The sequence below is a fragment of the Glycine max genome, chromosome 10 (genome assembly GCF_000004515.6).
Source record: "Glycine max cultivar Williams 82 chromosome 10, Glycine_max_v4.0, whole genome shotgun sequence".
Taxonomy (NCBI): domain Eukaryota; kingdom Viridiplantae; phylum Streptophyta; class Magnoliopsida; order Fabales; family Fabaceae; genus Glycine; species Glycine max.
Genome location: NC_038246.2, coordinates 50132150 through 50274099, shown reverse-complemented (window position 1 = coordinate 50274099; position 141950 = coordinate 50132150). Strand labels below are relative to the sequence as shown.

At 33.3% G+C, this 141950-nt stretch overlaps 13 protein-coding genes and 5 pseudogenes across 18 annotated transcripts in view; 9 read left to right on the top strand and 9 right to left on the bottom strand.

The window, feature by feature from the left end:
- The window catches only part of LOC100500468 (uncharacterized), a 2793-nt gene extending 2163 nt beyond the window's left edge, over positions 1 to 630 (bottom strand). The window contains exon 1 of the mRNA NM_001251638.2: positions 485 to 630. The gene's annotated coding sequence lies outside the window, so the exon portion shown is untranslated. The remainder of the gene's footprint in view (positions 1 to 484) is intronic.
- A 2128-nt stretch (positions 631 to 2758) lies between these two features.
- On the bottom strand, positions 2759 to 20499 carry LOC100797752 (protein transport protein Sec24-like At4g32640). Its single transcript, XM_003535703.5, has 25 exons — positions 20341 to 20499; positions 19254 to 20174; positions 18007 to 18240; positions 17661 to 17735; positions 17009 to 17107; positions 16367 to 16478; positions 13185 to 13312; positions 12245 to 12370; positions 11197 to 11277; positions 10632 to 10709; positions 10406 to 10498; positions 9896 to 9950; positions 9143 to 9219; positions 8721 to 8792; positions 8495 to 8578; positions 7856 to 7975; positions 7703 to 7771; positions 6491 to 6568; positions 6205 to 6343; positions 5818 to 5982; positions 5141 to 5286; positions 4623 to 4802; positions 4277 to 4365; positions 4130 to 4161; positions 2759 to 3148 (listed from the first exon to the last, which is right to left on the bottom strand). The coding sequence occupies exons 2-25, from the start codon at positions 20067 to 20069 to the stop codon at positions 3039 to 3041; spliced, it is 3258 nt and encodes a 1085-aa protein (XP_003535751.1). The 5' UTR covers positions 20070 to 20174; positions 20341 to 20499; the 3' UTR covers positions 2759 to 3038.
- Positions 20500 to 23388: 2889 nt separating this feature from the next.
- On the top strand, positions 23389 to 27569 carry LOC100797202 (uncharacterized protein At4g15970). Of its 3 annotated transcripts, none has more exons than XM_003535702.5 (4): positions 23389 to 23997; positions 25245 to 25610; positions 26635 to 27116; positions 27239 to 27569. In XM_003535702.5, the coding sequence occupies exons 1-4, from the start codon at positions 23803 to 23805 to the stop codon at positions 27288 to 27290; spliced, it is 1095 nt and encodes a 364-aa protein (XP_003535750.1). In that variant the 5' UTR covers positions 23389 to 23802; the 3' UTR covers positions 27291 to 27569. The 3 variants fall into 3 exon arrangements, with proteins under 3 accessions (XP_003535750.1, XP_014618915.1, XP_006589719.1); XM_014763429.3 differs by having other exon boundaries at positions 23393 to 23997; positions 27221 to 27569; XM_006589656.4 differs by lacking the exon at positions 27239 to 27569 and having other exon boundaries at positions 23394 to 23997; positions 26635 to 26868; positions 26952 to 27094.
- Positions 27570 to 29244: 1675 nt separating this feature from the next.
- LOC100306163 (uncharacterized) lies at positions 29245 to 39273 on the bottom strand. Of its 2 annotated transcripts, none has more exons than NR_174673.1 (16): positions 38838 to 39273; positions 37967 to 38025; positions 37347 to 37415; positions 36822 to 36956; positions 36511 to 36559; positions 36045 to 36157; positions 35893 to 35964; positions 35587 to 35697; positions 35147 to 35328; positions 33415 to 33687; positions 33229 to 33308; positions 32733 to 33127; positions 31547 to 31651; positions 31290 to 31427; positions 30631 to 30797; positions 29245 to 29580 (listed from the first exon to the last, which is right to left on the bottom strand). NR_174673.1 is itself a non-coding variant. In NM_001251625.3 (16 exons), the coding sequence occupies exons 1-16, from the start codon at positions 39158 to 39160 to the stop codon at positions 29523 to 29525; spliced, it is 2325 nt and encodes a 774-aa protein (NP_001238554.2). In that variant the 5' UTR covers positions 39161 to 39273; the 3' UTR covers positions 29245 to 29522. The 2 variants fall into 2 exon arrangements, 1 of the variants encoding a protein (NP_001238554.2); NM_001251625.3 differs by having other exon boundaries at positions 37351 to 37415.
- Positions 39274 to 43283: 4010 nt separating this feature from the next.
- On the top strand, positions 43284 to 45085 carry LOC100786635 (soyasapogenol B glucuronide galactosyltransferase-like). Its single transcript, XM_003536666.5, has one exon. It carries the CDS (start codon positions 43353 to 43355, stop codon positions 44868 to 44870), a length of 1518 nt encoding a protein of 505 aa, XP_003536714.1. The 5' UTR covers positions 43284 to 43352; the 3' UTR covers positions 44871 to 45085.
- A 2503-nt stretch (positions 45086 to 47588) lies between these two features.
- LOC100796674 (soyasapogenol B glucuronide galactosyltransferase-like) lies at positions 47589 to 49047 on the top strand (annotated as a pseudogene).
- Positions 49048 to 56116: 7069 nt separating this feature from the next.
- LOC100786121 (protein indeterminate-domain 5, chloroplastic) lies at positions 56117 to 62529 on the top strand. The gene is made up of 4 exons (XM_003536665.5): positions 56117 to 56845; positions 57183 to 57579; positions 59486 to 60688; positions 62212 to 62529. Exons 1-3 carry the CDS (start codon positions 56689 to 56691, stop codon positions 60645 to 60647), a joined length of 1716 nt encoding a protein of 571 aa, XP_003536713.1. The 5' UTR covers positions 56117 to 56688; the 3' UTR covers positions 60648 to 60688; positions 62212 to 62529.
- Positions 62530 to 66314: 3785 nt separating this feature from the next.
- Positions 66315 to 71664, bottom strand: LOC100796147 (proteasome subunit alpha type-5). The gene is made up of 10 exons (XM_006589655.4): positions 71523 to 71664; positions 70535 to 70572; positions 70312 to 70393; positions 70076 to 70156; positions 69761 to 69874; positions 69584 to 69685; positions 68810 to 68868; positions 67454 to 67556; positions 66729 to 66794; positions 66315 to 66626 (listed from the first exon to the last, which is right to left on the bottom strand). Exons 2-10 carry the CDS (start codon positions 70546 to 70548, stop codon positions 66534 to 66536), a joined length of 714 nt encoding a protein of 237 aa, XP_006589718.1. The 5' UTR covers positions 70549 to 70572; positions 71523 to 71664; the 3' UTR covers positions 66315 to 66533.
- Positions 71665 to 72514: 850 nt separating this feature from the next.
- LOC106794870 (pentatricopeptide repeat-containing protein At2g35130-like) lies at positions 72515 to 74830 on the top strand (annotated as a pseudogene).
- Positions 74831 to 76832: 2002 nt separating this feature from the next.
- Positions 76833 to 80914, top strand: LOC100785593 (diphosphomevalonate decarboxylase MVD2, peroxisomal). The gene is made up of 10 exons (XM_003536664.5): positions 76833 to 77182; positions 77264 to 77462; positions 77867 to 77930; positions 78042 to 78105; positions 78177 to 78257; positions 78626 to 78712; positions 79305 to 79462; positions 79574 to 79622; positions 80144 to 80265; positions 80355 to 80914. The coding sequence occupies exons 1-10, from the start codon at positions 76967 to 76969 to the stop codon at positions 80575 to 80577; spliced, it is 1263 nt and encodes a 420-aa protein (XP_003536712.1). The 5' UTR covers positions 76833 to 76966; the 3' UTR covers positions 80578 to 80914.
- Positions 80915 to 81783: 869 nt separating this feature from the next.
- On the top strand, positions 81784 to 83092 carry LOC121172914 (protein trichome birefringence-like 36). Its single transcript, XM_041006002.1, has 3 exons — positions 81784 to 82228; positions 82315 to 82496; positions 82698 to 83092. The coding sequence occupies exons 1-3, from the start codon at positions 82148 to 82150 to the stop codon at positions 82882 to 82884; spliced, it is 450 nt and encodes a 149-aa protein (XP_040861936.1). The 5' UTR covers positions 81784 to 82147; the 3' UTR covers positions 82885 to 83092.
- A 189-nt stretch (positions 83093 to 83281) lies between these two features.
- LOC100785060 (germin-like protein subfamily 3 member 2) lies at positions 83282 to 86175 on the bottom strand (annotated as a pseudogene).
- An 882-nt stretch (positions 86176 to 87057) lies between these two features.
- LOC100794035 (lipoyl synthase, chloroplastic-like) lies at positions 87058 to 90487 on the bottom strand (annotated as a pseudogene).
- A 1177-nt stretch (positions 90488 to 91664) lies between these two features.
- Positions 91665 to 103487, bottom strand: LOC100793513 (uncharacterized). 3 transcript variants are annotated; one of them, XM_006589651.4, is made up of 16 exons: positions 103238 to 103487; positions 101926 to 102482; positions 101400 to 101643; positions 100211 to 100488; positions 98151 to 98303; positions 97245 to 98027; positions 97038 to 97132; positions 96505 to 96564; positions 96251 to 96339; positions 96091 to 96156; positions 94670 to 95296; positions 94088 to 94162; positions 93628 to 93698; positions 93393 to 93450; positions 92832 to 93075; positions 91665 to 92595 (listed from the first exon to the last, which is right to left on the bottom strand). In XM_006589651.4, the coding sequence occupies exons 2-16, from the start codon at positions 102345 to 102347 to the stop codon at positions 91937 to 91939; spliced, it is 3924 nt and encodes a 1307-aa protein (XP_006589714.1). In that variant the 5' UTR covers positions 102348 to 102482; positions 103238 to 103487; the 3' UTR covers positions 91665 to 91936. The 3 variants fall into 3 exon arrangements, with proteins under 3 accessions (XP_006589714.1, XP_006589715.1, XP_006589716.1); XM_006589652.4 differs by having other exon boundaries at positions 101926 to 102428; positions 103238 to 103458; XM_006589653.4 differs by lacking the exon at positions 101926 to 102482 and having other exon boundaries at positions 103238 to 103456.
- A 7272-nt stretch (positions 103488 to 110759) lies between these two features.
- On the top strand, positions 110760 to 117175 carry LOC100782932 (ACT domain-containing protein ACR12). The gene is made up of 10 exons (XM_003536659.5): positions 110760 to 111126; positions 112568 to 112622; positions 113036 to 113158; positions 113794 to 113888; positions 115422 to 115506; positions 115694 to 115753; positions 116183 to 116238; positions 116385 to 116490; positions 116576 to 116644; positions 116834 to 117175. The coding sequence occupies exons 1-10, from the start codon at positions 110987 to 110989 to the stop codon at positions 116894 to 116896; spliced, it is 852 nt and encodes a 283-aa protein (XP_003536707.1). The 5' UTR covers positions 110760 to 110986; the 3' UTR covers positions 116897 to 117175.
- Positions 117176 to 118486: 1311 nt separating this feature from the next.
- LOC100784536 (uncharacterized) lies at positions 118487 to 120081 on the bottom strand. Its single transcript, XM_003536662.5, has one exon. The coding sequence runs from the start codon at positions 119566 to 119568 to the stop codon at positions 118654 to 118656; it is 915 nt and encodes a 304-aa protein (XP_003536710.1). The 5' UTR covers positions 119569 to 120081; the 3' UTR covers positions 118487 to 118653.
- Positions 120082 to 121843: 1762 nt separating this feature from the next.
- On the bottom strand, positions 121844 to 133782 carry LOC100792992 (tubulin-folding cofactor D). Its single transcript, XM_003535695.5, has 17 exons — positions 133438 to 133782; positions 132809 to 133356; positions 132346 to 132448; positions 131910 to 132086; positions 131020 to 131205; positions 130185 to 130301; positions 129908 to 130012; positions 129308 to 129478; positions 128998 to 129213; positions 128191 to 128389; positions 127692 to 127897; positions 127349 to 127573; positions 126686 to 127261; positions 126335 to 126604; positions 125513 to 125557; positions 124092 to 124277; positions 121844 to 123576 (listed from the first exon to the last, which is right to left on the bottom strand). Exons 1-17 carry the CDS (start codon positions 133615 to 133617, stop codon positions 123286 to 123288), a joined length of 3801 nt encoding a protein of 1266 aa, XP_003535743.1. The 5' UTR covers positions 133618 to 133782; the 3' UTR covers positions 121844 to 123285.
- LOC100782570 (uncharacterized protein YnbD-like) lies at positions 133659 to 136983 on the top strand (annotated as a pseudogene).
- Positions 136984 to 141950: the final 4967 nt, after the last annotated feature.

Below are 141950 nucleotides of genomic sequence, written 5' to 3'. Positions count from 1 at the left end.
GATGACCACTGAGAGGACAGGCAAAAAATCCATCTAAATGATTATTCTCTTTAAAGGGTAAAGCACGCATATGACTATGAAGTATGAAGGAAGATCTCATCAAACATGCATCCACCATCCCTGATCAGACAATTTCTTCGCTTCTCCTTTCATTTATTTAATTTTCATGAATGAAAGGAAAAAAAATAATGATTTTTACTGTGCAATGCCCATTTCCTAAACATTCCCGAAACACAGCATCACAACACTGTCGCAATCCTCCCTTCCATTAAAAAAAAAAAAAAAAAAAAAAAAATAGCAGTAGTAATCGGTGGCTAGATTCCAGCAATTACCGGTCAAGAAAATTGATGCAAACAGACAATGATTTAATATAATTAAAAAGGGATTTAATTAGGTCAAATGATTACAAGTAGTTTGCAGATTACGGGTGAGAAATCATGCGAAAGAATTAACGAGTAAAGAGATTTGGGAAGCGCAAAGATACCTCGAAATTGAAGATAGAGAGAGAGAGAAAGAGAAACACTGCCGTGGAAGAGAATGGCAGCGCCGGAGAGGAAGTCAAATCTGAAAGGTGGCAGTGTGACCTTTAATGCTTTTGTCGTCTTCAAACGGCATCGCCTTTTGCGTTTCATCTCTTCCACACGTAAGTAAACTAGTAGAGTAAGCACGCGTCTACTTCAACAATAGTACACGTTAAATTACTGTTCATCTTATTTTTAACCGTATAAATCCAAGAGAGATATTATAGATTTATAATAATTCTAAGTGCCGCTCAACTAATTGACTTAGATAATTATTACTAGTATTTGCGTTTTAGAAATAAATTCATGGTGAAAAAATCAATTGTTTTTATGATAAAGGTCTTGTAACAAATAATTATTTACATTAAGGTTATGTTTGTAAGTCATTTCACATGGTTTAATTTTTTTATTAATTAAAAAATTCGTTAAATAAGTTTTTTTAAGTGATTTTTGTGTTTTTTTAGTAATTTCTAATGTATTTTGAAAATTTATTTAAAGTAGGGTTTTTTAAAATATTAATTTTTAGCTTCTAACATTTTATATTTTATTTTTTTATTCTTAAAATATTTATTTAATTTCTTTATTATATTTTTAAATATGTTATTTATGTCATTTATATTTTTTAATTATTTTAATAATTAATTTTATTATGTAATAAATTAATTTAAAAACTTTCAACTATCAACTAATTTTTTAACTTCTAACTAGTTTTTTAAATAAGTTTATCAAGCATAACCTTAATCAAATGTTGTAAGATAAAATTAATTTTGTATGTTAACCAAACACATTATATTTAGGGTTATGGGTTTTTTTTTAAGGATTGTATTCATTAGTTTTACTTATTAATATTTATTGAAAAATTTAGCTGAAAAATCTTTAGTAAGATTTGGTCCAAAATCTTGCTTAAAAAGAAAGATTAAGTTGGGTAGCATTCGAATGAATACTGGTTGGTTTTTAAAGATTATAATTAAAGTAAGAGAAACTATTATTTTACTTCTAGACAGTATGATTCAATATTAACACAACTATAGACAACACCAAATAGAAAGATGTTGTGTAGTGTTTTGTTGTTGGTTTGATTATCTATCCAGATCTGAGAAGGAGAATTGTTGTTGTCGTCCTACTTGGCTTCCTTCGCGACATCATCTGAATACAATACACATGAGCCTGAGCCTGAGCCAGCAAGTGTTACACCCACTCCCCTGTCGGAGACCAAGAGCCGCAACCAAGTGAAAAAAAAATATAAGATTAAAGCTAACATTTAAAAAAATATTATTTTAAGTATTGTTTCAGAAAATATTATAAACTATTAGAAAAAAACTTATTTATCAAACAATCAAATAAATTTTTCAATTAGTAAAAAAAAATTAAAAATTAACTAAAATATCTTTTCGAATATACCATAATGTTTTATAATTTTTCATACAAAATGCTAGTTGATTTGGTGGCAGCCCAAAATAATTATTTGAATAAAACACGATCATAATATTTTTAATGTCATTTAAGTTTTATAATGAATCTATGATGTTTGATTAGAATTTAATGATTTTTTCTTTTAGAATCATATTGAAATACAGGAAAAAACGATTCCTCGAATTACCTAATGGCAAATTTTAAATGCGCAAGTTCGTCTTTATACAATTTTGTTCATTTTTATTCTTTTTATCTTCCGTTACTTCTTATGAAGCCTGTTGTGAGATCCTCTGCTTGAACTTCAAATAAAAAACGTTGTTCCTATCACTGCACATGGAGTGCTAACATTTTATTCAGTCTAATATTATATTTCGATACAATATTAAACACCCAACTAATTCAAACCGAATTAGATAAAACATTATACTTAACAAAATTCTCCATCCAAATATTCAATACAAATACACTTTTCAAGAATTTAAACAATGTCTCCAATAAAACTTTAATATTCCCTTTCTCCTACCAACGAATCTATGCAACCCATGATCTGTCAAACTTAATCCTGCCCGTTTCAATTTCGATAGAATTAAATTTTTATTCTTCCTCTCATTTGTTCAATTTTGAATTCGAACTCTAGGAAATTTTTTACTGTCTAGCACTGCTGGACTAAATCTGCAATGCATGTCTAACAATATTTTCGTACAAACTAAAAAGTAAAAACGAATTCTTTTAATTAACCTATCTTTTTTTTGTAAGATTTTACTTAACTTACCTTTGTCCTCTATATATTTATTAAAATATAAATGAGACACATTGTTAATATCTCGCATGAAAACACAATTGCTTATAAAATTTGATTTGTCAGGTAACTAGAGAACCCAAAAAAGTAAAAAACTTCCTCAGAAGAATCCAACTATCACCAACATTAATTAACTTATACATGTACATCAACAAAACTTGTCAAAAACTTGTGTCGTCTGGTATTCCTTTGACAAACTCAAGGCATTTGAATGCACATAATTATGCAGAATCTCACCTATACTTTGGGGCTTGCTCTATCATTTAGGTCTAAAAGCTTGCAAAAATGAAGCTGCCATATACTCGTTATGATGACATTTTATTTTGAATTTGCCTATGAACATGGATAAGAAATTCTACATAGGAGAAGCCACCTGCGCTCTTGTCTTCTATCATATATGAGAAGAATAACATTCCTGATGGATGGTAAATAAGATAGTTTAAGTAGAAAAATCAAGAACAATGTACACCAGCATAACAATTGTCTACAGATTTCTTTCTTCTATTTTAATACTTCCCAGTCTAAACTAGTCTAGCATACCAACTACTAATCTTAGTAAACAATGCAGACAAGTTGAGACTTTAGTAAACAAGTTGTACATTAAGTCAAAGCATGATTGACTCACTGACCATATTGCTTTTGAACTTGAAGCTAATATTTAAATTGTTAAAAACAATGTTTAATTCTAAAAAATGTGTTTTGGTCATGTGAGGCAAGTAACAGCTACAATATAGCATAAGTAACTCTGCAAAGAAACTAGAATCCTAGCAAAGGGAGAGCCTAAATCCAATCAACAGATTCTACTGGCGTCAAGTGACAGTATATGTACTGCTTACATTACAAGTACTACATGATATAACAACCCAAAAAAGTTTCACACATACCAAAGCATCCTCGGAATTTGCCACAATAAATCATGAAATGGAAAAATAGAGCCATTGAGCATGCATAAAAATCAGGAAGAATGCTTGGGGTCAAAGATTATGAAAGATGGTTAATTAAAATGTTCGGTTGAAATTAACAAAAAAGAAAAAACAAAAACAAAACTAGTGTTTGGTATTTTTAAATAAAAAAGGTTGCTCGTTTGGTGTGAATAATGATGTGAACATCCTCAAGTTTTGGACGCTACCAGGAAGCAATTTTTTCCAAGAAAACAGAACAATGGCTCAAGAAGCAAATATTATCAAAGAGAGTAAGCAACATGTTTGAAGACTAAAGCAATCGGAGCAGTGAACTTTCTCAAAAGACGGGAAAAAATGAAACATTGCAAATAGGATTGGGGAATGAAGCCATGTGATTTCATGTTCTAAATTAACTTTCATCTGTTTATGCTAGTACTTAAAAATCCAGCCTGCATTAAGCAACCAGGTTTACACAATCATTCTAAAGCACTGACCTGATGGATCTCCTTTCCTGCAGAGCTTGAACCTGCCAGAGTTAAAAAGATTACTTAAAATTTGCCTTTTATTTAGTCATCAAATCACATGAAAGATTATTTTACAAGGTCTCAAACATGCGTTAACTGTCAAAACAATTAAATTACCGGAGGTAGCAACATCTTTGCCGCCGTATCTCATTTATCACTTCATTTAACTTCTTTGATAGTGGATTGTCATACTGCTGCAATACAAACTGATAAAACATGATTGTTAACTTTGGATTGCCGGTTCTAAACCATAAAGCACTAAAAAAGCATTAAAGCAACATGATTAAAATAACTGTTTCTTTCATCACCCTAAAGAGTCCTGTCACTAAAATACACCAGGCTACTATTTAAGGATGATAGAAAATTTCCTTGAAAACAACCACAGTTAGGGGTAGAATTTGACAGAAAATGTGCTGTTAGATAGACAATGGCAACAGAAGAGACAGGACAGGATGGAAATTACCAGGGTAGGAACTTTGTCAACTGTAGCAACACCAAACAGTTTCTGCACAATGTCTGGATTCACAGAGTCTCCAACATATATCAAACAATCATGACCGTTCTCAAGAAGATATATTCCATCATCACTGACGTGTTCACTAGAAAGAGGAAGAAAGGGAGGAATAACAGAGTCTTCATCTTCCTGCAATTTATAAAAATCTATTAGTGTCTCAAGAAGTAATATAAACATGAGATAAAGTTTAATAGGCACCAGTATAAAACATATAATAGTAAAAAAACATCAATCATGTAACCAAAATCACCTAGCTTACTATGCTCACAAAATTTCATATTAATCAAATAGCATGTACCACATGCCTATTTTTAAAAAACAAGCATTCATTATCATTTTCAAAATTCGATACATTATCAAGTTCTTATTAAGTACTTGATAATATGTCATTCAATCAAATGTGTTTTGTACAGAACATCGTGATTTTTCATAATCATATATTCTTTTGGCATGATCAATCAATATACCTTTGAGTCAAGATCATGGATAGCCATCATCCTAGGATACACAAGTGGTATTGCTAATGGAGCAGAGATAGAGGATACATAGTTTATCCAAAATGACCGCTCATCTATCTTTCCCTCAGTTCGCAACCCTGTACTCTTAGTTAATGCTGAAAAATAAATGAATAATGAATTAGCACCCACTTGTACATGCCTCCTTAAGGAGACCATATCATCAAAGTTTTGAATTTCATTAATCAAGATTGGCCATTGACAAATCAAGCAAAAGTAAATCAGCATAGACATCCTCTATTCACAAAAACAAGACCCTACTTCGAAACAGAAGGACCACATAATAAAAATAAAACAAAGTCAATGACCATTTTAAGGGGAAACACATGAAAGCATATCCACAGTATTATCCAATAAAATGCAGGAAAATTTCTTCTAATGATATCTTCTAAAATTCAGTATTATCCAATTTTGATCACACTAGTTAGTGCCTTAGTGGCATATCAATGTAGGAGTGAAAAAAATAAAAAAAACATAAAAAGAAAAAGAAAAAGAAAATTGGTTAAAGATGATCTGGTTGATATGCAAGGTAGAATGCAACAGATGAAGAAACCGTGATAAATAATATCTTTAGCATCACAGCATTGTTCATCAGAAAATTTCTAAAATGCATGAAAATTCATACATACCAAGTGTGTACAAGGGCAAAAGCTTTAGTGCCTCCGGAAGAATAAGTTGTCCAGATGAGGACACTGTAGCACAAAATTTACGGTATGAAAACAGTGCATTAATGCAAAGGTTTGTCACTTGTTCCCGAACAAGTGGGAGTGGCTTTGAAGGAATCTCACTAGCAGCTACAGGGAAAAAAAAGTGTTAAAATTCCTCCACCCAAAAATTATACCTGTAAACACCATCTAAAATATGAACAGAATGACACAACCATGGAAACATTTACAATATATAAAGCCAACAAAATTCAATATAGAGCTGTTAAAAGTCAATATCTGGCAATCACAATTGTCTAAAACAGAATAATTGTGATGGCAATGCATATTGAGGATAAATGATATATATACCTTGCTTCAAGAAACAGCAAAATTGAGTATCCAAATCAGCTGCACGGAACAGATTACTGAGCATACTAGTGACAGGCAGAGACAAAGTTATGACACGTATTCTTCTTTGGCCATACACAGTTGTGTAAAGAAGGGCACACTGAGTAATGAAAATAATACATAATCAAAACAAAATGAGTAGAATATTTTCATCCACAGTGACTAACAAGTTTCCAAGAGTGATATAAGGTGAACTGACGATCATAAACCCCTTGGAATATACTAGAGCAGTAAACCTCCCAAATACCTGAATAGCACATTCTGATCCATCCTGTAATTTATCATCGTGTTTCAAAGTTACCATGAAAGTTTTGTCACAGTCAATCTGCACAAAAGAATAATTAGGCCATGTTGAGCATGCCAAAGTATTTTTAAGGAATTCTAGTTTTGGTCAACATAAGAAGAAATGAAACGGTACCACTTGTAACTTTGTAAGTATATAAACACAACAGACAGCACATCAAATGTAGTTTCTATCTATTTCTAGGAAAACTATTCTAGCAATACCACCCTCCCCACCTCTTTTCTCTTTTAATTGTTTCCTAGCAAGCTGATTGATGGCATCCACTCAAATAAGCCAAAATAGTAAAATACTAAAATGTAGTATGCAAATAAAAAACAAATTTCACCTGCAATTTACCCACAAGTTGAAAAAAAAAAGTAAAGAAAATTCAAGCCTCCGGCACTTCAGTTCTTAAGTATGTAATAGCTATGGATTAAACCAGTTCCATCAGTGATGAAAACTTTCCAAATCCTAAGAAAAACCAACTTCATTAAACAGAGATCTTCAAGCCAGCTCCTTTAGCTCTCAATTTTGTACAACCTTGTTTGTAACAGGAAAAATATGTGGTAGGTAGAATTTTCAGGGATTGGTATCTGATAGGGGAATAGAAATGGAAGAAGCTAACTCCAGTGATAAATGACAGCAGGCAAGTTTCAGGCAGAGATTTGAGAGAAAAATTAACAGAACATTTTTTTTATTGATGATACAATGATCTCAGTAGAAGTTAGTATTATTTTCCCAACAACAAACCTGTGTAAAATTTTCATTAGAATTGGAGGTCACTATATTGAATCCAAAATGGATCCCCCCCCCCCCCCCCCCCTCCTTTCAATTATATCTCTCTGCATAATTCACACATAATCCAAAAATATTAACTAAATCTGAACAACAAAACAAAGTCTAGTATACAGCTAGCTTAAAGGATTATGGAACACTTGTACACAACCCAAATTCTAATAGTCTTATTCCAAAGAGGATTAGACATTTTTAATTATATTTGAATTATGATTTGGAATATATCAACACGTCAATTACATTATACGATCTAAAATGCCAACAGATCTCAATATCATTTAATCATCAATGTGTTCATGCACGCACACAAATATAAATATGCTCAAGGTTGCCTATACACATGCATATAGTTACATCCAGAATCTAGAAAAATATACATACCCCAGGTAGGTCAACATCAGTTGGGATGCGTTTACAGAAGTTGCCATAGTATTCCTGCACTTGAATACCCTGACAAAAGAACAAAAACGAAAATTACAGAGCCTATATGTTGTGTGACAGGGGGTAGCAAAGAAAGTGAAACAAACACACTACCTGACTGCACCTCACACGCATTACAGCCTCAAAACCTTGTGGCCTAGTGATGTTCCATCTAAGATCATTGTAAAGTTTTGCAGTATCAGAAAGAGCTGAGAAAGGGTAATAGTAATAGACCTGGAAAAAAGTGGGAAGTTACTTTAATATGTAAAACACATAATTGAAAAAAAAGAAGGTATGAATGTATCAAGTGTTGTAGATTAAAACGCGCAATATTAATTATTACATAATATTATCACTTTTAAATATTTTCTTCTGATATGAACTTTTGACTTGTGAAAAATCATAGAAGCCTCAACAAAGATGGTACCATTGCAAAACCCTATATGATTATAGTTAATGCTTCCTCTTTCTTCAGAAACAACTGCTACTCATTTATATACACACACACACATAAAAATTTCAATTACTTCCCCCTTTAACTCCATTTCCTTCATTAAAATTTTCCAGCAAGTGATTAACAGCATCTCCGGCATTTTCAAACAGATAATTTATACAAGTAGAGCAGATTAAAAATAAAATTTATTTATTCATCCTTACAGCAAATATCTGATCAATTCATTTTAAATAAAAACCAACGAGGCTAATACTTCAATCATTTACTTCAACGACAGAGCCATAATAATTCACGTTTACCTGTCCACCAGTAGTCCGTGGGATAACAGATATCGAAGCGATGTCTACATAAGTCTGAGTAGTCACAAACACATCAACACAAACCTGCAGCATGACAAAATAATTATACTTAACTGATCCCATATCAAGCTGACCATCAAACAAGCTCACAAGAAAAATCAACCAGTAACTTCAACCAGACATAAAAGTAATGCGTGAATCACAACCAAAAGTACTCAATATCAACCTGATACTCAGCAAATTCAACAGCCAGTTCCTTGAATGCTTTGTCTGCTGGTTGAAGTAACTTATGGGCTTCCTGAAATTCGACAAGAATGGGATTTCGTTGAAGAATATACAAAAACTATCAGCACCAAGTAGAAAAAATAAAACAATTTCAAATGAATCATCAATCACATATTATGATTTATGCAGACGAATAGTTTATATATTTGCTAATATAAATCAAATGTCAAATATTAAATCTATATAAGTTGGTATCCTTTCCATTTTCATCACTAGATACAATGGGACTTGCAAATATTTGGAATTAATCTCATCCCATGTCACCATCTATCAAGGATTCAAGGTTGAGACAAATAACAATTGATATATTTTCTATTAAAAAGAAAAGAATCGACAATTCAACAACCAAATTGAGACAAATACCTTTTCACCTGCAGAGATATTTGTTCTACCTTCAGCCTCCCGTGCAGAAAGTGCACCAATGCCTATAGATGGCAAGACTGGAGACAACAAGCCAAAGTCATGAAAAACACCAAACAAACTCAATGATTAACCAGACATCAAAACACAGATATGGTCTTGCAGAAAAGAAGGGGAAAAAGAAATGAACAAAATAAAAATATAATGACAAGAAACTGACCAAAAGATTGAAGGGAAGATCCAAAATGCATACAAATGAACCACTAGGGCCAAACAAAAATAATTCCAACAAGAGATGTTAAAATATTTAATGGCAGGGCCTACTGTTTATTTACTTTTAACAGAGGCACAGGTTTTAATGAAAAGAAAAGCTTTTAGATAATGTCAATGATGTTGTTTACTCTGGACTTCTTTCATGCTGCATCAACAAACTTACATACCATATTAATTTTTTATTTATTAAAATTTTGTCAATAAACTGTGTTTTTAAAACAGATTTTTTTAAGATATTTTTTCAGAATATTTGTAACTTTCTAATTTAGATGCTGACTTTTACCAAAGTCATATCCCAATTCCCAAAAAGAGAAAAAGAATTGATCACATAACAAATGGCAGATGCATACTTTCAAGCAAGAAAATTAACATAACATGAATTTATATATCCCATCCAATCATGACCCACTTAGGATGTTGATAGCAAAAATTATGTAATATAAAGATCAATTATTTAACAAATATATAAGCTGAGAAACTCACCTGACTGGAAAACCAACAGCTTTCCTCCAGTGTCCTTCATTGCAAGGAAAGCCGCCTAAAAGAAAAAGAAAAAAAATAACGGTATAAGCATTAACATATTTTCATATAACAATTTGATTTGTCTGGGATAGAGGAGTGTGTCAATTTGTCAAACTTAGTGAGAGGACAGTAAAAATAATGGCAAATGCCAATAGCCTGTTAGGAATCCTTTGGTTGCTAATGCATATGACAAGAGAATTAGAAAAGTAATAGGTAAATGGAGAACCTAAGTAATGAATAGAATGTAAGGGGCAGAAAAGGTATGTGGAATTTGGGGTGTAACAACCTTGCCTACATTACCAAGGTGAGTGGGAAATGCAAAGCAAGGAATAAGTTATGAGGGACAAGGTTAAAAGGGAGAAGCAAGAAATTATATTAACATTAAAAAAAATGTTGATCCCAACTCTACAACCATCTCAGCAAACAACAAATAAAGATAAGTACAACTTTAAAGAAAAATAGAATGAATACCTTGATAGCTGCACCAAAAGCTGATTCAGAGGTTCTATTATTTTGGAACATGGTAGGAATGCTTTCCAGAAGTAATTCTAAGTGTTGACGGCACTAAATACGAAAGAAGAAAACCAATTAAGCGAAGAACAATACTAAACAAAGGAAAATAAAATAAAGTAAATACATTCTCTAATGATCATTTATCTACCAAAATTCTGCAAGCATGAAAATATTTGTAACTAACCTCAGATAGTGGAACAATTACATCAGTTTGCAAGGGAGTATAAACATCTTGGACATCAGGAACAATGAGCATCAGTGGCTACAAATTTTAAATTTCAAAATCAGCCTGAGAATAAATTACTCAAAACTGTAAAATGCAAAGAGCTAGTTATCTAAACTAATTACTCAATTACTTAGAACTGTAAATAGAAATTTCTCTAACAAGTTTCAAAGGAATATTCAATCACAAATAAAAAACATCAATATAAACAAATTAATAATAGATAACCAATGCTTCCACTATGCAGAAACACAAAAAAAAAAAAGATGCAAAAATAAAGCAAAAATGATTGCTCAGTTTCCTAGACAGCAATTAACTTGGAGTCTGTGGTATCATTCAGCCTCTAAAAGCAGAATATTCGAATTAAAGCAACATACTGGCATTTTTAAAAATAAAAAAAAATCCATCTTCAATTTCCCATAAAATGATAAAATAATATATATTTTTCTAAAAAATGAAAACATGAACTTACAACTAAATTTTCCAAATAAAAAAATCAGACTGTTAATTTCTGTTTTTGTGCTACCTGCTGCAATGCACGTTTCAAGTTGTAGAAATGAATCGTTGAGTCAAAAGTTGCAACTCCCACCAATGTGCGAGGACCCTCCTATAGCAATAAGACCAAAAAATTTAGTCACAAAGTGTAGGTCACACAAAATGAGATATTTGTAAGAATCTCTGGTCACAACACAAAAGGGAAAAAACCAAAGCTTCCTAATAGAAAAAAATTCAATATTCTTTATCTCCCAAGTCTCTTATTGTTGGTGAAAAAAGGTTGAATTCATTAATGTGTATATCAGCTAAGTAATTGTGAGAGATTAATACAATCACAGTGTGCTATCTCTTAAAGCCACTAGTATAGTATGGCTCATTAAAAGGGAGAAGTTTGTGTGATAAGCACACAAACTTCTCCCTTTTAAGCCCCCCACTCTCTCATTCAGTTAGGACATAAAAAGAATTTGATATAAGCTCTATAATATATATACTATTGCAGAGCATGTGTGGTGCATGGAAAGAAATCACAAGTATAATTACAAATGATGAAGAGAAATAAGGGGAAAAGATTAAGTTAACTCATTCCTGGTTGCTAGGAATAACATCATTCTCACTTCCAAGTTCCAACAAAACATAGCCTTAGAATTTGCACTTATGGCCTAACTCAACCCCACAAAAAACCAGCTTGTAAAGAGACTAGGTGAGGACTGCCCAAGCCATAAAACTTATAAGCATTACTTAGGTCATATCTCTAGTCGACGTGAAAACTCAACCACCTAGCCAACATCACGGTGGCTACACACTACAATGCTCCACTCAACCTTTCTAGTCAACCACTCCATAAGTAGCCCTTTCCAAGACATTGGCAACTAACTAGGCTGCAATTAAGGCAGGCTAGGAGTGAAGAATCTTAAAGTTCTTATCTTTAGATATTTAAGTATCAATCTAAACAGAGTATAATGAAGCAATGAGTTTCAGTCCAATGAAACAAATGAAAATTTGGAAAATGTTAAGCATCAATGCATCATACAAACTGCCATATATAAATGATTGATAAATTGTTTACAGTTAGAACTCACAGGAAGGTCTTTGTCTTTAATAACTCGACTTATGGCACTGCAAGCTGCAGCTGTTGCACCAGTTTGAACAGCATTCATGGATACATCAATGAGAAAGAAGTACACAGCAGGCATGGGCTCACGGACCTACAGAAAATAGTGAATCACACGCCAGTCATCATCACAGACATTAATTGAAGAAACAAGAATAACAGAAAAGTAAAAATGAGTAAGGATAAAGAATTATTAAGTTTAGACATTTAGTAAGCTGCTATTTGTTAATAATTTTAGGCTAGGAACATTTTTTATAAATTGAAATACTAGATTAATCTCACCTAGTGAGATAAGTCTGTTGTTAAAATAATGGTTAATTCTAAATTTTTAATGTTTCCATTTGGGCTTTAGGCTATTTAGATGTTACTGGCGTACTGGGCCTAATTTTCATATTTAGGTCTCACTTATTGGTTATTATAAATGGGGAGCTTAAATACCATAAAACCACCAATTTGTTCTCAAAGGCCATGGGAAAGAAGTTCAGGAACTTTTATTATTTATGAAAAATGACTCGCCTGATTACCTCTGGAATAATTAATCCTGTTATGAAGTAGTGCAGCAATACTTTTTCATGAAATGAGATCATCCTATGGTCCTAATAAGTAATATCAACTTTCAGGCAGTCATAATTGCTACCTTATTAAATTTCACTTATACATCCAAGCAGTGACAATTTTATTGAAGTTTAGTTCCTTTCCTACACTTTAATTTTTTGGTAAAGTGTATTTCAACAACCACCAACCATGTTTTAAGAAGGACCAGGTATTAACCATGAAGGACTAGATATCATCTCAATTACAACAAATATTGCACATTCAACATTTTTCTAATGATAAACAATCAATAAAAGAAATACACACTCAAAAATCCATATTCATATAGCCTTAAATATTTTACAAATACTAACCATGAATTCTTTTGTAGCAACAAACTCAACTGTTCCTCTACACAGCTCAGGCCTTTCATCAGCATCTCTACGCCGACCATCTGGACCTAAATTGCAGTGGTAGTCCCGTGGAGTTTCATCACTAAATCCTGTAACAGACATATCAACAACAAAAATTTTATGTCACAAAAAGACAAGAAGCAAAATATTGAACAGTCCTCTCATAAAGAAGCTAGAACAATGAGAAAATTAGTGAGGCCATATAAGTGGTCCAGCGAATTTTTAAAAAAAAACCTAAAAGCTTGATCAGAGCTACTTTCCATCTTATAATCACACATTGTAGGATCACAAGCAACATAAGGCTTTTTACCCTGCTATGTGTGTCATGACTCATGCATACTTGACCAGAATCTGTTCTTACATGTTTTTCTGCGTTTATGAAATTGTTCAGCCTTTTTGATGAATGAGGGTCTAAGATAAGTTGAGAGAGAGATTTTGTGTAACCGAAAGAGTGAATCTCATATTATTGAATATCACAAAAGTTAGTTACAGAGTAGATATTTATAGAACTCTGAACTAAGAGAGTGCAGCTGTTAATAGCTAAGAGGGAAGTGCTATTAGCAAAAGCTAACAGCTCTAACTAAATTGTTTTAACAGTTATACATATATATACTCTAATAGAGGGATCTTAAGTCCTTTGAATAAAACTTGGTGACTTGTTTTAGTGGTTTTGCTAGATGGTAGATTTGAAGAGGCTAAATTTTTATTGTAACGAACAATATATGCTATTGGGCCAGTTTGCTTAAACTTATTTGTTGAAATAAGCAGCTTTCTGTTTTTTTAGTGTGTTTGTCTAAACTGCTTCTGCTTAAAAAAAAACAGTTTTCTGCTTATTTTAATTTTCTTCTTAAACAAGCGCTTATATAAAAAGCACTTATTTTAAAGTTGCCTTTTTTAAGTTTAAACAAAATCACCCATTATTTGATGACATTTCATTGACACATCAGCTGATTTGGAATAAGATTAGGCAATTGGCTTCTATGTGAAGTAAGGCACAAGATTTTTTAAAGGGTTTTCCTTAACAGATATGAAGAGGAACTAGGCAGCTTCACTCCATTGGTGTCTTCTCTTTCTCTTTTGTTACATTATATTTCTTTATTTTTTTTCCTAAGGAGGACCCCTCATCATCCCCTAATCACATTTAAAGTGTGTTTGGGTAAGGAAAGTAATTAAGGGATTATTAAATAAGTGTTTATCATGTAACCAATTCTATTTAAGTTGTTTCTATTACTAAAGAGGAAATAGGGTTAAACATTTTTCATATAAATTGTAAGCTGTTTTATAAGTTATCCTATAAAGCTTATTCAAATAAGCTAAAAACAACATTGATAAATCATAAGCTATTTTCACAAGTTTTTGAAAACATTTATACAAGTGCTTATGTCATAAGATAAGCCTAAATAAGTTGTAAATAAGTTCTTCCAAATGCATCCTTAAAAGTAAGCATTAAATAACTAGTACCTCGAAACCATAAACTTGTGATACAAGTAACAATTATCAACCAACCACTATTAACTTTACCCACCAATGACAAAATAAAGCTTCCCATTTCTCCTCTCTTCATTCCAAGGGAAAGCAATATAAAAAAAGGAGTAAATTACACTCACCTCCCCTATGCTATAGGCTTATTACACTTGCCTCCCCTTCGTTAAAATTCATTACTTTGACACCCCCTGAGCCAACACTGTTAACTAACGGTGTTAATATTAGTGAAAGGTCAAAAATATCCTTAAAAACCCCAAAATTTTAATTTTCAAATAATTAAAAATTTACAGAACACCTCTCTCCTACACACACACCCCCACCGACTCCACCTTCAATGGCAAACAAATCTTTCCCCGTTTCCCATTTACTCCACCTTCAATGGCAGAAATTCATAGCTATTAATCTTGCTTCTACAGTTTGAGATCTTGAGCAACTTGCAGAAGAATCAAGGATTTATGCAAATAGAAAACTTGATGTAAGAAACCCAAATATCTAATTCTTAATCTACTTGTCACAAAAGCATTATTTTTATCAAGAAACCATATTCATTATAATTATAACTTGACAAAAACTACATGTTGATAAAAAGGGCCAAGACAATGAACCAAGGTAGAGAGAAGAGACAATAGTGATTAAGCATAAAGCAATATAAAGAAAAACAGAATCAGCAACCATTGACAAAGACCCTGAAAGAAACTAAAAAAAAACAGCACAAAAATTCCTGATCGAAAATGAAAGAACATTTTCACAAGCCTGTAATATCAAGAAACACAAGATTTCCTAGGATAGAGGGAATCACAAGATTTCAAAGGATAGAGGAAAACACATGAAAGTAAAAATCTGGGAAGACACATATGGATTAAAGGGTTTCTCGCAATCCTAAACATTCCTCACATGATAAACCCTCAGCAATAGCATCACAACGCGGTCCCAAAAGTTCCTTGCATGGTTTATGAACTTGTTCTTAGTCTCCACCTCCACCTCCACATACTTCAGCCATAAGGTGTGGTTTTTATTTATAATCCACCTCCAACACTTTCTCCCAAAATGGAATGCACACGTTTGAAGTGTGATTTCTTCCACAAGCCCACACACCGATGTTCCATCAAACATGCTAAATATGTCCTTAAACTCTTTGTGCTTCTGGAGACGGTACTTGCCGAGCTCAGTGGAGTTGACAATTTTCTGCTAGGGAGAGCAGATCTCAGTCTCTTTATCTTTACGCTCACAAACCTCATGGAGAATTTGCTCAATGGTGATTTGAATTGGCGCAAGGGTTTTGTTCTTGGCCCTGTTTGTAAACCCTAACGAGATTGGGAAGAAGAGTCTTTTCCAGATCTAAAGTCGTGAGGAAGATGAGGACAATTTTGTCCAAGTTCTTCTTTAAACAGACATGTGCACATCACATGACGATTTTCGCTTAACGGAAACAGCACACGGTGTAAGGGGTGTTTGTGTAATGGATTGTAAAAGTAAGGGGGTTTGTGTACGGATCCAACAAAGAGAGGGGGTGAGTGTAATAAATCTAAAACACAGGGAAGACTACTGTAATTTACTCTATAAAAAATTATATCCGCATGTCATCGGCAACTTCCATAGTATATGACAACAAACAACAGTAGGATGAGCAATTGTATAGCAGATATAATAGTACTAACCACACAAGTTGCAGATGAAACGCCTTCCTTGATCAATGAATTTCATGAAGGGATTTATGTAAGCCTTGCAACGTGAGCAACGGACAGGACCACTCTCCCCAAAATCAACAACCTATAATAGTATGTATTCAGCCAAAAGATTTATTTAAAAAATCTACACCAATTCTTGATTGAAGTAAATATGTCAGAAATAGCAGAGAGTGAACTTAATGATAGTTTACATTCACCACTACAGCAATACAAAAAAAGATTTGAAGACAGTATTTATCCGCTTAAAAACAGTCACTGACCTAATTAGTAGAAAGTTTAAAAGTTTAAAAACCTATAGAAAATAAGAGAAATATTTTTCAACATTCCTGAAGGAGATACTAGCAAATATGAGAAGGAAACAGAAAGTTACAATATGAACAAAGCAACCCAAAGGCTGTTAGTTCATGAATCCTTAAAATAGATGCAACTTTTCCCCAAACAGATGTGTCACAGGTAGCTAGCTGGCCATCAAACATTTGAGCAAGATAAAGTAAAGTCCTAACTTATTCAGAAAAGAAAAATCACAAATACAGAAAACATCTATGACTAACACTTAAACAAAAAATAATGCCAGATGCGGAAACTTTAAAGAAAGAAAGAAATCATCAGTACTTGAATGGGCTCCTCAGATGGGTGTGGAAGGGCCAAAGGTTGGACTAACATAGCCAACTGCATTCCTGATGTTGTCAAAAGATCAGCAGTGAAAGGAATCTGTTTCATTCAACAAAAGAACAAAGCAAATGAAAGAAAATCAATACAAAATGACAGAAATCTCTACATTTTCAAATTTAAGTAACCAACCTCAGGAAATTATTGCATGACTAAAGTTCACTTCAAATAAAAGAGATGTTTTTAGAAAGAGAAGAACAGAGCAATAGAATGAGGCATCTTCTTAAGAAGAAAAAAACTATTCAAAAGCCAAATCATAAAAAATACATCAGAAAAACAAATCCTTTTAAGCAACCACAATATAGAAGCCACAAATACAGCTCTAGAAAATCAAGTGATAAAAAGGAGGGTTCTCGGTGCATGAGGCTCCCATCTAATGTGGTCTATGGAAATAGATGTATAAATCCTAATCCCCATAAGTGGAGAGGCTACTTCCAAGACTTGAACCTGTGACATCCAGGTCACGAGGCAGCAACCTTACCACTGCACCAAAACTCATCCTCTATACAAACAATACAGGTAAGAAGCCGTGAAATCCTGGCATCTCTCATGACCTTTTTTAAAGCTAAAAAACATTGCAGATGTTATATATGACCTGATTGATTGTGCACTTCATGTAACGTGGACTGCAATTCCCTGTATCTCTTGCAATGTATTCACTTGTAGCAGGCTGGACAAAATTAAAAAAAATATATATATATTAATGCAATGTAAATAACTTTCCAGAAAGCATCAGCTAAGAAACTATAACTTTTTGTCTTTAGAAAAAGGAGTAATATAAAACTAAAATGATAATAATGGAGAAAAGGAAACTCATAATAACAACAACATGCAAGCACATTTAGCAAAGCCTCAATGTCAACATAAAGCCACTTCTCTCTTTCTCTAGTTTATTTTTTTTAAAAGAAAGAAAAAAACATCTATAATTTTCAGATGACTACCGGAGGAATAGTTGCCTGGTTGCCTTGACGAGTTTCATGCAAGATCACTGAGGAACCTGGAGTAGGTCTTGGAATTTGATTGGGATCAATTTTGGAAGGCCCTGCCATAGGGGCTCCAGTTTGACCAACAGCAGGTGATATAGTAGTAGTCATAGATTGATTTGGCAGTGGTGGTGGCATGCCAAACATCCGAGGAGCCTGTGAAGGACCAGGAACTGGAGGAGGTGGTGCTACCTGCATAATTCCCAATAATCAGAATCCAGACCACTTATCAAAAGATGGATAAATGCATATGGGGCATATTAAACCAATGTTTGGGTACTAGATATGGTAAGGTATTAAAGAACACTTAAATAGTACACACTGACAATAATACGTATGAAATGTTTTACCATTGTCAAATGCCTATTCATTGTCTATATATTCACAATAACAAAACACTAATTCTAAAACACCATATGATAGTTAGTTAAAGGTATATATTTTCAGACAACAGTAATATTGTGTCTCTGCTTTAAACCAAGACCTGATGCAACAGCAGATAAGTCATATAATAATAAGTGCTTACTTTAACCATTCACAAGCCCTGAACTTGCTGGAAATTGAAAATAGGTATTTAAAGAAATAAGAGGCAAATATTATGTGCAAGACACATTAATAGTTTGCTCTAACTTATTAAGGGCAAATACAGCAGCTTCATAGCAGAACTTGTGCCATTGCATTTGATTGGAGAGGTGTATTTTTTTTCCCTTCTGCATCCTTAGGGTGACTGTTTAATAAACAAGACTTGTATGGGGATTAATCATCAATAGCTGTAATAAGAGAATATCCTGTCCTGTGTTTTTTTACTCTCTGCTTTAACTTCTTTTAAAAAAGATAAAATCACGTAGATGCAATTTTACAGGGTACTGAAGACCGAATTTAATACCCCAAAACTAAAATGGTCTTTTGTTTAAATTAGGAGCAGAATCTATAAATATAAACTGATCCTACAATGTGATCAATATGCTCGGGATAGAATCAATGATTTAAAAATATGTATACTTAAGTTTTATAACTTTCTGGGTATATTAAATATTCCATGCCTGTTCTTAAGCTATTCCAAGACTCTTTGTGCAACACTAAGATTCTGATAGAAATTCTACTTGTAAAACTTTTCTGCTTTTGAAACCAACTAATATATTGTAGCTAAAATTTGGATTAAAAACATTCAAATACAATAAAGTTCAGATGTAGAGAAGTTCTACCTGCTGGGATTGCATCTGCCAAGAAGGTGCTCCAAAAGGCGAACCTGGAGGCTGCATTGTTCCTTGAGATGCCATGGGATATGGGGGCTGGGGCTGAACAGCAGGGCCTGGAGGAGCTCTCATTGTTGGTGGAGGTCCAACTGGAGGTTGTGGCAGACTGCTAACCGGGAAGCGTTGGGGACCTGGCATGGCCCCAGCAGAAAATACAGGTGGCCCATTACTCATCAAATTACCGGATGCACTTGTAGGGGGTACAACGACTGGGGGAGTAGTCAATGGTGGCGAAGTAAAAGGACTTGGACTAGGACCTGGACGACCACCAAGAGTTGGTGGAGGTGGCCCAAGTGAACGGACTGGTGGAGAACCGCCAGGAGGAGGAGCCCCAGACACTGGTGAGGCACCAAAAGACGGAGAACTGGGAGGGGCTCTTGATACAAAAGACGGAGGTTGACCAGGAGGTGGCCCAGTAGGCCTTCCAGGGGCAACATTTGGCGGTACTGTCGAAAATGGCGGTCCAGTAGGAGGCCCTACAGGCCTCACCATTGCTCCGGGAGGTGGACCGGGCCGTGAAAATGGAGGTGAGGAACCAGGGATCCCCGTCGACGGGCCCGAGGAAGAAAAAGGTGGTGGTTGACCAAAGGGTGGAGGTCTAGAAACAGGATTTGAGGTCATAGGAGGCCGATTAAGATTCAAATTGTGCATATTATTAGCTAGTGCATCAGGAGCGCCCCTGATGTTAGGGATGTAATTAGGGGGAGGTGGCTGTGCAGTGTTACTGCCGGGTCTAGGTGCCCCTGGAGGCACAGGAGCAGCCATTGCTGAATCGAATCAAATCAAATCAAATCCGAGGTCAATTTCTAACAATCCTCCTTCTGCTTCACCAGATTATCTAACTAGTACCGTGAAAATAAAGATCCAAATCTACAGGAAACACAGATTCATAAATCATCACAATATTCCAGAAATTTGAGAGGAAAAAAACGCAGTAGAATAACAAATGAGCGCGCAATCGAGGAAGCAATCCGGTAAATGAAAATGATCGAAACGGAAAGCAAACCGCGGTCGAGTAAGGGAATGCAGGGAAAACCTGGTGCGAGATCGGTCGAATCTGCAAAAATGGGACCGGGAAGAGCTTAGATCGGAAAGGGGGGTTTTAGAGAGTGGTTAAAGGTGCGTGAAAAAAAGCCTATTATATTATATCACAGCCTATTTGTTTCTTCGATCATGTGTAACCGTTTGGTTCGGGTTATTTCCAATTGCCAAACCTGCGCAATGTTTTTATCAACTAGTGGTCCAAATAGGTTTTTTTTTTGGGGGGGGGGGGGGGGGGTCCTAAATATTCAGTGTATTATTGAATTATATTTAGATTATAAAAAAAATGCTCAGAATATTTTTGAATTAGATTTAGTAGGTTTAATTTAATTGAAGAAATGATTTATTAATTTAGGAGAAGAAAATCACACTCTAATTCAAATTAGAGAAAGTCTTTACACATTCCTTTAAAAAAAAGATATTTATATTACTTTACCTTAAAAATAAACATGGCAACTAGGTGGGGGTGAGTATGGGTATTGTCTCCTAGTTCCCGTACCCATCTCATCCCAAGTTCATATTTAAAAAAAAATTATATGAAAATATGATTTTTAAAAAATGATTATTACACATTTATTTTTAATTATTTGTATTTGCAGTGCATTTATTTATAAAAATCATCAAGCAAAAAATCTTAAATTATGTAATAATTCTTAAAAAAAAACAAGTATTTAATAAAATTTTAATAATTTCATCATCGGGGGTGCGAGTATGAAAATGGGTATGGGACGGGTAATGACATCCCTATCCCCGACCTTGATTAAAAAAGTCAGATAATCCTCAAACTCGAACCCGTATCCAATCAATGGGATATTTCTCATCAAAATCAGGATAGATTTAGTCGGATATCCACGCATAAGAGTTCCACTGTCATGCTTACTTAAAGAGGCACTTAACAATTTTTTAAAATTGTTAAAAGTCTTTATTTGAATATTTAACCTAATTGTATGTCTAAAACTCAGACATATGAAATAATTAACGTCAATTTATCAAGCATCTAAACATGTTAGTTCCTTCATCCTTTTTACATGATCTTTTTTCAAAGAATGTTATTGTTTTCTAATTGTCTATTTGTATTAATTATTTTTTCTAAGTATCCTTATTTAACTAAGATTTTTTAACCAAAAATAATAAAAATTTAAATATATTTTTCATACTTCTAATATATTTTTTTAGTTTATTATCTAAAAATATTTTTATTTTATTTTATTATCTATCATTTTCATTTTATTTGCTTTGATAAAGTAATGATGTGATAAATTTACAGAGTATCACATCATTACTTAACAGACTTAGACTAATGATAAATATCAAAAATTTAAAATTTAAAAATGTCATATAGTAAAATAAAAAAATTATCTTTTAAGTAATAAACTAAAAAAATATATTACAAGTATGAAAAAGTCAATAATGAATATTGAAAGTTAATGAGATAAACTAATTCTTTTTTCTTATAAAAATTGAGGAAGATAGATAACTATTAAATAGAAAAAGAGATATGATTAAATTAATAAAAAAAAGATAATTTCGATGTTATAAATTATTAACTAAATTATTGTGTCATACTATGTAAGATTTTTTTTTTTTACAAAAACTACATCACATCAATTCATTGATAAAAGTATGGACAATATAAGTAGAAATAGGGTCATAAATTTTGAGTTTAGTATGAGATGTTGCTTGGTAAACAACATTATTTGTTTGTCTCTTAACAAAGTATATTCTAAGATTTGAAAAAAAAAATCTATTTATTTATATATTTGTGACCGTATTGCATTAATAAACATTAAATACTTCCCGTAAAAAAAACATTAAATACTATAAGTATTAAAAGAAAAGGTAAGCACGTTTAGGATTTGGTTGAATAATATATTTGCAAGCACTTAGGAAAGAATATAAGAATGTAAATTGAATTATTTTTTTCATAAGCTAAAATCAACATTTTTTATGGAAAGCTAAAATTAACCTATGCTTCAATTTTTGGAGAACTAAAATGAGAGTATTTTAAAAAGTTGATTGCATAAATTGATTTTTTAAAAAATAAAAATTTAACTCAATTTACTTTCTTATTTCCTTCTTCTATAAATAAATTTTTTTTATCCAAATATAGCCTTAATATTTTAAAAACCTACAAATATCAAATATTTTCTTTATATAATAAATAAGAAGACTAGTAGGAAAATTTTAGAAATATTCTTAGAAAAAATAATTTATGCACTCATAATGGAAAAAAAATTACACCATCATTTAATTATAAACCGCCATACAAAATATTTATTATTTTTTATAATAATTATCTAAAAAATCATATTCATAATTTATTATTATTTAATAATTTTGTTATGTATAAAACACAATAATGTACCAAAAATATATTCTTAATAAATAAGTAAAATTTATTATGCTTAATTACACATTTGATTATCTAAATATCATAATTGTGGAATTTTGATTTCTTAAATTATAATTTTCATTAAAGAATTTTAAAAAGTTGACATAACACTGAATGATAATGTGACAACAATATTTTTTTCTTGTTTGAATTATTTTTCAGTGTAGCTTAATTATATTTTTTATTCTCATAATTTTTGAGTCCTAAGGAACCAAAAATCATAATTAAATTGGATCATCATATATGTCAAATAACATATTAGCATTCATGTTATGGATGGAAATATCAACATTTTTAATATTTATTGAAATGAAATATTTATCAACTTTATTAATAATCAATCTTTAATCTCTCTGTTAAAAAATTTAATTAATCTTTTTTAATGAAATCACCTTTTTTAGTCACGTTTTCATTTTTAGTAAAAAAATTTATCTTAACCATATTTTTTTTCATATAGAAGATTCAAACTTTAATTAAAAGTCTAGGTCAAGAAGTAAAGTACCACTCCCTTGTTATCAAAATTACACAATTACTTAGGATCTTAGAAAATCCAATTTAGAACCTACAAATCAAAACCACATAATTACAGAATTTAAACGATAAAAATGTATTTAAAGCAACTTTAACTAGAGTTTCTCTTCCCATTAATTAACACAGGAGACAACAAGTTGGGATTGAAAGTTTTTGTTTCCATTAAAACAATGGTTGTAGATGGGAATTGCAGAAAGACGGTGGCTGGAGTGTTGAGTCGTTTTCGTTGGAAAGTTACAAAAAAAGGTGCACAAAGTTTTGTGTGTTGAAGGTGAAATTCCACGTGGGCAGACACAGTCGGTGGAGGCGAGAATGCGTTCCGCGTTCGTAACGGATTTTACCTCGAATCTCGAGCTTTTTCAACTCACTCTCACACTCGCACACTTCCCCACTTCACTTCCATTTCCATTCCCGTTCATTCAATCTCGTGCACGCATGCCTCAAATTTTAATTTCTCTCTCCCCACCATGACCTCTCACGCGCCGCCAGAGGACGACGACGCACCTCCTCGCCGCCGGTGATTCCTCCGCCGACATGCTTCGGGAGTCCAAAACCATCCACCTCCGGCGCGCCGTCGCCGCCTCGTTCTTCTTCGCCACTGTTTCTCTCTCTTGCTTGGTCCTCCTCGGAGACGTTGATTCGCACCGGTTCCTATCCAGCTTCCATTCCTCTTATTCTCTGTCTGGCTTTACTCGCATTTTTCCGTCCGTGTATAACGATCCCGTCGCGGTCAGTTTCCTAGCTCCTCTTCTCTCTCGCGTTACGCAACATTTTCCTGCTACCGTTACAGCGCAATTGAGTTAGTTCACCGTTTTCGTATGTTTAATTACTGCATTGTCTTATTATCTGTTGAGCACATATTAATTTGCTATACATAATTAGTGCGCTGTCTTATCTATTTGCATTGTCTTATGTATAGTGTGTTTTGCACGTTTCGGATGTAATTTTCCACATCTTAGATGAGACTTTAAGAAGTTAGCAGTTATAGAAGGTGATTTCCTTCTTTTCAACGAGTTTCTAAAGACGCTTGTAGTTGCTCTAGCTTTATCGTGTTTGTTTGCTTTTGCTGTGTTATTTTACTGATTGAAATGCAATGGAAGCTCTAATTTCTTTTGAGAATTTGAATACTCTGGACATTTTTTTGAGACTGTGTTTTATGCATAAAATCGAGAGACGCCAGAAACCTGAGGAATTAATAATGTTGTACCAATTACAATAATTGCCGACCGAAATTATGTGTTATAAGTTTCTTTAATCGATATCTTTGCAAGTTTAATTGGATCTTTTTGAAACCATTACTCGGGAAAGATCCAGGATAAATAATTACTGTATTATTTTGCTTTTTATTTGTTTTTGGAATTTCTGCATGTTGAATAGTCTATAGAGGAAGACGAGCTACTTAATTATGGGCAAAATTTGGACTATCACCTGATATGCATGATTAGCTAAATGGATAATCTGATTTGTTCAAGTTTACTAAGCACTATTTTAAGTATTCACAATCACAAGTGTTGCTTAACCTTCTGAATGTATACGGTATTGGTATCTAAAAAATGGGCAAACAGGTTTATTAACTACTAATTTAATTGATTAGAAACAATAGCTGGTGATTTCCCAATATAAATTCTTGTAGCCTCTGTTGATCTGGATTGTTGGTCATTACAAAATATAGATAGATTGTCCTGTGCTAACAGTGACGGTGTTTTCATACTTATGTCATTCTCTGGTCTTAGGAATAAAGTTAATCTAAACGTGAACATTTATAAACACTAGATCCATTAGTTTTATTCAGTTTCATAAGCACAATCATTACCTTCATGAAAGTATTACCATTTTACCATGAGATTATCTTGATGCTAATCTGCAGCCCCACTCAGAAGTACTATTTATTTTCACTGCTGTAGTGTTGCTGTTTATGTGTGCAATTTGTTTGAAAAGGTATATTCATCATTCTTTTTGAATTGACTCTCCTGCAGACTAGCAATGAATATCCACTTGAAAAGATCCTGAATGACGCTGCCATGAAAGACAGAACTGTAATCTTGACCACATTAAATGAAGCATGGGCAACTCCAAATTCAGTCATCGATCTTTTCCTTGAGAGCTTTAGAATAGGAGATCGTACCAGTACATTTTTAAATCATTTGGTAATTATTGCATTGGACCAAAAGGCATTTGCACGCTGTCAGGTTATACATACCCATTGCTTTTCTCTTGTTAGTGAAGAAGCCGACTTTCATGAAGAAGCATATTTTATGACTCCTCGCTACTTGATGATGATGTGGAAAAGGATTGATTTCCTACGTACTGTTCTTGAGATGGGGTACAATTTTGTGTTTACAGTAAGTTATTTTTTCCATCACTGACCTCTTGAAGCTCACATGGCCTGACTTGTGTAAACCTTAATGTTGTTTGAATTTTTTCAGCCATGGAAACATTCTCAAAGTTGTGAAGTTTATTGTTTTTTTGTGATTGATTTTCATATGATAATGCTTAATGGGAAAAAATTTCTGGTATATGACTGGGGGAATGAGTTACTTATGAGTTGACCCTGTTTCAATTAATGAGCTAATTAGTTGCATTTCACAAGCAAATAATGTATTGATTGTAGCAATGCATAAGGGATTTATCTTTTTGGCAAAAGTATGGAATATACTGGATTTTTGTTTGAGTTTAATTTTGATACATTTAAAACTGTAACTATATTAGAAATCATCTTAGATAAGTAATGTTGTGGGAGGATTTTTAATTACTGTTTTTTGGTATAGTTTGATAAGGAAATTTAAAATTTATAGTGGTTAATGTAAAATTCTATTCCTTAGTTATTATGGTCCTAGAAAATTGAAAACTCCTTCTCGTTTGAAGTTTTGTTTAATTTAAGAAAACATTTTTTTTGCTATATTTTAATAATGAATTTTTGATTGATAATTATAAATTGTAATTTCTAATTGAAAAGGGAAATGAAATCAGAATGTTTTATCATTTCTTCACATCGAAGTATAGAGGTGGTAAACACTGACTGTATGTTGAAGATAAACTTCTGCCTCTAACTTTCTTTTCTGAATTTCATTTGAACTGATGCAACAATAATACCAAGCTTTTGCAAAGCTCCACTAAAATTAGTTACCAAATCAATTTTGCAACTGATAGGAACAACCATATCAGTGCATAGTTTCATTGCAGTTAAGTTTAGGTTATGCATTTTATCGTTGCTGTTCTTATTGTATCTTCCTATGTTGTGTTTTCTTTTTCAGGAAAGGGGAAAATATAAAAAGGACAGGACTTAAAAAAAAAAATCCATAGAAGAAGCTAGATAAATTTCTGAAGTGTCTTAATTAGATTCTTATTTTGGTGTTCTTATTCCAGGATGCTGATATCATGTGGTTCAGGGACCCTTTTCCGCAGTTTGACCTTCATGCAGATTTCCAGATAGCGTGTGATCATTTCACAGGTGGATTTGATGATGTACAGAACAGACCCAACGGAGGGTTCAACTATGTAAAATCCAATAATAGGTCAATAGAGTTTTACAAATTCTGGTACTCTTCACGAGAAACCTATCCTGGATACCATGATCAAGATGTCCTTAACTTCATCAAGGTTCATCCTTTCATTACTGATATTGGACTCAAGATGAGGTTTTTGGATACAACTAATTTTGGTGGTCTTTGTGAACCAAGTAGGGATTTAAACCAAGTCTGTACGATGCATGCAAACTGTTGCTTGGGTATGGATAGCAAACTTCACGATCTTAGAATTATGCTCCAGGATTGGAAACATTATTTATCCTTGCCACCAAGTTTGAAGAGGTTGTCAGTTGTTTCCTGGAGGGTTCCTCAGAAATGCAGGTTGGCCATATACTCAAGCCTTTGAATATTTATAATTTAACATTGTTTTTTGCTTACCATTCTGACACTACTCTTTATGACTTTTCATTTTTTGTTCATAATGGGCTGAAATTTCTCCTCAGCATTGAATCTCTCTTGCACCCTAATTCAACAGAAAAGAGTGTTGAAGAATAAAATATTCATTGCATGAGCTACATTTCTCTGTCTTAAATGTGGAAGTTCAATGGTGCTCTTGGATGAAAGGTTTGGTTAAGGTTTGAACAGGAATCAATTTGGCTAAACCAACATTTGATGGAAGATTCCTTCCTTGTAAAAGTACACTTAGGCAATGTAATATGTAACACACTGTTCAATTCGTTGATTTTTTGTGTTTCTTAGTGCAAATTTTCTGTGTGATTTGCACAATTTTGTGCAACATTATGTTCTAGTGGAACTAATTTCCGATCCTCAAAAGTCAACATCCATCATGTCTTCCTCTCTTCCCTCAATGAAGTACAGAAACGGAGAATAGTTGAAAATGGTGTTGATGGCTGATTCGAGTGCTACTTTCTGCATTGAATCATTGCCCTGCTTCCCTTTCTTTGCTAACGCAATTACTAATTACTAATTTTGCTGGTAGGGAGTAGGGACTTATACCTGTCCATGGATTTGACCAAAGTGACTGCTTTTTTAAATTCTGTAGCACTTCGGAGGGATGGTATGCAGACAGGGTCCTACATGAATGTGGACAAGAGAACCAGCTAAAAATGTTTTTCGGAGAAATTTGTATGGATGAAGTTCGTATTTTTTTGTTACCATCGGTATTTTCCTTCGGAATGATGTCGTATTTTGAATCGAGATTTCTTATTCTTACTAAACTTCTCTCTCTCTCTCTTCATCCTATTATTTATCTTAGTTGTTTTTTCTCCTATCATTGTCTCTAATCTTATTTGTTAAACTTCTCTAGTAAATATGGTTGAATTTACACTTATTTGAAGTATGATGCTTTTGGTTGTGGTTGAATGAATTTTCTATAAGCATTTATACGAAAAAAATGAAATAAATTTCTTATTAACTAAATTAGGTTTTACGTAAAATAATTTGTAAAAGTTATCTCATATTAACTTATTCAAAAACTTATTTAAACTAATTTTATCTTATAAAATTATTTTGATTTTTTTATTTTACGTGTTTAAATTTATCTATAGGTCTTTCGTCTCAAATTGTGTCCACTTCTAAATAGATAGATTCAGTGCTATGCACACTTTTTAAACATATTTTCTTTCTTTAGTTCTTTTGCTTACTATTTGTTTTATTTTATATTTTGCTATCCTAATTTTACATTTTTTTTAATTAAATTCAACTATAAAGGGTGTGGCAAAAGAATGTGGTGTGAGAAAGAATGTGTTGTTAATATTTTTCTCTGTAAAAAAATAATAATTTTATTGTACAAATAAAACTTCTCCTAAATATAGTTGAATTTAGGCTTATTTTCAAATGTGGCTTGGCATTGTCTCTAATCGTGTCCACTTCAGGTAGATTCAGAGTTATGTACACCTTTCTAACTTGTTTTCTTTCTTTAGCTCTTCATTACTAATTATTTTATCTTGTATCTCTTTTTTTTCTTCTGGTTATAGTTGCAGGAGTGAAATTTTTCTTCCAGTAAAATTCTCGTTATTTTTAATTTCATGGACTACCCTTATTTTTTACTGTATTTTGTTTGCTTGTATGTAGGATATAACATCACTGAAGTTAAAACGATAATTAAACAAACTAATTAAACTTGAATCTCCTTCATAATCTTATTTTAATTTTTCTTTCGTGAACATGGCTTTGTCTACAAAAAAAAAATGTGAATTGATCAATACACACCAACTTGTGGCACTTGAGCACCATGGCCAGTTTGACTAGCTAGTTCCCTTTAACTGCTTATATGGCATGAAACTCGTCAGTTTAACTGACAAGTTGACCTGATCAATCGTTAAAATAGTCTTCAAAACATCATTTCAAAATTTAAAATTTATTAGTTTGTAAAAGTGACCTAGTTTGATCAATTTCCCAAACTCGTACAGATTTGGTTTAACGGGATATGGATACAAGCGGACCAGGTAATCTATATGGCATACTAAAGCTTCAAGATATCATGTTTCATATGTTAAAACTGATTGAATTTGCTTCATACATAGTTATAATGAGATTCGTAGTTCTTCAAAAATCTGACATGGATTGTGGCAAGTTCTATAAGAATAGGTAGGAAAAATAAGCTAAAGCGTAGATTAGCTTCGTGGCAAAATAACAGACTACAAAACATAGCTTGCCGGCAAAAACAGCTATTATACAACATAAAACACAAATAAAAATCGAGAAAAGACTAAAATTCACAGTAATTACAAAATTTTGGGCACCGACCGCATTTGTCCACCATGGTCATCTGTCTAAATACTTGCCATCTACAAGAACACCATTTTCCCAAATTTCAGTGTACCTGTTGCACACACAAGTCAATTTGGTGACAAGCAATGATACTGGCATGGTATGTGAAAAATTCTTTTCACGCACATCAAGTATGCCCTTTTATAAAAAAAAGGTGAAAGATATAAGATTGACATTTCAAATATGCAATTAAAGAAAGTCTAACCCAAGTTTGTGATATTGCATTGCAAGACTTTTGCCTCTAAAAAGTAGAACTTATTATAAATTTATAATTAAACAATTATAGAATTCAACTTCTATTGTTACTAAATAATGATCCACACAGCAACCAAGCATTTTCCTACTAAGTGGGATCGGATACATGGAATAAATGACTATAGAATTTTGTCACAAATCATGCGTCTATAGACTACTTATTGACCTCTCATTAATTATTTACTCTCGTTAGTTTCTATAGTATTAAGGTTACTATGCATTCATGCTTAATCTTTTCATTTTTCTACAATTTTTTTCTATAATCTATCCTATCTTTTGCCTAATGCATTCATTCAATGCACAACATTGAGTTTACTTTCTTATTGACTTCTTATCACCGAATATCCAGTTCCAAATGAAGACCTCAATTATACAAAATATATATTTTTATCAATAAAAATATTATGAAACTTTGGTTTTTAACCGAATGACATCGTGTGATCTATGTAGCTAACTTCACCTAGTGGGATAAGACTTTGTTGTTAATCAATAAAAATACTAAAAAGAGAAACATTTAACTCAATATATGAAAACAATTGTAAGATGAACAAAACATGTGGTATATATGACAAAAGAGGCCTAATTGATTAATATCTTTTTATTAACACCCTTAGTTATCACGTTGAAGCTGAGGTCCATTCAACATTTCTCTTTCCACTGTAATCTATTAATCAAAACATCATATCTGACAGAAAGCAAACCTAAATAGTGGGCATATATATGTTGTTTGAGGAGGAAACATAATCAGCATGCCGATGAAATTAAAAAGCATATGTTAACAATATAATTGGTAGGACTGCCCAAGCTTTTTTATAATTGAGAGAGAGAGACTAACAGGACTACCAACCTTGTCCCATTCGCATTAATACAAAGAAACTGGCCATGTCGCCATCCATCTTTGAAATTGCCAAAGAAGGCATCACCGGACTTTGTGTAGAACCGCCCCTCACCATTAGCCTTTCCCTTCCAAAAGTTTGCAAACCACCGATCACCAGTGCGAAAGTAAAACCAACCCTGCATAATCAATATGACGCAATTACCATCCAATTCACTGATAGAATTTTGTCTAATACTCTGTCAAAGATTATTGTGTAATCCATTATATCATGCACGATACTGTACTTTCAAAATTTATATCAACCATACGATTGTTTAATCAACAAGCCGCAATTATCATCCAATTTCAAAAATTGGTGTACAAGATCAATGCACCATTACTAATAATTGGATAGATACACAAACCAAAATCAATTTCTTTCTGTAAAGGATGTATAACTATGGCTAAAATTTACACCAGCATTAAGAGATCCTAACCCAACCTATATAAACAAACTACACCGGCACATACACAAGACGTTTTGGCAACAGTTGATAGAAGAATCACATACCATGTAATTTATGTATAAATATGCCATATCGATTATAAAAAATTCCAAAACAATTACTTTTTGTCTTATCTTTAGCTTTGACAATCATAAAAAAATAAACTTGAAAAAGGATACAAACCTTGCCGTGTATGACATCGTCCCTCCATGATCCTTGAAACATATCCCCATTTTTGAAGTAGAATGAACCTGGACCTGATCTCTTACCATAGCGCCATAAACCGTCATATATACTGCCATCTCTGAGAACAAGACGCCCCTGGTTTTAAAATTTCATTTAACATAGTTGTTATCGACGTGTAGCTCTGTAGGCAAAAAGAGAAAAAACAGACTTCCTGAGCCTGGCCTTCTTGTTATTATAGATTTTTAAGAATTTACCTTCCCTTCAGGTAGACCTCCTTGGCATCGTCCCTTGTATCTTCCTCCCCTATATTGCATTTCCACGACCGGACTCCACTTTTTTGACAAATCACGTTCTGCCTCCTGCACAAATAAGTATTAAGTTAAACCTAAAATCCTTATGACATGAGATTGCAATAAACTATTAAGGGTTAATAGTGTTTTAGTCTGAGAAAAATTTTCAAATTATAGTTTTTATCCTTGACTTTTTAAACATTGGTTTTAGTCCCTATATTTTTTTAAATACCCAAACTTTGCTAGCTTAGGGACTAGAGTGTGAGTATTTTAAAAAATCCAGGGACAAAAACTATTTGTTATAAAAGTCAGGAACAAGACTAAAACACCATTAACCCAATAATTAAAGTACCACGTGAAAATATAAATTTATAAATAATGAAGCAATGATAGTTATATAAGTTTATACCTATTGACAAATAAAATTTCACAAATCTCACTGAAACAAAGTAAATGTTAGTCATTCATTAAAGAATACTTTGACCTCAAAAAATTTGAAATTTCCTTGCGCTAGATAAACACCAGAGGTATTACAGTCCTGGGAGTTATTTCTTTGAAAAGCTACATTGTCATATACAAAATAGGAAATTCAGTTCTATGGCCCACAATCTATAGGAGCATGAACTGAAGAAACTACAACCAACACATTGGATAATATCCATTTCACCTTTGTACTAATTACTAAAGCCAAATTTATATAACTAGCAAGAGGCATATTTAAGTAAGACTTTCAAATGTGTATTTTCATACTTGAGCCCAATTTCAAATATTGAACAAGCTTATTTGAGCTAGTGTCGGGGCTACAATTTTTCTGGTCCCTCTTTCTATTCTATTATTTTAGAAATGAAGAACTTTACTAAAAGGAAACTAGGAAAGAACTCAAGTGAGAAACCAATCAAACCAGAGATTAAAAATAAATCTAAAGATAGTTGAAAAAACAGCCCTCCAGAAAAGTACATACAGAGCAACTAGAGTAGAAAATGACAACATGATGCACATCTATTTTTGGAGAACCATCTCTTGTTAAATTGTCACATAATTGACACAACTTAAGACAAGTCCCTCGAATATTACTAGTAACAGAATATTCCTCAGATTCTCTTTCAGTAGTATATGCATGAACATCAACAAATTTCAATGACATTATTACCAACATAGACGCAGCACGAACAGATAGAACTCCGTCTTTCTTTGATTTATTAGCATTCTTTCCTTTCAAAAGTGAAGATGCAAATTCCATCACTGCTTCCAAACTTGCATCAGTTGCTGCACTCCAAGGAGACATACCTCCATTTAATGTTTGTGTTTTCACATCGTTATCAGTATCTGGCTCAAGCTGTTTTGTCAGAAATGAGATTTCCAAACAGTCTTTCAAATCTTCTGAATGCCTCACACCAACAGGAAGGTGGAAGATGCTTAGGTTATCAACAGCGGGTGTAGCATCAGCTGCTTTTTCTTGGGCCCACTCCTTTGCCACCTCAAATCCAGGACCTAGATTCCAGTTCTCAAGTTGTTCCCTTTGAAAAGCAGAGTCACCTAATGCAACTTGATTTCAAATTGGACAAGACAACAGGGGAAGAAATTACTCAACAACTGTTAAGTGCACCTGGCACAAAGTAATTGAATTTTCCATGTCTCAAAATTACCTCCTTCGGTAATAGAGTCATAAAGGATGTTATAGTTGGACGTGGTGTCAGATAAATCTTCTCCATTTTTTCCAGAATCCCTATTATAGTTCAGAAGCAAAAATGAAAACAAGTGAAATAGCAGGACGAATTTTGCTTAAAAAAATAAAAAGAAAAGAACAAGTGAGCAAGGAAGAGAGTGAAAACCTTGAAGTAGGCAACTTTGAGCTGTTGTTTCTCAATGCTGGCTCTTCATAGTATTTGTCAAGATTGTTATCTATGTTGTCAGAAGTAATCCTATTTGTCCTCTCATCAATGTCATCAGAACTCATCACTTCATGAGGAAATACTTCAGTCTGTTTACCAGTGCCAACTTGTTGCTGATTATGTCTTCCCCAAAAGCTAAAAATAAGAGGAAAATGCAGGGCAAGTCTGGACAGTATACCACCATTCTGGGAAGACCGTTGCACATTTAAACAGCTAATTATATGACAAGAGAAACCAATCAGAAACAGTCTAGGGAATAAGGAAACAATATACAGATAAAAGGAAACTATTAGTAATTCAGGACTATCACTTTAAAATTGAGCTAGCTAGTAAGTCTTTTATGTCAATACATGACTTTAATATCAGAAAATCAATGCACATCATAGTTTGAAAAAAAATGTTTAGGATATGTAAAATACTGAGAAACTGCAGGTGCCCTCGGAAGTTTGTTTTCTTTTCCTTTCTTTGTTTCTTTTAGGTACCAAATTAGCTAAGTTGTAAGAGTGTATAAGTAGTGTATATGAGTAACTCAGTTAGTTACTCATATACGCTACTTATACACTCTTACAAGAGTAATCATCCTCATTCCAATTCTTGGCCATTCATCAAATGAAGCTGTTGTTTTATGTCCAAAGGATGGTCAACAACAAATTGTTTAAAGAACTTATCTTAGTATCATTTGTCATTTGAAACATGGCCAAAATGGAAAAGGAACATTATGTTCTGTTCTCCTTAGTTCTGCCCTTTTTAGTGGAACTAAGTACCATTTTTTAACCCTGGGTTTTGTTATGTTGTATTTTTAAAATTTACCGAACACATAATAGAACCCATATATGTTTTATCCTGTTCTAACACATCTAAAAAACAAGACCTTCCTCTTTATTCTTACAAGAACAGTGCACAACCACTGAACAGCCATTTGAAATTCCTTTGTTAGTCCTAGCTACACATACACTAGACAACACTCATATGTTACACCAATGATAAGATCATAGTATATATTATCAGTCATTAATTTGCTGGAAAACTCACTACAATTTTCAATTCAAATTGTAAGTCAAATTTCAACTTGAAATGAAACCCACGATTTTTCTCATCTCTTTTGACATGAAGTTTCATTTAGATAAGAAATATTACAAAACAGATAATATCCCACTGCTCTCCGCAATTGACATGATACACAACCAAAATAATGCTTGTGTCTGAACCTCATTACAGTCCATACACAACAAGAGAAAGAAACTTGAAGCTTCTGCTTAACAACAAGATATGCATAAAATCTAAAAAAGTAATGTGCCCCATTAATGTCAGTTCATCATATCAAAACTAGCATTAAGCAAGCAAAACATCATTTAAACTCTTACTGATGCAAAGAACAAATAGATAAAATCAACTGGTTAAATTTTCAAGAGTCACAAGTAGACAAATCATGCTCAATCTCAAGTATTCTCAACTCAGTAACAACATTAACAATAAGGTTATTTCCATTGAAATCAAAGGAACTTCAATGTGTAGATGTAAAAAACACTTATCTTTTTTAAGTCCTAACACCAAAAAAAGAAGTTTGCCAACAAGCATTAATATCTTCAAGTAAGATATTTGCCCAAGCCTTCCTTTTTGTCTTGATAAATATCTTCTTTATCCCCCAAAAAACACACAAAATAAAACTTACCCAAGTGTAAGGACTGTTGTTATGAATAGGTTGGGCTCAACAGCATGGTCATGTATTGTTGATATTATAATATCCCTCGTGTATTTTGTTGTTTGACGGAAAGTATGCAGAAAGATTGCTATATCACTATCATTGATGGGTTCTGAACACGCAAGGGTGCATATAACTAGGCTATTTGGATCCTGAACAAAATAATGATTATAATAAGTTTATACAGTAGAGGAAAAGGAACCAGAACTCAACCAGAAGAGTGATAGCTAAATGTTTAAAATAAATAATGTAATAAAAAAGGTACTACTACACTGAACAAATTGCAGTAGGGTCAATCATATTCTGAAAAAGGATTTAGCATTTAATAACAAAATCAATGTATTTTGAAAAATGTGATGTCAACATAGAAAAAACACCTATCTTGCATGAATATGGAAAATGAGTGATACCTTCAAACGAACACCCAGGAAAGGACTATCAAATATAGACTGCAAAATTGAAGCTTTGATGTTATATGCAGCTCCAAATCCAATCCCTGCTTCTTTATAGGATTCCAATATCTGTACACAATAACATCAGTTTTACACATGAATGGGGTGAAAGGAAATGGAAACATGAAAATTGGAATAATTAAAAAAGGGCACATTGATATACAAGTTTGATCTTGTCTAAAGAACAATATAAACAAGGCTAAAAAGTAATTTTTGAGGGAAAAAAGTTCTGAAACTATCAGGGTTAAAATCATAGAAACCTACTTTATTAATTTCTGAAGAGCTGGCCTCTTTCATGCCATCATTCAATCTATCTATAAATTTTTTGTGCATCTCCTGCAAAACTTTCAATCAGTAAGCATAGAATAGTTTTATACAAACTAATAGCCAGAAGTATACAAGAAAATTAAACTTACAGATTTTAGAACAGAGACAGCCTTAATAGCTAGCAAAACTGCATCATTAGCGGTCTTCATGGCCTCATCTAGAGTCAATAAGTCTTTCTCGAGCAGTGCATCAATATCAATTTCTGTATCATAAATCAACAGAAGTGCAAAATTTTACATTTTTTGTAGGCATTTTGGTGATTGAATTAAAAGTAAATCATACTTGATTACTTTCCAAAAGAGGAGAAACAACTCTCAATTAGTTAAAAAGAGTGTATGTTATAGACAGCATAAAAGAGGACATAAGTAATTCTATTTCCATTTTTCGAAGTAACAATAGTAACACAGAACGGCTAGGAGTTAGTTGGGAAAAGGTTGCTTAGTTACAGGTGGCACATGGACTAAATAGGGAGAAGGAAAGAACTAAAGGAGTTTCTGAGGAAGATAAGAAGTTTGTAAGAATCAAATTTTAACAGGCATAAGAAATATAGCTCACCAATAAGTAAATGTGTGTTCTCCTTAAGTTTCTGCATCAAGGCTTTCACCTGAATATTTATGGCACAAATAAATGTATCAAACAGACTAAATGATCTAAAAATAAATTAACTGCAAAACATTAACATTAGTCAAGGAATCTCAGGCAACCATAAAGTGAAAAAATAAACAAGACTCCCTAAGCCCACAGAAATATTCATCATATTGCAGGTAGAAATATTTAAAATTTAAAAAACTACATGAAAGAATGTTTTGTAGTTGTGATCTCTTGCATCACAGTAACCAAGTATTAATTCAAAGCATCAAAGATACCTCATCTTGCCGTTTAAGCCCTTCAAATCTAAATGGCTTCAAAACTATAGCAACTGTTAATCCATTCCTCGACCTTACAGTTTCAAAAATATCTGCTGCAACAGTGTGGTACAAGCCATATCCTGCACTGGCCACCTAAAAAAGAGGAGGGAGGGGAGACAAAGACCACACACCATCAGACTACTTTAACAAATTCTAGCTGGGATTATGTATCTTCTGATTTGATTTTGCAATTTGCATAAAATATTTAACCATGCAAGGAATATAACGTTACGTCATGCAAGTCAGCTAATATCTAAAACAACACATAATGACAGAATTTCATTTGATCAAATAAATATATTAATTCTATGGTGATAAATAAATGAATAATGAATTTAAGTATCTCAGTTAACTTATGCATGCTCCACAAAATCTTCAGCTGAAACAGATAAAGCAAACCAGACCACTTGGAAACCCATGGATGAAAATTACCACCATTGAAACAAAGGTTTTACTACAAGAGTTTGAAGGTAAGGAATGTACAAACAAGGACAATAGTCTTTGAACATGACTTCAAAAATAATGGAGCTTTGACAAGTCTTGGGTGAGATTCTGCAAAAGATGGCCCAAAATATTAGTACCTTCTAAATACAAAGAACAACAAGGGAAATGCATGAATATTTGAATTGAAATTCATGCACGAAAAAAGGCACTTACCCCATTTTTCTGTCTATTAGTCTATTTTCTTTTCATTAAAAATTAAGCTTCACTTTTGTAGTGAATTACATATTATAATAAAGAATTGAGTAAATTACGCTGAAACCCCCTAATGTTCTTTCAGATTGCACACGATACCCTTCCTTTTTCTATTCCTACACTAACCCCCTTAATGGTCTGAAAAAAATTACATCATGTACCCTTAAAAGGGAGGTTGTTGTAAATGTTAAAAAACCAGAGGTATCATGTGCAATATGAAAAAATCTCAAGGAGTGTCACATAATTTACTCTAAAGAATTAATCAAGAAGAACGTAATTGCAATTTAACATTTTTCTATCAAATTAGATATCACAAAAATACGCCAGTACATGTTTCTATATAAAACTAGACAAAGTATAATTATAGGATAAAAAATAATCACAATAATATTAAATCAAATCAAAACCTTCTTCAACTGATCTTTGCTGTAATTGCACCTCTTCTGATTCTTTCATGAGGATATTCCTGCAGAAGATTGTCATCTCAAAACAAATTCAAAATGCAAAAACGAAAAATAAAAATAAAAATCAATTCTGGAAGCATTTAAATCATTTTATCTGGAATGGAAGAAATAATTTAATAAACTAAAACCAAAAGTCATTTATTATATACAGTGAAAGATGTTGTATTTAGTATTTATTATCTGGCACAACAAAACCATAAACTGCACTTGTCCAGGCTTACTATTTTTTTTTGGTAAATTATTTATTTAACAGAAACATTATTAAAGAGGAGGAAAAAAAAGAAAGAAAGTACAACAAAGGTGGAAAAGGTATCCTCCAAAGCATTTAAAGTAAGAAGCAAGATTTTGTATCATTCAGTTTGACAGTCCGTTTGCTTGGTTTAAACTGCCAAGTGCTAACCAAACACACACTTATACTATGGAATTTCAACCATATGAAGTAAAGTTTTCACTCCCAAAATCAGTAAAAGCAGTGATAGAACAATAACATTATAACAAACTATATGAGACAACTTTTCGTCCCACGCTGCCTGCTAGAAAAAAATCATCGTAATTATATGATCCGACAGTAACAACAACACACTGATTTATAATTCTTTACCATTATAGAAACCTAACTATGTACAAATAATGTGTACCAGACGCAATTAATTCTTCATAATTTTTCGATTTCTCGAACAAGCCTCTCGATGTATATAAGGTTTATTGCTAATTCGACCCTACCTTACGCTGTTCTAACAAAACAGTTTCAAATTTAAAATTCAGAAATTAAAAAATAAAACGCGAAAACGCTGGAAAGAAACTAGACAATTACCAAAACCGCGGCGACGGTAATTGAAACGGCGAGTTCAAGCAGAAATCAAAAACAGCGTCCTTCCTAGAGCCAATGACAATGACTTCGACGAAATCAGAGTTCGTTGTTTCTCCGCAGTCGATTCCGCCGTAACCGTTCGACGACGAAGCTTTCTCCGAGCACATTCTGATCCGAAAACACGGTTTTGACTTGGGACTCCAACAGAGACCATAATCGCGGCGACGAAGAGGAAGAGAGCATCGGCACCAAAGTTGATTCGAAGAAAATGGGAACAAGGAAGCATCAGAAACTGCTTTGAAGCTAGAAAATGCAGAAAGCTCCATTTATAATAGGGGCGCGCCAGGTACAACAGATAAGGCTTCCATTAGTGAACGATGCTATGCTATCAACCGCGATGTGGACTCTGAAATGTGAATAAATGAATAACCAAAGCAGCAAGAATCTCTACTTAGGGGAAAAAAACGTGATTTAAGGGATATAAAAGTGTTTATTGGCAAAAAGTAAAAATAAAATATTCAGGATATTCCCCACCTTTGTTTTTCCTTCTTTCAATTATATTATAAAATAAATAATATTATTATATATAATACTAAATTTTTTAATGTATATTTAATACGTATATAAATTTAAATAATAAATTTTCTAACAATTAATTTTAATATAAATCATACGAATTATTTAATCTGTATATTTTTTTATAAATATAAAAAATTTACTATTATAAAATTTAATATATATTAAATTTTGTAATAGTAAATTTTTTTAATGCATAAATGAGTAATTTAACATATTAATAATTAATAAATAAATAAAACTTTAAGGAATTAAAAAAAACAAAAAATCAATAAGGATGAACTTTATTCATATAAATCATATGGATTAACTTGATCTATATGTTTTATACAAATGAACTTCATACTTATGGATCAACTTCATCCGTATAATTCATACGGATCAAGTTGATCCGTATATGAAAAATCTGCTTATGGATCACCACTCAACCAAAAAAAACAACTTAAAAAGGAACAACGAGTCGGGGGCATTTTAGGCATTAAAAAATGTTGGGTGCACCAACAATACTACTAGGTGCACCTAGCAACACCCAATAGTTATGCTCTTTTTGGCTATGCAAAATTACTTGAAAATTGGAAAGATAGTTCCCAACTACCTACAAAATTTAAATTAATTTATTAAGTTATAAATATCTAGTAAAACTAACACTTGAAATAGTTAAAAAAATATAAAATGATATATTACAAAAATAATAAGGAATTTGAATAAATATTTTTAAGATAAAACGGAATAAAATATAAAAAAGTTTAATGCATATGCATTGACATTTATGTTGTTATTCAATCATAAATTACTATTTAAATGAATTTAATATTATTATTTTAAAAGTCAACAAATTTATCATACACAATGAATTGTGGTTAAATAATTGTATAAAACTTTTTACATCGTCGATGTATATCTTTTTTCTCATATAAAAAATTAGAAATTAGTGTTTAAAAAAATATTGTTTCAAGTAACATTTCAAAAAACATTAAAAATTACTTTAAAATGTTTATTTGTCAAAGAGTCAAACATGTTTTTTGACTAGTAAAACAAGTTAAAAACTAATTGAAATTACTTGTCAAACATATTTTAGAAATACTTGTTTACTAAACAGTCAAATAAATTTTTTATCTAATAAAAAATATAAGTTAACTAAAATAACTTGTTAAACACAACCTTTTTAGTCTCACCGGAGATAAGCAAGGAACAAAATAAACAATTTAAGTAAAGAAAAATAGAAACCAATAATTTGTAGTTTACTTATCAACACTCTTGAATAAATGTCAGTGGCCTATATCCATCAACCAAGTGATTCAAGTTTGAATTCTCATAATAGATATCAAATAAAGTATAAATCATGTTTAGGGAAAAATAGTCAATGTGATGTGAGACTAAATCATTCCCTTAAGGTTGTACTCTAGGCAACATCAAAGAGGTCACAACTGAGGCAAACTGATGGGTGTTCAAATTTAAAATAGTTTTCCCAACACTCCTCCAAATTTCCCGTGTTAACATCCAAAAAATAATCCCCTTTTGAAAGACCATAATTATTAGTAACAACAAACAAAATATTCAAGTCTTTTGAAAGACCATGAGTTAAATTATCATGAAGTCACTACTACAAGTCGATAACTGAGGAGAGAAGTTTGTAGGAAAATGGCCTCCTGAGGTGCGCTGACATACTTCACCAGTAGCGTCAAAATCTCACAACGCATCATAATTTGTAAGTAGATAACACAATGAAATAGATCTTTATACTATCAGTGTATATATCATTAATATTATGATTTCGTATTTACTTTTAAAGTAACCCTCTAAAAGACATTAAAAATTAAATAATGCTTACTCTACAGACTACAATGTGGAGGATAGACAACAGGGAAATAGGAAACGAACATGAAAAAAAATATTAATGGATATCTCAATGTTAATTGACATATAGAGAAAGAAAATAATTATTTAAAAAATGTAGATATCGTACATAATAGTATAACAAAAAGAAGAAATAAAAAATAAAAAATAAAAAAATATTGAGTGAATATGAGTAAAAAGACTATACACTTTATATTCTTATTTAATTACAAATTAATGTATAAAATAAGTTTTTTTTTCTTATAATAATTACTTTAAAAGTAAACATGACAAGTGTATCCCTTTTTGTGGAGACTGACCCGGATTCACTCTAACTTTGATGTGAAAAATCAAGTTGACTAGGTTCAGGTTTTCCTCAATTAAGAAAGTCGGGTTCGGAGATGAGATAGGATATGTTAGTACTCATTCCCGCCCTTGTCCCATTACTATTTTGATATAATAAGTATTTTAAATTATTATTATAATTATATAATTTTAATGAATTAATGCTTGTTTTATGCATGAAATTGTTGTTTTTCTTATAATTGTGTACAAATTTTACTTAATTTCATGTTGAGCTAAAAAAAAAATGAAAACAAACAATTTTTACTTAATTTGTTGCTAAATAGTTGAAATTTTAACCTTGGTAAATAAGATGTCATGATCATTATTTTTTTAAACTATTAAAAAATAAATGAAATCAAATAATTTTTACTTGAAATTTCAATTTACCATGCTGTAATAAATTTAGTCAAATTACAAAAAAAAAATATTTTGGTTTCTCCATTTTTTATGAGTAAAAAAATAAGATAGGCTAGGATCGAAAACGAGGTGAGGACGCGAAAACTTGATCTCCAAGCGGGGACAAAAATAAGTCTAATTTTTAGGTCCCCACCAAGATTGCAGGCGGGGACGGGGAGGCTAAATCTATCCTTGACCCCCAATTGCCATGTCTATTTAAAAGTCATGATTAATAATAATTTTAATTAAGGTTATGTTCAGAAAAATATTTTAATTAGTTTTAAATTTTTTCTTAGTTGATAAATTTATTTCACTTATTTGCAAACAAATATTGTTTAGTAGTTTTTTATTTTTAAAAATGTTAACTTCTAACTTTTTATATTTTTTCTTTTATCTTTAATATATTTATTAATTTTTCTTGTTATATTTTATAAATAAATCATAATTTTATTATATTTATGTCATTTTACAGTTTTCAGTTACTTCAATATTTAATTTGATCAAATATTTATAATTTAAGAAAGTTAATTTTTAATTATCAGTTATGAGTTGAATTTTCAACTTTAGTAAAATTTGCTTAATATAACTTAGTTAATAATATAAAATTATTTAAGGTGGTTATTAAACTAAGTGTTTATTATCTAAACCTGGATATATATCATTATTAAAAAAAACACGATAACGAGTAGGCGGCATAGACGAATGCTACTTACCAGGAACCAACAACAAGTCAACAACTACACCAATTTTCTTAATTAGTATCTTGTATGCTTAAACAATGCTTAATTTTCAAGTATAATAAAGTGGTGGAGCTTAAACGGCCATGGATCCTTTGTCTTACTACCTTTGCCTTATATGTGACCCCACCGAGGCCGGTATCGTGAAAAAAAAAAAACAATCCTTTTATTTCAATCATTTACATTTTTATCCGTTAAATTGTTTTTTTGTTTTTATATGCTGAATTTAAATAATTTTTTATATTTCATAAAAAATGATCATTTTTCATGAAAATAATCATTTTTTAATTGTTTTATCCAGACTCAAATATTATTATCTGCTGTAGAGATACTTGTAGTTTCATAAAAAAAAAAACAGATATTCTCTATGAAAGAATTTTTTTTCTTTAAAATTAAAATTAAATGAATATTAATCAATAAAGGAACATTAATTTCCTAAAATAACAATCATGAAACTATACGAAAGAAAATGACTAATTTAACTAATGTAGATATGACGTACCGTTGAAAACAAAATCTATGGTTGCCCGCATGTTAAGAAATTATTCATAGGTGTGTCATACGTGCCTAATAAAATAAGAGTAAAGTTGAGTTTATAAACATTGATCGGCAAAGAATAATTATCTCCATGGATCCTAGATTATCATTGATGGAGTCATCCTCTGATGAAATGGTGCTAAAGGGTATTTTTCTGCCCTTTATATCACCGAGTCATCTGGTGCCCGTCGTAGACATAGCGAGGATCTTCGCCATGGAAGGTGTGGATGTGACCATAATCACCACACCAGCAAACGCCGCCGTTTTCCAAAGCTCCATCGACCGTGATTGTATCCGCGGTCGCTCCATTCGAACCCATGTTGTCAAGTTCCCTCAAGTCCCTGGCTTGCCACAAGGATTGGAGTCCTTCAACGCTTCCACTCCCGCAGACATGGTCACCAAAATCGGCCACGCGCTCTCCATTCTCGAAGGTCCATTCCGTCAACTCTTCCGCGATATCAAACCCGACTTCATAGTCTCCGACATGTTCTACCCTTGGTCCGTCGATGCCGCAGATGAATTGGGAATTCCGAGGCTCATTTATGTCGGCGGAACTTACTTTGCTCATTGTGCTATGGACTCTCTCGAACGGTTTGAACCTCACACCAAGGTAGGTTCTGATGATGAGAGCTTTTTGATTCCTGGGTTGCCCCACGAGTTTGAGATGACACGTTCGCAGATACCCGATCGGTTCAAAGCGCCGGACAACTTGACTTATTTAATGAAGACGATTAAAGAGTCGGAGAAGAGGAGCTATGGATCAGTGTTTAAAAGCTTTTATGCGTTTGAGGGAGCCTACGAGGACCATTACAGGAAAATCATGGGGACCAAGAGTTGGAACTTGGGACCCATTTCGTCGTGGGTGAATCAAGATGCTTCGGATAAGGCTTCAAGGGGATCACGTGACAACAAAGCTAAAGAAGAACAAGTAGAAGAAGGAAAAGATGGTTCTTGGCTTGCATGGCTTGATTCTAAGAAAGAGGGCTCTGTTCTCTATGTGTGTTTTGGGAGCATGAACAACTTCCCTACCACCCAGCTTGGGGAAATAGCTCATGCCCTTGAAGATTCTGGTCATGATTTCATCTGGGTGGTTGGGAAAACTGATGAAGGTGAAACTAAAGGTTTTGTGGAGGAATTTGAGAAGAGGGTGCAAGCAAGCAACAAAGGGTATCTAATATGCGGTTGGGCACCACAACTTCTCATACTGGAGCACCCTTCCATTGGAGCTGTGGTGACTCATTGTGGGATGAACACCGTTATTGAAAGCGTGGATGCAGGCTTGCCATTGGTGACTTGGCCACTTTTTGCAGAGCAGTTTTTCAATGAAAGGTTGCTGGTGGATGTGCTGAAAATCGGAGTGGCAATTGGAGCCAAAAAATGGAACAATTGGAATGACTTTGGGGATGAGATAGTGAAGAGGGAGGACATAGGAAAGGCAATTGCTTTGTTGATGGGCGGTGGAGAAGAGTCTGAAGAAATGAGGAAGAGAGTGAAAGCGCTAAGTGATGCTGCAAAGAAAGCAATTCAGGTTGGTGGGTCTTCTCACAACAGTTTGAAAGATCTAATTGAGGAGCTCAAGTCACTCAAACTTCAAAAGCTCAACGCCTAACTGGGTGGAGACGGTGGCTTAGGAGATCAGATATGAATAAAGATAATTATGAAACTTCAAGTATTTCCTTTGGTGTATGAGTGTATGACAGTATGAGTGAAAAGTAACATTTTAATTTCCAGACTCAGTTATTACTTATTATTAGTATATATGTCAGCATGATCTTCTGCGCAGGTGGCAATAAGAAGAAAGGCTAGCTTGCATGTTGGAAGAAATTCCCGCATATTCCTTTGATGCACTCATTTTTATATTGTTAATCACAAATTATTATTTGTAAATAATTGACGCAATGGCTGCCAAAATCCTCTTTGCTAAAAAAAACACGGAAATCATGCTTAGATAATTGTTTAGAGCTGGGCACGAAACTTAGCGTACACATTTATCTTGTACTTAGAGCTGGACATGCGAAGCTTACAAATCACAATGTCTGCAACCAGTGAAACCAATCTCGCCAAAGCTCACACATTTTAAAAGGACTCAGTTTTAACAATTGCGCACCGTACCACCGTACCCCACATAGCATACAGTTTAGTGACCAACCCACATTAGACAAAAATAATTCAAAAAAATAAAAAAATTAAATTTTAAATTTTAAAATATAAAATATAAAATTTAATTCATTTTAAAAACTAATTATGAAATATCTAATAAAAAAATTTATTTTTCCAAAATGATAATATTATTTATATCTTAAGCTACTTAAAAAGTATTTTTTACATCATGTTTACTTAATCTATAATTCTATACCAAATCAAAATATTATATCTTCATTCATTAATCATTGAATCATATATAAAATACTTAAATTCTATATTTTTTTAATTTTATTTTTACTAAATTTATATCCCTTATTTATTAGTATTTTATATTTTTATATTAAATTATTAAAAACCGGCAGGACCTGCAAAGCCCATTGATAAAACTCACTTAATCCACGGGTTAAATAGATTGGACTAAAAAGTCCACAATTTAAACGGGCTTTAAAAACATAACCCATATACCGTGGGGGTTGCGCGTTTCGCAGGTGGCTTACATGCCCAAACCCATTTGCTCACCTCTCCTCGTACTAATAAGCATATTTCTACTTGGATACCCATTATTATTATTATCTTAACAACCAAATAGTTAGCACAGTAAGCATGATCTCATATATAAGCATTTAGATCTGTCAGAGAAGTAAACAAATTTGAAATCATAAATTAATTGCACAATAAGAGAATTTTAATTGTCTGGATAGAAGTAGTTTATAAAACATAACGTAGCCCCCTCCTGTTTCCAGTACAAAAACAACATATGCAAAAACATATATATCAGCAACAGACAACTAAGGCTTATGATAACAATATGCTGTAAGACTAAAATGGTTTGATTAAGATGGAATGATAATAGTGAAAATTTCTCAATGGGTAGAGGATGAGCTAAAAAATAACAGAGAAAAAGAAATCAGCAAGTTAAAGCTCAAACCATCCTGGAAACAAAGATGCTTCTTTGAGACGAGCTTAAGCTTGGAGTATCAGGTAATTAACAGCTGGATTACCACTGAAGGAAAGAATGTCGCAAAATCTATATTTGATTTCATATTTCATTATAATAAAAGCACATCAGTGACAGAAAGAGCTTCTGGCTCTGCATTATGCTATTTTTTTTTAGGAGGGAGGGAAGAACACTTTTAAAAGTAAAATATGTATGGAAATTTTTAATAATCCTTTAGCATATTACATGAGTAAACTTAACATCACATTAATATAAAATCTTAAAGTTGAGATTTATAAGTCTTTCTTTCACTTATATGATATTTAACCTTCCTATTTTTATTTAATATTGATATTCCAACAAAACTCATACAAAAGAATCATAAAAAAACAAAAGGCAAGCATGCCTGTGCAGTCCTTATCAGTAACAGTGCAAATATGGTTGTTCGAAGCATCTGAAAAGTGGATAAGGCACCTTAACAATGCAAAATGTGAAAGGAAAATGACTGCATAAGAATTTCCATGTACAGATGTACCTTCTCACTGGCAAAACCATATTGAGCAAAGGGTGAATTTGCAAAAAGAGCTGTTGCTATATGTCATAAAGATAACACTGATTACATCACACAGCAAAGCAAGGCTAGCACAAAATTTCCTGATCATGCCAGCTTCACTCTTCAGAACCATTGGCATTATAGGTATATCATTGATTCCCCGCTTTGGGTGGAAACCAATCCTAAAAACATAAGATGTGCATTTTGCAAGAAAAGAGCCAACTCAGACCCCTCCTAAGCAAGAAACAAGAAAGAGTGGGTTAAGAGAAGAAATAGTGTCACAGATAAAGTTTTGAGACATACAGCAAGAAAATCAGTGTCATTCCAGATAGCTCTCTCTAACAACCTTTTCAATCATCCTTGATTCAAGGCACCAAAATAAATAAATAAACTATTTTTTTCATTCATTATCTCAAGAAATTTATAAAGAAGGTGTAAAATGCAGCTGTTGATTATTGGCACACCCTGTTGATTTCATTTTATTTGTCTCTAATTTTAATATTTAACATTATGTTAATTTGCAGCTCTTCACTAATCAGACTTAATAAAATGGTATATCTCCATTTACTTCGTAGATGGACAGGATCTCTGCACAACTTTATTACAACGTCCATCCAACTAGTGCATGTGGCTGATGAATGTTGTTCGCTAATTTTAAATTCAAAATAGAAAATAAACTCTTTGATGGAATTCCTGGGCGGTTGCTGTGTATTAAAAGCCTACGTTAATTCATTTTGTTTAGTTTACCTAGAAAACCATTTTCCAATTTAAAAATCCATCCACGTTGCGCTAGAAAAACAAAAGCTGAAATGCTGAAGGCTATTTTTGTTCCCTTCATATCAACAAGTCACCTAATTCCAGTAGTAGATATGGCCAGGCTCTTGGCCATGCAATGCATGGCGTGGATGTGACTGTAATGACCACACCAGCAATCGCTGCCATTTTCCAAACCTCCATCGACCGCGATTCTACTCGCGGTGGCCGTGCCATTTGAACCCACCTTGTCGAGTTTCCACAACTACCTGGTTTGCCAGAAGGACTGGAGACCATCAACGCAGACACTCCTCAACACGTGCGGACCAAACTCATGGAGGATTTGTCCATTCTCAAATGGTAATTCCAACAACTCTTCTACGACATGCAACCTGATTTCATAGTCACAGACATGTTCTACCCTTGGTTTGCTGATGCTGCCGCTGATAGTGAGAGTTCTGTGCTTCCTGGGTTGCCCCACAGGTTCTCGGTTACCGGATTGGCTTAGAGCACCAAATGGATACACTCGTTTAAAGAAGATGATGCAAGAATCAGAGAAAAAGAGCTACGGATCACTGTTCAAAAGCTTTTATGAGTTTGAGGGTGCCTACGAGGAGCATATTACAAGACGGTCATGGGAACCAAGAGTTGGAGCATAGGTGAACCAAGATGATTCGGATAAGGTCATAAGGCTGGTAGTGGACATGCAAATGAAGAAGAAGAAGAAGGGTTACTTACATGGCTTGATTCGAAGAAAGAGGAATCTGTTCTCTACGTGAGTTTTGGGAGCATGAACAAGTTCCCTTCCACACAGCTTGTTGAAATAGCTCACGCACTTGAAGATTCAGGCCATGATTTTGATTTCATCTGGGTGGTTAGGAAAACTGATTAAGGTGAATGAAGCTAAGGGTTTTGTGGAGGAATTTGAGAAGAGGGTACAAGCAAGCAACAAAGGGTACATAATATGGGGTTGGGCAGCACAACTTCTTATACTGGAGCTGTGGTGACTCACTGTTTGAAAGTGCCATCGCAGGTTTGCCAATGGTGACTTGGCCTATTTTTGCAGAGCAGTTTTTCAATGAGAAGTTTCTGGTAGATGTGCTTAGAATTGGAGTTTCAGTTGGAGCAAAAGAATGGAAAAGCTTGAATGAATTTGGGAGTGAGGTAGTGAAGAGGGAGGACATAGGAAAAACTATTGCTTTGTTGATGGGTGGAGGGGAAGAGTCTGTAGAAATGAGGAGAGTCAAAGCGCTCAGTGATACTGCAAAAAAAGCAATTCAGGTTGGTGGATCTTCTCACAACAATTTGAAAGATCAAATTGAGGAACTAAAGTCATTGAAACTTCAAAAGGTTAAACACAAAATGGAGGTAATCGAAAAGGGAGACCGTAACGCCTAGAGGCGCTCTCTTGCCTTGTGTCTTGGACTGTCATGAGTTATGGAATTGTAACACTAAAGTTTTCTGAGAATGGTAACAACTTAATTTTTAATTATCTTTTTAGTAAATTAGTTAAATTTTATTAAAAATTAAAGAATAAAAAAATCATTAAATATATATGATATAAAATCATTAAAATTTTATTATTTTTAATAAATTTTAACTAATAAAAAAGAATGTGTTTATATAAGTGTGTAAAAAATATATTCTTAATATTTTTTCTGTGTTTTTGTTATGTAATATGTACGGGCTAGAATGATTAGTTAACAAGAATAAGAAATAAAACTTGGTGGTATGTTTTAATTTTCACTAATTATATGTTTAATCCTATTTTTTTACTAATTTTTAATTAATGATTATTATTCTACTTTATCCTCTAAATTGCATCCACTCATTTTAGAGGAGTCAAATCCCACCTTGTGTTGTTCGTAATTTTGTCTAAATTAAAATGTACAAAATTAAACGTTGCACTTATGAATTAAGACGCTGAAGATTTTGCAAGAAATATGCAGTTCAATGTCTTTGATTTGCACCTATAACGATGATGATTTTTATTAATTAGATAAAATTAATATGGGATATGCTAAACTAATATATATATATATATATATATATATATATATATATATATATATATTTATATATTACTTTTTATTTAGCAGAACTCATGCGAGATTCACTAACTAATGGACTAATTTGTTTAAATTTATTTGTTAAAAATAATATTTTTTTAATAAATTATTTTCTGTTTTTTAGTGTATCTGTCTAAATTGTTGTCTTAAAATTTTTTTTATAAGAAAATTCTATCTGTTTATTAGTATTTTTTAAAAAACATTTATTTTGAAATTAATTATTTTAAATTTAAATAAACTGACTCAATAAAATAAAATGAATAAAAGTATGGAATATATCTTGGGAGAAGTTGTAGTGCCGTCCAAACAAAAACAACAATACTTTGTTGGGCTTTAGAAGTCAACATGTTATTATGAGCCCTTTTTAGGTAAGGGGTTGCTATTCTCTCCCCTGAAATGCTATTTTGTTGCTATTCTTACCCATACTACAACAAAAATACATTTACGATGCATATTTTGTATAACAGAAATGTATTTCTGTTGAAAGGACATTTTGGAAGGAAAATGTCTAAAGCACATGGGGGCGAAAATAACAAAGAGGAGAGTGAGAATAACACCTCCTTTTAGGCACACTTGCTTGGTCCCTTTTAGAAAGCAAGATTGCTTTTGTGGGTACAAAGTTCACCGTGTATAAAAAAACAATGAATTAAATTTTTTTTATTCAAATTATATTAAATGAATTAAAATAATTTATTTTATTCTTTAAAAAATTATTATGAAATCTATTAATAAGATATCATTCATTTTCCATGAAAGTGAATGCATTTATCAAGCTATTAATAATATAACTCATATCCAATGAGAGTGAATAGGCATTTTGGCCATTTTGGTTCCTATCCTCCCTTATGCAAATAAATCTTTGGTATTGAAATCTAATTTCTCCTCTTAATCATATGTCTGACAAGTTTTTGCAACCATGTGGCAAGTCAACTCAAGAATAAAATAAAGTAAAAGATGGGAAAAAACGCCTGCCAGTAAAACGTGAAGTAAGTAACAGAAAAAGGAAAAGAAAAGGGAGGGACCTGTAGCACCAACAGCGGATACGAGTGGATACCAACAGCGGATACGAGTTTTTCTTTTAATGTTTCAAGACTGGATTTTGTTGACAGTAATATGATTTGATGTAGAAGACGAGGACGAGGCTATGGTGTGCAGCCAGTTGGGTACTATGACTATGGTGAATATGATGCTCCACCTTCCCCACGTTGTAAGCATGCAAGTCCACAAATTTAGATTTCATGATGATGAAGATAGATTATTATTGCTTAAATTACAGCTCTTGTATTATCAGATAAGTAATACGAGTTATTGGAAGCAGCATATTGAATGAATTTGTGGTTTTAAGTCTTATATTTTGCTGTGCTGCATTACGTGGTGCTTCCTATTAAATCAGGCTACAGAAGAAACAGGACAAAATTACTTCATTTGAATTCATAGACTGTTTGTGTCTCTTCTGAAACAGCTTGTTGCCTTCTCGTACTTGAAATGTGTACGTGACACTAAAAATATCAATAATTCACTTCATTAATGATGTTATTTTCAAATTAACATTTATGTAAACATAGAAACTATTTTTTTTTTTACATTTCAATAGAATAAAAACTAATTTACAAAATGATTACGAAGACATATCTATTCAATCCATATCCAATGGTTGAAAAAGTTATTCCTTAAATTATGAGTAGTATTAATATATCTGACCACTACTTAAATCAATTAATTTCACTATATTTTTTTGTCTTAAAAAATTAGGTTTTTTTTGGGTGAAAAAAATTTAAGTATTTTTTTTATATATAGGAAAAAAGATAGTATTTATGATTAGTTAGATTAATTCTCTCATTTATACTTTTTTCTATTTCTCACTCTACAGATAATGGTTAAAGATATATAGTAAGGAAATATTTAATGCCTAATTAGTATTATAAAATGACAATCAAACTGGAATGAAAAGAAATACCAAAAACGTCAAACAAAATGGGACCAAAGTAAAAAAAGTTAAAATATTATATGGATTCAATATAATTTTGTTGTTGGTTTGGTTTTGAAGGATTTTGTCATGTCTCGAACCTACCTGAGACCATGAACATGGTATTGCAATAAGCAAACCATTAGCCAAGTTGAAGACAGACATATGGATTCAATATAATGTAAACCATTCCACGTTATAGTTTTTAATTGGAAGGTTAAATTTGAAAGAATGAAGTTGTATATTAAAAAAAACCTCTCCCATCGCATCGATCCCTTGCCCCTTTTTTGCCCTGCCGACCAAATCCCTTATCTCCCACTGGGAACCCCTAAACCCTAACCTCATCTATAGCCCCCTATTCCCCATTGCTCAAACCAAGGCCTAATCGAGCATGGCATGCATACCTTTGGATTTGAAGATGTATAGTTTGCACAAGAGCTTTTTCATGTTATTTTTCTCAATTACAGGATTTTCGCTATGGTGTTTGTGATCTAGTCAGTTATGGGTGATTATGGTGGTTAAATTTATCGATGTGGTGAGAAAAAATGATCGGTGATGATTTGGTAAATAAATTATTTTTAAAGATTTTTTATTTTTATCATTCTCATTTTACCCTTCATAGATCAATATATAAAAAAACATTGTGCATGGAATAGGCTACTTGAATTTGGTATGTCAAAATTAATTTAACACTTTCTTTTGGTGAATTTCGTGTAAATGTTTAGGTGAGATGGGTTTTAAAGACTTGTTAAAGTAAAGATTATAGACAACCTCGAAATTTAAAGAGTGCTTATAAATGTATCTGCATATTATTAATCAATAAAATTTTTATATTGACAACAAATTTTGAAATCACATTCTTATGAAATAAATTTATTGAACCAACCTTTTTTTGGTATATTATATTTAAATTATGTTCAATCTAGCATTTTAATTAGAGACTTGATGGGTTAGGTTGGATTGGGTAAAAAATATGACCTAAGAAAAATTAGATCAATCTAGTCCAGTACAATGAGCTAGGTTGGACTCAAGAATATAGGCATGAAATCAATTAAGCCTATTTTGGTCCACTATTTTTTTTTTTAAAATATTCTTTTAAATTTATATAACTTTATAAAAAAAAGAAGTCAAATGGACCTATTTGGGCTGGCCAGTAGACTACAAAATTAAAATTACAGCCCACGTATAAAAAAAAATCAAGCCAGGTCAGACCACCTTTTAATGCTTGGCCTGGTGTGAGACGGTTGATTTTGTCAGCTCTAAATTTTATTTGAAACTCACAAGTTTCACTCCAATTTCATATTATTTATTTACAATTCCCATAATTTATATGTCCGTAAATGTGGGTTTCGACCAAGAAACCCATTAAGTCTATATAAGCCCAACCTATTACCCGAGAACTCATGGATTGGGTCCATTTGTATTTATTGTTAGTTTTTTGAGTTTATATATAATAATAGATAATAGATAGATTGGGTCCTCTAGAATCCCCAAAGAAACTAACGAAGTGCATTAATATATGCTAGATCTTTAGCTCCTACAATTACAAAACAGTAGTATTTGACCTTTTTCAATACATAGCCATGTACGTGAGGAATGCGTTTGGATTGTAGTTAGTAAGAGGACAGGAGAGAAACTCATGAAAAAAGACAAGGCTAGTTTTGTGAGAAGAAAATGCCGCCGCAGTTGAAAATAATCATATTGAAGCGTGCGTGTCCTTCTGATGAAGGAGACCTTCGTCTTCGTGTAGCAGCATGAACTACGAGTTGTCAATAAAAAGTCTAAAAGAGTCTCACCATAGTCCTTGTCTCCAAATGCTAGCTTTTTGATTGAAATATACGGGTTTCAATTCACATACTTGCAAATGTTGTGTCAATTAAACTATATATGTGTGCAATGTGTTTGTACTTGCCGTTTAATAGCATCTCTATTTATGTTGTGTCTTTCTTCAATGTTTTTGTAACTGTTAGTTTTACTTCTTATACTAATATGTTGCTGACCGAGGAGTAGATAATAAACGTTTGTTGTTTGAATATGAATATATTTTTAAACTAAGAGATATTTTAAAATAATGTGGACGTGATTTGTTTTTAAAAACTAGCATTAGTTATTTTGATTGACAGTTTTTGTATCATGCGCTTGAATATTTTAAAGACTAAGCAGAGAGAAGTACTGTTATGGATGCAGGCTCTTATCCTTTTATATTACACACCATAATTCCCTTAGTTTTTTTCATTTGGTTTCTTGTACTTTGGATCTTTGTCTAAAAGAATGGCAACAAAATAGAAGCCAACAAAGAAAACGATGATTGGGACTTCATTACATATAATTTTGTTTATTTTATTTGTTTTGGGATGGGGTCCCTTCACATTGATCAACCTAAAAATAAATTAACACAGCTTGATTGATTTTAATTAAGATTAATAGCCACATCAGCAACACCATAACTTCACCAACTTCTATATGGATTATAAATCTAGAAATTAGGTGTATGAACCGGAGCTTTGTCGGCCTGTATATATGCTTGTCACTGGTTTGACTACTTAAGGAATAAAATCTTCTTTTTTTTTTTTAAAAAAAAAAAAAGTGTAAGGTCGAAGAGAGTTTTACTCTCCGATGTTTATGTTGTGTATATTAAGGAAATGAGGTGAGATTAAGCATTCGAATTTAAGTAACTTTAGCACTATTATTTGTCAATTTGTTTGAACGTAAAACTTCTTGAGTTTCTATTAATTATTTCTGTGATTTTTTTTCAAAAAAATAAAAAGCACATGAACAGTATTGTTTAGAATACTACTGTAAGAGATTTTTATTTTTTTAAAAATAATATTAGATGAGTAAACTCATTTAATTTGTAAATTTTGGGGGATAGATTCGGCTAGATATTTCATATCCAGTATCTAACAATAATCTTATTCCAATTAAAAAAATAAAAATCTATTATATATACTATTATACGGTATTTAAATCAAAAGACAAGGCGGCTACAGTATGAAGTAGTTAGACGACATGGTTAAAGTTGTAGTAGTCCCGGTATAAACTTGACCCTTGTATGACGCACAAATATTGACTTTATGATCTCTAGTAAATATCAATGTCAAAAGTCTTAAATCTTTCTGGTTAAGCTGTCATTATTTGAAAGAATGATAACTTCCTTTGTAATTATTGATTGTCTCTTCTTATTCTAATTAAGTAGGATTATAATAGATAATAATTTTTTTAAAATATCACAAATATTGACTTTAACATGAGATATCCTGAAATAACCCACATCAATTAATCTACGTGGTTAAGCTCAATTATTTGCTGTTTAATAAAATAATAATAGGATTTTAAGAAAAGGCAGCAATTAAAGCAAAGAAATGGAATAAAAACTGCCTTGAACAAAATGATTATAAAAAATAAACTTGATAATAATATTATTAACTATCCCTGTCAAGACCTCATAATTCCCGAAAAGCACACATTTCACTTTATTCTATTCTATTCCATGGTAATATCTCAGAAAAAAGGTGACAGTGATTTTGTTTCCACAGGAATCCACGGTCTAGAATTCAGCTGTCTCTTGGTTTCACTCTGATTTATCTAAAAAAATTCCTTTGTGATTTGTTTATCTATAGTGGTTGGATTAGGTCCATTCTTGGGTCTTCTGATTGTGATTTTCCCCACTTTAAATGAAATGACGAAACTACCCCTGTTTCATAGTGAGTGATGTGACTTTTGGGGAAGGACCAGCCAGCCACTGCATGCAAGATGCAATGCAACAACAGAAGGGAAGGAAGAAGGACCTCACTCCTCAACCCAAGTCAGCCAAACACAGCACATAGAGTTTCAGAATCCTTTTTTGCCCTTTCCATGTCAGTGACTCTAAACGGTAACAGTACAGTACACTCTGCCTCCGCTGAATTTCAGACAAACAGTGTCATTCATCCCCTCACCCAATCAACCATCAGGTGTTTTTGTTTGAAAACATTACAAAGCCAAGAAAAACAAAACATCCTTATATATTCCTTTCTTACTTACCATTTACTTGTTAAGTGTTACTAGCGGCTAACTATTTTTATTAATCATTAGTATTATTAATTTTTGTTAAAAAATTTAAATTCATGTTTTCTTTTTCTTTTTCTTTTCCCATCATCACGTGACTTTCTTTAAAATAGTTTAATCACTTTTCATATATTTTTCTTTTACCAAGACTTATTTTTATTGTTTATATTTTTGTTTCCTCTCTATTGGTTTTACGGTTTGAGAGTTTCATTCATTGTCCTTTTATTTTTTCTTTTGAATTTTGTGTGAGGTCCAGTGGGGTTGGGTGATGAGTGAAAGTTTGTCTGGGAGTGAGTAAGAAGATACGAAATAAGAGAGAGAGAGAGAGTGGTGTAGCTGTTTCATTTCATGCTGCTCTCACACATCCTATGTCGTTATGTGGCAAAGGATTGGGTCCACCGACCCGTAGGCCTTACCCTCTCTCTTATTAATTTTCCATTTTGTAAAAAATTCATTTATGACAAGAGAGAAGTGAGCAAAATCTGGAAAAGCTTTTGAAGAGGAAAAAAAGGCTGAGAATTATAAATAAAAAGAAAGAAGGAAATGGTGTGTGTATATGTGTTGGTGTATCTGCATGACACCAAATCAGTGAAGAAACTGAGTAATATTACTGCCAGCTCAAATTTCTCATTTATAACAAGCCAGCCTCAGGAGGAAAATCACATCAAGGAGTATTCAGGGAGGGGTTGAATATTTGCTGTTGCTATTAATTTCTTCTTCTTCTTCTTCAATATCTCTGTCTGTTCTAATCTCCCTCTAGATTTTTCTTTTGCTAGAATTCTCTTGCTTATGAGTTTTTTTTCCTGAGATTGGGGATGTGAATTGAGGGAGGACTCAAATTGCATGTGGGTTTTCCAGAATTCTGATTCAGTTGTGGGGTTCAAGGATTAAAAGAACACTCTCTCAGGTGAAGCAGAAGAAGGCTAATTGTTATATATAGGACTTGCTATTAGAGACATGGCGGCGTCATCTTCCTCAGCATCGCTCTTTGGATTTAGAGAAGAGGATCAACAAAACCAGATGAAGCAACAGCATTCCCTGACACCATCCCCATCAACAACTCCAGCTGCACCCCCACCCCAGAAGAAAAAGAGAAACCAACCTGGAACACCATGCAAGTATCTTAATTTTTTTATCATCAGAAATTAAGATCTAATCTCTAAATCGTTTCCTATATCAATGAAAGAACTTTTTTCCTTCCACAATTTTTTTTTCATTTGGTATATGTGAATTAATTCTCAAGGAAACCCTAATTTAAAAACAAATTTAATTAAAATGGACTGAGATTAAATGGGTATATATGTATGTCTTTGGAACTCTTTGTCTTGAAGCTTTCTCAATTTGATTTCCAGATTTTTAATTTTCAATTATAGCTTGTGTAGTGAACTAATTTAATTTTGTAATTTAATAATTTGTTGTTGTTTGTCATTTTTGTTCCATGGTAACAACAGATCCAGATGCAGAGGTGATAGCACTATCTCCCAAGACCCTAATGGCAACAAACAGGTTTATATGTGAGGTGTGCAACAAAGGGTTCCAAAGAGAGCAAAACCTACAGCTACACAGAAGAGGACACAACCTGCCTTGGAAGCTTAAGCAGAAGACAACAAAAGAGCCAAAGAGAAAGGTTTATCTGTGTCCTGAGCCCACATGCGTCCACCATGACCCTTCAAGGGCTCTTGGAGACCTCACAGGGATTAAGAAACACTACTCTCGCAAACACGGTGAGAAGAAGTGGAAGTGTGACAAGTGCTCCAAGAAGTATGCTGTTCAATCTGATTGGAAAGCCCATTCTAAGACCTGTGGCACCAGAGAATATAGATGTGATTGTGGCACCCTCTTCTCCAGGTACTAACACTAACATTTCATGCGTGCAATTCAATTAACATACATATATTCTATTATTGCTATATATTGTTACTTTGTTACCCTTTTTCCAAACACTAAGCTTTTTTGCTTATTATGCAAAATTTAGCCTAACACAGCCAGAAATGGCCATAAACACAAGAAGGAAAACACTGTTTTTGGTTTTGGCTTCTTTGGGGTTGGCTTAAGGGTGTATATTAGATTCTTCTTGGTCAAGACATAATATATAGTATACAGTGGGTATAACTATAGTGAGGAAAAGGGCTTAGATGCTTTTTTTTATCTACTGAGTTTGGTTTCCTTTGTCATCTTTCCTTTCTATTGGTACCAATTGAAATGGAAGGAAACATCGCCCCACGTGAATCTTTCTCTGGAAACTGCCTTGGTCATAGGGCTTTCAGAACAAACACACGGAGGAACAGCACCCTCTTTCACTCTCTCTCGTCAAAAGGCATAAAGCTAATGAAAAAAAAAACTCTTGCTTTCCAATTTTACCTCGGAAACAACGCTGTTTTTTTCTTCCATATATATTTTTATATATTCTTTTCTTTTCTATTCACGTGTTGCTATGTCATGAAGAAGAGAGAGAGTGTGTGTAAGTGTTTGTATGTGATATGTTGTTACCAGCTTTGTTTTCTTCTGGGTTGGCTAGATGTGTTCAGTACTGTGCTCTTGCAGGTTCTCCTTTTCGTGGTAACGTTATGGTCTAATCAAGTATCCAACTCTCTCTCTCTCTCTCTTCTTTCTCTGTTTTTATATATGCAATGTAGATAGTACTATTTTTCTTTTCCTTCCACATGATTTTAAAAGTTTAATTTGGTGAGAGCGAGTGGTCATGCTGAATTCAGATCAGAGATATGCAGTACCTAATAAATGTTAATGATTAACACAGTGGGCACAACCTTGTTGACAACTTTTGATAGCATTCGAGTCAAACCAAGTCCAGTTTGAGCACAATCCCACAATTATGGTTCTTGATTGTGCCGCTTTTTCTCTACTCTCATAAACATTGAATACATATTCTTCGGTTCCATTTATTGAACACCCAGACCAACCCTGAAGTCCTTGACACTGCATTTCTTAATTGATTGGCTAATCTTTTTATCAAGTGCTCGTGAAATTATTCTACCTACTCGTTGTGTATCCTTTTGGAAATTTTTAGTTATCTTCTCATTCGCTTTATAGAGTTATCACATTATTATTTTTTCTAATTACTCGTTTCATAAATACACGCAAATGTTTGTCCTCGGGTCAATTAAGGCTTTTATTCTTATATTTGGATGCTAACAATTTTTTAAGTGATTTTGTGTGATTGAGATTTTTATTGTCTTTTACTAGGAAAAGCCAAGTCCTAATTCTAGTAATCTATGTATGCTTAAGATGCGTAACAGCTTTAAATTAATATTATTGTTATAGTGTTTCTGAAGCGAACTATTTTCTGTAACTTATTATTTTTAAAATTTGATTTAAGCTTAAAAATCTTCTATGAGGAATTTCCTCCCTCTAGTATGTGTGGTAGTATTATACAATTTCTTTTTTACTGCAAAAATTTCAATTTAGACAAAAGAAATAATAAAACATAATTATGTGTCTTGATCATAATTATAGTAATTCAAAACTGTAATAATTTCTTCATAAGAACCACTGTTACAATTCCAAGAGAAAATTAAAAACAAATTAGATCTAATAACATGTAACATATATAAACAACATTTTTGTTCAGTTACACTTAATAATTAATTAAAAGTTTCTCCAAATATGGCCTTTAAAATTATTATGATCAAACTAAACAATATTATCATATCATCCATAAAAACAAAACATCTCATAAGAATTACTAGTTTCTAATTAATTGACTAATTATTTGGAATGCATATGATGACTGCAGGAGAGACAGTTTCATCACCCACAGGGCATTCTGTGATGCACTGGCTCAAGAGAGTGCAAGACAACCACCGAGCCTTAGCGGCGGCGGAATTGGTAGCCACCTGTACGGAAGCACCACCAATATGGCCTTAAACCTATCTCAGGTCGGTTCTCAGATACAAGACCCCAGCAACGCCCAACCCACCGAGCTCCTCCGCCTCGGCGCCACCTCCGGTCGAACCGGCCATTTCGACCACATCCTCGGTTCACCCTTCAGACCCTCCAACCAACAACAACAACCCTTCTTCATGTCCGAACAACCCAACCAAACCTACCACCACCCCGACCAAAACAAACCCTTCCAACAAGGGTTAATGCAGCAGTTGTCTGATCACCACCACCTTAACAACAACAATTCACCCTTCAACCTTCCTTTTCTCTCCAGCAACACAGCCAACGCTTCGTTCTCTGAACACTTCAACAATGCCAATGGAGGAGGCAACAACAACAACAACAACGAGGGCACTAACTACTTCGCTACTTCAAGTGCACCTTCTCTCTTCAGCAACAGTGCCAATGCGAATGCGAATGCGTTATCTCACATGTCTGCAACTGCACTGCTTCAGAAAGCAGCACAAATGGGTGCAACTTCGAGCAACGGCACCGCTTCGCTTTTGAAAAGCTTCGGAAGCGCGTCTTCCAGCAGCGGCGGCGGCTCAAAATCTGAACAACAACACAGGGTGCCACCACTGGTGAATGCTGCAAACTACGTTGGTGGAATGTTCGGAGGGAATCACGTGAACGAACAACAGAGTAACAGTAACCTCCAAGACCTGATGAACTCGTTCGCTGTTGGTGGAAACTCTTCCATTTTCGAAGCTGGTGGCTTTGAAGCATATGATCATAGTAATAACAATAATAATAGGGACCCAAAAGTGCTTGCAATGAGTGGAAGTAACAGCGTTGGAGGGTCTGATAGACTCACCCGCGATTTTCTGGGTGTTGGTCAGATAGTGAGGGGAATGAGTGGGAGTGGAGGGGTTGCACAGAGAGAACAACAACAGCAACATGGCTTCAACTTGAGTTCTTTGGAAGCTGAAAGAAATAATAATAATAATAATAGTAATAATGCTGCGCCGTCATCAGGGCAAGCTTTTGGAGGTGGTGGAGGGAATTTTCAGTGATGAGAAAATTCATATCCTCCATGATGCCAACAAAGTACAAGGTACGTCAACTCAACCAAATTATAATATTGATTAATGGCATGTTAGGGAATGATTATTCTTATGATTATACTCATTCAAGAAGGGTTTCGGGTTTCCTAAATCGAGGTGATTAGGGGTTGCTTTTTGTTTTTTTTTTCTTTCTTTTTAATGTTTCTAATATGAGTTGTTTTATTCTTACATTCAATTTGTTTTTTTAACTCACTTTCAACAAATTTTTCAACACATCATTGTCATATTTATCATACTCAATTCTCTTTTCTTCTACCTATATACGTCTAAAAATGAGATGTGGGTTTATTATTATTTTTTTAGTATTAACAAATATACACTTCATTTCAGGGTTAAATGAATGAAAAAGTTTGAGAGGAAAAATATAGAAAGAGGAGGAAAAAAATATAAAGATGATCAATAATTTTATAGAAAATAAAAGTTAAAAATAGAAATAAAATAAAATAAAATGAAAGTAAAATAGAAGAAATGGGATTATGGGAATGTATATTAAGTATTATTTATTATTATTATTATTGGTCTTGGTCCATGTTAGAAAGATGCTATACCTTTTTAAAAAAGAAAAATTAATGTGTTCAGAAAAAGAGTGTGTGCTCTGACAAGTTGTCTTGCATGGGGCGGACAGCGACGTTCTGCAGTACTTTGTTTCTTCTCTTGTCTTCTCGTTTTCGTTTTCTTCCATTTTTGGATATATTTTTGGGTTGCAGAGTCACGAGTGCCAAACTGGTGGTACTCAGCATGTCTTTGCCACGTCATATATATGATTATAATATGATATATTTTTTTAATTAAATATTTTTTAAACGCTTGCAGAGAATGTTTGATATGGACAAATTTCAAATACTTTATCTATAACTTTGTGATATAGAATAAATGTCTTATTGTTATTAAATCCAATTATGATAATGTTGTGATGCATTCGTTTTGTTTATTTTTTAAAAAAAGTTTGGGGCAAATGTTTAGTTGCTGCATGATAGTATATGTTTGCAGGTTTAAGTTAGTAGTCACATGATTGTTTTAAAAAAATTATACTTAAATAAGTCATGCATATTTTTTCTAAAAAATTCTAATCATTCAAATATTCTTTAATTGTTTATATTTATTATTATATATTCTTACATTAATAAGAGTTCACTTATATGCTTTATATATATATATATATATATATATATATATTAATGACTAATTAATATCCCTATATATATATGATTTGTAATATTTTAATAATCTATCATGAAACTATTGATATTTATTCATTTCACTATCGAATAAAAAATGTCTTCTCATAGTATTTTATTGTTTTCTTCATCAGTTTGAGACGATGTTGTTGTTAGAACTTAGAAGATATAATTGTTCAGTCTATTCTATTTGTCTCGCTATATATAGGCCAGCTCGAATTAGGTGGTGCTCTACTAATTTAGCTAAGTAATTAAACTTGCAAAGTTTTGGAATCATCTTTTCAGCTTCAGCAACAAGAAAATTCGCAATTATTTATGGTTTGGCTTTTTTGCAGGGATTTCAACTTGTTCCATTGAAACTTGACTGTCCAGCTCATCTAATTAAGGCTTTTTTAGGTGCTGCAATAGGGAAGCGTATGTGGAAGTTTCTGCAATTTACTAATAGCGCAAGCAAATTAGACTTCAAAATTAGGTTTCTTTAACTCCGTTACAACTTTCAGCTTTTTCTTTCCCTACTTTTCTATAAGTTTATTCGGTTTATAAACAAACTAGCTTCAAGATTTTCATGGTTTAATTTAATAGATTTTGTTATCAATATTGGACAATGCATTACTTATATTTAAATTTGACTGCCAGAGATGACTTTGCTCATATATACTTTGGCATTTTGTGCATAAATTGGTTTGGACATCTTCAGAGCGTGATGCATGGTCCCGTTATGTCACATGCTTCCTAGCAATGTTTTTAAAATTAAGTAGATGATTATTGAATTGTACGATACACTGGTTTAAATGTAGTATATATGGAATATGGAATTGTGACCGAAATCATAATGCTTAAGTATATATCTTTGAGACCAAATAATACTCCGTATACTAAAAGACAATAAGTTAATAATAAAAAGATAAAATATTTATGTATCAAATATCACATGTAAGTCAAAAGAGATTAGAGAGATTCATATAAATCTTTCAATCTAACACACCTAACCTAATAAAAAAAAAAATAGTTGATTTAAGTACGCTCGGGATGGTTTAGAGCGAAAGGTATGCGATTTGATTATTATCGGATTACAAATTCAAAATGCGTTCATCTCAATGATTTCAAAATTTTAAAAATAATATATATATATATATATATATATATATATATATATATATATATATATATATATATATATATATAATATGAAATTATATCTCTCTTAAAACTTTTATTTTAATTTTAAGTTTGTTGATAACATGCATTAATTAGTTTTAAAAAATTATAAATCCTATCCAACTCAACTTGAATTCAATTAATTCATTTAAACAATCAAGTAATTTAATACAAGTGTTAATGTGTTGAGATTAAGATTGAATCATTTAAATATTATTCAATTTTTTATCTTTGACAAAAATAATTCTTAATTGTAGTTTACTTACATGCGAAAAAAATAAATTCATTTTCAACATGTTCTCTTGAAACTCGATGTCACTCTGCGTGAACTGAAGCAAGCAAATAATTATTATATCTTGCTTATACAGTTATACGTTTTACAGTTTGACATTGAATTCTTTTAAGTTTCATTCGTTTGAAGAGAAAAAAAAAACAATAAAATGAGGTAAGGTTTATATTTTATATTTTAATTTAATTTTTTGTTCACTTTCTTTCATTTTCTTTTCACTTAACTTAGGCTTAAAAAAATTGTGTTTTCTTGAATAGACAGTTCCAATTCATTTATTTTCAGGTCAGAATTGGAATAATCAATGTTAATATGTTGAGTTTCTTAGCCTTGGGTCATGTATTGAATCCATCTGGGTAGTATACACATTTGGTCTAAAAATCGTCTACTTACGATAACTGACTAGTCTTATGAGTTTTGACCCAACAAAAATGGTCTTCTGAGTCACGTGGCTCAGCCTGTCTTCAGTGTTTTGATTAATTGGACTTGGGACTGTCCCTCTTATCGCCTGCCTTTCTTGAATAGTAGTTTATAATTTGGAAATTAAAAAAAAAAACTTAATACACTTTTGTGATATTCTTTAGGTAATAATATTAATTAGGAATTACGATGACTATCAAAAACAACTTGGTTTTGTCTCTGTTAGGTTTTGGCTTTCGGGTGCATGCACACAATCTTTTTACGTCATGTGGCACTATTCTACGTACTTATCGCCTTCAAATATAGTTTTTATTGAATACAACCCTTTTGTTTCTTCAATAATGTTAGACGTTAGTAGAATTTTTAGAAAATACTTAACTATTTTTGCTTTGGTTGAATTTGAATCTATATGTTTTTTTTAATAATCTTGGCCATTTTTAAAAATTATTCCTGCTCTGTTTTATGGGTAATGGCGCCAACAATGAGATTGAGGCTGAAAGACAAAGTTGGTTGACACTTGATTGACAGTAGTGGAGGAGAATTCATCGTGGGGTGGTGGGTGGTGCCCGATGGTGAAGAAATAAAAAGTGGGGGAAACATGTTGGGAAGTGTATGTTTAGATCAAGTAATTAAAATAATAATATAAAATTAATGAAAATAACATTTTTTTTCTATATACATATAAACTCACCACAAAGTTCCGTTAGTTATGTAGCCTAAACCTAGTAACACAAATTCCAGTACAATAATAAAAAAAAAATAGTTAAATGAATTTATTACTTTTCTCTCAGTGTAAATAGAGAAGAAAGTAATAAAGAGAAAGCTGATAAAATGTAAACACCAAAATTTTCATTGTTTTTTTTATATAAAAAAAACAGGAGTTTTTTTCTTGGGATAAAAAAAGAATCCCTCCGGCATGAAATGAAAATAGGCGGGAGTAGAGCTAGTTTTCAATTTTTTGGTTTAATTTCTTAAAAAATCAATATTTTCAATAAAATAAAAAATTGAAAATAATAGTTTTTTATATATATTGAGAAAAAATCAGAGTAAAAAATTATTTTTTTGGATTAAATTTTGTTTTATAGTTAGTGTAAAGATATTTTTATATTATTTATTTATTTGGAAAGTGGGATTTTTCTGTTTAAAAGCTTCTAAACTGATTTCTAAATATACCCTTAATTTTTTGTTTCTACGTTTAGTATATTATGATTAACCAAATAAGAGATGTGCAACCACTAAAATCAGAATTTCTTTAAGGGTAAATAGTCAAATTCATCTTTAAAAGTATGATGCGATGATAAATTAATCCCTAAAAAATAAAAAATACAAATTTAGTTTCTAAATATGCAAAAAGTACGATAAATGAGTATTGCCGTTAAATTTGTAAAATTATTTTATCATTAAATTATAATAATTTGATAATAAGTTATATTTTTCGAGATTCTATTTCACATTAAGTTACAAAATTAAGAAACTAATTTGTCATTAAATTGTGAACATGACTAATTTATTATACTTTTTACACATTCAAAAATTAAATTTGAATTTTCATTGAGATACCAAAATTTATCATATCTCAAGACGAATTTTACTATGGCACTCTCAAGGTGATTTCATGTGTAGCCCGTGCTATTTACACCTCGTTTTTTGTCTCACACCCATTACTTTCATTTTTCTTTATATTCCTAAAATACTCTTCTCTTTCATCTTTACGCATAAATGATAAATTAATTTCTGTAATGTATTAGAATATGAACATAAATATAAATATATGACGGAAAATAGTTTCTGCAAAGGATATTTTTATACAAAAAGAAAGAGAGCAGGTGGTGCAAAGAGCAAAATGAGTAGTGTAACATCATTCTATATGTGTGCGTAGCATAATCTCTCCGCCTTTTGTCCGGTGTATAAAAACTTGGAACCTATATATTTTTTTTATTGAGAACTTAGAAGCTATGTTAGGTAGCTTCTGGAATTCTATACGGTATTAAACAAATTCCACAACTACTGATGTTCTTATTCATGTAACAATATAATTCAATTTACATTATAGTTAAAATAACTCAATACAGTCGACTATAATTCATGCCTTTTAGGAATATAGTTAGTCCGTGAGATAGTACCCATCCAAGTCAATGAATAATGAGATAAAAAAAATGAACACGGAATAAAAATTGATCCATTTTACCTCCTTTTTTTTATAACAAAGATAAAGGAAAGGAGAAAACATGGGGAATAAAAATGATAAAAATGTTATAAAATTTATAGCACGATATTATAAATATAAAAATAGAATCTGAAAATTTCTAATAAAAACAATATATTTTAAAAAAATAATGATAAAAATTATATAATTTATAAAAGAAAATATCCAATTAAGTATTTGACTGAGGTGAGCAATTTGCTTTGACTACGAGGAATAAAAGATGGTTAAAATAAATCCTAATTCTTTCAATAGTATACACATAATGCATATAGATACTTTGTGTAATTCTTTTTTCCTCCATCGTCTCCCCGTTCCTTAATATCTCATACAGTAAAAATCTAGCTCGGTATTCGGGTAATAGATTACGATTTTCCCAAAAACATTGAAACCCTTATAGTACTCAATTTCAACTAGACCGAATGCAGCAAATGACACCAGAATCTCGTACAGTGTACAACTTGGCCACAAGTGTAGCACATGTAAACATCACCCACCAAAAAAGTTTCCGCATAATACTCAATAATTAGACGTCAGGCAGGAATGATAGGAAACACAAATGTTGAATAGAGAAAGTCACGAAAAGAAAATCATAGACGACTTATCACAGCTTCCACCTCAGAGGGGGTATAAAGATGATATGTTGGAGCCACCTTGGCAATGTCGACATTGTTGGGAGTGACCTAAGATGAAATACAAAAGAAATAATTATACTTTATTTTTCATTCAATTTCAGGGGAGGGGCGTCAATCAAATTGGCAGAACATGCATCTGATTATCCTTACCTTCTCTTCCATAACTTGCTTCAAAATGGATAAAGCAATAGTCTCAGCTTCTTGAAGAGTTAGGTCCTGTAACATGATAAATTAGCACCAAATTGAATTGTTTGCAAGTCATCTTATAGGCTTACAGCATGTTATAGTTCAGCTTAATTTTAAAAAAATTCCAACAAGTTGAGAATGGCATTGCATTAATTTGACAATCAAAATTATCACAAAATTTGACTAACTTATCATTTTCCAAGACAATACACACATGGTGGATATAAATGAAGTTTGACAAAAATCATAATGCTTTATAGAAAAGTAAACAGGAAAAAAAAGGAACAATGTCAACTGAACAGTTAAGTATACATGGTAAGACATGGATATGAAAATATGATTAGAAAAGAACAATTCTGCAGACCATTGGCATGGTTTGTTTTATCTTCTCAAGTAAAATAACAATTAAGTGAACTTGAAGGTGAAGTTTAATTTTTCTGATTCCAGATAAAATGTACATATATTATTTGAATAGTATTACCTCTTTTATACATTATTTATAATGGTAGGTATTGTATAGATTAGCATGTTTTCATTCTACTCTACCTGCCCTGCCAAGAGTGATGGGTATCTCCTGATTTCTTTATGTTTTCACTCTTTTTCCATATTCAAATCCTAGTCAACTATTAAGTTTACTGTCATAAACAGAATATAAGGTTTAGAAACTATCAATATATAATCATCGATACCTTGTTGTATTGTTCTTGCAGAGAACTGTCGGCACCTTCTGACCCTGAACCGATAGCTTTTCCATTGCATTGCCAAAATGTGCCAGATGGATCAGTGTAATATCTGAAAATCAGAATGTTTCAATCCAGTAAAAGTAAAAGTCCAAAATGAAAAAGGATGGGAACAGGACCAGCACCAATAAACTACATATCATCTAGTTACTGAAGTAATAAATCCTACGCCAAACAAAAGAATGCCCATGCTGTGCATTTATTTACTGTTTAAACAATAATCTGCATTGTGTGCCTCTGACATAAACGAATATGAAAATTGTTTACAATTGAGCCTCAAACCTTTTTAGGAATGAGACCTACATGCTATCACTAATTGTCTCCCGTTAAGGTAGAAAAAGTTGCAAGTTGCTACCATGAACTGATTTCAATTGAGAAGCTAAAACATCAATATATACTTTGAGAGTTGAAATTGCAGGGTAGACACTAAGACAGCTGAACCATATAATTAATTTATGCCACAAATCAATGGTAAGAAAAGGTACATTGTTGAGCCTAAAATATCATTCTCTTTAAACCACAAAAGAAGTGATAAGGTGAGACAGTACTACTACATGACTATGAAAAAACTGCAAAGAACATAATAGTTCTACTTCCTACTTCCTTTGACAAAGGTAGACAAAATATACAGTGCATTCTTTTAAGATTTTTTTCTTAGAAAATCACTTTAGTAATATGTTAACATGGTTGGTAAGCCATAAGTTTTTTTAAAAAAATTACAATCTGAAAAGGGTCAGGTTTTAATGTTTTATATTATTTTGAGAAACTATAACAAGTAGCTCCTAAAACAATCTCCACAAAAACTCTCACTTTACAATCTTAAAATTACTTTTTTTAGCTTAAACAAGCAGGCTCACAAGAGAAGGAAAGGTATTAAGTGACAACCAAAAGAGGACAAGTTATCCTCAAGGAACCAGGGGAAAAAAAGAGAGAAATTAGAGAAAAAGGAATTCTTGGCAAAATCATGTCAAACTTAGAAACCATTAAACATCCAAGTAGTTAAGAAAGTTGATAAGTGGTTACTCGATACTCTTTGATCATGGTCAACCAGAAAAAATGAAATTGTTCTTGAAATATTTTTTTTTTCTCCAGAATTCCTTTTTTAGTAACTTCCCTAATCCCCAGAGAAAAACATAATATAGTATACTAGGAACAACGTCAATTTAAAAAGATGACCGATATCATAAATCAAACAAGTAAACTTTTAAAGTGATCACTGGCTAAACACAGAAAATGAGCAAAAAAGACAACTACATCACATTACCCACAAGTAGCCATTGCCTAATAGATGAAACAATAACTTACAAGCTAGGTCCATTCTCATCATGGCCAGCAATGAGAAGAGATACTCCAAATGGTCGAGACTGCCAAAGAGAAAAGAAAAGGTGAAAGTTAAAATACATATATCATGATCTACTGCAACAAGAACACTGCTATTTAGTATTTTGTACAAAACAAAAAAGTTTATTGGCACATGCTACTGAACCTGTCGGTCTGAACTCTGAAGCACCTTATAAGAGGAATTACACATTTAATTTTTGTACATTCAAGAATTGATGCAATATCAGGATATATGTACATTCTGAATTTTTCAGGTAAATAACACTTGTTTATATCTCCAATCAACAGTTGCCAAATGCAATATATAAGGCATCAGTTTTTCTAGCAGATACACAAATAAGAAGCAACTTCGTAAGAAATGTTCATAAATTATTTTCCTAGAGTAAAATATGTTTTTGGTCCCTCTAAAATTTTCCAAATTTGGTTTTAGCCCTCCAAAAAAATTGTCCTATTTTCATCCCTCTAATTTGGAAATACTCCATTTTTTATCCTCAGTATATTTCCATATGATTTATAAATTATAACTGTGATAAAATGTTAAGTATAACCACTTTGAGGACCAAAAGTTTCCAAATTAGAGAGTCAAATTAGGGCAAAAAATTTTGGAAGACTAAAATCAAATTTGGAATATTTTAGAGGGACCAAAAACCTATTTTACCCTTTTTCCTAAATAGATGCAGCATAAGCAAGCAAACAAATAAAAATAGACACGAATATCAAAGCTGAGAAGTTCTTTACCATGGATTCTTCATCACCTTCACCAAAACGCAAGGCTAGATCACAAAGAGCTTGGGTTGTGGACTCAACAGTCATTGGTTCACCATAGGAGAACCTATGATTCTGTGAACAATAAACCAAAACATATCCATCATTAGCTAATCAACTACTTAATATCTGCTATAAGGTTCACAGTACCTGAGTTTCAACCCGTGCATGCTCAACAAGTGTTCGAGCATCAGCAATCAATCCACTCATTGCACATCCTATGTGCTCATCAATTTCCATAATTTTCTCAACACTACTTGGCTCCTGAAAGAAAAGTTTCATGCTTAAATCAATTAAGGTGCAAATCAAGTTCCATATTATTTTGCACAAGCATGTTTCTTACTTGGTTCCATCAAATTGTATACTGATAGTGATAGTTAATAGTTAACAGCACATTTATGTGTAGAAGTGTAACAATAAGATGATAAAAATCAACTAAGATAATTAAAAAGTAAATAAACACACCAGCAGTGGTGAAGTGATGCGCTTTTCAACTGCAAGGACAACACCCTCTTTCGTCTTCAATCCAATCGCAGTTGATCCCAGCTGCAATTCAATAAAATCCCATTTACAAACACAAACACAAAAAAAAAAAAAAACAAATTGAATAAAAAATCTTCTTAAAGTTGTCAACCCTTTTTTTTTTCTTACAGATGGACAAAAAAATCACGGAAGAAAAAGATTTGGGTGAAGCAACATACCTTGATGGCTTCGATTGCATATTCAACCTGAAATAAACGGCCTTCAGGAGAAAAGGTGTTGACTCCTCGGTCATACTCAGTTCTATTTCACTCACAAAATAAACAAATAAGCAAATAGGAAAAAAACCTAATAGATTTCAGGAGAACCCATTTGTTAATTGAATAGAGCAAAACAGAAAAACCCTGAAATGCAAGTTTGCAGCAAAAGAGGGGGTGGGTTCACCTTGTGAGAAACATCTTCAATAAGATTCAGTGAAATTACTGCATAAAATGGTTGAAGAAAAAGAGATTAGAACAAAGAGGGGAAAGAGTAAAATGGATGGGAAAGGTTTGGGGTTGGGGTTGGGGATATTGGGAATTACTGAAGAGGCACTTGCTTTGTTCCTCACTGGGGTTTGTAGGCATGGAAATGGGGCGAGGACGGGTTTTTCCTTCCCCGCCCCTGATTACTGTTTACCACTTTTAACACATTTGTAGATCTAACAATCTAACACTACAATTTAAAATTTAAAATCTAACACTTGAATCAAACACAAGCACAGTAGAATTTACAATAGCGAGTGAGCTGATATTAATCCAACATTATAAATCTAACACGAGCATGATAGAACTAGCAATAATAATAATAATAATCCAACACATTCACCTATTTCCTATTCATGCACCATTCTCTAAAAAACAAAACAATATACGTGAAAATGCAATACTACACAAGATCATAAAACAGAATGACATTGGTATTTTCAGTTTCAAACCGCAAAAATTTCACACTACCTCTCCACTGATTTTTTAAATTTCTTTTTAAAACATACACAAACCGATACTATCCTCACCACAACAAACCGGGCTCTCAATTTCACAAACCTGCTCTCTCTCACCCTCTGATTTTTTTCCCGCTAAACATATACACGCAAACCCCCTCTCAGATTCCCTATCTCTCATTTTTTTACATAACAAATTCAGTTCAGGCATAAGCAGCGTCTCTTCACCTTTAAGCCTCCATGAAACAACCCATGTACTGTGATATTCACCGAGTGAGTGACTACCATAGTGCACGAGCTCTCATGTTCGAGTTCGACCAACAAATCACACACTATTGACTAAACAGCATAAAATCATCCAGCCAAAGTTTTGACAGCAACAAGGTCAACATACAATGAATCAAAGAAGGAAGGGAAATAAAATTAAACCTCAAACGGGGAAAACCCTACCTCGTATTCGATCTGCGAATGCCAAATGGGGGAGACCAGCAGCGAGAGAGAGGGTTGGGCTTTTGTGCTTAATTTTGCTTGTTCAATGAGCCTTCTCAAAACTAACAAAAAATATGTTGTAAAAATAAAGGTAAATTGAGACCACAGACCTTTTCTCTTTAACCGTTCGATTTGAGGACTTTATGTGGGTTTTAAGATCGTATGGTCCTTATTAGGATGCCAATGTCCCGTTTTGCTTTTCTTTTCTTTTTTTTCCTCCTAATAGTATGTTTGGACTAAATAATCAATTATTTTTTTACAATAAAGGTAAAGTGAAAAATATTTTTTATTTGCTATTGTATTACTATAAATTTGTAGAGTATGATTGATGATTGATAATTGATTCCCGTGAATTATTCAAAAATATTATAATTAAAATTTGGTTGGAGAAAAATAAAAGGATTTTAAAATAAATATTTTATGCAAAGTGAAAGTAAACAATTTTCATACTTGACATGATACGGTTGATATTGAAATGGGCAAAAAAATCCAATTAGTTTATAAACAACAAAAGCCAATTAATTGCTCTTTCCCCTGATTCCTCAAGGTTTATGCCTAAGTTAAACATGCTGATTACATATGTTGCAGGAGTTCTATTATGTGTTGGTCACTTGTACAATATCAGAAATACTTATTTTCATGTTGATGGGAGAATAATTTCGATAAGGTTACTAGGAACCTTGGATAGTGAAAAGGGTTTTGTGCCAACTTTACTGTGCAATGACTTGGTGAATATCCAATTTTAGATTTCAAACATTAAGGAAGAGATAAGATATAGGAGGAAGTGATAAGTACACTGTATGTATCATGTTTTCAGCAGCTTTGGTTTTCTTCTGCATTTAGTGAGGTTATTCCAAACTTTATCCTGTAACTTTATTATGGAAAACTTATATGTGCATACATTTATGATAACTGGAAATTTGATCCTTTAAAATAGCTAACCATATATGAGAATGAATAATCCAAGTGCAGTTGTATACAATGCTTATATAAATGGACTAATGAAAGGAGGAAATTCTGACAAAGCAGAAGAGATTTTCAAAAGGATGAAGAAGGATGCATGCAAGTCAACTACTGAAACTTATACCATGTTGATAAATTTATATGGAAAGGTGAGCTTAGTAAGATTCTTTGTTTTCTGTCTAAAATTTTACTTTTTACATTTTCTGTATGATCTGATCTGATGGATCACAAAATAGGCATCAAATTTTGTTAGTGTGTGTAATTGTTGCTGACTTTCACAACTTAAAGATGACAAATTTTCATGTCATAAAGGTTGACCCTTGGTTAGAGCAACCTGGATGCAGGATGAACTGGTGTTAGAAATAATGTGCAAATAATGAACACATAGATTTAGCATGGAAAACACTTTGACAGACAGTGCAGTCATAACATAATACTAATATTTTTAAAATTTATGCAGGCTGGTAAATCCTTTATGGCCTTAATATTGTTCCATGAAATGACGACCCATAAGTGCAAACCTAATATTTGCACATATACTGCTCTGGTGAACGCATTTGTGAGAGAAGGACTATGTGAGAAAGCAGAGGAAGTGTTCGAACAGATGCAGGAAGCCGGACTTGAACCTGATGTATATGCTTATAATGCCCTCATGGAAACTTACAGTTTGATACCTTAGATGGCATAAATGCCTTCTTGAATGTGAATTTATTATCCCTTTAATCTGTTTTGTTCTATCCACTTCTCTTTTAGATAACCATGAATACATGACATTTTAGATGTTCCGCTAAAGAAACTTAAGAAATGCTGTGGGCTTATTTGATTAGATAAATGGTCATAGCATCAAATAGGCTTTGTCACATTATTTGGATAAATGTTCCGCTAAGGTTATGTGTTAGAACTTAGAAGGTTTACAATACGTGATTAAATTGTATAAGTGCTAGGCTAGTGGCCTTTTATAAAAGCTGTTTCTGTCTAATGTGCCACGGGATCGGTTACCTTGTCTGTGCTGATGTGTGTTCGGGACATTCCATTTGTTTAGTGTTTTCTGTTATTAATCTAATGGTTTCATATCTAGGAAAAAATCAAGAATTTTCTTCTCCCTTCAGTCGTGCAGGTTATCCTTATGGGGCTGCAGAAATTTTTTCACTAATGCAGCACATGGGATGTGAACCAGATAGAGCCTCATATAATATCTTGGTAGACGCATATGGGAAAGCAGGTTTTCAAGATGGTAATTACCTTCTCTTGGAAGTTATCATTTTATTTTGTTAATTCAAATGATCTATCAGAAAATCTTATGAATTGATCTAAAAAATTTGTATTATCTGTCTGCAAATGACATTACTTCAAATACCCCCAACCCACAAAAAAAAAACTTTATTTTCAGCTTATAAAAAAAGGTGAAATCTCTTAGAAGTTCGGTGCAAATTATTCCACTCTGAATTCTCAACTTCAAAATCTTGATCCGGGTTTGTACATGTGAAAGATATACTGAAATCAGGATGCTGAAAATTTTGGCTTGTGATAATCATGATAATCCTCCAACTTCTTCCAAGATATGTCTTATAGACTATTTGCCTTTTACACAAGCCGCACTAAAAAAATACTGACGAAGTCCTTATTTCTTATACACAGCCATGCTGAAAATTTTGCTTTTTTAGTTTTTTTTTATCTGTTTATCCACTTTACCGGTCTGATACATGTTTTTTTTCCTTCACGTCCTTATAAATGAAATTCAGATGCTGAGGCTGTTTTTAAAGATATGAAAAGAGTGGGAATAACACCAACAATGAAGTCCCACATGGTTCTTCAGTCTGCCTATTCCAAAATGGGCAATGTGAATAAATGTGAGGAGATTCTTAACCAAATGTGTAAATCTGGTCTGAAACTAAACACTTATGTTCTCAAAAGCATGCTGAACTTGTATGGACGGTTGGGCCAATTTGGAAAGATGGAAGAAGTTCTGAGAGTGATGGAAAAAGGATCATATGTAGCTGACATTAGTACATATAATATCTTAATAAATAGGTATGGTCAAGCAGGATTATTGAGAGAATGGAGGACTTCTTTCAGTTGCTACCTAGCAAAGGCTTAAAACCTGATGTGGTGACTTGGACTTCTCGTATGGGAGCCTACTCTAAAAAAAGCTTTACTTAAAGTGCTTAGAAATATTTGAAGAAACGATCGATGCTAAGGTTCTTCTTGCAGCATGCACCAATGAAGATCAGACTGAGCAGGTTACTACAGTCATTAGAACAATGCACAAGGATATGAAGACTGTTTTGCCATTTAAACTTGTTTGAATTTTAAAATGGTACTGATAAAAAAAAGTATTATGTACATGATTTTTTTTATAAAAATAGTAAAATACTAATATGATTCACTTTCTTTATAATAAGTCCAATCCAAAAGACAAAGTCCAGTCCCTTGCAATAAGCTCCATAATCATCCCTACTATAGCCGCATACTTATGAAAAGGAGGGCGCATCCCTACTATATATATATATATATATATATATATATATATATATATATATATATATATATATATATATATATATATATATATATAAATTTTAGGAACTAAGTTCACGATATGAAAGACATGAGACTAAACACAAGATTCACCTAAATACAAAAGATTAAAAAATATTTTATCCTACTTATTATTATATTTAACGAGTTTGTTTTTTTTAAGGTAAAATTATTGTTGATTTGATTACTATTGTGCTTGTCACACCAAAAAATCTTTCAAAACTCAAACAAAAAATTCGCATGAATTATTTTCTTCTTGTATCATTTGAAATAAAAAACAATGTTAGTTTTACTCGTAAAATTTACGAGTTAAATATTTAAATAATTAAAATTAAAAAAAAAAAATCAACCCCTTTAATGATTTTCTGAATCCATCCGTGCTTAAAGCTCTCTGTCTCATGCCAATAATGTACTTATTTTGTATAAGTCTTAAATATGTTTAACTCCTTGAATATAATAAAAAATTTATTTTATCCTTTAAAATTTAAAATTTAAAATTATTTTTTTAGTTATCCAAATTTGCAAAATACTTTTTTATTCCCTCTTTATACACCTATCAAACGGGAAATATTAAATTCCCAATTTACGATGACTTTTGATACAAAATCTAATTCGGTACGTAAAAAACCATCATAATTTATAAATTCATTAATCTCAGTTTGACACTCACTGTTGGTATATTGGAAGAGGGAATAAAAAAAATATAAACCTAATTTAAAAGACTAAAAATATATTTATATCCAGGTAAAAATTAAATTCAAGTCTTATTTCTTACTTTCATGCATCGTATTTATTTTTTCTTGCCAACAAACACATCCTTAGTATAAAATGTGGTCTGGTGACAAACCTGAATGAGCGTTGAATATCTTTTATTGTAAGTAAACTCTGTGCCACGCGCAACACCTTCCTCCTTATTCCATTCTCTATTTTACTTATGATGTGTCCTCGTGTACCACGAGCAAGAGAACACGGAGATAAAATTCTGTCGCATGTGCTCCCATATTTATAATTTATAAATTAGGTAAAAGAAAATGTTAAATTGTATATTATGTTACGTGATTAATTTTTCGTTGATTTTCTTTTATTTTTAAATTTATTTATCTTGTTAATTAATTACTCTTTTTATCTGATTTTGTTTGACATTTTAGTAAACAAATTATTTCATTTTATTTATCATTTTACGATCTCCCAAAGGTGAGTTCAATCTGTTATCGAAAAAAAGGGTGAGTTCAATCTCACTTTATAATAGATACATTTGTAATAGATAATCAATTTCTATAAATACTTTTTGAACTTTGAGATCTTTCTTCATTTGGTAAGTTTTTAAGAATTCACCTAATTTATTAAATAAAACAAATTATTTATTGCGGAGAGAAATTTTTTTAAAAAAAGTATATGTGAAAGAGAATGTGGGATAGAGGTAACAAGTAAGAACTAATAAAAACTCTCTACTTTAAATTCAAATAAATTCGTTATAATATTTTTGTAAAATAAAACACTGCTTATTGGGCAAATATTTAACATATATGATATGATAATAAAAAAAATATGAAAACTAAATCTGTATATAGGATTCTTTTTAAGAATTTTATTTTCCCCTCTCTGTAAGATTTTTTTTTAATTATAACTTGCAGTAATTGCTTTTGAATAAAATATTTTTTTTTGTAATTAATAAATAAAATAAATCCATATATAGATAAATTATGTGATAATAATTTACTGTTTATTCATGTCTATACTCTCTTTCACATTCACTTTTTCTTATGAAAGTAGTGAAGTTGACTTACCTAAAATTCATCTTATTTAATATTATTAATCAATATTTTATTCGTCGATCCCAGTAAATCGAATCCAAATCTCTTAAATCAATATTTGCACCCAAATAAAGTTTTGAAATTGAGATAATGGCGAGTGAGTCGCAAAACTGGGTATTCATGGTGACTGCACAGACCCCAACCAACATTGCCGTTATCAAGTATTGGGGTAAAAGAGACGAAACCTTGATCTTACCGGTTAACGATAGTATCAGTCTCACTCTCGATCCCTCCCACCTCTGCACCACCACCACTGTTGCCGTCAGTTCCGCTTTCCACCAAGATCGCATGTGGCTCAATGCCAAGGTATGCCGAAGTTTACGATTCAAATTAGTTAATCTTGTTCATTTTTTTATTCATGGAATTTGGTTATGCTGGTTAGTGTAGGAGATTTCTCTTTCTGGGGGCAGGTTCCAGAGCTGTTTAAGGGAGATCCGTGCTCGTGCTTGTGATGTTGAGGATGAAAATAAGGGTATAAAGATCACAAAGGAGGATTGGGCCAAATTGCACCTACACATTGCTTCGTACAACAACTTCCCTACTGCAGCAGGACTGGCTTCATCAGCCGCGGGTTTTGCCTGCCTTGGTATTACACATGTTACTCTTCATTTTTTGTTCGAGCTTTCTTTCATTTCATAGTTATGACAACATTACAATAATTTTAATTACTCATTCAATATTCCACCATGAATACTGGTTTTCCTGGACAAACAGGCTAATTTCATGAAGTGTGCTTTATTCCTTAGGATTGGATTCATAGAGGAGTAGCCTTATTCTTCATTCAAGAATTTTTTAATATTGCATCTAACATCATATTCTATGGAGTTACGTGTAGATATTCAAATTTTAGTTTTGTTCCCTCTACTGCAATCTCAATCTTGTTTTCATGCTTTCTTATTTGAAATAGCAAGGTTCTTGGTGCTTGTTTATTTTATATTGAGCTTAATATTAGTTACCACCCATCTTAATGATTTTGTCTTCTCTTTGCAGCTTATGCCCTTGGGAAGCTAATGGATGTCAAAGAAGATGAAAGCCAGCTATCTGCTATCGCAAGGTCTTTATTTTGTTATTGGCTTTAATTTTGGGAGGTCTTATGGCTTCATTTGGACACTTTGAATTTCAATAACACGCTGGTAACACTTGTGAAAATTGTCATTATGTGCAGGCAAGGATCAGGTAGTGCTTGTCGCAGCTTATTTGGGGGATTTGTTAAGTGGATAATGGGAAAAGTAAGTAATTTGATACTGCACCATGTTGTCCAAGAAACCAGTTTGTAATTTCTATTTTTCTAAATTTGTAGGAGGATAATGGCAGTGATAGTCTTGCAGTTCAACTTGCTGATGAAAAGCACTGGGATGATCTTGTTATTGTTATTGCCGTGGTATGACACTTGGTCTTTTTAATTGAATGAATGCATTTACTTTTGAGTGACTTATAATATATTTCAATAAAAAATGGTCTGTTGTGGTCATTTCTCAATGTAAAGCCCACCTGGAAACATATTTCAATAAAAATGGTCTGTTGTAGTCATTTGCCAACCTGATAATAATCATATTATCAATTGGAATATGTGTTTTCTTCAGATCATAGAACTCCGTATGCTTGAAATCTGTCACTTGTTTTTACTCCATCAAAGAACTCTATATTTTGTTTGTCCATATCATTTATGGTTAAGTTTATGCAACATTGGTATAACAATGTAAGTGTTTGCATTGTATTTTATGGTTTTTGTAGTATCTCTATTTATAGGTTAGCTCACGGCAGAAGGAAACAAGTAGCACCTCTGGAATGTGTGAGAGTGTTGAAACAAGTTTGCTTTTACAACACAGGGCAAAGGTACTTCATTCCTCTGTACAAATTAGATTAATTATCTAGGGGGGGTTTGGGTAGAGCTTCAATGAAGCTGATTTGGATATATAAAAATGACTTATGACCTTCCTACAAGTTCTTTTTAGCTTATTTCAATAAGTTTTGTAGAGAAGCTTAACAAATCAAGTTCTTCAACTTATTTCAATAAGCTTTCATAGTTGCACTTGTCGAGTAAGTGCTTAATGAGTTATTTACCCAAATACACCCCTGTACCACTATAGAAAGGGGATCCCCTTGGTTTTTTTCTAGAATCTTGACATTCTGAGCTTTTAATTACTAAAATCAGGGAGAATTTTTTATTCCAATACATTTTGTTTACACTAAGACCCTCACTTCAAGCTATGCTACTTACTATTGTTAACAATGTAATTTATTTTCCATTGTTTCTCTACCAATTTCAACTTCGAATGCAAACACTAGTTATTAATTATGAATGTATGAAAGTTTTATGGTCTGTTCACCGCCCATTGTTATATAAATAAATAAGTAAATAACTATCTCAGTGATATAGTTTGGACTATTTTGTATTTTTGTCATTTACTCATTTTGACTGCAATAGGAAATTGTGCCAAAGCGGATACTGCAAATGGAAGAAGCCATTAAAAATCGTGATTTTGCATCTTTTTCGCAATTGACCTGTGCTGATAGCAACCAGTTTCATGCAGTCTGCCTGGATACATCCCCCCCTATATTTTACATGAATGATACATCCCACAGGTAGTTACTGATTATTGCAAGAGTTGGGCGTTACTATTACGTCTGTGATTAGATGACAAGTGTGGCACAGTTCTTTCCTAATTTACTATTGCTGGTGCATTTTCTCTTCAGAATAATCAGCATTGCTGAAAAGTGGAACCGTTCAGAAGAAGCTCCCCAGGTTTGAATTACTTTGTTGGTCATATTATAATGTCATATTATATGTAGCACAGTTTATTCCCATGGTCAATATTTGTGAAGTTTATCTCGTATTAAAATAAAATTAATTGTTTTCAAGTTCAAACGTAGTGGACAAATCTTTTAGCTTTCTTTCATTTGGTCATATCATATGATCATATCATAAATACTTTGGAAAAAAGATATCCACAAGTTTCTTAAAACAGTTGAATGATCTGAGAACTGTTATTATCATTATTATTCGGGGATCGATTTGACCTATTCTCTTTGTTCTCCTAATTTTGTGAAGCATTTTCCACTTCACTACTATTCCATAACTGAGTTTCCTGTGTCATTATGCCATGTCCCTGCACCACATCAAACTTTCGTATAATCCCCATTTGAATAATGTGTTCATATACATCTAGATTTAGTTGTGTGATATTACACGGGCTCATGTAAACTAACAAATGTGTATAAATCTGTATATATCTATTTAAGTATTTAATTAGTTTTGACTTGCAGGTAGCTTATACATTTGATGCAGGGCCAAATGCTGTTCTAATTGCACGTAATAGGAAAGCTGCTACCTCTTTGATTCAGAGGTTGCTTTACTACTTCCCTCCAAATTCAGATGACCTCAGCAGGTGCTTTCAAAGTTTTGCATGCATACTATTCTTAGATTTTTGTCAATCTTTTGAATTTCTTAGTTACCTGCAATACACACTCCCTTCAGTTACATTATTGGGGACAAGTCAATTGCAAAAGATGCGGGGATCAATGGAATACAGGACGTAGAAGCTTTGCCACCTCCTCCAGAAATCAAAGATAATATTCCACCCCAAAAATACAAGGGGGATGTCAGTTATTTCATATGTACCAGACCTGGAAGGGGACCTGTTTTGCTTTCTGATAGCAGTCAAGCACTTCTGAACGGTGAAACTGGGCTTCCCAAGTAAGTTCATGGGAAACATTCTCGTGGTTGATCTATTCTTCGTTGGGCTTCACTAGCAGGCTTTTTGAGCCCAAAATATTTTGATTGGAGGACCCTTTCAAGGAAGCCCGTGTGCTACCCATGGCATGATGATTCGTTCCTTCCTAGTTCGCAGTATGTGTTCGTTTAAGTATCTGTAATTTTTGTTTCAGACCTAGTTAGGCTATTTTGTTGGAGAAAAATAAGTCTCGCTTCTTTTTTGAACAATTCATTTGAGCTTGCAAGTTAAACTTGTCAGTTTTTTATGTGAACAATTGTCCCTACTTTGCTATATTTTGATTAAGTGTTCCATTTTATTCTTATTGTACTTCGGCTTATAAAGATGCTCATTCACCTTATGGACCCTCAACCGTAGTAACATTTTGTTCGACCTACACATGCATGTAACCAAGTAGCCAAGCAGAACCCGTATTACGTAGAACTAACAGGCATTTCAACATAACTTGATGTCAATGCTATAACTCGTCAAGTAAGCACTTGTGCACCGCAGACCGCACTGGTTTGATAAGCAACCCATGGCGAAGTAACCACAGAAGCATTACTTGGTTCAGTTGGTTGAGACATTAAACACGAAGAGTCCTTTTATCACTCCTAACACGTTGATAATTCTTACTACATGGTGCTTTTTTTAAACATACCAGAAAACTTGTCCAAACTATCCCGTTATCTATTTTTTCTCTCCCAAGCAGCACTGCAACACTTTTCCATCAACAGCTTCACTTGAACGTTGTCTATGCGTAGATGGTGTAAACAATTGAAAGACATCATATATGATTATAAAAACCATTTACCAAAATAACAACCATGAACTGTTTAACCTGTCTTGGATATGGTTGGATGATCAATCTCCATTGATGCTAAGTTTTTTCCTACAATCACTAGGTCCAAATGTTTTACTAAATGGGTAAAGCGCTTGCAAAAAGGGGTTGGAGAAGTTGGCATGCATTTGTAATCATGTCTATTTTAACAATCATATTCCTATCAATGGACGTTAAGGACAGAATATTTACTAATTGATGTGTAACATATTAGATTAGACTAACGAAGTGTATTAAGCCTCAATAATTAAGTGAATCACCCTTAAATCGTTTTCCACTACTTCTTCAATGTATCAATCTATTAAGCAAAAGCAAATGCTACCCATATCAGTCAAATATACTACTACTTGCTCTATGTTCTAAAAATCAGTCTACTCATTAAAGAAGTAAAAAGGTACGCATCGATTGTAGTAAGAAAGAAGAAAAGTGCTACATATATAAATTACCACAGTCTAGGGCAATGTCAACAAGTGAAAGTAAACATATTTCCATGGTCCACACCACCGGAAGTCATGCCACGATGAAACACTTTATTTTTCAACACAATGCCCTTCTAAATTACAAAGGCCGTCTTCCCTCCATTGGGACCATTCATTCACATTATGCTCTCACCTTGTGCTTCCATGGCAAAACCAAAGCTTCACTTGCTGTCCTTTCTCTTGTGCACCATCTTGCTAAGCTTCTTCCACTGCACATTTTCACTGATCAACCCAGAGGATGAGACCAGCTGGATTGACATGGAAACTGAAGACATTAACGTTGTGCAAAGCTTATTCTTCAATGGCTTTCCATGCTATGGTATAGCATCAATCAATGAATGAATCAAAGCTTATTCTTCTTCTTTTCCTTTTGAAAATGACTGACACCATATAGTTCAATTGCAGGATTTTGAGACATCAATTGAGTTCTTCTGGGCACCATTGTTGGTAGAACTGAAGAAAGGGGCTGGCAATAAGAGAATTCTACATTTGGATTTGATTGAAGAGAATGCAAGGTGTTGGAAGGGAGTTGATGTTCTTGTTTTTGATTCAGCCCACTGGTGGACTCACTCGGGCCAAACACGCTCGTAAGAAAGCTTTCTCATTCTCTAGTCTTCCCCTTGAATGTAGTATTCTTTTCTCTTCTCTCCATAATTTAATTCTCGGTAAATAATGACATTTCTAATTTTCTATAATCTAAAGTCCTCAACAGTTAAGAATGCACCAAAGGGTACCAAACCTTTTTGCCATTTTCACATCCTAATGGATTCAGCCTTGATTAATATCAGGTGGGATTATTACATGGAGGGAAATAGTATCATCACAAACATGAATCCTATGGTTGCCTGTCAGAAAGGACTCAGTACGTGGGCAAGGTGGGTGGATCTTAATTTGGACCCTAGAAGAACTCGAGTTATTTTCCGAAGCATGTCACCTAGGCATAACAGGTACAATCTATTTTTATTGCCTAATTAAAATAAACTGTTGGATTTGACTACTATAAAATAAACAAAAAGTAAAGTGCATAATCTAATACATGCATGATTTGTGATGCATGTGTATATAATATCAACCATGATTTTCGCATCAACGATTGAAATTACTTACTTTATTCTCTAAAATGAATTGCTCACTTTAGACCCGGATACATCAATTTTTTGCTACACTCAGCTCCTCTGGTTCCATATTTTTATATATATGTAGGCTAAATGGTCGGAAATGCTATAAGCAGAGGAAGCCATTACAATTTTTCAGCCACATACACGTTCCTGAACCACTGGTAGTGCTAAAAGGAGTGCTAAAGAGAATGAGATTTCCAGTATATCTGCAAGACATTACAACAATGACTGCTTTCCGAAGAGATGGACATCCTTCAGTGTATAGCAAGGCAATGAGTGAAGAGAGGCAGAAAGGCACAGGTCTTTCCTCTGATTGCAGCCATTGGTGCCTCCCTGGGGTGCCAGACATTTGGAATGAGATGCTCAGTACATTGATCTAACTATGACATAAATGGAATGTCCATGGAAAATGTAAGCAGTGTTAAACAACTCATCTAGATCAGGGTTTGTTTTTATCATCTAGAGAGCCTCGAAGGACATGGTTGTTTGAGTGTTTTTTTATTATCAATGTTATCTGATCAAAAACACTGGATTTGTCATTCTGATTTTTACAAGCAGCCAAATCACCTTTTGTTTGTAATAAGTGAAGATTGCTCAAAATGAAAATATGCATATATATGTTATTTATTAGTAATAAATATGTTAATGTAAAACCACCCCACCTTCTTAGAAACCACACAGCCTTAAGATTTAAGAACAAGTACCATTTATGATCAGGCTTCTAATGTTGGTTCAAAGGTTGAGATTCTTAGGGAGACCTCCATGACTTCTACCTATTACCTCCTAAGCACTTTTGCTCCATTGAAACGAAGAAAAAAAATTGAGATTTAAAACTTATTTAAAAAACAATTTATAAAATGTAAACGAAGGGGGAGAAAACACGAAATAAAATATTACAAAAAAAATGAATAATTTTCTTTAATTTTATTTTGCAAAAAAGAGTATGTTTAGTTTATTCACCCTTCTCCTTTTGAAGGTATTTGACACCTATAGTCCTATAGTCATGGCTTGTTTGGTTCCCAATAAAAAAAGAAAAAAGAAGCGTGACACCTAAATGCACATGAGAAAGCAAATTAAAATGCTAGTCAAAAAGGTAAAACAACCAAACAGGGGAAGGGGAATCATTAACAGATGAGCATTTGGAGCAGTTACAGACTCTTCAAAATGATGCTGCTGGATAAAAGCACCCTGGCAGAAACAAAGTGTAGAAGAATGGAAAAGTAAAGAGTGAAGACACACATACAAAGCATGCCCCCAACAACTCCTTTGATTTTTAGCTTGTGTCAAACGTGTAATAGAACCAAATGTCAATGATTGTGTTGACTTTAAAATATATCCAGAAGACAAAAGCAAGAAGTTGGAAATAAAGTTCTAATCAGTTCAAGCTCCTTCCTTAACTGAAGGGAAGTGAATTTTAAAATGGAAGTATTTCTATACTAAATAACCGTAGCTCTAAAATCAGCCCTTTAAGTAAGAAAGGCTGAATTATCAAAATAATTACTAACTACAAATCAATCCAATAGCTTTCTATTGATGTGGGTATTTTTATCTAATCATCAGCAACATTCTGCAATAATAGGTATCATATTAAATTTTCCACTATCTCCATAAACAGAAAATGCGTTTTAACTAGGAGAAAACCTCTTCTTCAACTTGGAAAGTTCCTTAGAACTCAGTCCAAAAGCCTTCTCCAAAAGCTCCTCCTTTATGTCAGAACCAAAAACTGCATTAGGAATCCTCATCAGGCCAGGATTTTAGCTGTCAAAACTGCCCAAAATGGTAGCAGGCCCATCTCCAACATTCATCTGAAAGTGCACTAGGCCTCTTGGGAACACCATGACCTCTCCTTTCTCCAACACTTTGGCAAAAACCTTGTTCTTGGTATCCACAAATCCTGAATAAATTTTTCCTTCCAGCGCAAAAGCAACCTCTGTTGCTCTTGGATGGAAGTGTGGCACATTGACACCACCAACACCGAAATCTGCTCACACACACGAATGACACGCTAAGAGTGTTGAAACCTGGAAAGACATTCGAATTCACTGCCATAGAAGAAAAACCAGTTTGCTTGAAGTTCCCAGGAGACTTTATGCCAGAATATGTGAAATCTTCCACTGTTGCTGTGGATGAGTTCTTGCAACTGAAGCTATTGTCTGGTGATTTGGCTATGCAAAAGTCTATGACTGGATCAGGATCAGAAGCCAAAGCAGCAATGATGAAAAGCAAAACAACTAATAGAACTGCTACTTTGTTGATCATTGTTTTTTGGAATGATATGTTACTATCTTTTGCAGCATCAATATATGGAAGGTGATATTGAAGATAATTGGTTGGTTGTTTTTGGCTTAAGTTTGGGGTGAATCAAGTGGATTGAGGAGTCACAATAGAAGACTTTTCTTCTCAATTTGTCTCATCAATTATTGAGCACTAAATCAATTTATAGGGGTTCATATTTTCTTCGGCAACTTTGCTTGGGAAAAAAGAGAGGATACTTTAATTAGTTGGGTCATTAAATGACAGCATTTGCCAACTCCTTCTTTTTCCTTTATTCATTGCATTTTATCTGTCTTATAAGCTAAAGAATTTGGTCATAGTGAGTTTTTCCCCACTGGTCCGATTATTCCTTTAAAGAACACCTATCGTATAGAGTGAACACTACCCAACCCACTCATTTGAAAAGGTAATAAAAAAACTCTTCAATGCTATATTGGGGAAAATAAATGGACCAACATTATACTGTAATGTTTGAAATTGAGGGCATATACATGTTAAATTGGAAACATTTGAGAGAATCTACAACGACTACAGAGAATAGGTACTGACACAGTGGAATCCACCAAGTTGTGCATGCAGGATGCATCCCATGTGATTAGGGTTAAAACCTGAAGGTTAATATTTATTAAAAAAAATCTCGGGGATCGTTTAAATGAAATATCCCATTCAAAATTAATGTTTAGCAATATGAGAGAGTATTGGCACAGAGATTTCTGATCATTTCACTTGGAAAATTACTCAAATTTGGTGGAAGACTTGGATGTTGGATGACAGAAATGCTTGTGATTTACATGTTACAATCCTTGGTCTTAGGCCCTGCATGGCGTCATTCGTGCGAAACCCATCCCGTCATGTTTTCTTCTTTTTTTGAAAAAGAAATCGGATTAAACATAATTAGAAGTTCTTTAAAAGAAAACATGTTTAATGAATAAATTTTAATATTTCTTTTATTAATTTGTCTGTATTTTTTAAACAATAGTTTTTATCGTAAACAAACTAAAAAAGTTCTTTTATATTTGTCAATAACTTCTCAAGCATATACCATTTAAACGCTTTAAAAAAAACGACCTTACTAAAACCAAGCCACATAATTTTTACACAAAAATATGTTGATAGAACCTAAGTTATTTTCCAGAACAAATCACATCACGTCTTTAGTTTTTTAAAAATATAATATCTGAATTTATTAGACTAATTAATTTCATATCAAGAACCTTGGACAGTAGGACCAAACTGCTCGTTAAATCATGAACTTATTTTCATTTGAGCCAAAATGTAAAAAATGGTAAGCATTGAACAATTCCTTGGCAAAACGTCAAAGACAACGCTCCAGTTGTAAAACATTGATATTATTCTTACACCTGAAATTTGACAGTTGGACTACACTTAATTATTAACACGTATTGGTTATTAACATTATATTTTCCTGTTTAGGGGAAAAATGGTAGTTTATTAACAAAAAATATTATTAAACAATAATAAATTCGTGAACAGCAAAGCATAAGCCAGGTATAAAAGTTCAAAGCATAGAAGAAATGTTCTCCATTACCAAAGCAATCTTCATTGTGATGGCCGAAGAAAATAGTGATGACTGTTAAGCATGAACATTGACTATTTCTCTTTTAGATATACTCAATTTTATCAAATGATAAAATCAAAATCAAAACGTGACCATTACACTAGAAAAATGGTAACCAAACAAAAACAGCTATTGCCACTAACAACCAAATGCAAGTAAGAGAAAACACCCTCCTTGTAACTTGTAAGAAAACCAATTATCATTCTCGCTTTATAATGCTTTTGAAATTTTTGTTCTTTTTCACTCTCTCAATTTAACTTACGTATATTGTCAATTTACTAAAGAATATAAATTGAGAAACAATACCGGTCCAAAGAATACGTAAAGCTGTCCTTAGCACTTAACCGTTTTCTCCTTAGCAATGAAAGTGCTAAAAACCTCGTCAGTTGGTGTTGCCTAATATACATAATTGCAGAACCAAAGATCATAACAACGAGTCACCAGCATTCTTGGCCTTTTCTCGTACCATTGTCTTGACAAACAGCTCCCCAGCTCTGTACGATGATCTCACCTGCAAAACACAGAAGGCCTTCAGTAAGGATTCCATAAGTTTAATGATATGATGATCAGATAATTAAGCAACTTATCAACTGAAGTTGGCCTATGGTGGTGGAGGCCAGTTAAAAGCACAATTGATAACACACATATGTCAAGTTATACCGCAAGAAAGGTACAATCAAATTCTAATGCATTTGTGAAGAACTTACCAGTGGACCACTAGCTACATAACAAAAACCAATAGATTCCCCGTATTCTTTCCAGAAAGCAAACTTCTCAGGAGTAACATACTCTTTGACAGTTAAGTGCAAGGGAGTTGGCTGCAACAATAAAATCTTTTGAATTAACAATAAGCCACAAGTTAAAAATCAATAATAAAGATCTGCAAGGTGTATTATAACTATTGTCCGCTTAGCCAACCTGTAACCTCATATAGATTCAATAAAACATGTTATCACAACTTAAAATTATGAGATCAAATGAAAGATTAGCACCATCTGTAAGCATGGTGGATAGGATTTTGAGATTTGGTTTCTAATCTGTGAGAAGCAGGTATGGAAACCATTAAAGTATTTTACATAACTAACCTGCAAATATTGACCAAATGTCACAATATCAACATCAATGGCCCTTAAATCAGCCATTGCTTCCTTCACCTCATCATCAGTTTCTCCAAGGCCCAGCATTATAGAAGTTTTTGTTATCAAACCCTCCTTGCTATGTTTTGCATGTTTTAGAACTGACAGGCTTTGCTCATACCTGTAACCATACAACAAAAAAGACATAAATATATTTATACTTATTTATTTATACATTCATTATATATATTTCCAGCAAAACAACTATTCCTCATTAAGGAAATTATATATGTATTAGCTTTTATTTTACTTTTGAGGAAGCAATGGTTTTACGGTTGATATTATGATATGACAAAGCAGTTGGATCAACAATGCAGCTTACCCTGCCCTCGGATCTCTAACAATTCTTTGGAGGCGTTTGACTGTCTCAATGTTGTGAGCAAAGACATCTAAACCTGAGTGAACCAGAATTTCTACAGCCTTCAGGTCACCCCGAAAATCAGAAGTTAAACACTCAACCATGATCTCAGGTTTGAGATTCTGCAAAGCAATTATAGAGACAACAATTAGCATGTATTAGCAATTTGCATTGTATACCTTCTAAAATGAATTATAAACAACATTCCAATATATCAAAGCACCTTCATAGCTTTGACAGTCTGAGCAAAATGGCCACTTCCTCCATCAGGCAGATCATCACGATCCACACTTGTTAGGACAATATATCCACACTGCAAAAATGGTAGCTTGTAATTAGCAGGGAATGAGATCTAATAAAGTTTTAGTAGCACACAATATATGCCCATGATAAATCTAGGCATTGTAACTTGTAGACTTTAGCTCATGACCCATCAGGAGATCATTCTGTTTTGTATCAATTATAAACTGAGCTTTAGCTCTGCGTGAAAGGGGGAACCCTCGGAGGAGAGATTGATCTCCTTTGTTCTGTTCTTTTGAAATCTAGAATACAATCTTTCTTTTCTTTTACCTATTTTCTAATCCTGGTTCCTAAGAAAAGATGTATGTGAATTTGATAATCTTTAACAAACTAGAAAAGTTAGCATAAAATTATTTACAGTAATGTATATCACATGCATCCTGAAAGAAGGTAATGACCATCAAGATGATTGCCTAATTACCTATCTGATTATTATGGTAATGATTACTTAATTACCTATCTGATTATCACCAAGCAAATTTTGTGTATATTTATGTTAGCAAGCAAATAACTCCCTGAAAACTTTCAGGTAAGAACTCATTGGAGCCTAAGGTGCGGATGTGCAATTTGAAAGGTACAACATCTTGGGCACTATCTAAGATTACCCGCACGTATATTTTTATATTGAATGAAAAAAACAAAATAAAGAACAACAAAATTTAAAGAGTAACTATCCAAGTAAAGTTTCAAACCCCCTTTTGCATGACATCATGTGATCTGCGCTAATTCCCTAAAGAAATCATTGGCTATGCTCTAAAGAGACACCACAGGGTACAATCCTACCGCATAAATGATCTAAGGATCCCTATAAACTAAGCAAATACACCAGAGATAGACTCTGTTAGGATAAACTTTTCCAAAAACACTTATAGAAGAAAAATGTATTCAATTTCTCCCACAAGTTAAAATCAACTTACACACTTTAAATTCTATAGAAACACTTTTCGTCTAATTTTTCCAAAAGCTGAGGCGTACAAGTTTGATAGAAATTAATCCAAAAAGGTTTAAGAACATAAAACACACAACCATACATAATAAATAGCAGAAAGCTCACACTCACCCCCAACTTGCAATGGCCTTGGCAGTATTTATCGGTTCCATAGGATCAGGAGGTGGAGGGTTTCTGCTGGTCTTCACAGCACAAAACCTACACCCACGCGTGCAAGTATCCCCAAGAACCATGATTGTCGCAGTTGCAATGCCATCTCCGCCTCCATTCCAACACTGTCCACACACACACATAACAATCCAAAGCTCAACAATAAATAAGAATCCAAGGGAGAAGGGAAGAGGGAATGCAAAAGAATTTTAAAAAATAATAAAATAAAACCTCTCCTATGTTGGGGCATTGTGCCTCCTCACAGACAGTGTTGAGCTTCAAATGGGACAAGGATTCCTTAATCTCTTGGAACCTTTCACCCTGAGGAGCTTTCTGCCTCAACCACTCTGGCTTCTTCACGTTTGGGTCTCTACCCGTGTGTGGCCCAACAACCTTCTGCTCCACCGACACCGACGACGCGTCGCATCGAATTCTCCAACTTGGAGGGGAGAAACGGTGGCGTTTCATGGAAGGGGTTGAGAAGGGGATGGAAGGAGGGTTGTAAAGAGATTGACGAATCATTTTAGTATCAAAAGAAATTGTTGTGTTTGGAGATTGTCTTCTCTTCCCATTCAATAAAAATATGGTGCAGTAGGCATTGGTTTCTCCGTCAAGAAATTCAAACTTAAATGTATTTTTGGAGTTTGGTTTGGACAAGATGGTTGAACAAGACAGAGAAAAATAAGAGCCAGAACAGAACAGATGAAATCCTGCCTCCAGAGACACTGTCAGGGAAAACAAGTCATTGGTTTTATTCTTTCTTTTGTAAAAAAAAAACAATAAAAAAATTCCTAATCCATCAAATTATTTTTTTAATTAACATATTTTCGTTAATAATATGAAAATATCAACTTACTTTATTACTCTTTACTTTTTTTAGGAGATTATATATTTACTTTAAAATCGTTTAAAAATACTAAATAATATAATCTTCATTTTACCATTTTCTTAAAAATTTACAAAACAAATTTCATTTTCATCATTTCTTTAACAAGATAATATTTTTTATTTTATACATAATACAGGATCATATGAATTTAATATAAAAACAAAAATAAATCTAACCATCACATTAAATACAAGTAATTAGTATGTTGAAATTAAGATGCATAATTCGAATTTAATTTTTGAAAGAAGTAATTTTTTGTTAAATTTTATTTATCTCTCGATCAAACTCTAAATTAATCAGAATTTATTTTTTCTAATGAATCAAACGATTAAGACAAAAAAAATCGATAAATAATTTCATCAATTGATCAAAGAATAAGCCCGGACTTTAAACAGCAATAACATTTTAGACGGACAATTCTATGCAGGTGCACATCGAACTAAAACATTTCATGCTCATTAGGATGCAGCGTATTTGGAAGATTTAGATAGTTATGTTTCTTATAATTTAAGTTTGTCCCAACTCTTGGTAAAAAAAGAAAAATGTCCCAACTCTTGATAAAAAAAAAATGTCATAACTCAACTGTTCATATCACTGGTCAAAGTATGATCTCCAACATCCCCCTCAAACAAGAAATTTGCAAGACTAACCATCTACAAATGATCCAATAACAATCCAATTTCAATAACTCAATAAGCCTAAGAGCAATAACTAAAATAGACATTGATATCATTTCAAAATTTAAACCCACATCAAAACAAACTTGTAAAAATCCCCTACTTATATACACTACTTTAACCATATCATCAATCAACATGGAATCTCCAACAAAGTTCAAACTTCATTACTATCATATTGTATACCAAAAATATAAGATAGCTTTAAGCACGATAGCTTGTATAAAGCATGTGTACGAAAATTTTAGCTTAAAGCTGTCAGGTTCTGACATTGGAATTAGAATGAAGTAATTTAGAAGTCCAAATGAGAAAATGCACAGCAGAATGATCAAAATTTTGTTGAAGAATGTAGTAGTTACAACCTAAAGAGCTCTAGATCATATGAACAATTGACTACATTTTTCTTTTTCTTTACCCCTTTCTTTGGGTTTCTATCTTTGGTATGGTAGATAATAAGTATACAAAAAGAATGGGCATAATTACAAGTTCCAGTCATCAGAGGCATGAATTGTATATGCAGCTTTCCACCGACACAGCACTGTTCATAAATACCAAATCCTGCATGGGATTGAGAGCATATATATATTGCATTCGTCTTCATAAAAGCATATTCAACCCAGACAGATCATCCATTGGTATGTCTAGGCCAAACGCATCATCTTGCAAACCATCTTCCTCAATGTTCAGCAACCAAGAATCCAGGTCTTGAGGTCCATCAAGTTCATTACCTACACCTAGTTCTATGGAGTCTAATGTGATGTCTATGGGTTCCTCAGTTCCAATGGACAAATCATTAGCATTATAGTTATGAGATACAGACCCAACTTTACTTTTTCTGTTGCCATCACCGGAAACAAACTCATTAGAGCCACAAGCCAATTGATTCTCCGAGTTAGTATTTACCATTAACTTGCTTAGAGATCCATTTCCAGAACTAGATAGTTGAGCTGTTTTTGGTTTGGACTTTGCTTTTGTTTTACGCTCACCCTTTGCAGAAGAACGACCACCTTTTGAAACAGAATTTCTTCCAGAAGAGTCTTTGTCCCTGTCTCGTTCACTCCTCTTTCCCTTTGCTCCACCTATTAAAGAACTACCAGGAGTTGATGCAGATCTCAGCGAAGGACTAGCACCAACATCATCAAGCAGCAGTTCCTTTTTCTTCCCTCTGTTTAGTATTGGTCCAGTCCTAGCAAAATCCTGGTCGGAGGGATGGTCTAAATTTCCCAACACATCATGCTCCCTGCAAGGAAAATAACCTGCAAGAGCCAGAGGGCCCAATCCATTACTCAATAAGAAACAAAATGGAAGTATCCTACTAGTCAAAGAGATTTCAGAAAGAAGGAACAGATATAAATTAAGCAAAAAGCAATAGCCTAAGGAAATTATTTCTTGACAAACATGATGCCTCACTGCCAAGGCTCAATTTATTTGAATACATGTATACCATAGGAAATACTTCCAAAACAATTAAAACATGGTTAAAAGAGGAAACCTGATGGTGCAGATTCTTGCTGAGAATTACGGGTTAGTGAGAGATTTGCAGCAACAGCTGAACCAGTGTTGTCATGAGCAGGAGCAGCAAATAGGACGTCCTTAAAGAGAGGCTCCAAAAAGCAACTTTTCCCTGTTCCCTCAAATTTGCGGCATCTAGCAAGAGTCCTCTTCATAAAAGCCAGAGCAACTGGCCTTGAGACCTTTGAAAGTCCATATCTTGCAGCACTAGTCCCACGGGTGGCCTATCAAAATTATCAAGGGTCATTTCAAGGTGCAAACCAGTTACCTAAACTCTTTAATGACAAAAGCACTATCACAGAAAAATTCTTAACAAGAATAATACAAGAGCACATGCACATGCTTGGTAACACATGGGGGGGGGGGGGGGGGGGGGGCACACTAACCTTTATAATAAAAAATAAACTGTATTTCAATTACAAATAATCTATCAAATTGCTCAATCCAATTGCCATTTGCAACTTGCAACAACATCCACATTCTACAAATTACCAACATTGAACAAAGCAACAGGAAAAAAAGCACAAAAAAAAATAATTACCAGCTTTTTCTTATAAGCCAACTCAACAAGTTTGTCCATAGCAACTTGCTCGAGGGCTCTGCAAGTTAATACAAAATATATATTAGCTGTTGGTGAGGGTCAGCGTATTGATACACTATATACAGACTACTTCAGTAACAATTTATCAACATAGAAAGGATGAAAAAGTTTATCAACATCAGAAGTATAATCAATTAATGAAACAAGATAAACTATATATTATCAAATATTGTACCCTTGTTCCATTTCTCTGTCTTGTTCTACTGCTTTGATAAGTTTCATAAAGCATTCTCTCTTTTTATTGACCTGCAAAATTGGTCAAATAGAGGATAGGCAACCGGGTAAATAAATAAATCAAGAATAACTAAAAACCATAAGCAGATTCTGCCCCCTAAACAATTAACTAGCTTACTATTAGAGTAGTAGAGTAGAATTACTCCTTGTCTTTTCTTTCAGTCTACCTTAGTTAGTTACTCTGGTTACCTCAACTAACTTTGGGTTAGTTGACAGTTATGTTAACAGCTGTGTACAGCTATCTTAGCTCTAGTATATAAACTAGAGTTGTAACTGTTTTCAGTTGGGTTGTTAATATCAACTTCTTCATTCTCTGTTTTAGAGATTCTCTCTTTCGTTTATAGAAAGCTTTTACTTACATTTCAGCAGACATAAAAAACATAAAACAAAAGAATCAGAACCTGTTGGAAGAGTCCTTTCTGTAATTGAATAATATCTTGATTAATAGCTTCACAATCTCCATCAGCAAGATCAGGCTTTTAGAAGACAACCATAAGGAGATCAGTAAGTAGTTCAAGCATTAATTTTTAAAAAATGAACAAAAAATTTATTATATTCAATACTCAGCAAACTCTTTAAACATAATGTCCATCTGCTAGCACATAAAGATCATGTTCTGTGTGAAAGATTCAAGCATCACTCATGCTAAAAGATTAAATCAGGCATAGGCATATGAATAGTAAATCCCTAACACTATCAAACAAGAGTTATTAGGCTTGAACCATAAACAATGCACAGGCAAACTTTACAGTCCGGAAATTTAATTTAATTTAGATAATAGATAGGGGATGTTAACAATAAAACCACATAAATAGTTCATATCTCTAACAATTCAATTTCAGGCATGGTGTGTGCATGCATGCATGGAATAGAAAGAGAAAGAAAAAAGGAACAAAGACCGTTGTTGAAACATACAGAAAACCTCCGATATAAATAAACCACAAAGATCATTGGCTTTCTAAAGTTTCTAAAAATAAGTTTACCACTGGTTCTGGATATAGGCCAACACTCTGTAGCTCCAGTAAGAGTTTATCCTCCATACGCATTTGCTCAAAATGGCGACTGAAAGATGATGAGCAAGAAATTCCATGCATACCCATTGACTCGTCATTACCATTTTCAGATAACATGGACAACCTCTCAGTTTCTGGATGCAACGATCCCTGATTCATTTGCTGAAAAACACTAAGTTCTTGATCATGGATGTTTGTGCAACTAGTAAAGGTAGCATTCCCATTACAAGAAACCTTGTCAAAGTTGAATTCATATTCCATCCTGATGCTGGATTGGTTCTCAACATCCTGAACGTAACAAGCCGCCTGAGAAGAGTCATCTCTTTCACAAAGAGAAGGCATATTTCCATCTTCAACAGTTTCTTCATCATATTGATCATCAATGATCAGAGCTGTCAATACTCTTTGATACAACGGCACAACTTTGTTTACTTCTGAATCCATTTGTCTGCACAAAATACTAACATCCAGATGTTGATCAACCATGTCATTCATTGAGGATATCTCCTTGGAACCAGTTTGATTTACAACAATTCTCTCTCTTTCTCTAGAGATAGAACTTTGTGACAAAGGGCTTTCTGTATGTGTAAGTCTATCCTGAGAATATAAATGAAAGACAAATGTTAAAAAATTGGATAATTAACATTAAATTTTTAATTCAAATCCATGGACAATGTAAATATAATTAAAAACAGTTGATTTTTGTAATAATTAATGTAAAATTCATATCTAAGATGATTTTTAATTAGTTGACAATGTAAAAATCTTTACACTAACAATATAAACTCAAACATTTCAGTTCATGTCTCCTATTTTAAAATTTATGCTCCAAAGTTTTTCTACATAGCATAATGACTTTAATCATCATATGCAATACTTTAAATAACAAATGGATCAGAACCTAAAGTTTTCCTAAGAGAGAAACAGACAGAGATTTCATTAAACATGTTCTGGAGGAGGTATTAATGCCATGAGCTGCACATTATTGACTCGTCTCAATTATGGGAAAGACTGAAATATCATAAGGACACGGAAATTTCAGAGATCAAATTATATAAGCGGTGTTACCATGTCCATGCAATGAGATGCATCTTATTGGCTAATGTATATGATGCAAAAGAATGGAAGAATATTATGATAGAAAGTATAAAATGAGACAGTCCATTCAGAATTGATATTTAGGTTGATTTAGTTTGGAGGTTGTTTGTGCAATCAACAAAATAAATGCACTCCAGCTAGATCGAAAGTCAAATCCAGATTGCGACTAAAAAGGAAGAAACATGCTCACTAAAATAGCAGTTAAAAATTATGCCAAGTACAATGCCAATTGTCAGTTATGAGGTAAGAGGCAAAATGCTGGAAATATGAAATATTAGCTTTTTATGCATTACCAGTGTATCACTTCCAATGCCATGCATCTGAGACAAACGTCTTAGATCAACCTCTGTTGTTTTAACCTGATGCAAAGAATAACATAAAAGGAGGGGAAAGCAATGCCTCCAGTAAGGGCCACATAAATTTCATAAAAGCAAATATACTAAAGGCACCCACCAGTTGCTTCATGTAGGACATGTCTTCCAAGCTGACAGGAGAAAAGATAGGTTCCAGTTTCTTCCAAAATGAACTAGAACAGCCAATATCTGCCAAGGTCAAAAGCAAAATATAAATGGAATTTATATATCTATATATCTATATATAGATATATATATATATATATATATATATATATGCATACACCCCAAATGTGGCAACTGGCAAGTATAAAACTGCAAAAGCATAAACCAGCTTTGGGTTTAGTTACATACAGCTGGCATTGCTAGCAAAGTTGGCAGCAGCTAACAGTTCCTCACGATCATCCTCCTCCACTGGCATTTCAGATGGTTGAGTACATTATGCAAAAATTTCATAGTGAATATGAACAAGAAATACACAATCATATAAATCTTGTACGCACAATTTCCCAGAAAATATCAATGAGAACTAACTTGATAACTAACAGACCCCCTATAAAACAGACTAAGTATATAAAGAGAAGCTAGCAACAAACTCCTGACACACTTTACAATTAACCAAAATTTATTGGAAATAAAAATTTTGTGGGCCTCACTTCTTATTTAATGAGACCCACTCATGATTTTGTAGTATTCAATAAAGAGGAGGGGCATTGACAGTTTGCAAGCAAAAGTGTCGGGAGTCAGAAAGCATTATTGAGGTTTATATTAAAGTATCCAGATAGGTATAAAAAGACAAGTAAATAAAAGTTTATCATATTTATAACATTTTAAATAATTCCATTTCATCTAATGCAACAAGTAGTTGCTCAAACAGATAGATATACCTGCAATATCTGGGGAATTGTGAGTTGATGGATGACCAATACAATTAATAGCTTTCCTATCGCATGATTTCTTCAAAGGAGGACGCCCTGATTTACTGAAACAAAGACAAAGTTCTAAAAAAAAAGGAAAAAAATTGCCACTAACCTTTATTGTAGTGTGAAGGTGTCCCTTTTCTTTACACTACCAAGAGAGAGAGAGAATTATACCTTCCATTCTTTTCAGAAGCAGGCTTCATATTTTTAATTGGCTTCATCAAGGTTGGAGTCTCTAACTTCTCTTTCATTGGTGAGATGCCATTCTTCAAAACTGAAGAGCCCCTACTACCCCTTCCCTGTCTACGCAGACCATCTCCAACCTCTTCCTTGTTGGGTATTTTTTTCTTTTTCGAAGTTAACATGGAGGAACTTGTATTATGAGAATTATTTATGGCTCTTCCATCAACTTCATTACTTTCCAATCCTTTCTCCAATTTACTTTCACCATTTTCTCCCGCACCAGATTCTTCACTTTCAGATAATTTGGTTGGGGATGAAACGCTTTCATGTTTCATTTTACCTGGGTGAATGCCACCATTGATAGCACCATTGGAAATAGGTAATCCACTAGTTGTAGCAGAAGTCATTCTGGTACTGACATCCGAAGGGGAACAACCTTCTAACAACGTATGCACTTCATCAGAACTTAGGACAGGGGATACCACATTTGCTCTTCGAGTGCGAGAAATTTTTTGGGGTCTCTGTCCAACCCATTGGGCCATAGGAGATGAAGATGATCCTACAGGCAAAGGACGCTTACGATTTATAGTACCACTTACTGAATGAGGCTTGTTGACATTTGAAGGTTGTTCCTCAGCATCAAGTATTTCAGAAGATCGAGGAACAGAAGATGAGTTTCCAGCCATCAAAGCACCTGTTCGAGGTGGTCTTGACACTTTTCCTTTGGTCAAAGTATGGATACCACCTGTATAGTTATTGTCACGGACATTAAGCCTAGAAGAAGAAAAAAGGAGATTAGTTGTAAAGTTGTAATATAATGTTATATTAGAGAATTAAAAGCTGTTTATAGCAAAGAACTATATAGATGCATCATGGATATGAATAACAGATACATACTTATTTCCTTTAAGCACAACCCGTTCCTTATTAGATCCATCCACTGAACCCCTTGACACCTTTTCTTGTTCATTATTGCCAGTCGTACATGCATTGGAAGTGGCAGGCAGGGAAGCACCATCAAGCTTGCTATTACTGCCAGAATATCCTGATCTGTGACAAACAGAATGTTGCAAAAAGTTTATTCTTTGCTGTTTGTTAAGAGTAAATTGGTGAGAAAATAGGAAAAACCAGAGAGAATTGAAGATAGAATCTCAAATGATCTACGAATTCTATCCGCTAAATGAACTCCAAACATAGTTCTGTTGTAACAGAATCTAGTTACAGTATTAACAGACTGACACAACAGAATAGACTGTAACAGGAACTAAACTAACTAGTAACTACTTGTTACTAGTGTGTATGAGTATGACATTCTGATGCTGTTATAGCAAAAAGCACATTTTAAGATCATAGAAACCTATTTAGCATAACCTTTCACTAGTAAATTATAAAAGCAAAAAAGAACTACAGAATCATGAAATAAGGTCGCAAGGTATGTAATTAGACACTTGCACTTTCAGGAGACAGGGTATGAATGGCATAAAATCAACTTGGCCATATGAATGTCATTTCAGATTTGATTCCAGGATAAAAAATATAGCACATCTAATTTAGATTTTTTTGGGTGAACCAGGTATCCCTCAACCAAAAGTCAATGAAAAATCCTCCAAGGTACTGAGATCCATTTAAGGAATTGACATCTCCCAATAGATGTTTTTCCATACGCACGAGCCAAGGATTGAACCCGTGACCACATGCTTAAGGGACAAGGTCATCCACACCAATCATAGTAATGCAAATAGGGCAGATTATATGTTATGTAATTATGTTAATTAGAGGGACTGTATATTATTGTAATTAGTTGTAACCACTCTTGTATTTATGACTCCTAATACAAATATATGCTTTGCTGTGCAATTCAAACATATAGATTCTTTCACTTGTTTTCCCTTTCCTCTCCCTCTCTCAACAGGGATCAAGTCACCATAGGCCAATCTTTGATCACTCAACTATGAGATCAAAGCATGTTCATGTATACCCCATTGGTTGACATTAGTAAAATTAGTAGCTATGCACCAAGAATTGTCAAACTAGTAAACATGATATATGTTGCACACCTCATCACCTTCACAATGGGAAAAAAAAACACTCCAATGATTTAAAATATCTCTAAATCCAAGGGAAGGTTAGAATTTTAAATAATAAATATCACTCCAAGTACAAAATCAGACTAATGTACTACTAAAGGATTGCCCTTTTGAGCTAGTGCTAACCACATAGCTTGTTATTGTCTCTCATAACACTCACATTCTAAATTCCTATTTCTATAACATGATGAAAGTGATTTATCTACTCTAGGCTTGAGGGGGAGTGTTGAAATAGAAGCTATATCATTTGTACTACAGGCAGCAGATAGCCTCTTAAGTTACAATAAAATAACACTCACATGCTATACACTTGAGTAATGATATTCAAAGAAATAAGGGTTCTCTCTCTAGATTCTTTTCTCTTTCTACACTGTCCATGCCCTGAAAATTGAAAAATCCAATTATTTGTTCCCAAACAAGATGCAGCAACCACAAAATACACTGCATGCCATTTTCCAAAATAATGAACGCCGAAAAATGTATCAAAAAAATGCTACATGCTATTGAATACCAGTTATGCACTATGATTAAATGCCCCTTAATAATAACATGTCCAGAAGTCAGTCCATCCCAAATATTAGCCATCTTTGCAGCTTTTTACTCTTCTCCAATAAATATATTTTTTATGAAGAACTGCATAAACAAAATATTCCTAAAAATTCAATATGATCATTTGACTTGATAAGTTGATTTGCATGCATAAACACAAAATGCTGATACTTCAACACGATAAATTGACTTGATAGGCATTAACATGTTCCATAACTAATTTTTACAGCTGGTGAGATCACTTCCCAGACCTCAGTAATCATTGCCATTTCTTGACAATAAAAGAAATCAGAAACCAAGTATTTCATAAATTTTCATTACCTCAAACCTTGGGCATCAGAACCCTGCGAACCTGACTCATTAGCTAGCCTTAGATGCATAACCTTTTTCTGCTCTCCTTCACCATCAATGGATCTGGCAACAACGGTACCCACTGAACGTTTTCTTTTCATTTTTCTATCCCATGTTTCTCCACCTGCAGGTAATCTTCGAATCTTCTCTTCAACAATATCACAACCTCTGCTACCATCCTTGATGTTGTCTCTATCCTTTCCCATGGGCAGAGGCTGCCTTGCAAAGCTATTACTTAGTCCTTCGGCCTAGTGTTTTTCCAACAAAACAAATAGAGTAAATATGAATGTTGAAAAAAATGAAGTTATGATAAGGCAGAAGAATATGTAGCTATTAGGATTTAGGTAAAAACTAAATAAAAAGAACATGGCATAGTCAGTATCCAAGAGAAGAAAAACATAGCAACAATTAGTTATCAATGATTGTTTACAATAAGAGATGGCCTTCAACAAGTTACACATGCAATACAAAATATTTTAAGTCAAGTTCCTCAAGATATTTACAACAAATATATTGACAGCAGAGGTAGGATTAAAAATAAGAGTATATCTGTTAGTATTTCTGCAAGCAGAGAAACTCTTGCTTCTTGATTGTAAAATTTCTCCATTTATGTTCCTTTACAGCCTTGTTATACATACAGGTTTTAATGCTTGGTGTTGGTCAGTTGTTAACCTCTTCTGGAGACACAATCCCCTCTACCTTGGTTCCTCCTTTGCTTGTGCTTCCTTCTTAAATAGTGATTATTGAAAATATGAGATATCTAACTTGGCCAATCCTCAACCAAAACCATTAAAATTCAGCCATATGGATCCTTATTAAAATTAAAATGACTGATAAGGTTGCAACATTAAATATCCCAGTCCTCCATTCAGGTCAATTACCATAGTGTGTCATCTAAATCTTCAGAGAAACACATGCATGAAAGAAAAATATTTATATTTGTACCAGAATCAAGAGAAGATTATCACCATGCTATACCTTACCCAAATTTAACTCCTCTGCACCAGAACAATTCTATTTTACTGTTTGATACAATTGGAATTCTATTCTCCTAATAAGGTTTACAATAAAAAATGCAATAATAAGTAATTGAAATGTCATAGAATCACAGTGTTGCTACAGGAAATGCAATGGTTAATTAAAAACACTGGCTACAAACCCGTGTCTCAGCAACTGATGTACGGATACGCTTATTCAGAATGACATTCTTAGGTCTGTCCTCTGGTCTTTGATTCACAAACTCTGATGGGCTTCGATGAGTCTGAGTTCCCATCTTCGAGAAGTTTGATCCACCCAGCCTTTCATTTGGCACCAAATCATTCCGAAGTTGCTTCTTTATGCTTACAGCCTCCCAACATTTGTTCAATTTGTCTAAAGATTCATCCAACCTTTTTGATCTATATCTGAGAGGAATCTTAAAACTTCAGAACCGAGGACTACTCAAGTGATAATAAACAAACTTCAGGTCATCAGTTTTTAAACATTTTTCAGGACAATTTAGTCAAAATAAATTCCAAAAACAGAGAAGAAAAAAACTTAAAAGATGATAGGCAATCAGCTATATATGCAGCAAAAGCAAGCTCTGTGAAATAATTGATTAAAAATTATATGGAATGGGGTGAAAGATTAGATCGGTGTGACTTGAAGAAAGAATTAATGGTATTGTATAAAGTTCCTCAAACTACCTAGCCCTGACAGAAGCCTCTTGTACACTTGCTTTGAATCGTTTTAGTTCCTCCATAGCCACTGGAGGGGGAGGCTTCAGATTAGCAGTTCCAAAAGCATAATCTTCAAGAGTATTTCCAAAAGATATCCCCAGGACTCGTCTTAACTCGCCTGACCTAGTATATTTTTGATCTCCCATGGTTATTGGATCTAACATTAAACATTGAGCAACAGAAGCCAAATCCCCTGCTGATGTGGAATTCCCCCGCGACATATTAGCACCCGAAATAAACATCTGCCCCTCATTACCCTCACGAAAGCTTGCAGACCTGTCCAAAGTGTCATTCATCAAATTCCCTCTCTGCCCATTTGTAAAACTCCCCTTGAAAGCCAATTCATCTGATTTAGCTGCAATTAAATCAAATCTAGTATTTCCTGCCATACGTCAGTGTTAACTAAACATATATCCAGCATCTTCCACCATATTTTCTCTTAGCAACTCAAACAGTAAAGGATCTCTTGACTGCAAGCCATTAAACCATAAACAAGTACGAGAAATCAGATACTTGAAATGTATCTGCAATAAGTCAATAACCACGAACTATAATCAATATACAACTTTATACAATTTCAACCCGCACTTAAGATCACTGACAGCATGTACACCTCAAAAAAAGTGACCCAATGGTTAATGCCACACCACACCTTACCAAGATGCACAAAAATGTCGACAACCCTTGCAGAAGCTCAAACTACTTTTACACACAAAATAAACCACATCACTTTACAAAAACTGCGGAACCATAAAATATAAGCGGCTTTAACTTTAAGAGAGAATAAAAAATGGGATGAAAAAAAAAACCTTATTTTGCGTATACAATACATAACAATGCTATGCGATTACAGATAAACTAAAATTACAGTAAACGAGTGCTGGCGTGGTTCGGCACAAAAACGTTACTGAACAAAACACACATTGCTGAAAATAACGAAGCAAGAACAGTTCGAAGTTTGAACCAACGAGCTTGAGTGTTAGACAACGAAGCATGAGAAGATAATGGAATTCAGCTAAAATGAACGCGCGAGTAAGAGGTTTCGAAATTCAAAATTGCCACCCGAAAACAATGCAAAAAAATTTAAAAATAAACCAAAAGTCAAGCGAGCGAAAAAAACTCGTAACCTCAGAATCCGAATCCCCCCCCCCCCCCCCCCCAAAAAAAAAAAAACTAGGGTTCGATGAAATGCAAGCAAAATTAGCGCAGTAGGAGGGAAGCAGATAAAGAATTGAGGGAAGGGGGATATAGAGAGAGTGAAAAAGCGGCGAGGAAGTACCTGCATTGACCAGAGGATTGAGGAGGAGATCGAATTGTAGAGAGAGAAAGAGCATGGAAGAAAATAAGAGAGAAGAGGTTCGTTTGGGGGTAAATTGAAGTGGCGGAGGAGAGAGAAAGGGTCCCGCAAGATTTATGAAATCAGGGCCCTTTATCCGATTTGGGAAATGTGGTCACCGTCAACTCCACGGTTGACAATCGTCTACTATCTCCCAAAATTACTTATGTTCGGGATAAAATTTCAAATTTCCTCACCTAAACAAGAATTCATTACTTTGTTGAAAAAAAAATAAGCTAGTTTTTCTTAATTTGTTTAATTAAAAAATAGATCGTTGAAAATTAATCTTTTTTTAGCCTGAACATTAATCCTTAGTCAAATATATAAATATAAATTTTACTAAAATATTTTAAAATTATAATATTGTTAATTTATTTTAAAACAAAGGTCAGCATAGACCATGGTGCACAACTTTTAATTAGCATTAGATTGGATTCATTATTTCAGGATAACTTTTTTGGGATAATCTTCAAGCCTCCACAGCTCCTTTATAGTTGTCAGCCATTGTAGCACCACTCTCTGCAATCTTCGTGTCCCCAATCTCCTCGTCGAGATTTTAGTCCTGAAAGGCGTTTTTTGTTGTGAACAAATACCCATTTGATTTCTATTTCCTATTTCCTTGTCCAACATCCACGCCTTCCCCATCACACACCACATTCAACTTGTTGTCCAGTATCCACATTTCCTTTACCAGCACCGCATTCAGTTCTTTCTCCAACCTCCACACTTTGTCCACCAAAGTGAACATCACTGGGTAAAGGAACAAAATATTCCACATTATCATCTTTTTCATTTACAATTCTCCTACTACATATTTATTCACATTATCAAAGTCATCATATACCTCTCATAATTTGCCTTCATCGCAAGCCACACCAACTTCCAAACTTCACCCAATTGCTTTCTCACGCTGACTTCCCTAACCAATAAGCTTTATTACCTTGGTTGAACTCATGATCTTAATTATATCCCCTGTCATTTATAGGAATATGGTTCAATGTCTTGTGATCAACCAAGCAACTAACAAACTCCACAACTTTTGATTCAACCACTGTGTATTCAACATATATGTTAACTAAGCATAGTTGGGCATTTCTAAAGCATCATTGTCTTCAACTAACTCATTCAATGCATCTCCAAACGACCTTAATACCCACCACATAGGTGCAAGCTTCCATAACATATTAACACGACTTATGTACCCCAACTCTTTAACAATACCTAAAGCCTTAAATATGACAATATATCAACAACTAAAATCTTAAATGGATGTCTTCTCTACCCTGGTACTACAACTGGGTACTTCTACAAAAACACCCCACGTAATGGAATACATCCATAACAAACATTTTCCTGCACAAAAAAACAAAAGAAAAAATAATTATCAAACCCTACATGCTCCTAATGTGCAAGACGCATGGGAAAATATTAATAAAAGAAATTCCAAGGTAACGATAGAAATACAATCAACCTTGACTCACAGTATTCCCACATGTTATCCCACAATACCAAATTAAAAACAACAAATCCTAAAAAAATGTAGCAAATCCACATGCATCCATTACAAATGACTTATTGCTACATAAAAACGTACAAACAGAAACACATACCTTCACACCATGCTTCACCCAAGATATATCACACTTCATTTTTTTGAATGACAGTGGATTATGCATAAGCGTCCAAGAACTAAACCAGCAAATGTTGCGATGAGGATCTCTCCTTCACCTTTTTATGGATAGCAACCTCAAGCATAATTCCCAACCACTTTCTAAAACAAAATTCTTTGAATTGACTAGAATGTTCATCAAGTCAACATACACATTGATCACATTTTTAACTTAAAAAAAAAAATAATGTCTAAGCACTAACTAGTAACAATGGAAAACATGGCATCCTGCTCTATTTGGCATCTAAATGGTAACCACGTGGACACAACTTGTATAACCATCTGCAGCTTAAGCTTACATTTCATCACTTACTAAATGAAAGTTAACTCACCCTAGTCATTAGTTGAAAAATTACTAAGAGACTAAAACTAGGCATTAAAGGCATGCAAAAACTTAAATAACCCTTTATTATATGTTGTATTTTTAGAAGTCACATAACAAAAAAAAATTGTGATTCTCATTGTCATGCAAATAATTTTAAATAAACTTTAATTATATGTTGTAGTATCATAAAAGTTACATCATTTAAAAATTGCAGTTCTTTTTTTCTGAAAGGAAAAAAATTGAAATTGTTATGCAAATAATACAATTATATAATATTTTTAATTTTAATAAAATTTAATTTGTCCAATAAATATGTTTTAATTAATGTCTTTAAGAAATTATTTTACTGGACTCAATATATATTACATTTATTTTTTTACTTTATTATTAAACATTTTAACAGTGAATAAGAGTAAAAAATGAGTAATATTTTTTTGGTAACAACCATAATTAGAATTTTTGGCTTTTCGTTAGAATTCGAGGTATTTCTATAAACTTCGATCATTTGAATCAACAATGAGACTATATCTAGATTCGAGACTTAGTCTCACTTAAACTCTTCTCTCCTTCTAAGAATATATTGTAAGAGAGTTGAATCCATAAATAAAAAGTAGTATTTTATTAGATTAAGAATATAAAAAAGTCACACACTCTTATTTGTTAATAACTGAGATACTCTTATTTGTTAATGACTGAGATATTTAGTATTTAAGTACATTATTCTCTTTATTTTATGATAATTGTCGTATTAGGTTATTTTACACCGTCAAGTTAAAGATTTACTTCTTAAAATAAGTATAAAAAAACTTTAAAATAATTATTGTTTTTGTAGCCCATACAATTAATGAGTGAGTTTGTTTAAACTTTAAAAAAACTTTAAAAAAAACATTTTTATATAAGCATTTTTTAATAAAACATATAAGATTAATAAGTATACAAAAACTACTTTTTAAGCATAAGCAGACAAACACGCTAAAAAACATAAATTATTTATTTATTAAAATAAGTGTTTGTTTTTAAAAAAATAAGTTTAAACAAATTGGTTCATTATTATAAAAGATATAAGTAAAAAAAATAATAATGTTACATTAAAAAGTTAAAATGATAATTATTTTTGGATAAATTTTTTCTTCCTATATATGAAGATTATTCTCGGAGGAAGGGAGTAATTTTTTTTAATTAATGTTTTTTTCTGGTACAATAATGATAAAGAAATTTAAACTTATAATTATACAAATTATTTAATGTTTTCCTTACTAACATAATCTTGTGTTCCATAAAAAAAAGCATGATCTTGTGTTGTATACGAAATCTTTGTCCATTGTTAGAAATCATATTTATTGGGAATTATATTTCTCAAAAATCATGTTTCTTGGAAATTTCATAAGTATGTTTCATATGTCTTAAGAATGGTAGATTCTCTTGATTAAAAAAATGTTTATTTTCTTTTGCAGTAAAAATATAATTTCAAAAATATAAATACCAAACATAAGAATGATTTAGCATTTTCAACCCAATGTCCATGAAAATCTTAAGAAAAAAAAAACTTAATCTTGGTGACCAACGTAAAAAAAAAAAAAAAAAAGCCAGAGGCTTGAATATGTTTTAAAATTTTGTAAAATGTTGTATTTTTTTCATCTAAAATTTGAAATCAATAATTTTGGTCCATGATGAGTGAAATTTAGATTTGGTCCTTGTGAAAAATGCTTTGGTTTAAGTCCCTAAAATATTTCAAATCACTATTTTGGCCCATAACATTTATTTTAAAATAGATAAATAATATTCATTTTAAGGATTTAGATTTTATTTTTTAAAGTGTTACACGTGACATGTACTGGTCTCACTGTGAGTATAATGTGAAATAGACATTTGATTTTTCGTTAACGAGTGACATACAATAATGACGACCAAAAAGAATAATTTCACATTTGTAGAGACAACAATAAAAGGACAAATTTAAGATGAGCATAACCAAAATTCACTCATTTTGTGAGACTATAAATATATCTAAGTCTAGAAAAAAGTTGATCCTAATGACTTTTAAACTATTATTTATTGTGCATTCATGAATATGACTTTTATTTTTGTATATCACATAATATTAATTTAGATAAATAATAATTAATATTTATAATGTATTTTTTAAGATTTTTTAAAGTTAATATTTTTATTCTATACTATTTTATAATCTATAAAATTAAATATTTAATTTAATTAAAATTTAATCATATTCATGAATAGTAGTCTTACTTTTTATTTTGTATATTATTAAATATTAATTATACAACAATTAGTTTGTACTTTGTAATTTTTAGAAAATAATTAATTTTTTCTTTAAAATATTATTTATGAAATTAATGTTTTGAATTTAAATAGTATTTTTAGGATATTCATGAATATAAATCATTTTTTATTTGTATATTGTAAATATTAATTTATACAAATCATTTTTTTTTACTAAATAGTTTGTAAGGAAGGTAACTAAAGAATATTTAATAATTATATTTAATTTTTAAAATTATTTATACAAGAAAAAATTGAATGTCCAATATCATAAGTTTTTTAATTTCCTTAAGTATTTTATTTGTAACCAACTAAATTAGACCATTTATCTCCTGGGTGAGATCATGAGATATCCCCACAAATTTTAATTTTTTGGGTTAGACTTAATCACAATTAAACCTTATATTCCCTCCCCAAATATATATCTTACGAGATTAAACCCAAAATACTTGAACATTTGATTAATTTTTATTGAAGTAAATAATAATAAATAATTTTGTTTCATTCGTCAACTGCAATGGAAATTACATCTTTGAGATTGTTGGAGAGTAAATTATTTACTTTCAAGAGTCTTTCCTTTACAATTTATTAAAAATAAAGTTTTTGCATTGTTCACGTGTATTTTTATTTTAAACTTGTTATTTTTAGGAGTGAATATATGGATCAATTCAATCCGTTTAAGATAAACTGAATAAATTCAGTCTTCAAAATAAATTGACTTTTTTAAGGTTCATATTTGGCCCGCAAAAGTCTATGAATAAATAGACCGGATCCAAATATTGATTTGAAAAAATATTTTCTATAAAAAAAATAAAAAAGTTAAAAATGTATAAAATTAAAATAAAAATTTGACTTCATTTTTTAAGTTAAAACTTATCACACTATAATATACCAACATTTTAAACACATCAACTTAACAATAACAGCCTAAATTAAAAATCAAAATCTTAATATAACAAATTAATAATACTTGCACATTAGAATTAAGTGGATTAAATGATAGGTTGTGAGTCCATAGGTAAAATCCGTTAAATTCGCAAGCTTAATGGGTCGGACTCAAAAATTTAATATAATTATATGATTTTTTTTTTAAAAAGATCCATTATTTGTTCGATCCACGAACTTTGTTGGTCTGTAGATCTAGTCCATATACCTATCTCTAATTACTTGTTACTTGATTTTATTTATAATTATATTACTTCATGGTTATGTCTCAAAAAATAAAATATTAACTCATAGTGATAGATAATAAATATCATTGATTGAAATTTATTAAAAATAATTAATGTTAGTGGTTCTCATTAATAAACTAAGAAATATAATCATTAAATAAAGAATATGATCCACCAATTTTTTTAATAAATTTTAACTATAAAATGAGAGTGGGTAATGAAAGAGACGGTGAGAGAGTATCATAACATTTTTCAATTAATCAATCACATATTTTCAATTTTATTTTTGAAAAAGACTTTTCGAAATTTGGTTAAAAAAGGCTGTTACTTTTAAACTTATGTCATGTTAAAATGTGCATGGTCAAACTTGTTTGATTAATAAAAGACTTCATTATATTTTTTACCCCATAACTTTTAAAATAATGCAAATTTTGTCCATAAAGTTTTTTATTCACCCAATTTTGACCAAAAACTTGTATAATCTTAAAAAACTTGTCCTAACGTTAGTTGGTTACCTCTATTTTGAAATTTTTGCATATTTATCCTTAAAATACAATTAAACTTTTAAAAAGATGGTAAAGGTGTTAGAAGTTGAGTTTGAATCCTTACCTTAAAAAGAAAAAAAGAGTTTGAATCCTTGACATCTTCCTTTCCCATAGGGGTGGAAATGATCCAAACAGCTTGTGGAGGTCCTTTCGGCTCGGCCTATGTAAGGCTCGGCTCGGCTTGGTCAAGCTCAAGCTTTTTAAAAAGTTTTTTAAATAAAAAGACCAAGCTTAAACCATAAAAAAAGCTTGTTAAGCTTGACAAGCCAACTTGTTTAACTAATAATAATAATAATAATAACTTTATTTTATCAAATCTTATCTTATCTAGATTTTATTCTATTTAGATTTTATTTTATTCAAATTTTATTCCATCTAGATTTTATTTCGTCCAGATTTTATTTCATCCTATCTTATCTTATCTTGTCCAAATTTTATTTTATTTCGTTTATGGGCTTGAGTTTAAAATAGATTTGTAAGCTTTGGGACTGAGGGCCTATATAACAGCACCAAGGCTTTAGTTTAAGGAGTTTTTTGTCGGAGAGGAGAATAATTATAGGATTTTAGAATTTCAGTTTTTATTACTGTTCATGCACACTGTCTACGTAGAATAAAATTCATTTTCTGCAAATCATCTCTAATCCATACATTTTTTAATATTATGTTCTTTTTATTGTCTTTTGATATATGTTGTGCTTTAACGATTTGAATTCAATATAATTTTGTTTATCAATTATTTTTGGATTTGTACATTACTTATACGAAATTTTATAAGTTTCTTTTTTTAGTTAGTATTTCACTAGGTTTTAAAATAATTAATTAATCAAAGACGTTTTTAAGCAGACTTTTAAATAGGTTCGTGGGTCAAGCCATACTTTTATATAAGCTGAGCCGAGCCTTAAAAAAAACCTATGACAGGTAATGAGCCAAGCTCAAACCTTACGTATTCAACTCAGACCGAGCTCAAGCCTAGTAAAACTTGGCTTGGCTTACTCATTTTCACCCCTACTTTCCCATAATCAACAAAGTTACAAAGAAATATTATTAAAATTAGAGACCGATTTAACTTGTTAGTAAAATTTAAGGAACTAAATCGATTTATAGTTTACAAATTTAGGAATGAATGTTCTATTTTATTTATCATAGGAATTAATTTGACCATCTATTCCAATTTCAGAAATTAAAGTGATTGATAATTTTAGAGATTATTTGGGCACTTCATTAATTTTAAAGACGAATTTAATCTCCTATTGCGCGCGGTGGAGCCCATAGTGTGAAGGGAAGTTGGGGAAAAACAAAATCTTTTTTTTTAATGATAATAAATATTCGTAAACAAACATAATTGTAATTCATAATCCTAAGAAACAGTCTCACAGCTTAATTAAAAGAAAATGGCTAAATTATACATTTTTAAAAAATATAAGAGCCAAATTAACTTTTAAAAAAAGCATCGGCGAGGTTTGAGAAGGAATAATAATATTATCGAAGCGAGCGTCAGCATCCAGAAACAGCAGCAGCAATTTGAGTAGTGAGAAACAAAGAGACAGACAAATCCATGTAATTGAATAGACAAAGCACTTTCGGTTTCTTATTATTTTGATTTTCATTACATCACGTAACAATAATAATACAGCCAAGCACGCACGCACGCACCCACAGGCACAAGTCTCTCCAACTCAACTTCTTCCACTCTCACTAATGGCTCTCACCAATGCTTTCCTCGCTCCTTCCTTCGCCGTCCACGGTGTTGGTAGGGTTTCCGATCCGCGCTCCATTCCTCTCTTCTCTCTTCCCTCCGACGCCTTCTTCCGCTCCCCAACCTCCCTCTCCAGGGACAAGTGAGATTTCCTCTTCGCCGTACTTTCCTTTTTTAGTATTTTATCTTTTCTAGTCAGTTCTCGAAATCGCTGCGATTTATTGGGATGTTGTCTGTTATTCCTTTGCGATTGAAGTCGAGTTTAGTGTGGACAGATGAACGAAGACGGTAGTGATGGAATGAAAATGTAATACTGATACATGTTCGCTAGGGATGGAATTAAATCAAAAGAGTGACACTGATTTGCTTGAAAGAAATGAGTAGAAACTAGAAAACAAATATTATTATTGTTATTTGACTTTTGTTTTTCAAATTTTAATTGTATTTTTGTTGGAATTTCTTAAAATTTGATTGAAGTCAATTCTCCGAGGAACAAAAGTTTGAGGGGAATCGGATTCTTATGGAACCAGTATTTTTAGTTGTGAGCTTATGTTGTTCATGGATTCAGTGACTCCTGTGCCGTTTTCTGGATATTTTGGTTGAACTTACTTCTGTTGTGTTTAAATGCAGTGTAAGTGTTTCGAGTGAGCAAATGTACTAGTTTATTCAAGTGTCTGACTAATAGTTCAAGTTGCATGGTTTCATCATTCATGCTTGTAGTTCTTTGTCTTTCCAATTATTGATCTATTTTTCTGTTTCTTTTCTGATGTTCTGGAAGAGTTTGTGTGTCAACTTCTTCTAACCACCTTTTCAATGCCCCCTTTTCAAATTCATATGCAGCTTTCAATTCGTGCTTTGCCAAATCCTGTGCTAAATAGTAAAGGTTTGGTGGCTCAAAAGTAGTCAACTTGATGCATCATTGTGATTGAATGATTGATGCTATTCCTTAATCATTTCATTTGTATATACTGAAAAAATGGATGGGATTATTTGAGCTAGTCAAAGCTATTAATTCTGTTTTACCTGGGATGGAGGGGGAGGCTGAGGCCTTTTACAGAAGTGCATGTATTAAAAGTATATAATTGTGATGCGGTAATGCCTCTGCTAGTTCAGTGGTAACTGTAAACCTTAAAGCTATGTATCAATTAATCCTTTCAGGAATCTTTCTCATATTTAAGGACCTCTCTATTAGTACCAATGCTTGGTTAGGAATGCTCCATATCTCTCCTGCTTTGAAAACCCTTAAGCTTGAAGCTTCCATTTAGCATCCCCACTATGGATAAACTTTGGTTATTTAGTTTTTGTTGTTATTTTTCACTTCTTATGCATCCCTTGGAATCTTGTATCCTCTTGCTCTTTTTGGGCATGCACTCTGTAGGGCCTTGATCCCATATATGGTTAAGATCACATTATGTTTTCTGTTGCAGGTTCATTGAGTTGATAAAGGTTGGTTCAGCCACTGTTATTGATCAGATTTATACTCTAGTTTATGAACACAACTGCAACTTTAGTTTTCTTTAATGTTAGTCACCACGATGTATCCATATCACTTGTCTCTTACTACTGGTTGAAATGTTTTGCAGGAACTTTCTAAAAGCTTCTGCTTATGATTTGAATGCAGTTGGTTCTGCTTCACTGGTCGGTGATGTGTTTCTTGCCGCCATATCATTCACGTCTACCTTTTTTTTTTTTTTTTTTGCAGTTGAAAAATAGGAGTAGTAAGCATTGATTTATTATTTGGGATTTACAATCTATGCTATTATCCATAAATTGCAAAAAAATTATTGACGAGGGACTGAAGTGCAAAAAAAAAAATTTTTGCATCCATAACTCCTGTGTATTTTATAAGTCAATCTTGTATTATATTCACCTATTGTTGGTGGGGGTGTTTATGCTGATCTAAGATAGTGACTGCTATAATGGACAAATGTATTTGCCAACAATCTGAGCTTTTGTTAATTATTCATTACATATGCCCTGCTTTTATGTATGCCATGCTTTTATGTACATATATTTATAGGATGTTTGATTGGATAATTCTTACTGTGCAGCAATCTGGTGACAATCCTGATAGTGTTCCTATGCCAATAGTTCTAATAGATCAAGAATCAGATTCTGAAGCAACAATTGTGCAGCTTAGCTTTGGGGATCGCCTTGGAGCTCTTCTTGACACGGTGATTTGGCTACTGGAAACTAAATTATGCAATCTCCAAAATTTCCAAACCAGTTGGATATCTTTGATGGGATGTCCTTTAACTGCAATTTTGTTATTTAAGTGATGCTCTCACTATGTGATTGTTAGATAAGATTTATTCAATTTATGAAGGTCCTAAGATTTGCTTTGTTTAATTATGTTTCCTCATTATACATCTTCTTTTCTATTAATAAAACACATCTGACAGAGCAAATAAAATTTGATGATAGTTTTATGTTGTCTATGGAGTGGCTTTCTTTTTCTTTTCTTATCTTCGTTGTCATCCTTAAGTCATGACTCCCTTAGTGAACAAGCCTCTTTTGGCTCATTTCTCCTTGTTTTATAAAATTCACATGAAAACTACAGAGCAGCCTTTGTTTTCCATTATAGTTTACTTTTAAAGAAAGAAAAAAATTGTAATCATCAGAATGTTGGAAGGCTGACGATCAGAAACTTGTTTGAGATTATGTTGGAAAAGAGATAATTGTTCTTGCTATGTCACTAAAGGACATCATTTATATAAAATTTTGTTAGAGTTTTGAGCTCATTTTCTCTATCTACATCATTTTATAAGTATTGTCAATGGTTAATCTTTGTTTGCTCATATCAAGGCAGATGAAAGCATTAAAAGATTTGGGATTGGATGTTTCAAAGGGAACTGTCTCCACAGAGGGATTAGTCAAGCAAACAAAATTTTTCATTACACAATCGTAAGTCTTCCTTGTCTTTTTCCTCCAGTTTCTTTACCTCTGTTTTTTTCTTGAATAACATGGGTGAATTTGCTCTTCTTAAACTGATAAATATTCTTTTTCTTTGATAAATTGAGATATCAGTCAGTTTTTCCGTCTTTAACTGAAATTTCCCTTATCTGTGAATCATCGTCATATTCTTTCTATGGAGGCGTGTCTGGACTCAGGAGGATCATCCTGTAACTCACAATGGACTGCCCCATGTTCTTATCCATACTTGTACTTGAGAAGAACATTCCTCAGGTCCAGTCATTGGAAAGATTTCCTGGAGGTTAGATAGTTGGGAAGGCGCTTTCTTTTCCTTACATGGTGTTGGAAAGTTGCCTTAATTGCAGTCACCCCTAACCCGCCTTAGTTTCAGCCTCTTTGGGGGTGGCCTTAATTGCAGCCTCAAGGGTGTTGTTTAGTCCCACATTGGCTAGAGCTGACTTAAACAGAGCTTATAAAGCTCGAGCAGTCCTTATCTGCAAGCTGGTTTTTTGGTTTGAGTTACGCACTAAGTCCAAATTCTAAGAGGTGGCCATATATCCCTAACTCATTGTCCTTTCTAGTTTCCCTTTGTATTATCTCTCTCCTTGTATTTTGGTGGCCGTGGCTCAATGAATTGAGAAGCTTATGTGGGATTTCTTTAGTCTGGGGTTGTTAGTAATTTTGTTGTAGAACTTAAAAGGAATGAAGTTTAGGTCTTGCAAATTTAGTTAAACATTGCTTTGACTGCCAAAATGGATTTTTGGCCTTTTCATTCCACGGACCAGTTCTTTATGGCATCAAGTTATCTAAAGTGTAGTTTGCATTGTGATGGGATGGGTGTCAATTCTGTGGTTATTGCTTTGTAGACCTTGGGAATTTATATCTTAAGGTTGTGCTCCTTCTAGATCTTTTATTTCCTAGGGTGTGGGCAATGGTTTAAATTTTGTGAGGATCTTTGGGGGGTCCTCCCTTATGCATTTCGTAGACTTTTTTTTATCTCTCTTGTTTGCTCTATGCTCCGGTAATTTGTTTTATTCTTCATATCATTCAGCTACTTTCCAGAATTTTCACTTATTTAGAAACCTGCATGTTAGGGAATTCTCTGAATTACAGTCTTCTCTTTCGGTGTTGCTAAATTCAATTAATCTCTCTTAGAATCCAAATAGAGGATTTATTCTCTTGATACTTCTGGTGTAAGTTGCTCTTATTCTTCCACCATCATTAACTTCGTATAAAGTGTGATTTTATTGATCTAACTATCGAATTATAACCAAATATTACTTAGATTATTCATGTCAAATCTTGTAAAAATTGAACAATAAGAAGAAGTTAATCAAATTATTCTTATTTTCATATTTTCAAAAGTATAAGTTGCATTAGTTTTGATATACTTGAATGAGGTATCTTGAACATATGACAAAGAAGAAATAAAAATCTCACCGATTGATTATTGCCTAATGTGTTTTCACTGCTTCATTAGAGCCTTTTAGTCTTTACAGATTTATTTGATGTTCATATTGTCAGAGACACTGGGCGCAAAGTTGAAGATCCTGATATGTTAGAGAGAATTCGACTTACCATTATTAACAATCTGTTGAAATATCATCCTGTAAGTTTGTTTCATAGATAATTGCCTCTGGATTTCTTATATGGTTACTTTATAGATAAGAAGCTTCCTTGTAATTAACATTTTTTCTAAACACAACTTTTCCTTGTTACTTTTTGCCAACATACTTTTTAGTTTGCTCTTGATTTTCAGTTTTTCTTTACTCATAAATATTATATAATTTGTGTAGGAGTCCAGTGAACTACTAGCGATGGGTGAAGTGTTTGGCATAAAGGCTCCAAAGAAAAAGGTGAATTGCACTCTTCCAGTTTTGCTTTCCTTTTTTTTTTTGTATAAAATAAACATTACTTTTTTGAGGAAGACCTCTGGCTTTGTTATTTTTTTTTTTTTTTTACTTTTTTGAGGAAGGTTCAAGGTTGCAGATATTTATAAAACATTTCCTTATTAATTTGGTAGTCTAAAATATTAAATGCTTTCAAGGAAAATATCAAATGCTTTTAAGATTTTCAAAAATTAAATGCTTGTAATTTTTATTAGTTTCTATTCTTATTCCCTAACATGTGTCCTAACTCTTAAGGCCACACATTCACAAAACCCTAAAAAAAGCTTAGTTACTTCTACCAAATTTTGCACTTTGCAAGTACTCAATTCAATGATTTTACTGGTCCAATGTGTAGCTTTAGTCTTGCCAATATCAACTTTATGCTGTTTTGTGCAGCTTGATGATGATATCAAAACTCGTATACAAGTTAAGGAAGATGGACCCAAGAGGAGGTTTGCATCTTATAACCAGTGCATATTGTAGTTTTTGAGCTGTTTATTACTTGCATTGTTGACTCCAAATAATTAACATAATAAGCAACCCAATATGCAATTGGTGCATGATGTCATCTAATGCTTTTTAATTCAATATTTATCAGCTTGCTATATATAGAGACAGCAGATAGGCCGGGATTGCTGGTTGAAATCATCAAAGTCATTGCAGATGTAAACATTGATGTTGAATCGGCTGAGATTGATACAGAGGTATCTTCCTTTTTGTCTTTGTCCGCCTCTGTTTGCCTCTACTTGATTCATTTACCCTAAGTAACTTTACCCTCTTTTCTCTCAGGGTTTGGTTGCTAAGGATACATTTCATGTTAGTTACGGCGGGGCTGCATTGAACAGTTCAATGGCTCAGGTAACCTTTGTGTTCAAAGAAATGGAGAAATTTTTCCTAGATGCTGGAGTAGAAGTAATTTAGCAATCGTTTGTTTATCTAACTATTGCATTGATTTTAAATAAGTCGGTTTTCCTTTTATCCAACACCAAGTCATTCTGCTGAATTTAATTGCACAACGAACTCTTTTTTGTGGTTTTGAATGAGCAGGTTTTGGTGAATTGTCTGCGTTACTACCTGCGAACGCCAGAGACAGATATTGACAGTTACTGAAGAAACCACCCTTGTGAAATAAGCCAATACAATGGTTCTTTCTTATACCAATTCCCCAGTTAGCTCGATATCACCTGCGAATCATATGGTAGCTTTACTGCTACCACATTATGGAATGAGTTATGAGTACGTGTTGCCTATGGAATGAATGAATACCTGTAACTAACTATGGAATGAATACATGTTGCCTATGGCATGGAATCTAGGATACCAGAAACTCACTGATCATCCGTCAAATCTTATATGAAAGCTAAAAAATCGAAAATGAATTTTGCCTCATTTCCTAAATGGTTTATGTGATTGTTATGATTTTATTTTTGTTGTGAAACACAAACATAGCTTAAATTAAAATAATATTTTTTAACATAAAAAGAAGAATTGGAGATAATTTAGGACCTCTTTGAACACTGCTTTTAAAAATACTTTTCTATTTCAAAAAAATAAAACTTTGCTTGATACCCATTTGTTTTCATTTGAAGTTTAGGAAATAAATTTTGAAAATCAGTTTTTTCTTTCTTTTCATAACATAGTAATTTCAACGTTTTTTTTGTTAAAAGGTCTTAATATTGTGTTCATGAGCTTGCACAAGTAGGGATGACAAAAAAAATTAGTACCCGTGGATATCCTCAGATAAAATCTGGTATGGGTAAATGGTGGATACTTTAAATGAGTATTTGTCACCCATGGGTTTAGATATTTTTTTACTCGTTCGGTCATAGGTAGGATATGGATATCATAGTATCCATACTCGTGAATATCTATTATCCCATATAATAGAAGAAAAATCTTTTATATATATATATATATATATATATATATATATATATATATATATTATCTAAAAAAATAATCCTAGTTCCTAAATCTTAGTAGGACCCTCAGTCACCCCCTTAGCCCCTCTATTCCTCTCTTCTTCGACCACGTGGTCCATGAGACAGAGGCTTTCAAGTCTCAACTCTCACAAGTCACGCCCTCAACCTCTCTCCCCCTGTTCTGTTCCTCTTTTCTTCGACCATGAAACGGAGCATGGACCACGACCTTTTTTTATGGGAAAAAAATTATTTATTTTAAATTTGAAATATCCATGGGTATCAAGAAAATCCGAGAATATTTTTCAAACGTGAGGGGAAAAGAGATGGTTGTCAAACATATGTTTTGTTGAGATATTATCAATTAGTTGAGCCATGATTTATGTGCTTGTGGCAACTATGTTGGGCAAGTCTTGCTTTTGTGAGTAGTTTTCCTAAGGCTAAAAGTGTAAAACACCATTTGAGTTTTTAAAATAAAATTTGAAAAAAAGTTCTTGAAAGTGCAATATGTCATTACATGTGTTCAAAATTCAAAAATGACTGAAATAACATTAAATAATTAAGTTTAGGGGTTAAATTCACATCCTAATTTTTATAGTTTCAAATATGAGTGTTTTACACTCCCATATACCAAAGCAATGTTTTACTATTTTCCTAATTAACGTTAAGTATGCTAAGAATACCAGCAATGTAATTACAAAATTGTGTATTTTATGATAGAGCTAATCTACATGCATTTTTTATCAGAAGATAATTCTGTTCCTACAGAGTAAGATCACTGATAGCAAGACTCTTTCTGAATATTTACATACACACTAATGTGATTCAGAGGCTCAATAAATTAACCATAACAGTAAATTTGTTGATTTTTTACAATAATTATTTGAAAATCATAAGAATGATAATATTTCTGATTAATTCACCGTTTACACCAAGAAAGTGCTTATTTTAAATCTGCTCTTGCATGCTTTTCTCTTGGGATTGGGATTCAACGTCGTTGTTAGGTTTCACAAAGCCATCTTCTTCACGGTAATGTTCCTCCTTTGTCAGAAAAACATACTCCACTTTCTCACCACCATATCTTCTGACCAGAATCAAGTAGAAAGACATGGCGAAAATGGTGACTAGAATCAACAAGAAGCTGAACTGAATGTTCACCAAGGAGATGGCACGATGAAGGGACTCATGATCACTGCATCTAACCACATATTCATCAGACTCATCAAGGTGCATGGAGCAACCTTTGGCTTGAAACCCTGGTGTCCAAAGCAAGAACCCCATGACCATAAGCCACACACCTTGGAAGATTATGCTGACAGAACGCACAAAGCAGACCAAGAAGCTCTTAGGGAAGCCAATTCCCATTAGGGTTGTACTCAAAGAAATAATAATCAAAAGTTGCAACAAGAAGTGGTATTGGCCTTCTGGACCCATGTGATCTCTAGAGTGAAGGTGGATGAGAAGAAATTGTTGTGTAAAAGCTATGGCTCCTAGCAAGTGAGTTAGCTCATGCTGTGCTTTGGTGCATTTAATTCTATCAAGAACTATGGCAAATATGGCATAGACCAAGAAAGCCATGGCCATGGAAGAGTGTTCAAAGTTGTGGAGATGGGTGGTGGGAATGGTTCCATCAGGGTCTAATGGTTGGTGATGAATGGGAGCGATGAAGAGTTCCATGGCAATGAAGATTGTGCAGCTTGCCATGATGAAGTGGAGCTCCAAGTATCTGGATATTGTGGTGGGAAACCATAGGGTTGATGTGTAGGACTTGGAACTAAGAGCATGGAGCTTGATGTGGTTGAACAAGTGCCATAAACCAATTACAAAGAAGCCAAACCCCAAAAGTTGATGTCCCTCCAACATAGTGCCTGTTAGTTAAGCCAACACAAGAGAAACGAGAAAACTTTGGCGGACACTAAACTCTATTCAACACCTTATAAAGAGGGGAAAGGAAAAAAAGTGTATGTATGACAGGTGATATGATGCGAGGAAAAGAGAGATACAGATAAACGATAGGTGTTGATAGAATGTATGATATATAGCACACTTCAAAGAAACTTACTCAGTAGGAGTTTTAATTAGATGGTGTTGTTGTTCATCAAAGGAAATATAGTAGTATTGTTCTAAGAACTCAGAACCAAATAGTAAAGAAACACCAACACACAACTGTTTTATGTTCCAATGGGCAAACCAAATGAGATGATCTTTATAGAGTTCTCTTATTTTGGGTACTCAAGAATGCAGATGAAGTTGGTTATGACATGTGAGTGAGTGAAGCCAATTAGTGACACGGCCTGAAACCCCCTTTCACAAGGATGGTGTGGTGTGGTGCGTGCCTAATAAGGAAAAAGGTTTGGCATTTTACGCTAAGAAAACAGAAAGAAGAGGCTGGGACAACCAAAGTTGGGTTGTTATTGTTAAGGTGCTTTTCCATTAAGGAAATTTCAAGCTAACAGCCATAAGTATTATTAATTGAAATTGTACCATTCTGAAAGTATAGAGAAACGTATACGTCTGGCTGGCAGGTAAAGATGTAAATGTGGATTTCTGATTCAAATAGTAAATTAAATAGGGAAGAATCAGTGTTTGGTGGAGTGAGATTCATTGAATTAGGAATAAGATTTATACTCTTTCATAGGTTTTAATAAATTATAGGCACTAAGGGAAGAATGCAGTAAAACCATTGTATTACAAAGAATTTAATTAAAATATTCTGAAAGTGTAAAAGTTTTTTTAAATCATAAGTAATCTAATTATAATTTAGGTTGTTATTTTGGTGACTTGAAAGATATAACTTATGTATTACTTAATCATGTCATGTGATTTATATTATCACATTAGATAATTCAGCTTAATTTTTTATTTTTTGTAATTAAAGTCCAATTTATTTTTGTAAATATGATATTTTTATTTTTATTTTTATTTTTTTATTAAAAACACTCTTATCCCTAATTAATTCATATTCTAAACCTAGTTTGGCTTTCCTTCCTTGCATATCAATCTTTCCCATCGTCGTCAAGCAAAAAACACTTTTCATGCATCGCTTTCTACGACGTGCCTCTTACTCCTACCTAACCACTGATCGCGTTTGCAAAATAGCCTAAATTGTTTTAACGAAACATGTTACCAAATCAACATAAATACCAACAATAAAATACTTAAACTCCCTATGTAACCTAGAATATAAATGTCCAATTAACTTATTTAGGAGGCAACTAGACGTTTCTTATTTCTCTTCAAATTTTGCCAATTTATAGTAGCTTTTACAATCGTGATCGGTGGCCAATTAGGAAACATGACGCAGGAAGCGAAGCGGAGAAAGTGTTCTTCTGTTTGACAACGGTGGCAATGATTGATACGCAAAAAGGGAAAAACTAGGTTTAAAATTAGGATGAATATAAATTAATTATGAATAAAAATATCTTTTAATAAAATATTAAATTAAAAATATCATATTACAAAAAAATCTTTGGACTTTGATTGCAAAAAACAAAAAATTAAACTAAATTATCTGATGTGATAATATACGTCACTTGATATTATATGATTAAATAATACATGAATATTTTTTTTTTACAATGAATACATAAGCGACTTATTTTCAAGTTACACTGAATTTCAAACTATAATTTATTATATAACTAAAAGTGAAGTGGCATATATTTTTTGGACACATTCAATTTTTTTTGTAAAACTGAACGGCTTTTGAAATTTACCAATACTTGTATAATTGTATTTTATTTTATTCGCGAAATCGTTTTCTCATATCATTTAGCAGCACTCATTTGTATCGAGCTTCTTCTCTTGTTTTTTTAGATGTTGTATTGAGCTTTATTACAATACAATTAACTGGTTTCTTCTTTCACCTTAATATGTGTATTGTGTTGCAGAATATTCTCTCTGCATTTTCTTTTAAGACAGAAATTACTACAGTTTGTAAGAATATGCCAAGTGGAGAAATTTCTTAGAAATTTCGCAGGTTGAGTTTGTAATTTAAGGCTTTAAACAGTAGGTAAAATGTCTTCCATTTTCTAACTAAATATTCTAATCTCATTATGTCCGTCCCTTAATAATACCATCTGACACAGTGAGTGACATGTATGTAACACAATACATGAGAAAAATAAGGAATAAGGAATAAGGAATATATCATTTTAAAATAATTAGTTCAAAATTATGAAGGGAAGTGATGTGTATTGCACGTGAGTTTTTCTTTTCATCTCTATCATTGGGACTCAACAAAAAAACAAATGTTTGGGTCCTAAATAATACCATTCTGCCATTCCGACGAGGTCTTCGAAAGGGACTGCAGAGGGGGAATCTTCGTCAGGCTCTGGCAAACAAAGCAACGTTTGCATAAAAACAGTGATTACAAATTTCCAATGGACCCATTGAAGAGCTATGCTACTTTGCGTATTAGATGCGTTAAGTGCGATGTCCTTTACGCAGAATTCACATGTAACTATAATTGCAGCAATGTTCCTTGCTGATAACACTTAATTTTACTCGAACAACAAATGCACATCACAAGGAGATTGTACAGATTAATATTTATTCAATGAACGCAAAAAAAAAATAAAAACACGAGGGACAAGAAACATTGAAACAAGATTTGAATCCCAAAGATATTTCTAACAAACTAACATTTAAAACCTCTTCCACATGATGATCAATGCAAAAGCAATTTAGTTCAAACCAATTGAAAAGAAAGGAAACAGATTTTAGAAAGGGAACAATGCAGAGATAAATAATTATAAATTCGGTTGGGTTCATACCATACCAAACCATTTCCAATTCATTACACACCAAATATTGTGAATTCCTTACATTCACACATTCTGTTAGATTACATTACATCATTAGTACCTTAATCATTACAAAAACCACATCCAAACTACACAACTTATAACCCAAGCACCACCCCACTGACACCAACACTAAACACCACGACATCACCATTGGAGGAGAGGGAATTCGGGACACAAGACACACGTGACACTCTTCATATTTTTGGTTTAATTGGTATTTTTATAAAGTGCTTATCTGATATTAATGTCAGATGACGGGTTATCAAGGAATAAACAAGTCAGCATCTATCTAAGAATAACATGAATGAGGTAAGCAAATTCAGTTAAGAAATGAATGGAATACTACAGAGGGAATTGATTGCAATATCTACAAAAAATTTAGGACCAAAATTGCATAATTGTGTTAGAATCAAATTCACACAAACGTAAAAGGAGATTAATTAGGAATCTCCAGAACAGCTCAGGTCATGATTACTGGTTAGTAATGATCACAATACGGAATGATCAACTACAAGTTAGTAATGATCAATACGGAATGTTAACTCTGAAATTTCAATAATTTTGTGGGATCTACCATTAGAAGAACAAATCTTATCTTCACCGTTCATTTCTTCCCTCAAAGCTCTATTGCTTTAGAATTAATCTAGTAAATGCATAACATCCATTGAGGACACCAGTATGATTGGAAATTGACCAATGCACATGAAAATTTCATATCAACTATAGGAAGTTACATTATACAACAGCAAACCTGGGATTGAATCAACAAAAATTAGAACCCGGATGACTCAACTAATGAGGAATATGAAGCATTTTCATCTAAGTTTGCAGGCTTCTTACTGCTGGTTTTCCTTGATGTTCCATCACTATTATTGCCAAGTGACCCCACCTCCAGACCTACAATCTCATACAATTTTAATCTTTGGTGTTTAGCTGAATCCATATCGCCATCCCAGCAAGTCTCAGAAATAATTTCAAGTGCTTTATCAATCTTGTCTTCAGCCACAAGATTCCCATTTTCCAAGAGGACAAGGTACAGTTGTTCAGCTGAAGCTTTTCGAATCTGATAAACAAATTGAAATAAAATAAAATTTAGGAAGTCACAAAGCAAGCAACAAAAGCAATGACTAGTTTGTTTAAGCTTATACAACAACAACAACAACAACAACAATGCCTTATCCCACTAGGTGGGGTCGGCTACATGGATCAACTTTCGCCATAATGTTCTATCAAGTACCATACTTCTATCCAAATCATTAAGTTCGAGATCCTTTTTGATAACCTCTCTTATAGTCTTTTTGGGTCTTCTTATAAAAAGTAATTTTATAATACAACTTTTTTCAGTTTTTTTTAATTACTTTTTTATCTTTCGAGAAAAACACCTTTTTTAAAAAATAATTATCATAATTTTTTAAAACATATGTAGTTTAAAAGATTTTTTTTCTATAAAATAAGCACAAATAGACAAACTCTTAATTGTGGAAAAAGAGCCTGTCTATTATGCATGTGATTGCAGTTATGCAAAAAAAAAGATGCAAAGTAGTGAATCTCATACTGACGAATATACAGGAATATCACCTTAGGGTAACGATGACCAAGAAAGTTAAGAAGTTGCGAAAAGGCCCTCATATTGATAGGTTCCTGAACTGCAGCTACATAACCAAGTATTGCAATACCAGCATACAACTTAGAGAAGTCTTTTGATCCCTTTACTTCAAATGACACAGAATCCAAAACAGCACCACAAAAAGCTGGAGTGTGAGCCTGAAAATACAATTTATTAATCAACATGTTATCACCAAGCTTTGTAAAGCAAATTCATTTTAATCAATGGTCTAGTAACCTAAGAGAAGGGTTTGTGTGTCACTAGAGGATATAACCATAGATTAATAGTAGAGTTTAACATCAGGGTATGCCCTGGCTGTGGTTCCTAACCAGACTCCATTTAGTCTGTATTGGAACCAGAGTAAGGGCAATTATATAGCTGTACTTTAGTACCTCTGGTACTCAATTTATTTATTAATATATATATTATGTTTGCTGATCAAAAAAAAAAAAACATGTTATCACCAAGCATTTGTAAAATAATAATCAATAAATGGAATTATAGAACAAAAACTTCCCATATCTCATTTTTATAAAGTAAAAATATGCATTATGATCAGTTTTCACTCTATTGCAATCACTAGATTTTTTTCTAATTTAATTCTCTGCATTCTTAATCCATTATTATTCTTCTAGGTCAGTAGCTTATTGCTCATGTCTTTAGTTGCTAAAGTTGAATTAGGTATCAAGATGTGTACTTAATCCAATTTCAGCTCACATAATTGTGTTATCAAATCATTTTACTGCTTGTTTTCTCTTGGCGGTTTAATCATTGCTACCTATTATGTATCGTATTCACAACTCTACCAAAGAAAATTAGCAGTATTCAATCTCTGTTCAAGTTACTAAAATTTTAGATGTTGTCCTTTACTGTCACAATAAAGAAAATAAAAGAAAACAAACTTTTGTAAAGCTAGTGACAACTATATACTAAAGTATAACCATCATAAACATATGATTGCTACATCATATTTCATACACAACAATGGGGTATACACAGATAACCTTAACAAGTGGTGGCCGAGTTGTGTAATTTTTCTTGGAAGCATTCTAATCTTACATTTCAACATTATGCAAACCATATTGGTTTTAATGCATAAACAAGCAACAAGTTCTACATGTTACACAAGAAAAGTAATTAAGAGAGGTTAAATGAAAATGTGGAGTTGCTATGTTGGGGTTCAAGATGTCTGCATGATGATGATTTAATGCATCTTAGGGACTTCGCAGAAAATTCCCTTCTCATATTAGCCATTATTCTTTTTTTCTTTTTAATTTTTTTTTCATTGTTTCTGCCAAGTGTAAATGATAACCACACATCTCTAGCAAACAAATCAATATAAAGGGTTACTAACAAGAAAGATGAAAAATAAAGAACAGAAAGGCAAACTAACCTCCATATTAAGGAATATCTTTTTGCTGAACAGAATCTCAATGGTCTGGAATGCATAATAAGTTCATCAGTTTATTAGAGATTCATGAATAAACAATGCAAATTGATTTCTGTAAATAGATTTACATTTCATAACAGAGGAGGCAAGCAATGAGTGTTATATATGCAACATAAAAGAAAATATGGTAAACTCTTTTATGAAATAATTTTAAGGATTGATGTTAATTAGGGTGCTAACCAGGATTCTTTATGCTGGAAACATATAAATGAAGATACCACTACAACCGATGATCCAGTGGTTACCTTGTAGTGAATTGTTGGGCTTATGTTATATCCTAGGGTACACTAAACTGTCTTTTGTCGCAGTCTGAAGTCTTAGTTTTGAGGCTGTTATAGTAGGTACAGTCAACAGTGTATACACCTGACTTATTACAATAAATAAAAATGCACTTGAAACCTAACTAAAATAAAGATAGTGCAATCCATTATACAGCAGCATTCCTTCTATTTCAGGTTCTCTCTCCCCCTCACCTTTTTTTATATATTTCAACATGGAATGGATACTTAACTATCAGACTCCTTTGTAAAAAGAAAAAAATCAATGTGTGTGAGTGCATGACTACTAGTCATGCTATGCTATTATGCTTGTGGTTGAAATGAGTCACATGTTGATTTTGAGATTGGATCCAGCACTTTGTTCACATACAGAATTTAGGTTTTTCCCCAAGAAAGAAAAAATGATATAATAAAGTAGAATCAAATTGTTTGAAAGTTCAATTTCACAAAGCAAGAATAATTAACCACTGTTTAAGAAATTTAATACCTTTAAAGTAGGTACGATAACTCTGTCAGATTTCTTGTATTGTTGGAGAACCCACAGGATATCAGCAGATAGCATGTATAACCTAGATGTTCTTGTATTAGGGTCTTCAGATTCAACCTCTTCTAGATACTCTAACAGCGCGGAGAGTGATACCCTCTTCAAAGAATCTTGCAACCCACCAATAGATATAACTAAACCTGATAGCACATCTCTGCTATAACAACCAAATTGAAGTAACTGTATAAAGCGTGGGTAAGAATAGGAAGGAACCTGCAACAAAACAATATTGTCTCTCAATAGAAAAATCTATGCAACCAACCTCAAACTGATGAAAGATCTATATAAACTTACACCCCATTGTGCATTTGCTTCCTTAGGAATGATTTCTTCTAACTTTTCTCGGAAAGGTATATATGGAATATGAATTATCTGGTTGTACAAAATTCTGTAGAGAACATTTGCTGCTGCTTCTCTCAGCTTATCCATCTTCTCCACAGCTTGCTTACAAATTCCTCCAACTAAATTGGTAGCAAGATTCTCATCAAATAAAGAAAGCTCTTGGTTGTTCTTAAGCATGCTATCAATTGAGGGATGTGCAATAGGCTCAATTTCATTTCCATCAGATCTTCCAGACAAACAAACTGACTTGTCTATCTTACAGAGCATGTATGTACATTTTTCTAGGCCATCTAATGCAGCCTCACGAACCCAAGAACCTACATCACCTCTATTATCAACAGAATAGTCATCAAGAGCTTTAAATAAACTCATCATCACTTCATTCTTTATCAGAATAAACAGGGAAAAATCATCCTCAACAAAAGCGGTTGCAGTATCTTCTCTTCCATTAATTAATGTTTCACATGCTAATGTGAGCCCTTTGACAGCATTTACTCGCACTTCAGCATCTCTGTTTTCAGGGTTTTCCTGCACATGGGAAAACATTGTGTAACACACTAACACAATCATTGAACCTAAGATAGTATAATATATAGCATTTGCAACGTGGAGCACCTCAATTTTACAAGAGCCACAAAGCTGCAAAAGCACATTTCTCCATTGACTGGCTAATAACTCATATGGCAAAACACCTATTGCCAATGCAGATCCTCTCCTTACAGCTACATTTGGATCAGTCAACATACTGAGGTACTTTGCTATCACATCACTCATACCTTTATTATCTGAAGCATGCAAGTATGCACGGATAAAGTGTTTCAGGCCTTTAACAGCTGCATTCTGAACATCAAATGAAGATATTGATTTTCAGATATATAGTGCCCAACTGGCATAAGCTGACGATATTAAACAAAAGTTAAAATGGCAACAGAAATTGCCTGTATCAGAGGAATAGAACCTGTATCTGAGAATTAGGATGCCTCAAATTCTCATTGAGAGTATCAAGTAGGTTTTTCTTTATCTTTTCTGATAATACCACTTTATATATGGAGATGCATTCAATAAATCGAGAAACAGCTGCACGCATTATCTCTCCTCCCTTTCCACGATAAAGCCGTGCTTTCTCAATAGCAGGAACAACACCAGCAAGACTTTTCTGTTTATCTGTCAATGACAATTTCAAAAATGTCACAGTTCAGCTAGCATCATAATTATTTTGAAACCAATCACCTTCAATAAAGAAAGATTTAAACATATGACCAGTAGTTGGCAAGAAAGACTTAACTAAAACTTTTATTCATTTTCTTATCATCTTAAGGAATGAAGTCAAATAGTTCTAGTTATTTAATTTTGCAGGCTTCTTCCTGAAAGTGAAAGTATTTTTGTTTGGAATAATTGATATTCTCCTTCAATCCCATATAAGTAAACATAATCAGAAGTCAGGATAAAGTATCAACCTGAGGGAAGAGCAAAATTGCATTGGTGTAAAGCTAAAACAAGTTCTCCGGTTGCCAATGTTGCACCATGGCGCATGCATAAATCCGATGAAAGAGTACAAGGAATTAACTTTTCCATGACAGTGCTCGCAAAATACTGAGGGTCATATTTTACAAGAAACGAAAGGGCCTCTGCAGCAAGTTCTCGCAAGCTTTTCTCCTGGAGACATAATTTCCAAGTAACTTCTCTCAAAATATATCAAGAAAATTGAGATACAGGAAGCAACAAAAAGAATAACCATAAATTGTTACTAAATGCCAAAATTTGAACAAATTTATGCCAAAAAATATACAGTGACAAGGAATAATAAGAAAAGAAGAAACAAAAATTAAAAGGCTAGACCATCCTCTTTACTCTATTGTCACAACTATGAAATAGCAAAATACGTACATAAGGCATGACTTCTTTCATCCTTTGAAGAAGTTTTTAAAAAATAAATTTAAGGAAACAATAAAACTACAAAGAAAAAAATTCTAATGTATGACTCCTGAATAGAAGAAAACTTCATCAAACATCATATTATAGACCAAAAAGCATGCACACATTGAGAAAATACCTCTGTCATCTCTCTTCTATGCATGATTTCCCTACAAAAATATTATTATATTCAACGTCCAGAAAATCACGCTAGAGTGATTTATGGCCTTCACTTAGAAAGTAAACCATAAATCCATATCACAATTTACAGGTGCAATTAGGGTCAACACGGGAGCAGAAGATTTGGCTGATTGCAGAGTGAGAGAGAGAGAGATTTAATCAGAACATACCCAGTGACAGATTTTTCTATCCAGCAGGTCATCCACAAATGGAAAAAGATATCCTTCATACTGAGCAATGGAAACAGCAACATGAAGATAAGAGTTTACTCGCGAAGAAAGTGAAAAATAATCCGCAGTATTCACTATGTCAATTCCATGTGGATAATTCCCTTGTCTTCCAACATTCTCTTGAAAAGCAGCTGCTGCTGCTCTTCTGCAGTTAACCTAAGTATCACAGGTTAGTTAGGGATTCTTTTCACATGAAGTGAATAGTCTAAAACAAATCATGTCATGAGAAGGACATAAAAGATATAAGGACCTCACGGTCATAGCATGCCACTGTTAGGAGGTGGGGGGCAAACTCTTTTAAGATGCTCCTCATATCTGTATGATAATATGCACGTCCAAACGCCCAACATACATATGCAGCAGCATCACGTACATGAGACCCAACACTGTGTGGACCTCTTCGAACATCATAATGTAGTGCCTAACAAACAAAATTATAATTATTCCCACTGCTATGCAGTAAATGTATCTCTCAAATAAGGATGTCTTAAGGAAAACTACAAAGTAACAACCATAAATCATATTGCCAAGGAAGGATATCTTAAGCTTCATAAGCATTATAAAATAAGAATAGTCAACATTTAAGGGAATATTTGTCTTTTTTTTTATTTTCCAAGACTAAGTCCTTTTTTATCTTTTCCTCTGTAGCCTTTCCATCATTTTCTCAATCATACTACAGGATAACAAGGTTATCCTTAAGGTTCTCAATTCTTGTTTCAAGTTTAAGTAGCACATAAATAAAGTACTTCAAAGTTCAAACAACTAAATAGTTATAAGCAGCCAAAATAGTTTGAAGTCACAAATCCTACTTCCAGAAATCTATGGATACAATCTATCCATTATAAACCACCTTCACGATAAAAGGAACAACTTTGGGAAGACTAGCAGGTAAGAGCAAGCCCCTACGAGCAAGTTCAGCCAAAGCTAAGCAGCCTCCATGCCATGAACCATCACCCTGTAAAAAGTGTTACATGTGAGCTATAACAGTAGAACCAGACAAATAAATAGTTAACATAGTAAACCTCTCACACATTAACTATATAGTATATAAACCCAGGTGAGTGTAAATTAAACTAGTAAGTTACAGTGCTCAGGAACTTTAAGCAAACAAAAGTTTAGCATCACACCTCACCAGGTGAAAACAGCTCCAAAACAGATGATAAAACCTCCTCAGAAAAGGAAGATGTAAGATGTGAACTTATGCGCCCAATACCTTTTGCTGCAGACCAGCGGACAACAGTATCCTACAATCCAATACCAACATAATTTGGTCATTAAGTGATGAAAATAGGCTTAAAAAACAATTTGGTCCCTATAAAATAACCTATTTTTGGTTTTAGTCCCTGTAAAATTTAAAATTTTTGGTTTTAGTCTTTGTTGTCAAGTAACAACGTTAACTAATGATGTAACAGTAACGTTGGCAATTCATTTAGTAGTCACGTCATCAGAGTTTAACAGGGCAGTCATGTATAATTTTTTATGATAAACCATGTTTTTAAATCCTCATTTGCTCAAAACAGTTTATGAGAGATTAAAAACACAATTTACCATAAACAAAAAAAAAAGTATAGATATGTTTGAGTTCTTTCATATCCAACAGCATTCATCCAGTTCTTTGTAGGATCAGTTACATCATAAGATAAGTGATCAATACAATTTCACATCTCATGCAAATTCATAGAAGACATAAACACAATCTTGGTTTTAGATATTTTTAAAAGAACTATTTCATGATTAATGACAAATGAACAACATCAACAGAGTTATTACAGCTTTCAGCAGCTTACAAGGTTCCTTCACAAAAACCATTTACAAAGACATTAATTCAACCATTCCATTTCAGATTATCTTCATTGGCTTACATTTAGACAGAATTTCATATTTTTCATCACCAGAACTAAGCATCATAGTGTAATGGCAAAATACAAAATTTACTATAAGAATCTCACCCTTTAGACATACCATATCCCTCAAACCAGACAACAACATCTCAATAATCTCTTCAACATTTTCTGGAACATCCATATCCTCATCTTCTTCCCTGTCTGACATTTCGTTTGAGTTGGAATCGTTGCTGTTCACACCTAAATTGGACTGATCAATTTTATTGGATGTATTCAAAGAAACATTCAGTTTGGCAACTCTTCCCTGCATAATAGGCATATAGTCGTTAAGGCAAAAAAAATGGTGACAAACATGAAGCTTCTACAATTGCTTATGACAAGTAAATAATTAAAACACAAGTGTCCTTCCTAAAATGTCCTGCTAAAAGCCTAAAAGAAGCCATAATGCCCAGATATTTGTAATTGTGACCCACCACTGATGAAAACCAAATGCTTGAGTACAAATTTATGGTGCTGATACAGCTGGCTTAGATCAAGGGGTCAAACAACTTAATTCTAAGAAGCTTAAATATAACACTTAGCAGTTAGCACGACTAAGTTGACTTGGGTCTGTACATGATAAAAAGTATTTCATGCATAGTAGCTCAAATTTTCAAGAGGACAAATTACCTAGCATGATACCATAGCCAAATTGCCTATAAGGGAACACTGAGTTCAACTCTACATATTTCCATTCAATAAGGGCTCCAATTTTATCCATCCAATTCTGTTTTGAGTTCTACATGCTAGACTTGCATGAGGAGCATTTGTTGTTTTGTCAGCATAACATGCATTTCTGAATAATGCATATAACCATAGTTAATTAATTACTGTGGCTTTATATTACACCAGTTAAAATAAAAAGGAAACAAAATATGGATACAATACTCGCAAGTGGACAAAAACAAAGGTGTCTTCCAACATTTAAGATACAAGATCCCATCGAACTTGGATCAGAGAGAAGCTAACCATATATCGCCATGCTGGCAAACGATGAGGAAGAGCAGTAAGCCCAATTCGTTGAGTTAACTTCATCAGATACTTGCGGAGCAAAGGACTTCGAGATGCATCTAAGGACTTGTACAGCATTGAAGCATCATTCCAAACAACAGGAATTGAATCAAGCAAGAGATTCTGACTACCTGCCTACTTACAGATTGATATTATAACAGTTAGAATCATTAAAGGTAACAAAGACAAATTTTCATCATAAAAAGTTTTATTAGAGATAAATGTATTGGATCCCTAAAAAATTAACACAATTATCCATAACAAAAATTAACCTGGTCTATCATGCATCATTCTCTCATTCATATATTTTGAAGTAATCTAAAATCTTTACACAAATGATAGATAAAAACATTTTAACTTGAGGTTGTGAACAGGAAAAGACAAAAAAACAAACCTTGAAAATAGCAGCCAGTGCTTCAACAACACCAAGTAACTGGAAATGATGGAGTAAATCTTCAGTTACAGAGGACATGACTGTATGGGTCCACTCAACAAAGCTGAAGCCATTAGAAAAAGTCAGTTTATACAGATGATGACTAATAATAATAAAAATAAAAATAAACTTCTATACAACACAGATGCAGGCATGCATACAAGCCCGAACATGTCTGAAGCCATAACACATAATGTCATGAACTAATGACAATTCAAATTTAGACATTTTCAAGAGATCAAACAAAACCATTCATTTATTTGTAAACAAGATCCAGAAAACAAGGAATTAATTGATTATTTGAGCTAAACTTTGATTGAAACGAAAATACATTTACACAACATGAGACAACACAAATATTTAAGTCGATCAGAGAGAAAACTGAATTAACTCTAAACAAGCTACAAAACATAATCAAATAAACCTGGTAAAAGCTTTCGGCATATCCGGACGAGTAAGTAGCCTCGAGAGGACTAGTCCAGCCATAGTCCGCATTGGTCCAGCGGTCGAGAGGTAATCCTTAGAAAACCCTATAATTCTCAACACAAGAGGACTGAGCTCGAACTCAGTTAAATTGTCATTGTTCGCAATACTGGTGTCAACACTGGAAATGTCAAAAGGGACCAACACAAGTATATAGAGCCACAACAGCGTCACGCATTTAGCCTCCATCTCTCCCGTGCTTTCCTGCCTCAAAGAAGTCACCGAATTTGTGTTGTGACACTTCTCCAACAGAGACACGGCGAGTTCGAGATCGGAAACTTGATGCGGAAAGAACTTGATCACAGATTTGTAGCCACAAACCGTGACTAACGTATATACAATGATGCATATAGGTTTTATTATTTCGAGAACTTCATCGGAAGCTACCCCGAGTTCAAGAGTTCGTGAGCGAATAATGTTCATCAGAGGGGAAACTATGGTTTCAAGGTAGGGTTCTAGAAGTTGGCCTTGCTCCTGATACTTGTCCAACTGCAAATATATACCGATAAAAATTAATTTGCAATAACAAAAAGCAAAGTATAATTGTTGTTATTGAAAAAAGGAGAGTACAATGGATCTGAGTCGGTGGACGGAGGAAGGGTCAGAGACGCGGGATTTGGAAACGATGTCGTGGAGGAGTGACTTGACGATGTTCCATTCTTGGAGGAAGTACTTTTGGAGCACACTCTCCTTGGACTCCAACTCGTCATCCTCTTGATTCATCGTCACCGTCGCTTGATTCGCTTCCATAGTCACCTCTGGAGTCCAAAGGGATTTTGGCGGGATCTGAAATGCAAGTTTCCAAGAGAACAGTACAACACTAATCGTCGGATTCTCAAGTTCCAGTTCTGACTGAAGAAGCTGATGGCCCGGAAAAACAAGCGCAAAAGCATTAAGTTGAATACCCACCCAAATTAAGGGCTAATTAAGTTTTATATATAAAATAAAATTTAACTGCACTTTTTATCTCTAACTATTTTTTTTATTATCTGACAAATTTTGTTCTCGACATTTTTTTAGCTCATTAGCCTTCCATTTTTAGAATGTTGCAAATTTTATCCTTTTGCTATATTTATGTTAAAAATAACACAATACATCAAGACGATTTTTCATTACAACTAAATACACATTAAAAATAAGTATTTTTAACATAATTACTACTAGAAATCACTCTTCTATGTTATTGATTTGTTAACAAATAAGAACTTTGTAAGTAGCATAGCTGTTATCTTCTCTCGTGGCATATCATTTCTCATTGCACTAAAAGCAACAACACTCTTCCTATGCTTCGCGTACCTAAAAAACCTCGGTTTCACTCTCTTCTCTCTCCCTTTCCTCTACTATTCGCTGATCTCAATTGCGTCTCACCCATCCATCAACCTTCCAATACTTCTCGGCAAAACCACCGACGGTAGCTTCCCCTTGTTCTCACTCATAATCTTCAGCCCTTACATCTATTTCGTCAGAATCTTCTCTCTGCTCCGAAGACTTCGAAGCGGGGAACCTACTTACACCCAAGTCCATGAGGGTCTCTATGTCGGTGGCTGGCCACCGTTGCCTCAGAAGCTGCCACCTGGTGACCCGCCATCGTTGATTGCGCGTGCGAGTTCCCACGTGTGAAGGACTTCACTACGGGGTTGCCTTACTGCTGCTTTCCGACGTGGTACACGAGGTCGCCTCAACCTGCTGATATTGAATCAGCTGTTAAGTGGGCCTCTCGACAGAGAGACCTCAACAAGCCCATTTTCGTTCACTGTGCTTATGGTTAGTACTTAGTATTGACTTCGTTGATGAATCTGAATGCTCTTTAGTATTGTTCTTCTGTTGCTTCTATTTAATTCGCAATGAGAAATGTGTTATTTCAATGTATAAAATCATGGAGCATTTTGTGCTTTTTAAGACATATATTGTTTCTTTGATATTAAACCCCGTGAGCTGACCGAGGAAACCTAGCTGAGTTAGTTGAACAGCGTCTGTGAGTGGTTGTAAATCCTCAATATCTGTTTCTCGATTCCTATGGATCAGAAGAAAAAAAAAACCGTGAGCCGCTTTTTCATGTTTGCATATAACTTAAATTCATTTTTTACCTTCCTTCTCTTATCAATGATTGATGAGAAGTTTATTAGAACGAGACATAAGGACTTGTGACCTCCGAAGTGATAGCTTTCTGTTGATAGACATTCATAATTCAATTTGTATTTTGTAACTTAACTCAAGGGTCAATTATATGATAACATGATAAGTTATTATGTCTTTTGTTTTGTGTTAATTACTGTTGTCCAAACAAGAGACTTGACTTCAGAAGGAGTTTTGAATAACCAATGATGAAGGTCATTTGCAATATTCTATGTCCTCTGAATGACTTAATATTAGAAAATGGAAAGGTCATTTGCGAGTGTTCTAATGACAATACATGTTTTGGGCATTGTATTCCATTGTCATCATCAACAACAACAAACGGTTGGACATTGTCAATGGAATGGCCTTTTGCTTCCTTCATGAAAAATAATTATGGCTGATCTTTAATTGTTCTGGTAGCTTATCTGAGGTTGACTCTATGGTTCTGTTAGTGAAGATTGATAAATGCAACTCTTTGGTTCAACAAGAAGAGAATTGGTAGTTTTTCCAATCGCAATGCATTAAGTATGCCCTTGCATTGGAGTATTAAACTCAATTATACTGCTGTCCAGTATAAGAAACCCAACAGAATTGACCCAAAGATATTGTACATTGTTTAGACAAGTGGATTTGGGTAATTGGGTTCCCCCTATTTTGAAAGGGGAAAAAGTAATGAAAATGAAAACTAGGAATGGAATGAAATGTGTCATTTGAAGGCTTAAAAACAAACTATCACTTAGCATCAGACCATTGCCAAGTTTGAATTAAAGATAAACTGGTTCTCCTGTCGCTCATTATTAGGAGTATAACATATTCTTTAATGTTTTGAGTTTTAAGGGTTACCCATCCTTTTAACTGGGTGTTTGCCACTTTGTGGTTCTTCATTATTATGATCACTACCTGAGCTGCAAATATGAAGATATTATTTTTAGTTAGAAGCATAGATATGCAATGAAAAAAATTGGGCATATTATTACAGCTGCAAATTTTTCGATGAGGTAGGATTATATGACGTTATAAATGTTACTTTTATACTCATTTTATTCATGCCTCAGTACGATCCTAATAGTATATCATACACTGAAAAATTTGATCAATTTGTGGTAATGAATACTGGGAGAGTAAACCTCCAGAGATGAGGGAAGCGTACTTAAAAGTGAAACTATCATACCCTTGGGTCCTTACATATGGTCCTGTGCACTGACATAAAGTTTAGGCATTTTGACTGACAAGAGGTTGTATTCTGATAATAGTTTGGAAATCTCATCAGTCAATGAGACAACATTTGACTTACAAATAGCAAGCATACACATAATGAAATTGTTTCAGACCTAAAAATATTGGATCAATATAATTGAGTTACAATAATGCTATATTGTCTAGTTTCATACCAGATTATTATGCTTGCATAAGAATTAAAAAGATGATATGGCTATCTTCATTTTTTTTTTAACTTTTTTGTTTTATGGTGTAAAGGTCATGGAAGAAGTGTTGCTGTTATGTGTGCACTGTTAGTAGCACGAGGCATCACAGAGGATTGGAAGAATGCTGAGAAGCTTATCAAGCAAAAACGACCTTACATCCGGATGAATGCTCTCCATCGCAAGGCACTTGAAGAATGGTCCAGACACCAATTGTCTGCACCGAGGAAGTAGAGACATGAGCGTGGGTTCCTTGAGTTAATCTGATTCTTTAGTCATTCACTGTATGATTGTTTACCAAACAGTGGCAAATGAAGAAAAACTAAAGCAGAGTCTCCTCGTGTCTTTACTTTATTAGCATCCTTGTTTTCCTTGAATCCAAAATCTAATGTGCGGTTCCCAATTGTTTCGTAGTCAGCTTCTTCTGCTTTGATCAAGTTGAACCTAATGAGTGGAATAGTGGGATTACATATATGAGAAGCTGTAGCATCTATATACATCATTTCATTGTGTATGCCCATGAACGATGATTCCAAGGGTAGTTAGTTGGTAAATACAAGTCATGCCTTATGTTAAAGGTTTTTATGTCTAGAACAAAATGAGACATAAGTTAGAAAATGATACATATTAGTTTTACTAAAAACAAAAGTTGGAATATAAAAGAATCGAATAGAACGAGACGAATCATTTTGTTGCCCAACGCATAAAAATTCAACTTGTCATTAGTTTTGTTTTCCCTGAGATTGTTAATGACAATGAGCATGCTGGAATTCGTTATGCAACATTGTCTGTCCGGGTTTTAATTTTAAATGAAAAATTCGAGGGTTCGCAGTGGAGTAACCTTTGTTCTTGGTCACATCGTTGCACTATCTTTGATTAATTGGATTTGGAAGGGTCATTTGGAAAGTGTTGGCAAATGGCTGTCAGTGTCATGTATGCAGTATACTGTAATGAATGTAACAGTAAAACGGCCAAGGGAAAGTTGCACTTTATTGATGGTAACTAACTCTGAGTTTTCAGTGTAGAAATTCAGAGTAAAGTACAAGAAGAAATTGCAGGAAAAGAAGTATCAGAGTAGAGAGAATAATCAGGGAGAAGGAGCAAATTCATACATCATACTTTTATGCCTACTACATTCCACTATTGCTTTATTTATTCCCCTCATTCTGTTAGCTTCCAGCTTGGCCTCCTCACTCTCTTTCCACGTCCCAATTCCGCATCATCCGGAAGTTTGTTATTCCTGCCTTCCACTATGCGTGACTCATCATCCTTGCTCTCATGCCCCGCACGTGCTCCACTAGCCGTTACATTACCTTCCCCTTTAGAATCAACCTTGTCCTCAAGGTTGAAAGTAGGATAGCTTGCCTTAATGTCCTCAATGTCTTCCCAGGTTGCTTCTTCCTGCACCCCGTTCTCCCACTGCACCAGTATCTGATCAATTTGAGTTGTGCCCCTTAATAATTTGCGATTTGCAAGTATCCGCACTGGCTGCATTACTGGTCCCATTTCAGTAACTGTCAAGGGCAATGGCAGGTAAGGTTCTGAAGAATTTCCTTTGAACAACTTGAGCTGAGACACATGAAAAACTGGATGAATTCTTGCTGTGTCTGGCAACTCCAGTTTATAAGCAGCTGTGCCTATTTTGGCTATGATTTTGAAAGGACCAAAATATTTCATAGCTAGCTTCTGATTCTTTCTCAACACAGCAGAATGCTGTCTATATGGTTGCAGCTTAACCAATACGTGATCACCCACCTTCATAGATACTTCTTGTCTCTTCTTGTCAGCTTGCGTCTTCATGACTTGTTGTGCTCTGGCCAGATTGTTCTTGAGCTTAGCTAACAAGTTATCTCTGTTGATCAATTGTTCTCTTAACTCCACCGGATCTAAAGTAGTACAAGGCTGTCTGGTAAGTGTAGGAGGCTCTCTTCCATATAATGCTTTGAATGGAGTCAATCCCAAGCTAGTGTGGAATGCAGTGTTATACCAGAATTCTGACCATGGTAGAGCTTTGACCCATCCTTTGGGATTCTCATAAGTAAAACACCTAAGATACATCTCCAGGCATTTGTTCAGAATTTCAGATTGCCCATCTGTTTGTGGGTGATATGCTGATGACATAGCTAGTGTAGTGCCTTGTAATTTGAATAAATTCTGCCAAAAAGAACTAGTGAAAACTCTATCTCTATCAGACACGATGGATTTTGGAATGCCGTGCAGCTTCACTATATTGTTCATGAAAGTTTCAGCAACTGACTTACTACTGTAATCAGCTTTTAGAGGTAGGAAGTGAGCATATTTAGTGAGTCTATCCACTACCACCATAATGACAGAAAAACCATTAACACTAGGCAAACCTGTGATAAAATCCATAGCTACATCTTCCCAAACTTGCTGGGGAATGGGCAAAGGCTGCAGTAATCCTGAGGGCAGTGTGTTACTCACTTTTGCTTGTTGACAAATCACACAATTCTGTACATACTCTTTGACATGTTCCTGCATCTTAGGCCAGTAAAATTGAGCCTTCAATCTTGCTAGTGTTCTTGTAATCCCCGCATGGCCACCAATGGGAGAACTATGGTACTCTTGCAAAATTCTTTGAACCATCTCTTCTTCCACTGGAATGACTAATCTGTCTTTCCAATACAATAACCCTTGTCTTACTGCATAATGACTGGCTTCATTAGAGGACCTGTAATCCTCCATTAACTGCTTGAGGTGAGGATTTGCAGTTAGTTTACTTCTTAGCTCTTCTAGGAACAGCGAATGGGGCTCAGACCAGGCTAACAGGAACATTCTGGATAAGGCATCAGCTGCTTGATTATCTCTACCAGGCTTGTATTCAATTTTGAAATCATACCCCAAAAATTTGTGTAACCATGCTTGTTGTTCAGGGGTTTGAAGAGACTGATCCATCAAGCTTTTCAAGCTTCTCTGATCTGTTCTAATGATAAACTTATTGCCTAATAAGTAGTGCCTGAACTTAGCCAATGCTTCTGTAATGGCTAGCAATTCCCTGGTGTAAGCAGATTGCTTTTGCATTCGAGGTGCTAATTTTTTTGAAAAATATGCTATAGGATGACCATTTTGACTCAACACTGCTCCTACTCCAATTCCCGATGCATCAGTCTCCAAAATGAATGGTTGTGTAAAATCAGGTAAGGCTAGCACTGGTGCTATAGTCATGGCATTTTTGAGCTTAAGGAAAGCTGCTTCTGCTTCAGAATTCCACACAAAATTATCTTTCTTTAACAAATCTGTTAAAGGTGCAGCAATGTGGGCATAGGCTTTGATGAATCTTCTATAGTATCCTGTCAAGCCAAGAAACCCTCTCAATTGTTTGCTATTGGTAAGAGGAGGCCACTCCAAAACTGCCTGGACTTTAGTGCTTTCCATGGACACACCCTTGCCTGATACCCGGTGTCCCAAGTAATCAACCTCTGAAGCTCCAAAAGAACATTTTGACAATCTGGCATACAATTGATGTTGTTGTAATATTTGTAACACTGCCTCTAAGTGTTTGAGATGATCATGCCAATAAGAGCTAAATACCAAAATATCATCAAAGAATACTAACACAAACTTCCTTAAGGCAGACTGAAACACCTTATTCATCAGAGATTGGAAGGTGGCTGGTGCATTAGTGAGCCCAAATGGCATTACCAACCATTCATAATGGCCATGGTGGGTTCTGAAGGCAGTTTTAGCTCTGTCCTCAGGTTTTACCATAATCTGATGGTAACCTGACCTCAAATCCAGCTTAGAAAAATATTGGGCTCCATATAACTCATCAAGTAATTCATCCACTGTTGGCATGGGAAAACTGTCTTTCACAGTAATGGCATTGAGGGCCCTATAGTCAGTACAAAATCTCCAACTCCCATCTTTCTTTTTGACCAACAGGATTGGTGAAGAGAAAGGGCTGGTACTTGGTTGTATGATGCCTTGATCAAGCATTTCATGAACCATTTTTTCTATTTGTTCTTTCTGTGTGTGTGGATATCTGTAAGGTCTCACCTTAACAGGCTCTGATCCTTGCTTTAGTGGAATGGCATGATCCTGTTCTCTTGGGGGTGGTAGTGAAGAAGGCACTTTGAACACTTGAGCATAAGTGTGTAGTAATATGGCAATTTCAGGGTCCATATCTGTAGGTAACTCCAGCAATGTATCTCCAGGTACTTCATTTGGTAACCATTGAATTGCAAAACATTCTTCTATTGCATCAGTGTTATGCAATCTTCTGAAATGATGAAATTGGGCTGGACTGGGTTTCATAGTACCTTCCCCTTGCAGGGTAATGAAATGACCATTTTGAAAGAATTTAAGAGTCAATGCTGCATAATCAGCAACATGAGGGCCCAATGTTGCTAACCAAGTTGATCCTAAGATCACATCTGCACCAGAAATTTGTAATAGATACACAGGTACTTTAACTTCTTGACCCTGAATATGTAAGGGTAATTGCTGAATCATACCCTCTGCCTGTAACGTCTGACCATTGCCAACCAATACTCTGAGGTTAGGAGCTGGCTCAATTGGAAGCTTCAACACTTGAGCTACTCTTGGTTGAATGAAGTTATCCGAGCTGCCTCCATCCACTAAAATCTTGACCCTTATACTACCCACCTGGCCTGTAAATCTAATGGTGCCAACTCCATTAGACCCTTTCATAGCATTGAGTGACAGGTGGTGAGTTTCAGTTACATTACCTCCTTCTTCACCTTCCTCTATAGTTGCCTGGTTCCGATCTGGCTGTAGCTCTTCATCATCCTCAAGCTGGAGCAACATGACTTGTCTGTTGGGACATTTGTGAGCTGGAGAAAACTTTTCATCGCAGAAATAGCACAAGTTTTTCTCCCTTCTCAGTTGGATTTCTGCTGGAGAGATTTTTTTGATGTTTTGGTTTCTAGGGTTAAAAGGTTTGATCTGAGGAGTGGGTAAGAGAGGTGGAAGGTTGGGCTTAGTGGTGTGATCAAGTTTTTGGGAATTTTGGTTGTTTTTGTGGTTGAATGAAGTGTTTTGGCTATAATTTATGGCTACATTGGTCATTTGGTTAGGTTTTTTGTTGGCTATATATTTTTCTTCAAATAATTTGGCTAAGGCCACTGCTTTGCTCAGGGTCCTAGGTTCCATGGCTTTCACATCCCTTCTAATTTCATCTTGCAAGCCACTAATAAAGCAATCAAGAATAGCTGCTGGGCTTAAACCATCTACTCTATTCACTAACGCAGTAAATTGTATATAAAATTCATTCACAGATGCAGACTGAGCTAGTTTGAACAAGGTAGCTCGAGGACAGTCATAAGCGGATGGGCCAAAATCAAGTTCTAGAGCTCGAGTAAGAGCTTGCCATGACAGCAATGGATCAGTTTTTTGCATCATTTGATACCAAGGTACCACATCATGATCTAAGTGCACAGACGCTATGAGTAATCTATCAGCATCAGGAGTAGCATAGTAATCGAAAAACTGTTCTGCCTTAAATATCCAGTCCATTACGTTATTTCCATCAAATCGAGGAAAATCCAGTTTGACAGATCTCAC

What these genes read in the sequence shown, in the direction of transcription:
- LOC100784536 (XM_003536662.5), bottom strand. Translation starts at nt 119,568, where the DNA reads ATGTTGGAGGGACATCAACTTTTGGGGTTTGGCTTCTTTGTAATTGGT.
- LOC100782932 (XM_003536659.5), top strand. Translation starts at nt 110,987, where the DNA reads ATGGCTCTCACCAATGCTTTCCTCGCTCCTTCCTTCGCCGTCCACGGT. An exon ending in TAAAGGCTCCAAAGAAAAAG is followed by an intron (nt 115,754 to 116,182) that starts GTGAATTGCACT and finishes TGTTTTGTGCAG; the next exon opens with CTTGATGATGATATCAAAAC. An exon ending in GAAGATGGACCCAAGAGGAG is followed by an intron (nt 116,239 to 116,384) that starts GTTTGCATCTTA and finishes AATATTTATCAG; the next exon opens with CTTGCTATATATAGAGACAG.
- LOC100306163 (NM_001251625.3), bottom strand. Translation starts at nt 39,160, where the DNA reads ATGGAGCTTTCTGCATTTTCTAGCTTCAAAGCAGTTTCTGATGCTTCC. An exon ending in ACAACAGTCCTTACACTTGG is followed by an intron (nt 33,688 to 35,146) that starts GTAAGTTTTATT and finishes TCATATAATTAG; the next exon opens with CTGTTTAAATGTGCAACGGT. An exon ending in TTCGTGCTGCGTCTATGTTG is followed by an intron (nt 31,652 to 32,732) that starts GTAATAATGTCA and finishes TTATTTGTGCAG; the next exon opens with GAGGCAGAACGTGATTTGTC.
- LOC100792992 (XM_003535695.5), bottom strand. Translation starts at nt 133,617, where the DNA reads ATGGAAGCGAATCAAGCGACGGTGACGATGAATCAAGAGGATGACGAG. An exon ending in TTGTTCCTTTTATCGTGAAG is followed by an intron (nt 129,479 to 129,907) that starts GTGGTTTATAAT and finishes TTTGTTTGTTAG; the next exon opens with GCACTACATTATGATGTTCG. An exon ending in ATAGAAAAATCTGTCACTGG is followed by an intron (nt 128,390 to 128,997) that starts GTATGTTCTGAT and finishes TTATGTCTCCAG; the next exon opens with GAGAAAAGCTTGCGAGAACT.
- LOC121172914 (XM_041006002.1), top strand. Translation starts at nt 82,148, where the DNA reads ATGAGACCAGCTGGATTGACATGGAAACTGAAGACATTAACGTTGTGC. An exon ending in CAATGGCTTTCCATGCTATG is followed by an intron (nt 82,229 to 82,314) that starts GTATAGCATCAA and finishes GTTCAATTGCAG; the next exon opens with GATTTTGAGACATCAATTGA. An exon ending in CACTCGGGCCAAACACGCTC is followed by an intron (nt 82,497 to 82,697) that starts GTAAGAAAGCTT and finishes GATTAATATCAG; the next exon opens with GTGGGATTATTACATGGAGG.
- LOC100796147 (XM_006589655.4), bottom strand. An exon ending in AAGGTGATGAAGAATCCATG is followed by an intron (nt 68,869 to 69,583) that starts GTAAAGAACTTC and finishes TCTCTTTGGCAG; the next exon opens with TCTCGACCATTTGGAGTATC. An exon ending in GATGAGAATGGACCTAGCTT is followed by an intron (nt 67,557 to 68,809) that starts GTAAGTTATTGT and finishes TCTGATTTTCAG; the next exon opens with ATATTACACTGATCCATCTG.
- LOC100786121 (XM_003536665.5), top strand. Translation starts at nt 56,689, where the DNA reads ATGGCGGCGTCATCTTCCTCAGCATCGCTCTTTGGATTTAGAGAAGAG. An exon ending in AAACCAACCTGGAACACCAT is followed by an intron (nt 56,846 to 57,182) that starts GCAAGTATCTTA and finishes TGGTAACAACAG; the next exon opens with ATCCAGATGCAGAGGTGATA. An exon ending in TGTGGCACCCTCTTCTCCAG is followed by an intron (nt 57,580 to 59,485) that starts GTACTAACACTA and finishes TGATGACTGCAG; the next exon opens with GAGAGACAGTTTCATCACCC.
- LOC100786635 (XM_003536666.5), top strand. Translation starts at nt 43,353, where the DNA reads ATGGATCCTAGATTATCATTGATGGAGTCATCCTCTGATGAAATGGTG.
- LOC100797202 (XM_014763429.3), top strand. Translation starts at nt 23,803, where the DNA reads ATGCTTCGGGAGTCCAAAACCATCCACCTCCGGCGCGCCGTCGCCGCC. An exon ending in GGTACAATTTTGTGTTTACA is followed by an intron (nt 25,611 to 26,634) that starts GTAAGTTATTTT and finishes TTCTTATTCCAG; the next exon opens with GATGCTGATATCATGTGGTT. An exon ending in AGGGTTCCTCAGAAATGCAG is followed by an intron (nt 27,117 to 27,220) that starts GTTGGCCATATA and finishes TGTTCATAATGG; the next exon opens with GCTGAAATTTCTCCTCAGCA.
- LOC100793513 (XM_006589651.4), bottom strand. Translation starts at nt 102,347, where the DNA reads ATGGCAGGAAATACTAGATTTGATTTAATTGCAGCTAAATCAGATGAA. An exon ending in CATCAGTTGCTGAGACACGG is followed by an intron (nt 100,489 to 101,399) that starts GTTTGTAGCCAG and finishes GAAAAACACTAG; the next exon opens with GCCGAAGGACTAAGTAATAG. An exon ending in AGAAAGGACTCTTCCAACAG is followed by an intron (nt 93,699 to 94,087) that starts GTTCTGATTCTT and finishes CCAATTTTGCAG; the next exon opens with GTCAATAAAAAGAGAGAATG.
- LOC100785593 (XM_003536664.5), top strand. Translation starts at nt 76,967, where the DNA reads ATGGCGAGTGAGTCGCAAAACTGGGTATTCATGGTGACTGCACAGACC. An exon ending in GCATGTGGCTCAATGCCAAG is followed by an intron (nt 77,183 to 77,263) that starts GTATGCCGAAGT and finishes TGGTTAGTGTAG; the next exon opens with GAGATTTCTCTTTCTGGGGG. An exon ending in CGCGGGTTTTGCCTGCCTTG is followed by an intron (nt 77,463 to 77,866) that starts GTATTACACATG and finishes TTCTCTTTGCAG; the next exon opens with CTTATGCCCTTGGGAAGCTA.
- LOC100797752 (XM_003535703.5), bottom strand. Translation starts at nt 20,069, where the DNA reads ATGGCTGCTCCTGTGCCTCCAGGGGCACCTAGACCCGGCAGTAACACT. An exon ending in TTTGCCCTTGTACACACTTG is followed by an intron (nt 5,287 to 5,817) that starts GTATGTATGAAT and finishes TTTATTTTTCAG; the next exon opens with CATTAACTAAGAGTACAGGG. An exon ending in TTGACAAAGTTCCTACCCTG is followed by an intron (nt 4,366 to 4,622) that starts GTAATTTCCATC and finishes ATGTTTTATCAG; the next exon opens with TTTGTATTGCAGCAGTATGA.